At 42.6% G+C, this 127,776-nt stretch overlaps 2 protein-coding genes across 3 annotated transcripts in view; both read left to right on the top strand.

Annotated features, from left to right (window-relative positions):
• The first annotated feature begins 22,027 nt into the window (after positions 1-22,027).
• Positions 22,028-112,257, top strand: TOP1 (DNA topoisomerase I). The gene is made up of 21 exons (XM_081832786.1): positions 22,028-22,307; positions 22,630-22,654; positions 52,974-53,076; positions 66,171-66,294; positions 67,902-67,957; positions 70,920-71,015; positions 71,999-72,074; positions 75,691-75,803; positions 82,470-82,585; positions 86,800-86,921; positions 87,824-87,946; positions 89,692-89,879; positions 90,147-90,291; positions 102,436-102,579; positions 103,429-103,614; positions 104,668-104,736; positions 105,254-105,368; positions 106,356-106,483; positions 109,453-109,547; positions 109,773-109,922; positions 110,966-112,257. Exons 1-21 carry the CDS (start codon positions 22,275-22,277, stop codon positions 111,066-111,068), a joined length of 2,310 nt encoding a protein of 769 aa, XP_081688912.1. The 5' UTR covers positions 22,028-22,274; the 3' UTR covers positions 111,069-112,257.
• A 9,993-nt stretch (positions 112,258-122,250) lies between these two features.
• The window catches only part of PLCG1 (phospholipase C gamma 1), a 29,263-nt gene continuing 23,737 nt past the window's right edge, over positions 122,251-127,776 (top strand). For both annotated transcript variants that reach the window (XM_081832774.1, XM_081832773.1), the window contains exons 1-2: positions 122,251-122,320; positions 122,770-123,116. In XM_081832774.1, the coding sequence (XP_081688900.1) occupies positions 122,900-123,116 (217 nt within the window). In that variant the 5' untranslated portion in view covers positions 122,251-122,320; positions 122,770-122,899. The remainder of the gene's footprint in view (positions 122,321-122,769; positions 123,117-127,776) is intronic.

Below are 127,776 nucleotides of genomic sequence, written 5' to 3'. Positions count from 1 at the left end.
TCATGACCTGAGCCGAAGGCAGACGCTTAACGACTGAGCCACCCAGGCGCCCCCACAGACTATTTTTTAAATTGAGGTGGAGTTCACCCAAGATAAAATGAACCTTTAAAAATATATGGCTTGGGCGCCTGGGTGGCTCAGTTGGTTGGGCGACTGCCTTCGGCTCAGGTCATGATCCCGGAGTCCAGGGATGGAGTCCCGCATCGGGCTCCCTGCTCAGCGGGGAGTCTGCTTCTCCCTCTCCCACTCCCCCCTCTCGTGCTCACTCTCTCTCTCTCTCAAATAAATAAATAAAATCTTTAAAAATAAATAAATAAATAAATAAAAAATAAAAATATATGGCTCAGGGGCACCGGGGTGGCTCATTGGTTAAGCATCTGACTCTTGATTTCGGCTCAGGTCGCCATCTCAGGGTGGTGAGATCAAACCCTGCATCCAGCTCCCGAACTCAGCAGGAAGTCTGCTTGAGATTCTCTCTTTTCCTCTGCCCCTCCTGCTGCTGGCACACTCTCTAAATAAATAAATAAAATCTTAAATACATATATATGTATATAAATACAGTTCAGCAGCATTTAGTATATTCACAGTGTTGTACAACCACCATCTCCGTCAATTTCCAAAACATTTTCATCCCCCCAAAAGGACACCCCATACTCATTTAGGTAGTCCCTCATTTCCTCCTTTCCCCCAGCCACTGGCAACAGCCTGTCTGCTTTTTGTCTCTGTGGATTTCCCTATTCTGGATATTTCATAGAAAGGGAATCATATATGATCTTTTTATTTGGAACTGTGTCCAGCCACACAGTTTGCTGAGCTCTATTACGGACGAGGCACTAGCCAAGTACTAGAGATAAGAGGGTGGTGAAGACAGATGAGATCTCTGCCTTCACGGGGCTTACGAGATAGCCATGCCTCAAATAAATACAGTTAACTATCTCACAAAAAATGTGCAAATGCTGCAGAGTTGAATATCAGAATCTACGGGGCTGGTACAATGAGAGGGACTGCTCTACTTTGGGCGTTGAAGGAAAGCTTCTCAGAAGTGGCAGTTACACTGAGCTCTAAGGAATAACTGGGAATAAGCCAGGGGGAAGGAGGGACAAACCTAGGCCAGATTGGATGAGCAAGCATCGGAAAGTCTAAACAGAGGAGTCATGAAACTCGATGTGTTGGTTTTTGTGAGATTTTTGATTGACTCAAGTCTGTGGCGTAATTCAGGTTCTCTCTTTGCATTGTATAGCTCATTGAGTTTTTTTTTTTTTTTTAAAGATTTTATCTATTTATTGGAGACAGAATGAGAGAGAGAGAGAGCACACGAGAGGGGGGAGGGTCAGAGGGAGAAGCAGACTCCCCGCTGAGCAGGGAGCCCGATGCGGGACTCGATCCAGGGACTCCAGGATCATGACCCGAGCCGAAGGCAGTCGCTCAACCAACTGAGCCACCCAGGCGCCCCTAGCTCATTGAGTTTTGACAAATGAATAACGACACAAGTTCAGCATTACAGTATCATACAGAACAGTTTTACTGCCCTAAGACTACCCTGTGTTTGATCTATTCATCCCTCTCCTCCCCCTCCCAACTGATCTCTTCGCTGTCCCCATAGTCTCGCCTTTTCCAGAATGTCATATAATTAGAATCAGATAGTACGTAACCTCTTCAGACTGGTTTCTTTCTCTTAGTAATATGCACTTAAGGTTCTCCCATGTTTTTTCATGGTTTGGTATCTTATTCTTTTGTGGGGGGGTTATATGTTATATACATAACAAAAAGTTTGCCATTTTAACCTTTTCTAAGTGTACAATTCAGGGGAATTAAGTATATTCACATTATTGGGCAACCATCACCACCATCTATGTCTTTTTTTTTTAAGATTTTATTTATTTATTTGAGAGAGAGTGTGCGTGTGAGCAAGAGAGAGAGCAGGGGCAGAGGGGAGGGGCAGGGGCAGAGGGGAGGGGCAGGGGCAGAGGGAGAAACAGACTCCCCACTGGGCTGGGCTCCATCCCAGGACCCTGAGATCATGACCTGAGCCAAAGGCAGACGCTTAACTGACCGAGCCACCCAGGTGCCCCCACCACCACCTATTTCCAGAACTTAACTCACTCTTCTTTTTTTCAAGTAGGTTCCAACGTGGAGTTCGAAACTCAGGACCTAAGTCATGACATCAAGACCTGAGCTGAGATCAAGAGTCAGACACTTAACTGACAGAGCCACCCGAGTGCCCCATAACTCACTCCTTTTTATTGCTAAGTAATATTTCATCATATGGCTGTGCCACAGTTTGTTTATCCATTCACTTATCGAGAGATGATTTGTTTTTATTTTTTTTTAAGAATTTATTTATTTATATGCCAGAGAGAGAGAAAGAGCACATGAGCAGGGGGAGTGGCAGGCAGAGGAAAATGCAGGCTCCCTGCTGAGCAAGGAGCCCGATGCGGGACTTGATCCCAGGACCCTGGGATCACAACCCCAAGCTGAAGGCAGACACTTAACCAACTGAGCAACCCAGGCGCCCTGAGAGATGATTTGTTTTTATTTTTTATTTTTTTTAAAGACTTTATTTATTTACTTGACAGAGAGATAGAGAGCACAAGTAGGCAGAGTGGCAGGCAGAGGGAGAGGGAGAAGCAGGCTCCCCACTGAGCAGGGAGCCCAACGTGGGGCTCGATCCCAAGACCCAGGATCATGACCCGAGCCGAAGGCAGCTGCTTAACCGACTGAACCATCCAGGTGCCCCAATGATTTGTTTTTAAATAAGACCACTGGCTGCCATGCGGAGGACTAAGAATGGGGGGCAGGGAAGCTGGGGAAATGCTTAATGTTGTCCTCCAAGCAAGAGATGGTAGTGGCTTCAACTGGCATAATCTCTGTGGAAATGGAGAGAAGTAGACAGATCTGAGAGAGCGAGAAGGGTAGAGCTGGCAAGACTTGAGGACGGATTGGATGAGGGGGTTTAGGGAGTGGGAGGAGTTAGGGATGAGGTCCAGCCTTCCAGCTTGGGTGACTGGGTAGGAAGGGGGCGGTGTCACTCACAGAGATAGGGAAATGAAAAAAGAAGGGCGGGTTCGGGAGAAGACCACAAGCTCAGCTTTGGAGCTGATGTTTTGAGTTCCAAGCGTCTGCTAGATGTCCAAGTAGAAATGGGAAGTGCCCCATTGAACATAGGGGTCTAGAGCTCAGACCTCTTTCCTCTCCCTTACCAAATAATCCAGTCCACTGGCCTTAATTCTATTCCTGAAGAGGCCAAGTTTCCTCCAGCCTCAGGACCATGGTGTTGCTGTTCCCTCTGCCTGGAACACTTCCCCTGAGATGCTCTATACCTAGCTCCTTCTTAACATCCCCATCTCATGTCCATTGTCACCTAATCAGAGAATCCTGCCTCAGAGCCAAGCTAAAGTCAGAGTAAAGAGTGAGCTAGGGATCCACATCAGCCAGGTTTTGCTGCAACAGTGCTCCATAAAAAACAACTTCCAGAAACTCAGTGCTTTCTGAGAAACATTCACTTCCCACCCAGGGGTCTGCAGGTCAGTTGGGGTTCATCGGGGCTCTCCCGGCTGAGCCGGGCTGGGCTCCAGGCTCCTTCACGTGTCTTCTCACTCTGGGAGAAGGGGCTGGAGAAGCCCCTACTGCCTGGGGCTCATGTTTCTCATGGCCAACAACAGTTGCTCAAGATGGGTGAATGGAAATACTCAGTGTCTTGGGGCTGGCCTCTTCCACACATACTCCTTTAGCCAAAATAAGTCAAATGGCTAAGTCCAATATCAACAGAGTGCGGAAGTATATTCTTTCCACACTGAGGAGGGCTGGAGGAAGTAAATATTTGCTGAACAATAACACAATCTACACAGGACCCAACTCTTTTTCCCCCTAGATGGCCATGTTTACTGGGTAATCCCCTCACACTCCTAATCCCCTCACACTCTTAGAAAATAAGAGTGTGTATACATGAATGAACGATTGAATGAATGAATGAATGAAGAAATGTACCTTTCAAGGCAGGAAGATTCTCCTTACTCAGTGAGGAACCTGAGGCTCAGAGAAGGGAAATGATTTGCCCAAGGTCACAGAAACCACCTGTGGTAAGCCCAGCCTGGCTGGCTCCTTAGGCTCAGTTCCCCATACAGAGGGAGTGTGCTATTCTTGGGGTGGGGTGGGGGGGCGGTCCTATTACCCATTCTGCCCTCTCACTGAGTCTTGCTTGACAGGCACATAATCAGGGGGCAAATACACCAGAAGGTCTTGCTGATTCAATCTCAGTTCTCTCTCTGAAGCCAGGGAGGACCTTGATTCATCATTTCCGGGTCCCAAAGCCCTGAATGTTAAATGCGTGCTGAGAGAATGAGTCATCGGTACAATGGTGGCTTTAATTGCTGATTAAGTGTTCCGTGAAATTCTGTGTCCCACCCCAACTGTGCCGGCCCCTAAGGTAGAGACAGTCATCTCCATTCTGTGGGGGCCCTGCAGTGTCTAACATGGAGTGGGCCCCACAGTGGAGCTCAAAAACTAGGTACAGGCAAAGGAAAAGTCTGGAAGGACATGGGTCAGATAAACAGTAGGCACCTCTTTTGAAGCGGGATTCCTTAGGACTTTCAACTCTTCTGCCTTATATCTTTATGTAACGTTTGAACAGGTCACAGTGAAAATAAGTTTCTTCTGCAATCAAGAGAGAAAAGAAAAAGAATCTGGAAATATTTTAAGTTCACACTAGCGTGCAAAAAGCCATCACTTGCTGGTTGGTTGGGAAACTCCTAAAAACCATCTTCCTTCAGAATCCTAATCCCACACGTTGTCAGAAGCCTGTTCTCAGAAACGCTGAGTCAATTCCCAATCACTCCTCCTGTCGGCACACCACTGGGTGCCTACCACACGTGGAGGGCTGAGTGAGCCCCCAGGGTGACTGGTGACAGGCTGGGGAACAGGTGACAGCGGAGTCAGGAGCTCTGCGGCCATGCCTACCATAGATGCCATGGAGTTGGCCCAGGGGCCAGGCACTGTGCTAAGTGTTCCTCATGGATTAGCACGTTTAATCCGCGCAACAAGTCAATGTGGTAGGAGCTATTATTAACCTGTTTTACAGCTGTGGAAAGTAAAGTGCAAAGAGGCGAAGGAACTCGCCCAAGGTCATATAACAAGCAGATGGTGGAACTGACATTTGATTCCAGAGCTTGTGCTAAGAACCACTACCCCACGTGGCCTCTCACTAGGAACCTGCCCAAATTCCACAGGCAGGAAGTGGCAGAGTCAGAATCCAAACCAATCAGGGTTCAGTCAGCCCCCTAAAGATATGCTCTCTTTTTTTATTTTTTAGAGTTTATTTATTTATTTATGTAATCTCGACAGCCAATGTGGGGTTCGAACTCATGACCCCGAGATCAAGAAACCATCCTCCCCTGACTGAGCCAGCAAGGTGCCCCAAAAGATACACTCTTAATTGCTAGGATGGCCTTTCTTCCTTCCACCTTTCCCCGTTTCTGGATCCAACGCCAACGCACTGGGTGACTTGGGTCACCTCCCTGAGCCTCAGTTTCCATGGCTGGAAACGGGAAGAACATTGCTTACCCCAGGGAGCTGGAGAGGCTTGTGTGAGAGGACAGTTCCTCCTGTAGGTAGGCACTCAGTTAAGACAAATCTGTGTTCTTCCTGCTTTCTAGGAGTTCGGTGAAGTTGGCCAAGCAGACACAGGAACAAGCCCATCCCGTGAGCTCCATGACCAACGGGTGCATTAGGTGCTGTGCGGCCAGAGACTGGACACTGGATGAAAAGTCAAGGGTTACTGTGTGTCCAGAAAACTCAGCTGAGGAAAAACTGGAATAAACAAGCCCCAGAAGGAGAACGAGGGGGGTTTAGTTCGTCATCCTTCCTGTTTTCCCAGCCTGGCCCAGTCCCAAAGCCTCTTCTTAATCTTGTCAGGATTTTGGCCCTTTGCCCCAGGAAGGAGCTGCCAGGAGGCCCACAGTGAGCCAAGTCTTCAAGGAAGTGATGTCTTCTGTGGGTCAAGAGAAAGAAAGAGGCTTTCTGGGACCAAGAAGGCAGGGACAGAACCAAGGGAGGGTCCAGCCGACAGGCCTCTCCTTGAACCTGTGAAGAGACTGAGGCTTAGCACAGAGCAAGGTTGATTGGTTTGGGGGGCAGGGTGGGGGCTGGGAGCCAGCTCAGAGTCTTCATTTCACACTACTTACTGCTCACTCCCTTCCAACTGTAGGGCCACCCAGGGAGGGCGAGTCACCTTCACCTCTCTGCCCCCAGCTTTTTCCAGCAATATCTCTCCATTGCTGCATGGGAAACTTCAAAAACACAGGTGCAGGCCTATGGGGACTGGAGGACAAAATGGGAGCTGCAAAGATCTTGGTGGGCTTGATCCTGCAGGAAATGGGGATGATAGACGCCCTGAAACAAAGAACCAGCACTCTCTGAGCACTTCCTGTGAGGCAGGAATGTGCAGTGCCCGGGACATTCAACACACTACATCCTCTCTGGGAAGTGGGTCACATCCCCACTTTGCAGATGAGGAACCTGAGTCTCACAGAGGAGATGTTTCCTGTCAACCCTCCTTCAGCATGGAACTCTCGTCTGAGCTCAGACCTGGATATCCACTTTGCCTTGGGCATCCCCATCTGTATACCCCCACACGCTTCCCAAAATCAACTGGAACAATCCTAAACTCGCCATCCTCCCTTCCCACAGACTTCTGTGTTCCCATCCAGGCCTCACTACTCAGAAACTAGGATATCAACCTTGCCTACACCCTCTCCCCTGGTCCCATCAGACGGCAACCTGGACCAGTGGTCCCAACTCTGACCCTATCTCCCAGACACTGGGTTTCCGTAATTCCAGGGTTTGCAGCATAATCCAGACCTTTCTCATCTCCCTCCTAGATAACTCCAATAGCTTCAGAATCAGCCATTCTGCCTCCAGTCTGTCCCTACACCCATTTATGTCCCACCCTAACACCAGGGGGACGTTTCTAAAATGCAAATCTGCCCAGTCTCACCCAACCAAAAACCCTTCAGTGGCTTCTCAATGTCCTCAAGAGAAACCCCTTACTACAGCTTCCCAGGCCCCCCAAACCTTGGGTCACTCCCTACCCTCTGCCCCCATGCCTCAGACGTCCTGGAATACCCACAGTTCCTCTTTCACTTCAAGGTCTTGGCACATGCTATTTTTGCTGCCTTCCCCGGGCTAACTCCTTCTCATCTTTCAGGTCTCGGCTTAGTCACCACTTCCTGACCACCCCCCCTAAGTTTCATGAGCTGCCCCTTCAATGAATTCCCACAGTTCCCCTGTACTTCCTCCATGACGCTACCAGCCCCTCCCCCACATGTGCTCCTGTGTAGGCCCAGTAAGGCTTCATGACCCGCAGAGAAGGCTGGGGCCACACTCCCCAGCGGAAATATAATGCGTGCTGCATGGATAATGATACATTTTCCAACAGTCACATTTTCAAAAAGAAATAGATGAAATTAATTTTAATAATACATTTCAAGCTGATATTTCAAAAACAGTCTTATTCCCCCATATAATCAATATAAAGTTATTGATATTTTATTTTCTTTTTGTACTAGGACTTTGAAATCTGGTGTATATTTTACACTCCCAGCACATCTCAGTTTGGACTAGCCACATTTCAAGTGCTCGATATCCCCCTGTGCTGGTGGCTGCAAGGTTGGACAGTGCAGTTTTGGAGGATGTTTAAAGCTACCTGGCCTGTGTCCTATTCCGGAGGACACTAATCCTCAGAAATATTCATAGGCATTCTATAGAAAAAGGATTCTAAGTCAAATAAGTCTTGAAGACACTGACAAAGTGAAACAGGGTTTCTATGCTTCAGGACCTCCCAGAGTCTTATCTGAGCTAAAGTAAGACATGATACTAGAAACAAACCAGAGAACATGTAGCATTTACCCACCTCATTTGAGCTCAGAGCTCTATTTTCATAAAGTATTTCTGGGGATTAGCATCCACTAGAATGTTCTTTGGTAAATGCTAATTTAGCTACATCCCTGACTCAGTAAATTCCAGGATCCCCACAGAAAGAACTTGGGGTGTTGGGAGCCCACCTCCTGTGCCTCTGAGCCTGGCACAGAGAAAGCACCCAAAACCTGATTACTGAATTGACTAATTCTGAGAGGCTACAGAAGGCAGGGCTAGAATCCATGAGCAAAAATTGCAGCATATTTAAGCTCAAACAAGAAAGTTTTCCAGGTGGTGTGTGTGTGTGTGTGTGTGTGTGTGTGTTTAAACAGTTTGAAACTAACTTGTCTGATCTGCCCGAAAAATGCAATAGGTAATCTTATGAGTTCATGATTTCTCCACCACTAGGAGTGATCAAGGATGAAGTTCTGGAGGACAGAGTGTTTTCTAGAGTCTCTAATTGCCCTCCTTCAGAACTAAAGAGAAAAAAAAGAAAAAGAGCATCAATGGGCATGAGAACTTGAACTGTAGAGGAAGTGATGAGACGTACTATCAGACATGTGCTGAGCCCTTTGTTAAGAAAACATTTTGAGGGGCACCTGGGTGGCTCAGTCGGTTAAGCGTCCGCCTTCAGCTCAGATCATGATCTCAGGGTCCTGGGATGGAGCCCCACGTTGGGCTCCCTGCTCAGTAGGAAGTCTGCTTCTCCCTTTCACTCTGCCCCTCCCCCCGGCTCATGCTCTGTCTCTCTCTCAAGTAAATAAATAAAAATCTTTAAAAAAAAAATACTTTGAGATTCTGGAGCCCCAGTAGAGGGTCAGTTTACAGCTAAAGCCCCTTAGAGGCTACAGGCCCTTGGTTCAATTCAGAAGATTCTTTTTTTAATTAAGATTTTATTTATTTACTTATTTAGGTGGGAGGCGCAGAGGGAGAGGGAGAATGCCAAGCAGACTCCCCACCGAGGGTGGAGTCCAATGCAGGGCTCCATCTCACAACCCTGAGATCATGACCTAAGCTGGAATCAACAGTCGGATGTTTAACCAACTGAGCCACCTAGGTGCCCCTCAATTCAGAAGATTCTTGATCCATTTTGTATACAGTCAACATCTGTTCAATCACTAACTGAATCCATCAGTCCTCAATCAATCAAAATGTGTGCCCGGAGGGTGGACAAGAGGATGGTCCATTTCTTTTAAAAGTGCTTTTGTGTGGGGCACCTGGGTGGCTCAGTCAGTTAAGCATCCGACTCTTGATTCTGGCTCAGGTCATGATCTCAGGGTCGTGAGATCGAGCCCCATGTCTGTCTCAGTGCAGAGTCTGTTTGAGATTCTCTCCTTCTCCCTCTGCCCACCCACCCCCAACTCGTGCACACTCTCACTCTCAAATAAATAAATAAAATCTAAAAAAAAAAATACAATTCCTTCTGTGGACAAAACCAGGCAAGACCAATGTGTACTGTAGAAGTCATCAGGATAGTGGTTACCTTGGGGTAATGGCAAGAAGGAAGCACTAGGGGGGGTGTGGGGTGCTGGCAAATTCGGTTTCTTGATTAGGTGCAGGTTACACAGAGGTTCAGTCGGTGAAAATTCAACAAGCTGCATAGTTTTGATAGGTGCACTTTTCTGTATGTATATTGCCCTTTGATAAACAGTTTTAGAAATTGCTTTTGTGATGATATACTACTTTATCACACTAAGAACAAAAATGTGACTATGATTAACACAACTAAAATTATCCGGCTGGTCTGAGATTTGAGCTGAGGAGGAAGATGTTAATCAACAGCCAGGTGTTTCTCGGGTAGGGTCTGAGTGGCATTTTTGCTGGCTCACCTGGCAGCTGGATGCTAGCCATACTGGAGAGAGACCCTTAACCATCCATAGGCAGGCAGCAGATGGATTCAGACCAATCATCTTAGAGCCTCCAGGTGTCCATCAGTAAGATACCTGGAAGCACCTGGAAGCTAGGGCCATTATAAGTTCTGTGTCCCCATGCCAAGCACAGGCCTGGTACGAAGTAGGTGATCAACTCCATGTCCTCTCCCTTCCTCTTACCTGGATTTCAGGTGTGGCAGTCCCAGAAGTGCTAAGGCCTTCTGCCATTGAGGGCCAGCAAGGATCACAGAGGCTGGCACAGCTGGGCTGAGAGCGGGAGGGGGAAATGAAACCTTTTTCATGGCTCACATGTGCTCAAGCAACTGCAAAGAAGCCACCTGTGGTCAGTTGAAGCTGTGGATGGGGGAGAGAGAGAGGGAGCTTCAGAGGACTGGGGGAGGTGATAAAAAAAGGTATATTTCAGGTGGTAAAGTTGGGGAGGTAAAAAAATAAAAATAAAACCTCACAGCAATTAACAATAACATGCAACGCACCGTGGGGTGGGGGCTGGGGGCAGGCTTCACATGGTAGAGACAGGGAGGGTCAAAGCAAACCGCAGTTTACAGCAAATAGACAACACACAATGGGGCAGAGGAAAGAAACCATGGACTTAGAGCTCTGTGGGGTTGGCAAACCACGTGACCAAGCAGTTCTCTCATCTGTAAAGACGGGACAATAATAGTTCCTTCCTCTTGGGGTTGTTGAGAGGGTGAAATTAGGTGATGCGTGAAAAATGGTCAAATCTTGTAGCTGTACCAATAACAGTATTGGTAATAATATGGTAGGGAGAAGTTTCTGCTTCCGAAAGGAGACTAGATAGATTGATTCAGAAGCCAATGACAACCAGAAATCTAGAGCGGAGGGGAGAAGGAGTAGAGAGGCCATCTAGAGGAGGAGTTATTAATTTGGGTGCACTTAAACACCTATACAAACTGGCTGCATTTAGGAGTATATGTGTTTTTTGGAGGGAGAGGGCCCATAGCCCACATCAGTTTCTTAAAGGGGTCTATGACCCCTCCCCCACAGTTGTTTAAGAATTACTGATCTAGAGAAGGGCAAGCAGGTGGGAGAAGAGGCCCACAATTCTCCATGGATGGACAACCCATCTCCATGAAGTTAAGACATGGGTTTGGGGGATGGAGGAGAGTCTAGAAAGAAGAGGCAAAGGAGAGACTCAGAGAACCTACTGGACTCACAGTGGAGTAGGGGTGGGGTAGGCAGTTGACTCGGTTATCTGCATGGCCTAGAGAAGATTTGCAGAGGCTATTGGCTGAAGGCCAGCTGAGTGGATGGATGGGCAGGCAGCCCAACGCAGCAACTGAAGTTGTGGAAAATAGTGGGGCAGACTGCAGATGTGGGGGCGTGGGTAGGAGGTAGAACAAAGAGACCTTGACTGTGTGTCTGGGGAACTGCAGAGGGATTGAGTGGAGAAATACTTTCCATTTGCCTGGTGTGATGGGGAAAAACTGTCAGCCACTGTACAGTGTTCTCCACCTGGAATACTTCTGGTTCTATGGTTAAGGATGTGCAAGACAGGCACTCTGCCACAGGAAGGGAACTTAGCTGTTATGTAGTTGTCTTAGGGACACCCCAGGGTAGAGTCAGGGTGAACAGAGACCTCTAACAGTTGGGGGTTTGCGTCCTGATTTTATTCATTCATTCATTCATTCATTCATGTAACAAATATTTCTTGAGCACCTACTATGTGCCCAGCGCTCTACTAGGTGCTAGAGATGCTAAAATGATTGAGAGATGGTCCTTGACCTCAAAAGTCTTACATCTGCCTGGGGAAATGGCCCATGACAATGCAGAAGGATAGGTACTGGGGACAGGCACAGGTTGCTATGGGAACAGAGAGGAAGGACACTCATACTTCTCCAAGCTTCTGTCTCCTTATCTGCAAAATGACAATGGTGTTGCTCACTACAAGGAATTTTGTGGCACTTTCCAGGCCACTGTTTGACACACACCAGGAGCTCATTGCACCCCAGGATTAATTAGTTTATTCAACAAATATTAATTGAGTACCCTATGTGTGACAGGCACTGCTATAGATGGTAGAAATTCAGCACTAAACTAAGCAAACAAAAATCCCTGCCTTCGTCAAGATTATATTCTGGGAGGAAGAAAATAAACAATAAGCAAATAAGTAAAATATTTAGTAGGTTAAATGGTGACAAGTGTCTTGGTGACAAATAAAGTAGAGATTAAAGGTGGGGAAGTGATGAGGGGAGGGGGTTGTGATTTTAAACAGTAGTCGGAAAAAGTCTCACTGGAAAGGAGATATTTTAGTAAGGATCTGAAAGAGATGTCTGGGGGAAGGATGTTGCAAACAGATCCTCAAATGCAAAGGTACTGAGGTGTGAGGGTGAGCGGTATGTGATACGCATTGCAAGCAGGCCAGTGTGGCTGGAGAGGGGTGGTCAAGGCAAAGGGCACTACCAGATGACATCAGGGGGCCAGGGAGAGGGGCATGGAGGTGGGGCCTTGGGGGCCAACATAAGTGTTTTTGGCTTCTACCTAGAGTAAGATGGGAGCCACTGGAGAGGTTTGAGCTATGCGGTGACAGGCTCTCACATTTTAAGAGGATCACTAGTGCTGAGGATGTTCCATGGAAAGATAACATGGAAGCAGGGATACCAGTTAGGAGGCTCCTGCACTAAACCAGAGGAGATGATGAAGGCTCGGCTAAAGTGCAAGCAGAGGGAATGGGGAGAGATGTGTAGCATCTGGATATTTGAAGTGGGTGTCCACTCGATTTGTTGACAGATCGGAGATGGGGGTAGGCAGGCAAGAGAAAGTTGAGGATGACTCCGAAGGCTTGGCCTGAACCATTAACCGTGACGGGAGAGACCTAGGGAGGGGCAGGTTTGGGAAGAAAGGTAAAAGTTTGGTTTGAGGTGTGTGTTTACGAAGCCCATTGGAAATCCAAACAGCGATGCTGGGTATGCTGCTGGATATACAAGTCCAAGGCAGGGGTGGCGGGGGGGGCAAGGTCCTGATTACAGATATGAACTTAGGACTTCTCCATACATAATTGCTATTTAAAGCCACAGGAATGGGTGAAGTAGTGAATGAAGGGAATGAAGAGGTGGGAGGATTGAGCTCAGGGACCTTCCAACATCCAGCAAGGGTGGCCTCACCTGCTTTTAATGTGGGGGTTCCAAGGCTAGACTTGGACATTCTGTAAGGTTTTGTGCAAATATTTTCCCAATGTTCTGTCTCCCAGCTCTGAATACACACACTCACCAGAAATGAAAAGTCTGCAGAGGAAAAAAAAAATCAATTTGAAATAGATTGTGTTGCCATTTCTCCCAAAATAATAGAAGAGCCAGGCTCAGGGTTGATAGAGGCATTTAGAGTTTTCCACTTTCTGCCATCAAACCTTTGAGGCCAGGTTCCCACGCAAGAGTCTGCCTGGCTTCCCAGCCCCAAGGGCCATCTCATAAAGCTCTCAGAACACTGTCTTGTGATTGATGCTTTACTTATTCATCTCTTCTTCTGGACTGTAGTTCTTCCAGTCCATCACAGCACCAGGGCCCAGCACCAAATAGGCATCAGAAAATGTTAGTAGAGCTTAACATCATCATCACAGAATCTGAGGAGGAACGTCCATCCCCTGAGCTGGGGCTATCTTTCTCCAGCTCTGTCACCAGAGCTGGTATCTGGCAGACAACTTCCTTAGCACCTGCAATGGAATCCTGGAAAGGGAGAGACAGATCATGCACGACTGGACTCTGCCTTTTGGGAGGAGACTATCCCCAGGGGCCTGGATGAGCCATCCTGAGAAACAAGTTCTCTGAGTCAATCCTCGAGTGAGTTCTGGAGGGAAAGCCTCCAGAATATTGGAGGTGAGGTTTGAAGCAGCTTGTGGCTTCTGAGAGGCAAAAAGAGGTGTCTCCTCCAAAGGGACCTGCCTCCTTATCTCACCCAGAAAGATAAGGAAGCATATCAGTTCAATTGTGCTAGTACTTTATCAAAGGGGTTGGGATGATTCAAAAGACCCTAAACTAGAAATCAACAGACACTTTTATTAAATATGAGTATGTCTTGCCCATCATAAAACAGACAAACAGGAGCACCTGGGTGGCTCAGTCAGTTAAGCGTCCAACTCTTGGTTTTGGCTCAGGTCATGATCTCAGGGTCCTGAGACTGAGCCCCGTGTTAGTGCGGAGTCAGCTTGAGATTCTTTCTCCCGTTCCTTCCCCCCTGCTCTTCCCCCTGTGCTCTCTCTCTCAAACAAACAAACAAAAAACAAACAAAAACCCTCTTAACCCCAGGTTATTCTAATTACTGCATTATGTTCCTCTTCCTGTTTATAGCTAAGCCCTCTAGAACAACTTGTCTAAACTTGCTATGCTCTACTTCCTCACCTCCTATTCACTTCCTAACGCAGTCCCGTCCCTAAAATATGGCTTTCCTTCTAGGCCCTCCCAGATGATCTCATCTAGTCTAATGACCTCAGGTATCACCTTTAGCACACACTCTCCTGAACTCCAAACCCATATATCTAATCGCCTACTAGACACCTTGACTTGGCTAACCTCAGAGTTAATGTAAAGAGCTGAACTCATCATCTTTCCCCCACACCAGGTCACCCCCAAGTGTTCCCTGCCTTTGTGAATGACATCTCCATCCATATCCTTGATCTGCCCTTCTCCCTTTCTCTTACATGTATAGTCAATTGTTGATACATCAACCCTCTGTCATGAATATCCCTCAAATGCATACACTTCTCTTTGTCCTCATGGTTTTTTGGATCAGAAGCATAATTACCATCATTTTTGCCTAGATGACAATATCAACCTTCTTACCTGTGGTTTAACAAGCCTCCAATCTTGACTACTTCAAATCCATTTTTTTATATTGTAGGTAACATTTCCTAAATACATATTGACTATGTCTCTCTGTTGCTTAAAACTCATCAGTGGTTCCCCATCGCTCTCAGGATAAATTCCAAACTCCTTAACCAACACAAAACACGCTGCATGAGTTAGGCCTTGCTTACCCCTCCAGCTAATCTCTCACCACGATGCCATACTCTGTGCCTCAGCCATCCTGAATTGCCAAAAGCTCCGCCAGTGAACCATACTCTGCCCAATTTCCAAGTCTTTGCCCATCTGTTCCTCGACCTCCAGTGCTCATCTCCGCTTGCCTTCTTTATCCTCCCTAACCTTCACCTGGCCAACTTCTGTTCCCACCTTCAGGCTTCAGTTTAAATGTCGTTTCCACTGAGAAGCCTTGCTTGTCTCCTTAATTCTGGGATGACAGCTCTGCTAAAGGGCTCCTACAGCAAACATACTGTACTTTAACCCCAAAGCACTTATCATAGTAGATGGCAATTACTTGTCCTCTTATCTGTCTCACTTACCGGGTCCTTGAGGGCAGGGACCACATCTGTCTAGTTCATGGCTAAATCCCTAGCACTAGGCATAGTACCTGGCTTGTAGTTGGAGTATATGTGGGTGTGTCTGTGAGAGAGAGAAAGAGAGATGCAGTGAAGGGGCAGATGCCATGAGAATCCTAGGGAATGAGAGACAAATAATTACAGGTCTTGGCCAACTCTCAGAGGTTGTAGCCATTAATGGATGTGGAGGACAGGATCAATTCAAGAGGCTCCCAGGCTTTGAGCCTGTACAACTGGAAGCAGGTCAGCTATTTCACCAAGCATTGACCATAGAAGGGAAGGGTAGGTTCAGGGAAAAGTTGAACTCAGAGGCAGGGGACTGTGGGGGCCATCAAGCAGACATATACAATAGGCAGATGGGTAGATTTTCCTATAGCTCCAAAAAAAAGTCAAGACTAGAGACACCCATTTGAGAGGCTATCTACAGAAGTCAATATGGAATCTGTAAAGTTTCCAGGAGGAGGGTAGAGAGAGAAGAGAAAGTTGATGGCAGAAGCCTCGGGGATATTTACAAAGCGCTGGGAGATGAGGAAGAGGGCAGAAAATGGCATTTGCAGGGGTCGGAGGAAAGCCAAGAGAATTCGTGGTCATTGGAACCAAATGGAATGGGCCCAGAGAATGTGCCCATCCACATCACTGTGTGCTGTGAGGAGGTAGAGGAGAATAAGGCTATACTATTTGAAAAGTAGGAAGTCTCTGATTAGAATGGAAGTCAGATCAACAGTGTTTAAGGGATGGGATATAAGACAGAAAGGCCTTCAAACTTGATTTGGGGGGCACCTGGGTGGCTCAGTCGGTTAAGCGTCCCACTCTTGATTTCAGCTCAGGTCATGATCTCAGAGTACTGAGATGGAGTCCCACATTGGACTCTGCGCTCAGTGGGGAGTCTGCTTGAGATTCTCTTTCTCCACCTCTCCCTCTGCCCCTCCCCGCCACATGCGCGCGCTCTCTCTCTCTCATACACAAATAAGTCTTTAAAAAAAATTTTTTTTATTTGGGCAAGTTGTCACCTGCTGGTTATTAAGCAAGGCTGCTAATTTTGTTCCATTTTCTTAGAGAGTCATGCTGGGTCAGCTTGGGGTTTCTCTCACTCTGAGAATTTTCCAGTATCTCTGGAGCCCCAGTTTCTGCCTCTTTGCCTCCCCACACCTGCTGTTCTCGGGTTGGAGGCAGCGGGACCTGAGCAGCCACAGGCCATCCCAGCAGTCACGTCCTGTGAGAGGGAACGTCGGAGAGAACCACCATCACAGCTTCTCTTTGGGCTGTCCCCTTGTGACAGTCTGCATCTTCATAGTCTTTCCGAGTGACCCACCATGGTTAATGATGCTTCTGAAGCACTTGCTGCAGGCTCCACGGGCCTCCTGACTTGCCTGTCTCCAGGGCCAGCTCTGCCAGACTGTCCCCACTCTGCTGCCCCTGGTCGTTCTCACACCTGCTCACCCTGAAATGGCTCCGCAGTCCCTGGGAGAGACCTCTCCACCTTCCCAGCCTCCTCCCCTGCTGTACCTCCCCTCACCTGTACCCTTTGCTTCCTTCTGACCACAGCTACTCTCATGCCCATGACTCTGTACCTCTGCATAGCTTGTTCTTCTTGCTATAATACCTTCCCTTCTATTCCACAGGCCAGTCCCTCCTCGTCTTTCAGGAATGGCACCCAACGGGAAGCCTTTCCTAATATTGCCCCAACCACCACTGGTGAGGAGGATGTGCTTTCCCCACACCAGCATTCCCACAGCAACTGGTAGCTGGCCCCCCTCTTCCCTGTTCTTCCTTGTACCTTATGGTAATGGTTGGGGAATATGTCTGTCTCGTTATCAGACTAGGAACTCCTCCAAAATGAGGATTAGGTGTTATTAATATCTATACTCCCAGGGTGTACTGAGTTCCTATCTACTACCTAGTCACCATTCCTTCATTCCTCATGGAATATTGGTTGAATGCATAAATGTCCTCATCACAGAACGGATGTCTTCTGGCAGGAAGATAAAAGGAAGTACGAGAAAATGGACTCTCCTCCTCGCCCTGAGTCACATGGCCAGGCTCCTACATCCTTGTTGCTGTTCTATCATTCCATGACTCAAGGGTTGTCAGTTTTCCTGTTAGTTCTTTTCTTTTTATTCCACAAATGTCAACCTTTGCTGAGCTGTTTAATTACCAGCAGGCAGAGGGTGTTTCCGGTTGGTACTGGGATCATTCATCTGAGTCTCCTTCCTGGGGTGTCCAAATCTCAAAAGGCAGCAGGTCCTTAGACAAGGTGCCACGGGCAAGGAGGACTTCCAGAAGATACCGCTGTCCAAGAATTGGCGGGGTGGAGACTGTGCCAGCATCCAGGGTCAAAATGCTGGGAAGGGTGTCCAGGGGGCATAACATCAGGGGTCCAGAGCTGGGGCCAAATGGTGACAGGCCTTGAAGAGTGCCCAGGAGTCAAGTGTAGATTAGGACTGAGTATTACTCAGAGCTCTTGGTCTTAAGTGACCCATTGGTGCTTAATCGAGTAAAAGGCGGGATTTATTTAAAGGTATAGGGACAGGAGTGAAATAAGGCCTGAGGAGATAGTAGGAACCAGAGCCCTGAACTCTATCAGGGCCTTCTCTCTCCTCCTCCTTCTCTCCCCCTTCCCCAGTTTTCTCTGGCCCTCTTGACAGAAAATACCACCAGGGCAGCTCCCCAGTGTACCTACTATATATAGATCCATCCACAGGAACAGAAACCCAAACACTCTCTCCTTCCCAGTTCCAAAGTCTCAAGGAAGCTGATCCGAGTGACTTGAATCAACCTGGGCCAAACAACTGTAGCCAGAGGGACAGCTGCATATTTATACATATGTGTACAAGGTGCAGAAGGACAGTTCCCTGAAAAGCAGAGGTTGTTCAGACAACCTTATGGGTGTTCAGTTCTGGAAGCCAAGTGTTAGGCCAAAGTGATAAGAACAATCCCAAGAGACTCAGAAGCAAACGAAAGCAGGCTGGATCTTGGGTGACAACCTAGACCAGGTGGCCTGAGTTCTGGTCATTCCAAAGAGCCCCATCTCAAAAGGTAGTGTGGAAAAAAGGGTTTCTGAGCGTACATACATTTTGGAGATGTTGCATGCCATGTCCTTCTCTTTAAGATTCGCATATGTATCAGAATGTTGACAAATCTGAGAAGTCCTATGGGAAAAGACCTGTTTCGCCTTAAATCACAACAATGTATGTGTGTATGGAGCCCTTCTTTTACTGGAATATCTATAAATCATCCACCTTTCACAGTGCATACTTTGGAAACAGGCCTACAAAATCAGCTGTCATTTGCTAGTTGTTTTTATAGGGGCTGGGATGGTCCATGAGTGAGCAGTCTTGATTTAAAGGAGTGTTTCCCAAGCCTCATTTATTTGTCTATGACCTTCCTGGGGTTTGTCTTATATACGTCCCCTCTGTGCTATTATTTGATATTTTTATTTAAATCAATCAATCAACTTTTTATTTTTTGAAGTTTTTAAAGAGATTTTATTTATTTTTTATTTGAGAGAGAACAAGAGAGAGAGAGAGAGAGCCCGAATGGGGTCAGGGGCAGAGGGAGAAGCAGACTCCCCGCTGAGCAGGGAGCCTGATGTGGGGCTTGATCCCAGGGACTCCGGGATCATGACCTGAGCCGAAGGCAGATGCTTAACCAACTGAGCCACACAGGTGTCCCTCAATCAACCAACTTTTTTTTAAAAGATTTTATTTATTTATTTGTCAGAGAGAGAGAGCGTGCATGCAAAGCAGGGGGAGCAGCAGGCAGAGCAGGCAGAGGGAGAAGCAGGCTCCCCACTGAGCAAGGAGCCCGACGAGGGACTTGATCCCAGGACCCCCTGGGACCATGACCTGACCCAAAGGCAGACGCTTAACCAACTGAGCCATCCAGGCACCCCAATCAATCAACTTTTTAAAAGCCTCATCTTAAACAGTTATATCCTTAAAATCATGGATTTGATGTGGTGGTTAAATTTTTTTTTCCTCATACACATGGAAATACATACATAACAATTAAAGTAAAACTGTTTGTCCATGCACTACCTAGAATTTTCTCAAGTACTAGGGGTAGATGGACCATATTGCAGGGACACTGGTTTGGGGTGTTAAGAGTCAGAGTGGCCATGTGGGCTTGGGTAAGCCAATCAACCTCGGAGCTCTGCCAGCCACACATGATGGCAGAGAGATTCAGCCTGTGTTAAGATGCCTGCACACCTGCGTGTTTGTGCAGGGGACCACACCTGCTATGCCATTTTGGAGTCTGTAATCTGTTTTTATGCCTAACCAGATCTCCCTTGGAGCGACCTGGAAATTAAATGCAGATTCTCCCTGGGCTTTGGGGGCTGGCAGTAAAGTAGTGCTAGGAGGCCCTGTTATTCCCTAAGGCAGTCCTTGAATTCTCTTGGCCTAACTGCAACAAACAGATAGGATCGAAATGCCTCACCTGGTAGCCTAGGATTGATTCTGAGATGGGAAGTCTATTGAAAGACACCACTAGCAAGGTGAAACTGGTTCTGGCAGATTGCTTGAGAGAAAGAACAAAGCTTTGGAGTCAGGGAGACCTGAGTTTAAATCCAAAATTCAGCACCTACCAGCTGTGTGTTCTCAAGAAATTTTTTTTTATAGTCAAATAAAATTCCACCATTATCATCATTGTCCAGAGAAGGAAACTGGGGCTCAGAGAAGTTAATCAACCTGCCTGAGGTTACACAGCTTATAAACAGCAGAGCAGAATTCACACCTAGATTGGTTTGACTTCCATGTGTGCGCTCCTGACCGCTGTATTACCCTGCTTTCTTTTTTTTTTAAGATTTTATTTATTAATTTAATTGAGAGAGAGAGAGCGCGAGAGAGGGAACACAAGCAGGGGGAGTAGGAGAGGGAGAAGCAGGCTTCCCGCCGAGCAGGGAGCCCGATGCAGGGCTTGATCCCAGGACCCTGGGACCATGACCCGAGCTGAAGGCAGTCGCTTAACCAACTGAGCCACCCAGGTGCCCCTATTACCCTGCTTTCATCCATGATTGATTGCATGCCTCTTCTGTAGGATCTGTTGCTGGGTGCTGGGGATGAAGCATCAACCAAGAGAAACCTTGGGTTCAATAGGGGAGATAGATATAAAATCACTCATTACCCCCTTTAGTAACTTAATAACAATTGTGATAAGTATTACAAAGGAAAAGACACTCTATGAGGGGCACTTGATCTGGGTGAGGAAAGAGGGAGTCAGAGAATGTGGGAGGGGGGATCACTTTGAGAAAGTGATATTAAGGTTGAACTTTGAAGCATTCACAAGAATGAACCCCAAAGTGCTCACCACTAGATGCGCTAAGAGATGATTTCAAGGGTCCATGGATGGGCACTTTTCGTATTTATCTGTAAATGATATCATAGACATTATTATTTCATAGATATTATTACTTAGGAGGAAGCTAAGTAAAGAAGGGGATCAATTAAAATATTAAGTAAAATAGTGGAAGTGGTTAATAGATATGGCAAAATTCACAAAAGTCACACTTGAATGAAGCAGGTTATGTAGCAGGGCCCTGGCGGCTACTTGAAGAATTCTGAGCTTTATACCACAGTGATGGGAAGTATTGTGGGAAAGGGTAAGTTAGATCTGCACTTTGAAAAATTCACTTTGGCTACTGTTGGCTAGCAGCTTGTGAGAAGGCCAGAGTGGAAAGAGGGACCCTTGTTAGGAGTGTATTATGATAATCCAAGCAAGAGATAACGCAGATTTTGAGAGATGCGTGGGCAGAAGAGGTAGATGGGTTTAAGAGATGCAATCAGCTGGACTAATGAGAAAGGAAGGAGGAAGATGTCCAGGGTGGAGCTTTTCTAGGTAGGTGGAAGAAGATGGCGAGTTCAGCCCTGGAGAAGCTTGTGAGGTATCCAAATGTAGATGTCAGACAGGAGGTTGTAGGTCACTTATCCCTGACACAGTTTAATAAAATAGCCCCGCAGAGCTATCCTGTGGATTCAGAGTAGAGAACACAGTAGGTGCTCCATAAACGGCAGGTCTTTGTCCTATTCATCTCACTTCTGCCCTATAGTGTGCTAGGGATACAGCAATGGACAGAGCCAGGTCCTGTTTACCCAGAGGTCCCATTCCCTTTGGCCCTTTGCATCACCCCCTTTTTCAGCACGATTCCTGGCTCACAGTAGATGCTCAATGTTTGTGGAATGAACCAATGAAATTAGGGCTCTTGCGACCCAGGACTATATTTACCCGGCTGAAAACTGGAGCTAAACCAGACTTTTGGTTGGTTAAAAAATTAAAATAAAATTTAAGAAGTGGAGTGAAATAATGCAGAATGTTGGAAGGCCTGGACAAAGACTAGGGAGGGACCTCCTGCCTCCAGGCGGCTTCGGGGACCGGTTAGGGAGCGAAGAGGAGCTGGTGAAAGGTCTGGGGCCCGTGTGGCCAAGGTATGTTCAGCTGCAAAGTGTAGAGAAGCAGGACAGCAACTCCGCCCAGGGCTGCCGCGGTCCCGCCGCGGTCCCGCCGCGGCCTTTAAAGGCCCACCACGTGGCCGCGCTGCCGGCCGGGGTCCGGGGGCGGTGTCTGGGTTGCGCCTGCGCACTGCTTCGCAGCGGAGTACGGGGTTCCGAGAAAAGGCGCCGGGAGAGGAAGGAAAGGTTGTTCTGGGTGGGCGGCCGTGGGAGGAGTCGGCTTCTTATGCAAATCACAGCGGCGCGCTTGGGCTAGGGGGCGGGGCTTGCGATGCAAAGTGGGGCCCGCCTTTGAAAGCGTGAGGGGGGCGGGCCTCGCAACCCTCAGCCTCTTTCCGCGAGTCTCTGACGTCGGCGACGTCTCGTTTAAAAGCGGCCGCGCAGGCGCAGTGAGCCGAAATGCGAACTTAGGCTGTTACACAACTGCTGGGGTCCGCTCTCGCCGCCCGCCCGGCAGTCAGCGTCGCCGCCGCTGTCGCCGTCTCAGCCGCTCCGGGAGTCTCAGGCCCGCAGCCGCCGCCGCATACCCGCACCTCCGGGAGCCTCCCGGAGCCCCCGTCCGCCCGCACAGGCCGGTCCCGACCGTCTGCGTCTCCTCGGCGCCCCTCGCCGCCAGCCGCACTCGCCGCTCCGGCCGACATGAGTGGGGACCATCTCCACAACGATTCCCAGGTACGGCTCGGCCGGGTCCTCCCGGCTCCCCGCCCCGGCCCTCCGCGACCCCCGGCGCAGGCCCCGGCCCCGGCCCCAGCCCGGCCGCTTTGACAGGCCGGAGCCCCCGGCCAGGGGCGGCCGGGCGGCGGAGCTGGGCGCGCTAGGCCTCGGGCGAATGCCTCGAAGTTACAGATTGGGGGGATGGTTGCCCCTTATGGCCGTTCCCGGGGCCCCCTTATCCTGGGGGCGCAGGGTGGGCTAGGCCCCCGGCCCCGCGCGCTCGCCTCCCGCGGGGTGAAAGGAGCCTGTTTGTTCATATTCCCTCCTTTTCTCTCTCCAGATTGAAGCGGATTTCCGATTGAATGGTGAGTGTGCCCCCCGCCCCGACCCCGGGTCCCCCGGCTGCCGGCCGCCTACCCCGCGCCCGGCCGGAGCCGGGCAGAGGACAGACATGGCGTCCCAGAGACTAAGTCCCGGCTCCTCGCTCACCGGCCCCATTGTTCCCATCGGGCCGCCTCTGGAGCCCCTTTCCGGGGACCCCAGCCCCCCCAGACCGCGGCCCTCCCAAGAGGGGGCAACGGAGACCCGGCGTCGCCCGCCGCGGGGCTTCGGGCAGCCTTTCCTGGCCCGGATTCCTCCCGGGAAAGTCGCCTTGTCGACAGTCGGGACTTAGTCTCTGCGCCATTTTCTTTTTCTCTCTCCTCTCCTTTCTGTGCCTGTGTCTCTCTCCCTCCCTCGGCTCTTTCCTTGAGCAGCCCAGAAAGAGCTTTCTGCAGAGCAAAGCCGTGTAAATCACAGACCTCACCAGAGAGGGAAGGGTGGGAGACTGAATTGTTACTATTTTTTCAAAGGAGAACTTTATTTTGGGGGTTATTCCCTTTCTGCTTCTTGCTTGTTTCCTTTTCCGTTTCCAGAATGAAAGATACCCTTCGGCAACTGTTGATTTGGGGTGGGGGTGGGGGTGTAAGATGTTTACGATGGGAATTATGGTTCTAAAACTAAAGCCACCCTTTGTGGAGTTTATCATATTTTGAGGTTGTTTTTCCCAAGTTGTGTTCTTTGCGAAGGTAGTAGCAGTACTTCCCTTCAGAAAGTTTGCAAGTCCTCTATGGGCCATCCAATGTAAATGTTGGATTCGGGCATATAGATTTTTTAAAAAAAATTTAAAGTATTCCTGACTAGAACTTTTCATGGTGGCTGAGGTTCCTAATGCAGTGTTTTTGTTTTTTTAGAACCGCAGTTTAGTGTACTTGTCAGGAGGAAAGGTTGTTGAGCATCTCATCTGGACCCTGATGTATTGGCCTTTGCTTTTGGGCTGTGGGGAAGAAAAAAAAGATTTTATTTATTGAAACAAAGAGTAGCCAGCACCCACCCCTGTTTCCTGTTCTTTTTCAGAAGCCGCTGTTCTTCAGGAGTCAAGAGCTAGGTTGCTTTTCCCAGATCTTTATGTTTTTGACCCCTTATCAGCCAAATCAAGGCATTTATTCTTTGAGTATTTCCACTTCAGTCATTCAATGAAGAGTCCCCCAATAAAAAGCTCACCCTGTGGGCTTTTCAACAGTCTTATTGAAGGAGAAGGTACCCTCTGTAGCGTGCTGGGAATTCCCACTGATTCTGATGGTACATAATCCTGCTCAGTTGAGTTCGGGTTCCGGGAACCTCTCCAATGGGAGAAGCTGATGAGTAGGTTTTCTGATGTTGTAATCAGCAGTCCGTTGTGTTAGCCTGCTCTACTGAGAGCAGCCTTATGTTCAGAGTTGTAGTGGGCATCTAACAAGAGATGTGACTCTCTGCAAGGAAGGATTGTGGTTAAAGTGTAGCACTTCTTGAGCACCTAATAAGTGCCAAACATTGCGTCGTGCTAGAGCTGAACCTTTGGTCACAATGCTTCTTGCCCTTAGTTTAGTCCTTGGGAGAGACATAATTAGTTAATTATAAGGTAGGTGATGAGGTGTATGTATACCCAAAATGCTTTGAGAAATTAGGGGACTTAATTTTGTCTGCGGGTGGGGAAATTTCTCAAAGGAGGTGACTTCTGAGCCGAGAGTTGTGCAAGACTAGGTGCTGAGTGTCAGGAGTTGGAGTATTTCTTAACTATGTTTAGGTAACCTATCAGGATTTTAAAAGGGTGATGAATCCCCTGCAGTTGAGAAAGCTGCAAAGAGTATAGATGTTTCTTACTTTTTTTTTTTAAGATTTTATTTATTTATTTGACAGAGGGAGACACAGGGAGATAGGGAACACAAGCAGGAGGAGTGGGAGAGGAGAAGCAGGCCTCACACTGAGCAGGGAGCCCAACGTGGGGCTCAATCCCAGGACCCTGGGACCATGACCCGAGCCGAAGGCAGACGCCTAATGACTGAGCCACCCAGGTGCCCCAAGTACAGATGTTTCTTGGGGATGTGGGAGCAAAGAAAGGATGTGGCAGATGAGGATGTAGAGTCCTTTTGACCTCTCTTGGAGGAAGGTAGGAGCTTAACAGGAAAAGTGTTCTTTTGACTTTAAGATTGGGCTTAGTATATGGTGTATTTAGTAGTGAAACAAAGTTTAGTCCTTTCTCTTCAGAAAGTTAATCTCCATGGTTCTCGTTTAAATTATGCAAAGGAATTATTGAGTATGTGATGATTGTTGGCTGGGTAAATTATTGATCTTTAATGCCATTTTTATAGAAACCGAAGTAAACTGAGTATATTGACTTTTAGAATGTGATCACTTGTAATTGTTAATATTTATTGAATGCTTAGTGTCTGCCTGGCACAAATCTCCGGTCTTTCCGTGGATCATCTAATTTGATTTAATCCTTGGAAGGACCCTATGAGTTAAGTACTATTATCTCTATTTTATAGATGAGGAGACTGAGACTTAGGTATGTTTACTAGCTTGCTTGTGGGCAGGTGAGTCTGGCATTCCAAAGCTCCCAAGCTTAGCCAGTATGCTATATATATGATTGCAGTATGACCAAATTAAAAGCTGCACATCTCTACTTTCTTACAGAGCTGATAAATGTGGGAGGGAAGGATTTGATAGTTTGTCATTTGCTTACTTTTTAACTAAACCTGCTCCTTCAAGAGAAAAAGCACTTTTAACTGCCTCCCCACCATCCTAAGTGTCTGACACTGGAGTAATTATCTTTGTAAATACTGTCTAGAAGAAAGATGTAGTGTTAGTAACTGTGTGCTTGCTCTCTTAAGTAATACCCTGTTAACTAGTGATTGATTTATGTAATTATGAAAGACAGTTTTTAAAAAATAAAAATCAGTGTTAAATTATACTCAGACATGTCATTATTGATCTTTGTATTAAGAAGAGTTTGCTGAAGCATGATCTTAAGTGGACTTAACCCAACTTACAGAGTAACTGTGCAAGTTCATATATACAAACATCCCTCATTCTACCTGCCCTCATCCCTTAAGATCTAAAAGACTTTTTGTCCTTTGGAGCTCATTCTTTACAATAGTTAAAACTGTTGCTCTTCGTTTGGAATTTACAATGTTCTGGCCCATACTCAACTGCTGAGAAAATCTGTTATTTGTGAAGTGCGTTTATATTTAAAATACTGACGTGAACTGGGCATTTCAGGAGCAGAAACCATAATCTTTTACCTACCTCTCTTCTTTCTAAGTGTTGGTAGCACTAACTGTGGTGGGGCTGAGTCATTATTACATACTGTGCAGACTGCCGAGCTATCTGTAGCGTTGATAAAGGTAACGTCACATTGGGGTTTAGTGATCCATCCTTCTGCTGTTTCAGGGACTTGGAGTTTTTGCCTGTCTACTCTGGATTTGTGGGGTTCCTCCCTCCCTGCGATGAGCAAAGTATAAGGCTTGATTCAATTAGTGATTAGTTAGTCTAAGTAATGTTATGGGATCATAGTTGGACGTCATGTTTGGTGTTGATTCTGCTTAGCTTAATGGATTCAGATTGTATGGAGGAATTAAATATAAATAGTCTCTGATGCTAACAGATAGTTGTATTTCTGTGTGTTAGTTGCAGATTAAGGTGGGGGGTGGAAAGATTGATGATGTGGCTATCTGGAAATTCCCATCACATTTTTTTTTTTTTTTATTTGAGACAGAGAGAATGAGAGAGAGAGAGCACATGAGAGTGGGGAGGGTCAGAGGGAGAAGCAGGCTCCCCGCTGAGCCGGGAGCCCGATGTGGGACTCGATCCCAGGACTCCGGGATCATGACCTGAGCCGAAGGCAGTCGCTTAACCAACTGAGCCACCCAGGCGCCCTCCCATCACATTTTTAAAACTGCAAACTGATGGCACCTTCAGATGAAATCTGGCACATCTTCCTGCTCAATCCAGAAACACTTAAGCATCGGGCTCTGGTGTTTTCTTTCCTTCTACAACCAAACTCCTTGGAGCACCTTTTCAGAATTAGTGACTGCTGTGGAATCTTTATACTACACTTAGACATGAAACAAAGTTGTTTGTCAACATGGGCTTTTTAGATTACTAGCATATCAGAACTCCCAAACAAATTTTAGATTCTGATGTTTCTGGTAAAACTAGAATATCCAGGAGTTATTAAAGGAATCCGAAATACCTCATAGTTTGAAAGGTGAAAACTAGGTAATATTGAGGTCTCCAACTCATACTTTTCTTTGGTAAGTAGATAAAATGGAAAATAGAAATCCAGAATCAGTCCCCAAATCTCATTTTAATCAATAGCAGCAAAAAAAAAAAAAAGGTCTGGCTTTTTTCTTTAACAGCATAAAAATGAGGAATTGTGAGAGTTTGAAAGAGTGATTCATTAATTTGTTCTGGGTCTTAGTGAATTGGTATCCATTTATACAATATACAAGAGCCAGGGATTCTTAACATGTCTTAAAAATTACATTCCAAAATTAGGCCATTGGGATTTTTTGTTTGTTTTCAGCATGGGGGGGTGCAAAAACTGTCAGCCTTTTAAATATGTAAATATGTTTGAGAAAGCTTTGTGTGGTATATTAATTATAGTAACAGTTATCCTCTACTGCTGAGGATATGGGAAATGATTCTATTGTATTTTATGGATAGATTTCATTTTAAGAGCCTTCAGATTATGAGATTGTGTGTTATTTCATATTATTTGGGTATGAATGCATATGTATGTTACGGATCTTTAACGACATTTGTCGTACTTGTAGTGCAAAATAAAACTAATTTTCTTCAAACCCAAAGTTCTTTCCCCAGAAGTGTGTTTTTGTGAGGGAATTCATACTTCCCATATGAAACTATGTTGACTCCAGTAAAGTTCTAGCTTTATTTGGAAAAATGAATTCAAATGTAATTGTTTACTTTTGAATGAGGCTTAAATGAATATTTGATTTGGGACCCTAAGGTTTAAAAAAAAAAACCTTGAAAGAATGGTAAAATATAGTTAATTCATTGCATTTCTTTGTGGGAGAGTCAGTTGAGTGACTTTTCTGTGTCCTGTGGTTTAGATAATCTGCTCCTTAATTATTTTGAACCAATAACTTTGCATAATAAGGGTGTTTCGGCAAACTGTTGAGACTATGGCTTCTTAAGGTAAAAAGGTTGGGATGGGAGAAGTTCCTAACTGGCCTTTAAGAAGTGAATGAGGTATTGTGTTTAAAGGAAGCTTCCAGATTGTGTTTAAACTTTGAGTAGTAATACTTGGAACAAGTCTTTTCTCTGTATTTCCATGCCTTGTAAATGAAGTTTGAGATCAGCTTTCCATCCCTGTGGCAGCAGGCCAGTCACTGATGTAGGAAATCTAACGAGGCAAGGAATAATTAACGTTTTACCAGCCCCTGCCCTTCCCCCACAACCTGCCTATCTAGGTGTGTGTCTTATGCTCTGTATTGATAGCAGTGCTTGGGTGCTGTGGAGGGGGATAAAGATTGGGGGGAGGGAGGGCGGGTGTCTTGGTAGCCTAGGCTTTATTATTAAGTGGGAAAAAGCTTGTAAAATGTGTTAGATATTAATGGTATTTTTGGTAGGGCTATAGGAAATGACAGTATGCTGACATAACAGCAAATAGATATTGTTTAACATAATTTTTATTCTGTATGTCCAAGAAAGAGTCTTAAGTATTTTTCATACTGGGAGAGAAGTGATTTTACTGATTATCTCAAGTATATCTTAGGGTATATAGTTTGTAATACCATCAAGCTAGAACCCTTTATCTGTCATTTATGTCTCTAAATTTTAGTAGAGAAAGAAACTAAGGGAGAGAGGCAACTTAAGTTTTAAATTTCTTTTTTGGACAGTACTCATTTTCAATTTGTTGGCTTAAGTTTTTATATCCATTCAGTTGTCTCCCTGCCACCTTTACCTTTGTGTATTGTTCTTGAGAATTTTTCTGAAATTTATAGTAGATATTTTTATTTACATATCCCTCATGCTCTCTCCATTAGATTTAGGGTAGAGGTGCATCTCTACCAGGCTGTTAATTCCTCACTGAGCCTTTGAAGTTAACTTTGTTTCTGTGGATTTAAGGACCCAAAGAACTCCATTCATTAGCATTCCTGAGGTACACCTAGATAGGCTCCAATAAAAGGTGTTAAAGCAATCAGCATTATTGGGGACTTTAATTCTCTTGTCTTTGTTGTTGAGAACAAGTTTCATAGATCCCTGGGTATTCTGACATCTTCCTATGTTTTAAGAACAAAAATCTGCCAACTCTTGGACTCAATATTTCTTTGTATTTTTCTTAGCACAGCCTAGCAAAGATAGATGCCTAGGATCTTTCTTGAAGGAGATATCCTTGGCAGTTTGGAGTTTACCCACCCCCCAAAAATGTTTTAAGTTTAAGGTTAGTCCTACACTAGAGTACACGAGAAATGCACCCTTTGCCACTTCGTAAAAGCCCAGATTTTAATTTTGTTGCCATATATGAATGCCCACATTTATAAAGGTTTGTGAGCAGAATACTGGTTGGACAGAAGACTTAAACCTAGCAGGTTTCAGGATCAGTAAATTAGGGGATCTCATTGGCTAAGACCTCTTACTTTACCCAACACTTATAAGGTAGCCTCTTCATTTGTAGTCTGTTATCTGAGCTCTTGTTATGGAGTAGAAGGGGAAGTAGGAGGAAAGGAACAAATTTTGAGAGCTTAGTAGACATCACATTTTTGTATTCATTAAATCTGAATTTAATGGGAATAGTACAGATTGCATAGGTTTATGGGAGAACCTGTGACCAAGAAAGGAAAACTTGGCCTTTTACACCTTCTCAACTTCCCTTTTTGGTAGCATACTGCCTGGTCTAGATTCCAGAAATCCCAGACTGTAATTGGTAAGCTCCTAGTAAGAGATGTCACAGCCTGCCCTTAATTATGTGCTGGTAAAGATAGTTTAGACCCCTTGCATCTGGAGAGCTAGGTATTAAAGAGATGCTTTGGTGTTAAGGCTGGAACCAGATTGATAATAAAGGGTATAAGTGATGAAGAGGGAGGCTGTGGGGAGATAATGTTCTTGAGCAGCTGGGGTAAAGTAGAAAATTTGAGTAGAGAAATCTAAATAAGTCCCTATTCTTAGTATGAAACTTAACCCTGGCTGCCAAACCTTGTTTTGTCATATATAGATAGGGATGATATTTCTATGTTTCACAAACTATTGAGATTTAAATAAGTATATAGAGAGCCTCTTCGCTTACATTTTAAAATTTAAACTTTGGTCATACAGCATCTATTCTGCAGTGGATCTTTATTTTGAATGTTAGGTTTCAGGTACTGATGTTGGTGACTCCTTCCTTCACTGGTATTCCCTGATAACCTTTTAAATCTTCTGACATTTACACAGTGAACAGTAGCATGTAACTAGAGTTGGTTGAGTCTTTACCTCACTGAACTTCACAGCCTACACTGATCTCTTCTGATTATTAAGCAACCACTATAAAATGAAAGGTGGTGTATCTCGGTTTGGGCTAAGTAGGAGCCAAATGTGTATCTGGTTCCTCCTTTTCTAAGAATAAGAATAAGGCAAGATTGTCATTGCTGAAAACTTCTTTTTCAGAGGGGATGGGCTTAGAAATGAAGAAACTATATTGCTGTGGCTAATTTCTCAGCCCTTTAATAGAACTATGGATTTTCTCTTAAAGATACCCAGAACTTACATGTCAATTCTATCTCAGTTTAAAAAAAGTTACCCAGAGCTTTATCTTTATTAGATGCTGTTAGTAAGTGAAATGCCGAATTCATTATTCGTGATTTTTTTTTAAATGACAGAACTCAGTATGTCTTGTGTCAGCATGTTTTTTCAAAGGCCACTATTTTACTTCTCCCCCTAAGACATTTTTATTTTTATTTTTTCCCTCCAAAACATTTTTAAACTGAGAAGACTCAAAGCATCTGAGAGTTACCTTAATTTTTCATTTAGTCATATATTGCTTAAAGGGACCAACTTGTATTCTGTGAAATAGTAATTCTTGGCAACAAGAATGCCTTAAATAGGCGTCTATTTAATGAATGCCCAGATTTATAAAGGTTTGTGAGCAGAATACTGGTTCTGCCTTCGGCTCAGGTCATGATCCCAGGGTCCTGAGATCGAGCCCCACATCAGGCTCCCTGCTCAGCAGGAAGCCTGCTTCTCGCTCTCCCACTCCCCCTGCTTGTGTTTCCTCTCTGGCTGTCTCTCTGTCAAATAAATAAATAAAATCTTTAAAAAAAAGAATGCTTTAAATAATAAAGCTTAGGAATGAGAATTTAAGTCGGAAACTCCATTTTAACAGTTATGCATGAGTATAGGCATTTGGGAGATTCCATGAAAAAATTTAGTAAGCAGAAATTTCAGTGGCTCATAAGTCTAGCTAATGCTGAGTGCTACTTAAACCAAAATCAGTTGCGGGTTATGTTTACTAATGTCCGTTAGATTAAACCAGGTGGATGAGTTTTCAAAGATAAACATCTCAGGAACATATGGTTCATAAAGTATATGGAGAAAAATATCTTGTGGGAAAGTGAATATTTATTAATACTGCATGGCTATATTGCCCTCAGTGTGTGAGAATGTCCAAAATTGAATTTAAAGTCTTCAAAGTTTGGGCCTCTTTCTTCTCTTTTTTCTCTGATTCAGAATGTGAATGGTCCTGTGTGTGTGTGTGTGTCTGTGTGTGTGTGTGTCTGTGTGTGTCTTTGTGTGTCCCGGCCAAATTGTGTGTGTCCTGGCCAGATCAACCATGGTAGAGTGGAAAGGACAGAGATTGAGTCAAGGGGATTTGAATTTGAGTTCTTGTACTTCTGCTCAATAGCAAGAAGTTCATCTCCAAGCCTTAGTTCTTTACCTGTAAACTAGGTCTAATACTTAACTCACAAGATTGAGGATTAAAGAGCATGTGAGCATCACTGTAGGAAAGGTGAAGCTTAGTACAGAATTTTTAGTTCCTTGCCAATCCTTAAAAAAAACACAAAAAAACAAACCCAAACCTTTTTCAGAGATTGCTTTTTTAGTCTTTTTTTTTTTTTAATTTATTTGACAGAGAGCACACGCAGGGGGAGCAGAGGGAGAGGGAGAAGCAGGCTCCCCGCTCAGCAGGGAACCCGATATGGGCTCTATCCCAGGACCCTGGGATCATGACCTGAGTTGAAGGCAGATGCTTAACTGACTGAGCCACCCAGGTGCCCAGCTTTTTTAGTCTTTTGTACAAAGGGAACAACTTTAATTTTTGAATTTGGATATTGTGAGATTTTACCCAAGGGAGAGGGTCACTAGGGAGCCTCGAATATGATACTGTTGCTGTGGATCGGGACAGGCTAGGCTCAGGACAGGTAAGACTTCCCCCTTTGCGCTTGGGATGGTGCAATATTTGTAGATCTACTCAGGAAACTAAAAATTTCATGTTTAATTGTAAATGGAAAATTTAAGCTGCCATATTTATTCATTCAAACATTGAGAAAGTAAATACCAGTAACGACTAAATACAGATGAACCAGACAAATCCATATTGTTCCCATAATGAACATTTTGAAGTTAGTACTTGTAGGTCTGTACACTCACTTCCTCTGTTGAGATTCCATATTTTTCATGCCTCAGTACAGAGGCTCCTGTTATACCAGGTTGAATAGGGATGGAAGGTACTTTCTGGCAGTTAATACTTTACTATCAGTGGAAGAGTGACCTCTCCATTTATTCCCAATCTAAAAGGGGTTTTTTTTTTTTCTCCTTGCAAAAATTGGAAACCTAGTACCTTATTTCAGTTCCAAAGATGTCCAAATTCCTAATTGTTCTAGAAAAAAAATTTTTTTAGGATACCTGTAAGCTCATTAAATCATTTCACCTGGAATAGAAGTTTAAAGTTCTGTGTATTTCCCGTTATCTTTCTGTATCAGACAGCAGTATTACATAAGGTTTAGAAAAGTAGTTTTCAGGTTTTCCTGAACAGGTAGATTTGTCAGTCACTAGAAATGTTCACATTCTGTCCGAGAAATCATGTGACAGTAGCTAATTCAAGTATTTGCTTGAAATGGTTTAAATCCTTGAACTGAATTGCCTGAAATAAAGAGTGTAAAATCACCATCTTCATAAATTTGAAGAACTAAAATCTTAGAGATTAGGCTCAGTACTTAAAATCCTGGGAAACTAATTTTGTGGAGCAGTTTAAATATGCTACTGTTGTTACTGCTTCCAATCCATGAAGTGTCTTGATATGAAAGCTCTTAAACTTCTCAGAGAAAGCTTCAGAGTATGTAGTGGTATTACTTATAGTAATTTGAATATGGAAAAGTAATCGAGACTAATATTAGACTGAACGTGCCTTATTCTTATAATCAGTGCATTTTCACAAGAATGAATGCAATGTCACTAGTTCTTGCTGTTTAACATCAGAAATGAAGAAACAAGAGTCTGTCAGGGAATTGATCATACCTCAGGATCTACTTTTTTTTTTTTTTTTTTTTTAGAGATTTTATTTATTTATTTGACAGAGAGAGAGTGGAATCACAAGTAGGCAGAGCGGCAGGCAGAGGGAGAGGGAGAAGCAGGCTCCCTGCTGAGCAGGGAGCCCGATGCAGGGCTCAATCCCAGGACCCTGAGATCATGACCTGAGCCGAAGGCAGACGCTTAACTGACTGAGCCACCCAGGCGCCCCGTCAGGATCTACTTCTTAATTTTTCCTGGTTCCAGTTAGCCAGGAGAGAAAACAACAGCAGGGAGGAGGAACATAAGTTGTCTAGTCTTTGTAACTGCTGGCTTGTTACACTTCCAGGCCAGACACCCTTCCCCCTCAGCTCTGAGAGGTCTCCGGGTTAGTGCCCTTTGTGCATGTTCAGCTGGTGGTGGTTTGACCATAATTACTACTTTTTTTCCCCTAAAAAATCAGATCACCTTTCTCCCTTGAATGCAGTGTGATAGAAAAATAGGCACTTCAGCGGAACTCTATAGTCCTTTACAAATGTTAACACCTTCCTAATCTCAGAATGTCAGGAAAGTTGTCTATTAGCAGAAATATGCTTGTTTGCTCTGTAGAAAATTGGATTCTAGTTGGGAAAACAAGAAGCTAAAATTTTTCCTCTTACGGCCCTGAAAATACTATAGAACTTCTTTAGGACTGGAGCTAATCTGTGGAATTTAGGTGTCAGATAGTGTTTGTATTGAGCTCAAGTTTTTAGGGCAATAGCTTAAAGTTACAGTACAATATGATCCATTTGGGTCCATAAGTGACTGAAAACAGTGGAAATGTTGGTACAAGACTACCAGAATATTAAGCAGAATCCATACTGATGGCACATACGTAAATATGCATGCCAGTAGGTGCTATTGTACAAAAGAGAAGATAGTTTTGTGAAGTATACTTATTGAAAACTTGATTAAAAATAAAAAAAGGTCCTTCTGCAGCAACTCTGTTTCCCAGAAATAAAGTTCAGTGTGTATTCTTCTCCTACAAGTCTATAGTCCTGTTTTGTTCTGTTCAAGTATTCCTTTTTACTCTGGAATACTCTTAGTCTTTAGAATTTGGTACAGTTTGGATAAGTATGCCTGGTACTTCTCCATTTTTCTACCTATTTAGGAAGGCATGAAGTATTGTAAACTCCTTTAGGATTAGCAACATCTCAGAGCCTATTTCCATATTGAAGGCATAGTTAATGGATATCCCCCTTCCATTTTCCTGAAGTCTGTCTGTGATTACCACTTAATCCCAAGTCAGAAGCAACCACTTTTCTCTGGCTTTGAGCTTTTCTTGTCCTCTTCTTCTAATTTTTCATTCTGGACTGGACAAATTTACATGTTTTGCTTATTTACTAGAAAGTGTAAAAGAACACTATCTCATCCTGTATGGATAGTACAGATGCTTTCAACAAATGTTTAAATTGTGAAATGGGAACCCTTCTCTCTTCTAGCTCATTAGCTGGTTGAAAATCAAGTGAGAAAAAGTGAGAGCTTTATACTAAGTTTTCTTTCTTCCTTTTTTTCTTTCTTTCTCCTTCTCTTTCTTTCTTTTTAAGAAAGATCTGATATCATGACCTGAGCCAAAATCAAGAGTCGGACACTCAACCGACTGAGCCACCCAGCTGCCCCAGAAATCTGCATTTTTAAATATTTATTTAACAATCCTGAATGATTCAGATTAGTACAGCTGACCACAAATTATCTTTGGAGAAATTGATCCATCTGGACTTTACTATCTTACTTGACTAAGATGTGTGTTTTGCTTCGTTTGGTTAAGGTACTCCGTTGGTTAAATTATTAAATTTATGGTTGGTTTTGTTTTTGAAGGACCAGAACAGTGTTTTTCAGTATATGTTTATAGAAGCTTGATATTTATTCTCAATATCTTCTATCTTTCAATGAGCATTTACCTAAATACTAGAGATAGTTAACTGCTTTTGCAGCTCTTTTATTATGTATCTCATCAGAATCCTAATCCTTTCTCCTTCATGTTTAACAAGCCATTATTTGATCCTGATGTCATCTTTTAGGATTGGGTGACTAAGCAGAGCACAAAGAGCAAGAGGTTTTTTCATATTGATATCCCTAGAATGGTTAAGGCAGAGCATTAGAAGGTAAGTGGAGGTATTGGCACAGTTTAGTGGCATGCTGAAGATCTTATTATCTATGGCATTCACTACCTTTAGATTAAATTTAGGGGTCTTTAGCTACTGATGGCACTGATTGACATGGGAGGATTTGAATGGAGCAGTGGTTCTTAAAGTGTGTTTTCCTGATCAGCATTGTCTGAGAACTTGCTGGAAATGCAAATTCTTGGGCTCATCCGTACCTGCTGGCCCAGACTCTGGGAGTGTGGGGGCTTAGTCGGCTAGGTTTTAACAAGTCAACCAGGTGATGTGATGCACACTAAAGTTTCAGAACCAGTGGAATAAGGTAAGATTTGAAGTTCATCTTTTCCTGTTGAGCCTCACATTTTAATTTTATTTTTTAATTTTAATTTTTTTTAAATTTTTTTTTGAGCCTCACATTTTTAGTAGGAATGAAAGACCATGGACAAAAAGTCCACTTGCTTACCACTGCAATACAGACTTTAGAGCTAGATAAACTTGGTTAGCTGGGTGGCCCTGTCACAATCCTGATCCTAGTTTCTCATCTGAAAAAGTAGAGGGATAATAGCTATCTCAGACTCATATAAAAGAGCACCTAATAGTATTTGGTACTACTGCATCCGCAAGATCAAATAATTGACAAGAATAAGATAAATAGACTGATCAAAATAAGCTTCTGGTCAGTACTTTAGTCCTGACATTCATATGAAACCTAGAACTAGTTTTGTAGTAATGCAGTCTCTTAAGCAGTATTCCTTGTTTTGTTGTGTTTTTGTTTTTGTTTTTTTTACAAGGCCCATGGCTAGGCCTCAGTACTTGTTCAATTACTTATTCTTCCTTACAGTTTTGAAGTTGGAATAATTCATAATTGGAGCATAAAAAGGAGCCTGTTAAATGAGTAGTACTAGAAAGGTTTCTGAAGAACATATGTGTGTTCAGGCTTACTCTCTCCAGCTACTTGCTCAGAGAATGGCCTGTGCATTTCAAGCACCATCAGTAGTGATAACTCTAGACAAAGAGGTCCCCTTAGTTGAATTGGTAATAGGATGCGTGAAACAGTGCATCAACATCCTTGACTCCTATATGGCCAGACAAGGTGTAGACTTGGGGGCATTTTGAGGCCCATGCTCTTGCTGAAAACAAGGGCAGCTTAGGCTGAGCTTTGGATTTCTATGTAGCATAGACAGGAGGTTCATAGTCACTTTCACTATTCCCAGGCATTAAGGGCTCACTTAATAGAAGCAAAGGAGGAGAAGCCTGCAGGAATGGGCCTGTCCTAATTGAGCTGGCCTGAGAAGGTACATTTTCAGGTTAGACAAGTCCTTTTCCCTTTTAAATTCTGCCTCCTGGGAAAGAAGAAGCATTTTCAGTCAGGGATGTCCTTGTGAAAACATGACTCACTTGCAGAAGAGTATATGAAATATAAATGCCCATTTTAAGGGTTTTGTGACTGGTTAATTACTCTCAAAGGCAGGAGTAAAACATTCTAACTTTGTCTTATATTTAGAGAACAAAGGTGAGTTCGTTAAATGGGATTTGTTTGCCATACTTCTGATGCTTAAAATAATTGCTCTATCTAGGTTTGACTTATACCTCAGTGGACTAATACCTTAGTTGCAGTGTTCTCTGGGAAGCACTCATTGAGGCTCTGATTCTCCAGGGACTCTGTGCAGAAGTGGCCTGCTTTTGAGATGGCCATTTTAGCCAGGAAACTTTTGGCCGGCCTTAAGGAATTACACAGCGTAGTGCCTTGCCATGTAAGGAAAAGGTCCTTGACTGGCCTCCAGCAAGGGAGTTGGTGGTGGGGTGGAGAGTCAGGACAAGGGAAGTCTTACTCCTGGCTTTGCCAGTTGTGACCAGAGTGAATCATACAACATGGTACCTCATGCTGTCCCCACCAGTGAAAGGAAGATGTTGACCTGCATCCAGGCTTTTCAGTCAGTGCTGTCCTGATAGAACCTTCTGTCATGATGGAAATGTTTTGTATCTCTGCTGTCCTATGTGGTAGCTGCTAGCCAAATAAGACTGTTGAACCCTTCTAGTGTGACCAAAGAACTTAAAATTTTTATTTTACTTAAAAGTAGCTACATGTGGCTAGTGGCTACTATAATTGGACAGCACAGCTCTAGATAAAATTTAGATAAGAGCAGAGAGATTTAGGTTTAGATTTTACTTGGAACTTAAAAATCTAAAAGAGGTATGAATTTGGTGAGTCTGAATAAGTCTTCCTTCTTTATATCTGCATTGCCTTATCCTGGATGACCTGCTAAGAGGACTTAAGACTGGTATGCACAGTTGTGTTTTTAAGAGCAGGTGTAAGTTTAGACAGTTCTCCATTTTACTTGACCCCTTCAGTATTGCACAATGGTGAACATTTAAGGTCCTTTGGATTGAATAAATTCTCATTTTATCTCAGCAGCTCTATGAGATAAATCATGTCTATTTTGTAGTTGACAAAACTGATTAACTTACATTTATATATACCTTTATGGATCATTATCCTTTAAAATGATTGAGATTTGGGGTGCCTGGGTGGCTCAGTTGTTAAGTGTCTGCGTTTGGCTCAGGTCATGATCCCAGCGTCCTGGGATCCAGCCTCGCTTTGGGCTCTCTGCTCCGCAGGAAGCCTGCTTCTCCCTCTCCCACTCCGCCTGCTTGTGTTCCCTCTCTCGGTGTCTCTCTCTCTGTCAAATAAATAAAATCTTAAAAAAAAAAATTGTATACGCAAACAAACAGCATCCAAGAGGCTAACTCACCCAAAGTATTGGCTTACAGTAAAAGCAGATCAGAACTCAGTTTCTACAACTTCCCTGGGGTCTTCCTCTCATTTGCATGCTCATAGTGAATGTTGACTGCATCTCACTTATAGGTACTCTGGTCCACTGTTAGCCAGACAGTATTAGTCTCATGGCCCAAAATGGGACTGTAGCCTTGGCTACTGTGAGGACCACTGACATAGTGGACATTTGAAGTCTCAGGAAACAACTTGGGTGAATTGCTTAAAGACCAGGAACAGATCCATTTTCCTCCAGCTTTAGCTTCAAATTATGGTCATTTATTTTAGAGGTGGGAAGAGGAAGTGGACTAGGGATGAAATAAATAGAAGATATTTGAACATTTACTATTTCCACTTTACTTTTGAAGAAACTGAGACTCAAGGCTGTGTAGTTTGTGTGAAGACCACAGAGCTGGAAGACTAATCTAGGCCTATCTGATGCCACATCCTGAGTTCTTAAAGGTGACACAAAACAAAGTAAAGGGAACCCTGGGTGACTCAATTCTTCCTGGGAATTCTGGGCTATAGCGGAGTTACCCATGTAGTATCAGACTGAAGGCTCTTAGAGCACTCATCTTCATTTACAGTCGATCTTTACCAAACAAATATCTTTGACTAGTAGGCTCTGCTGAAATAAATTTATTTATTTATTTAAAGATTTTATTTATATATTTGACAGAGACACAGTGAGAGAGGGAACACAAGCAGAAGCAGGGGGGAGTGGGAGAGGGAGAAGCAGGCTCCCGGCTGAGCAGGGAGCCCGATGTGGGCCTCGATCCCAGGACCCTGAGATCATGACCTGAGCCGAAGGCAGACGTTTAATGACTGAGCCACCCAGGCATCCCTATTTATTTATTTTTTAAGATTTTATTTATTTGTCAGAGCGAGAGAGTGCAAACAAGGGGAGTGGCAGACCGAGGGAGAAGCGGCTCCCCAAGCCTGATGCAGGACTCGATCCCAGGACCCTGTGATCATGACCTGAGCTGAAGGCAGATGCTTAACCGACTGAGCCACCCAGGTGTCCCTCTGCTGAAATTTAAACTAATGTGTAATCCTTTCCCTATTAAGGAAAGTCTGCCTGCCTGTGTCAAAAAGACCCCGGAGTAATTTATTTTTTAGCAGTTCAGTTTGTACTTGGAGCCAGTTATTCCAGAAATCATTAAAACCTCCTTTTATCTGAGTACTCAAGAAAAAGGATCTTCTTGTTAACCAGGGACTAACTAGACCCTCCCACCCCCTTGTTTTAGAAGGATCTCTGAAGTCTACTTATTTACAAAGGAATTTCATCAGAGTTGGGTAGCAGTATGTGAACAAGTACGATGTTGTTCCCACCTCAAGGGGGATAAATAAAAAATTTAACTAGCTTGCTGCTTAAGAAGCAGAAATAGCAGTGGGCTCAGCATTGGCCTCCCCTTTACAGGGGATTCATTGATGCGATTTACTTTATCTAGTTAAGCAGAGTAGGAGTAGATTTTAACTACTTATAAATTATGTTGATTAATGACCATTCATGGGCTCTTTGATGGAAGGAGCATGGTGGCAGCTGGGCTTAGTGTGAATATCTTTTAGGAGAAAGCTTTGGAATTAGAGAGGAGCCATAGGTAAAGGTAAAGCAGGGGGGATATTCTTCATTTACACACTGAGCTTGAGAAAGGCACCTGTCTTCACAGGGTACATTGTTAGTTTCAAAAAGAATGTTATTAAATACACCAGAAACTATATCAATTATATCTCAGTTTTAAAACGGTTATTTCATGACACAGGAAAGTTATATGAAATTCACATTTCAGTGTCCATAACTAAATTTTTATTACAGTGTAGCCATGCTTGTTCCTTTACATATGATCTTTGGCTGCTTTTGTGCTCAGTGGCCGTTGAGTACTTGCTGCAGAAATCCAAATGGGCTGTAAAGCCTAAACTACTTACTACCTGTCCCTTTACAGAAGAATGTTGCTGACCCTTGGATTGGTGAGTAGTGCCGGTTGCTTACCTGAGTGGTGCTTGTATGTGTCACAGGAAGCTCACAAGACTCTTTTCATATTACTTGGTAGCCCGTTGCTCCCAGAGGAATATGTATGAGCCAAATGTCAAAAGTTTACTGTGAGCTTGTAGTTTCATTGAGTCTTAATCCATTTTTTTTCTTAATCTTCCCAACAGAGTCCTACTGGCTGGACTCAAGTTACCTGTCTCTAAAATGTGGCTCTGCCCACTGATGTCCAAACAACAACAAAGAAAATTTATATTCTAAAGAACTTGACCTCGCTACTCCTTGCCTAAGCTGTGTTACCCCTTATGTAGTTCTTCCTTCTTCCTCTCAAACAGGGGCTGTGAGAGTAGCAGGTGAAAACAACCTCTCTTCTTAATTGTAAAGAGTCAAGATTCTCAGCTGTACAAAATAAAGTCCCCAGGGGCTGACTCAGCACCTTGTGCCTGCCTTTTAAAGGAATGGAGACCCAACTGAAATAGAAATTGGTAATAAAATCAGTAGCATGTCCATTATTGCAGGTGGCTGGTATTTGGTATTAATTATTGCCCAGAGGACCAAGAAACAACAAGGCAGAGTTTTTCAAAATATAATTCTGGACAATGTAGATTATGGTCACCTGGAGAGTTTGTGTTAAAATATTCTGACAGATTCCTCCAAAGAGGCCTCACCGGTTTATACCCTACCAGGCATCTGTGAAAGTATGTGCTTTCCCGTGCCCTCGCCAGTGCTGGCAATGACCAGATTCCATGTTTCTTAAATCGGTTTGTTTAAAAATTATGACACCTTTTGGTTTGCACATCCCTCATGACTGGCTTCTTGGCCATTTGGCCATTTGTATGTATTTTTCTGTAAATTGTCTACTCCTGTCCTGAGCCCATTTTTCTGTCGAGTTGTTTATCTTTTCCTTATTGATTTGTAGGAGCTGTTTCTTTGGCACAGACAGTAACTCTTTGTTAAATTTGTTCCACATTTTTCTTCTAATCTCTAGTTAGTCTTTCACCCTTATTTCTGGCGGTTTATTATCATAAAGGCATTAAAAAGTTTCATGTAATCAAAAAAAAATGGGGATGATCTAAGTCCCAGGTGTCAGGAAAGTTAAGAACCACTGGTCTTAAGCATTTAAATTTTTTCTTTTTACCATAATCTGTTTTACCTTTGAACTAAAACAAGTTTTTTTTCTAAAGATTTTGTTTGTGGAGGGGCAGAGGGAGAGGAGGAGAGTCCTCAAGCAGACTCCCCACTGAGCCCAGAACCTGAGGCGGGGCTCAACACAGGGCTCGATCTCAGGACCCCGAAGATCACGACCCTAGCCGAAATCAAGAGTTGATAACCGACTGAGCCACCCAGGCACCCCTAAAACAAAATCTTAAAGAAGATTTTATTTATTTTTTTTTAAGAATGAAAGTGAGATCGTGAGCAGGGGGAGGGGCAGAGGGGGAAGGAGAGGGAAAGAGAAGCCGAAGCTGACTCCATGCTGAGGGTGGAGCCTGATGTAGGGCTCAGTCCCATGATGTCGAGATCTTGACCGGAGCTGAAACCAAGAGCCAGATGCTTAACCAGCTGAGCCACTCAGGCGCCCCTGAATAAAACAGTTTTTAAAGGTCTTGGGATTCTTTTGACTAGAAGTGTAGGTGTCAGTAGAGGTCATTTTACAGATTGGAAAACAAACCAGAGCAGAGAAATGCATTAATTAAGGACCCCATCAGGACACTGCATGAAAGACTCAGAATTGCTCTGAGGAGTTAAGTGTCTGCCTTCGGCTCAGGTCATGATCCCAGGGTCCTGGGATCGAGCCTCGCATCAGGCTCCTGGCTCGGCGGGAAGCCTGCTTCTCCCTCTCCCACTCCCCCTGCTTGTGTTCCCTCTCTCACTGTGTCTCTCTCTGTCAAATTAAAAAAAATAAATAAATCTTAAAAAAAAATATATGTCGTTCAGTTCTGGCATAATAATATAACAGTGAGCAGCCTGTTCTGGACCCTAATTATGTCTACAAACTACAGCTCAGAAGACCTTATATTTAATTAGGTAACATACATTTTTTCGAAGACAATTTGGTGGTCCCATCACTGAAATCTGAGTTCTTTTTAAAAATTTTAATGTAATTAATTAGTCCCTGGGAATGAGAACCAGAGGAAGAGAGAAAGATGAACTTGAATTTAAGGAGCATAATGGAAGGAGTGGGATGGGAGAGAAGGTTGTAAAGTAAGTTAAAATAGGGTGCATAGACAGGAAGAGGCTGAAAAGACAGATTAAGGTAATTGTAGTGTTGTAAAAGCATAAAAGAAGTCCAAGAAATTTAAATGCGGAAGTAGACGACTGGAAGAGAAAACATCCTCTATTTAACCCTTTTTTTGTGTGTGGGACTGAGACCTAAAACAAACCAGTTGGCTGCTTCATTTTTATTTTTTCATGACAGGGTCCTTAGAGACAATGTCTGGTCACTACTCTCACAGAGTTGCTGATGTTTAAGAACCAAGGTAGGTTCTCTTCAGGGTTTTTAAGTCAATTTGTAGCATTTCTTCTGAACATGTAGACACTTTGGAAAATGTGACAGTTTTTAGAAATTTGAAGTTGTGTTGCAGAGCTGATTTAAAAAAATTGAAAATACTGGGTTTCTATCTTTGAGCAACTCTGTGTTTTTCTAATGCAGTGGACTTCTAAGTTTTTGATGTTGAAGTTTTTACCACTTACTGAATTGAGGGGAGAGACTCAAGCAATTTGCAAAATAATTGGCAAGTTTCATTTGATTAAGTTTGACCCTTTCTTTTACTTGGCCTCAGTCACCTATTATGAAGGTCTTCTCCAGCTGCGACATTCAAGTCTGATTCTGGAACTTCACAGAGCCAAGTCCAGGGAAACTTGGGCTGTTAGGGACACCCTTTTGCCTCCCTTTCCACAGTTACTCATTTAACAGCTGCTGCTGTTGGGAAGGGTTAGGGTGTTTGTTATGCCCTTTATGGAACTTTATGAGGGCAGAGACTTGGTATTGTTCGCTGCTATATTCCCACACCTAGAACAATGCCTGACACAGAGCTGACACTCAATAAATACTCAAGTGAATGAATATTGTGAACCCCAACTTCCTTAAGGAAGCCCATCTTCTCAGCTGGAGTTGGTTTTTGTTTTATCAGCTTGAGAGTACAAGGTCCCTAATGGGGGAACCCCATTAGTTTCAATAATAAATGTGTCTGTGACAAGAGGTCTTTTTTTTTTTTTTTTAAGATTTTATTTATTTATTTGACAGAGACACAGCGAGAGAGGGATCACAAGCAGGGGGAGTGGGAGAGGGAGAAGCAGGCTTCCCACGGAGCAGGGAGCCCGATGCAGGGCTCGATCCCAGGACCCCGGGATCATGACCTGAGCCGAAGGCAGACGCTTAATGACTGAGCCACCCAGGCGCCCCTGTGACAATAGGTCTTGTTTATTGGGGAGAACAAATGATAATTTTGACTTTAAAAATTGGAAATGTTACTAGTCTCTTCCCTTATTCTTGATTTTCTTTAGAGCTGAATCCTCCCAACATTTTTCTTTTAAATTCCAGAGCTCTTTGAGTTTTTAGCCAGAACACCATCTGTCCTGCTTACTTTGAAAGGCTATTAACTATGACCTGGAATTTTGGAAGTGTGCTTATTGAGAATCATTGTAAAATAGCGATAAGGACTTTTCTGTGGGCTACAGATTGAAATCGGCCGCCATTAGGATGGATCACAGTTTCCTAGATTGAAACTGATCACAATTGATAAAGTCCAAATTTAGACAGCTGTGGTCGGGGAGAGGGAAGGGTAGAATTCTTGCACCCCTCAATCAGTTTCCCTTCCAGTGATGGGCTTTCAGGCTTCCTAACTGCTTTTAGTTTGGCATTGAGTTCCTGGGGAGATTCACACACCCCTGATACTGACCACACTCCCGGATGCCAGTCTTTATCACCAAAACCAGCTTGTTATCTGTCCTAGACAAAAAGTCTTTAAAATGTTAGAACAAACTGGGTATAGAGTATTAAGTAGAAGTGTTGATTTTGTTCAGACTCTAGCTTCTGGGGTTGTGGTATCCATGGGTTTGAAAGTCGGAGCAAGGAGAAGATGCAAGGATTTATCCCAGTAAACTTGATTTAATAAATGAGCAGCAGGTGATGAATATCTTCTTTAGAAAATTAATTTCTTCACTCAGCGCTTTTACCCAAATGGTTCCCGTGCCCACCTTCCTAATGCAGTGGTTGTATATTTATGTATCAGAGATGAGCAGAGGTTATCTTTGACAAAGTTGCCTCCTTGGGGAAGGCGGGCAGCTTTTGGTGGATAACTATTCCTCACCCCTATCCTTCATACACTTGGGGACTATCTTTGGAGGAGGAGCCTATCATCTTATACAGCTGTTTTAGGTCTTAAAACTTGTCATCACTGTAAATGAGGTCTGGCTCAAATCATGGCACAAAGTTCTTTTATACCAGAAAAATCTCTGCTTTTGTTTACAAGTAAGCAGAAGATTCTTCTCTTCTGCCCTGATCTGATTACTCTAATAGTTTAGGAGAATGGTGGAGTGGCACAATGCTTTAAGATCATGGAATAGTTAATAAAATGATCAGTAATCTTTGCCAATCCCATAGCCTATTCTCAAAGTGTAAATGTTTATGCTGGGTTTGAATAGCAATTGCATTAGAGACCCTGAGTAGAGGAGGCTTGGCAATACTGTTAGCCACCTTGATTGCAGCTAAACTAATGCAAATGTTTCTATGGGGATGGTGTTAACTGGTGTTATCAGTGCATCCCTTAAAACTTGTAAATAGGTTTTTTACGCTTCTGGGTATAGGATTGTTAGAGCAAGCCAGTTTCACTTATTCGTAAGTGCTTTTCTTTCCTGTATCTGTAGACAGGTGAGAAAATCAGATAGCCTTTTGTCATTGGCTTGTTGGGCAAGGTGAATTGGCATGGTTGCTGCCTTAAATGCATGTATAGAACCTGAACTCTTGAGTTATTTAGAATGATTGGGTAGACTTGATTTAGTTCTATGTAAATTAATCATGAAGAGGGTTCAGTAATAGTTGTACTTTATTGACAGTTTGTAATTTTGTGGAAATTAGCCAGGAATTCCATTACAACCGTACACAAGGATTTTGACTGCCTTTTGAAAGAAAATTCCTTAAGGTCACTTAAATCTGAGCCCAGGTTTCTTCATCTGTAGGAGAGGTGAGTTTCCTGAGGTCACAGGTATCTAAGCTTCAGATTTGAAGCTCTAAATCACTGACCTGTGCTGCCTTCTTACAGACCCAGTAGTTAAAGTGACTTTTATCCAGGGTCATACAGTAAGTGAACAAGGATTTGAATCAGGTATTTTTCACTCTGTTGAACCAGAGTGAAGCTTCCTCCAGCTTCCTTCAGAAGTCTTTTCCAGCATTCTCTGCTATTCTGTAATGTCTATAATTGGCATTAGGGTATAGCATGATCTTTTTTGCTAACTGCATCATTCTTGAACATATTTTTATTTTTTAAAGATTTTATTTATTTGAGAGAGAGAGCACCATGTGAGTGAGCATGAGCAGGGGAGAGGGGCAGAGGGAGAGGGAGAAGCAAGCAGACTCCCCGTTGAGCAGGGAGCCCGATGCAGGGCTTGATCCCAGGACCCCAGGGTCACAACCTGAGCTGAAAGCGTCTGCTTAACCAACTGAGCCACCCAGGTGCCCCCATTCTTGAACATATTTAACAAAGTGTTTTGGTTTCTTTTTTCATATAATGTGTATATGTGTCTGGTTTCCCTAGTGGGGAGTGAACTCTTCATCTTATGCCTGGTTTGACACTGATTTGGCTACTTGGAGCTGACTCTGTACCTGGTTTCCAAACCTGCAGCTTCATTGTGAGTCTGGGATTAGGCCAGCTTCAGGGACTTTATAATAGTTGGATTCAGTTTTGCTGGATTTATTTGATACTGAAGTTTCTTACTCCTAGGTGTTTTGTTTCCCTTCTATCTAAGTTGAGGATTAGGACTCTAAAGCTACAAGAAGTAGGAGTGCATCTGTATCTTTTTTTTTTTTAAGAAACTGCTTTTGGGACACATGGCTTTATTTTTTTTTTTTTAAAGATTTTATTTATTTATTTTGAGAGAGAGAGAATGAGAGACAGAGAGCATGAGAGGGAGGAGGGTCAGAGGGAGAAGCAGACTCCCTGCCAAGCAGGGAGCCCGATGCGGGACTCGATCCCGGGACTCCAGGATCATGACCTGAGCCGAAGGCAGTCGCTTAACCAACTGAGCCACCCAGGCGCCCCATGGGGCACATGGCTTTAGAGAGGCAAAATAAATATAATGCTGGGATTTTTTTTTTTTTTCCTTCCTCTTAGATTTATTCATTTGACAGAGAGAAAGAGCACAAGCAGGGGGAACAACAGGAGAAGGCAGAGAGAGAGGGAGCCGCTGACACGGGGCTTGATGTCAGGACCCCGAGATCATGATCTGAGCCGAAGGCAGACAACTGAGCCACCCAGCGCCCCGGGATCTTATTTTTTAATTTGTCCCTTGCAAGAATCAAGTCTACCATTTCCTAGCTGGCAGAAAGTGTATCTCACTTAATTTTGCTCAATCATGAGAAGATGAATTTTTCAGCAAAAAAATAAAACAAGTAATAATTGACAGTTGACTTTAATTGCTCATCTGCCAAGAATGCCCTTTCCTACTTTACTAACTCCTTCTGTCCTTTGGTAAGACTTAGCTTAAACACTACCTCCTTCGGGGAGCCTATGTTCACTCTTCACTGCCCTCTTGGACCCAGGCTCTTTATTTCTTCTTGTTCTCTGGTGGAATAAGACTGTTTCCCCTCATCGTTTTACTTTTTACTTTACAAAAGAGGCATTAAGCTTAGATTCAATTATTTTTACTCTTAAGACTTTTCAAAATGTCCATAAATTAAGTAATTCTGCTGTTTTACTGTCCTTTCGGAAAAATAGCAGGAAGGCAGAAAAGAAGAACATTCTGCCCTTGTGTAAGAAATGGAGGTCCTGACACCCGTATGTTTCATGTGAAGACATTTGGAGGAATGTCTGTTACCTTTATAAAAAATGTGTGTAGTTTCTGAATATCGGAGCATCGTGATGCAATGAAAACCATTACTTTAATGTTAATCATTTGACATTTGAGATTTTGGGGTTAGGAAAGGAATTTTAATACATTTCAGCAAGTCTCAAATTTAGAAAGGTTTCTTCTCTGTTGACTTAATTTTTCTCTGCCTTCTTGTATGCGTAGAACAGCATAAATTTTCTGCCTTGGAAGTGTGTCTTCAGGGTGAATTCTTACATATGGATTGCTCGGTCATCAAAAGAGATTGTGTTTGTTACCTTTGTTAGACACTGCTAAATTCCCTTTTCACAGGAGTTATATGGACTGTATGAACTTTTTCAAGATGTTAAAAGAGGCAGAAATGTGTCTCAGATTTGAAAATTGGCACCACCCAGAGTTGTGGAAACCAGAGATGGCCCAGGAAGCATACTACCTCACACAGAGTAGCATTTAGTAGGAGATAGCTATTACTATTGTCTTTTGTGAAATGGCAATATTTCCTTATTGTAAGAGTGGTAAGAAAATTGAATAAAACAGCATTTCTAAGTAGCGTTTCTAAGTACTCTAGCATGGTTCTAGCACATAAATTAGTGCCCCTTTTCTCTTGAGTGCCTTGGGCCATGGCTCTTTGGTTTCATATCTTAATTACCTTACTGGATTGTCAGCTCTGTGAGGGTTGAGTTCACGTCTGATGAGTCTTTATCAGGGCACTTTGGATTTAAGAAGATATTGGAAATAGTTATAAACTGAATTTAACCCTAAGAATGTAATTCTGAATCCAGTAGTAAAAGATTTCCTTTTCTTTTGCACATTAACTGTCAAGTGCTTATGTTATGCTAGCCAGCAGTTCTTCCTGAGAATGTGTCCTGAGATAACACAGATACTTTCCTTTCTTGTCATTTGGAAGTCTCTTTACTTAAAATCTTTATTAACCTCAAGGAACACCTTAGATAATAATAACAAAAGATGTTGATTCCTATTCAAGCTATTCATTTACCTACCTATCCTTATGGAGTAACTTCAATTAAGTTAGAATGAAAGGAATTAGTTGTTACATGTCCTCTGTTTTCTCAGGGCTGCCTTATTTCAGGGGTGTTCTCCCATGTCTTCATCTCAAAATTTTTAACACATGCATTTGGAACAGGTGTTGTCAGGTTATTAGGTGGCCTGAAATCACAAAGAATGAGGTTTTCTGGTGGTTTTATATGCATCTTTCACTTCTAATCTATGGTCAAGTTCAACACAGTTCTTTTTGCATTAACAGATGCTTGAAGTGGCAGGATCCTTTCTCCAAAACATTCTAACAGTCTATTCGTAGATGAATTCCAGTTAAGGGGAAAGGGTACATACTTGAAGTAATCTTTAAGGCCATTAGTCTACTGTCTATAAATATTTTTACCATGAGGGATATAGATCAGTTTGTTCTTATTGGCTTCACTTTCTCACTTACTGGCTTCTCTTCTGACCAACATCTTTAGACAGATGTTCTAATGTGGCCTTAAGTACGGAGAAGACTGGAGAAATGATGAAGCTAACTGAAGTACGGTGTATGACTTCAGTTAGCTTCATCATTTCTCCAGTCTTCTCCTCCTCCCGCCCATCTTTGTACAGCTTTCCTGTGTCTGCGAAAGCACCTTTTCCGCTAATCACTTGGACCCAAAGACTTTGAGTCTTTGATTCTTCCTCTGAATTTATTTATTATACACAGCCAGTTTATGGAGTTCTGGAAGACTGCTTAAAAAACTGCTAGCTAGTTATTTTGCTTTTACCTTTGTACCCACACTGCCCTTCAACTAGTCTTCCTTAAGTATGGCTTTTATTTTGTTCCTTTTCTGCTTGAGGTGGCTCCCTGTCATCCTTAGAGTAGGACACCCTTGCTCTTGGGTTAATGTTATCTATCAAACTTTATCTTTCTCTTACTGCTTCTTAACACAAATCCCCTCTTGGACTAAGCTAGTCTTTTCCTTGTTGTATCCTTATGTAATAAGAAAAAATAGGGATTAGAAGGGAAGAAGCTGGAAGATAGTGTTTAGCTTTTGTTATTAAAAGTTTCAAACATGAACAGCAGTAGAGAGTAGTATAATGAACTCCCCGTGTGTCTTATACCCCCACTTCTGTAACTTTCAACTTTTTGCCAATCTTGTTTTATCTTTCCCCATATCCCCCACATTTATTTTTTTAAATTAATTAATTAATTAATTAATTAATTTAGCCTGAGGATATTTTAAAGCAAATTCCAGACACCATTCACCAGGAAGTACTTCTGTGTGCATCTGTAGAGGTTATTTCTCTATCAGTTTACCCTAGTGTAGATCATCTCTACATTTCTCTGTCAGTTGGTAATTTTGTTTATACACAATTGGTGTTCTAAGGCGCCCCATTTTGTTTTACTTGTCCTTTCTTCTTAGAAAGAAGGACCCAGTCTGACATGTGGAGCTATATCATGGCCATTCAGATATTTGAAGTTGTTATATATTAAACCTTTTGGTACCTGTCACACCACACATAGCACAGTTTGAGCATATGACAGACATGTACTAACTTCTTTTGAAATTAAGGGCACTTGGGATTCAGATCTTTGACCTAGGTCTTACTTGTATCACTGGAATTACTCCACTACAGCCTTACAGTTTCTTACCAGACATTTTGGTTTTGAGTTTTTAGATTAACAATTGCTTTTGACTTGGGGACCTGGCTTTAAAATCAGTTTTGAAGTTTTGTGCCCTTAAAAAGATAATGTTTAAAAAATAAAAGATAATGTTATTGTCAGACTAGTTATCTGAAACCTACCTGGAATTACTTTCAGTTCATCTTTTACTTAATTTCCTTTTTCTTTAAATTTAGTTCTTTTTTAGTGACTTAAACTACCTTTTCCTTATATACATGTGTATTTGTCAAATCTTTGATAAATCTTGGTAATTTTTAAAAATAACTTACTTTTTATTGTAAAAGTGATTCATCATGGGGGGGTAAGTTGGAAAACAAGGCAAAGTATACACACAAAATCTCAGGTTGCTCATAAATTTACCACCCACAGATAACTACTTTTAACATTTGGGTGTCTGTCTTCTAGTTTTTTCATATTGTTGTATGTGTTTGTTGAATTATGCACAGAGCAATTTTTTAAAAAAAATATTATATCCTTGCCATACTCTTGGGCCATAATAGCAGATCCTGATGTTCTGTTTCTTATTTGGTAAATCTGACCTATAAACAAATTCAAATAACACAGATTTCATTCCAGGTTGTAGAGCTGGTGGCATGTTTTGTTATTATTATGGTTAAGTCCTTAGTTTGGGGCAGATCTCATGTGAATATTACTGTCACGTGAATAGGGGTCACCACCTTTGTGTATTGGATTGACTCGGCATTTTACAATTCTGTATGCTACATGGAAGATTGGGTTTAAGTCCTGGGATGAGAATTTCTTAGAGCTAGGGACATCTCATCAAATTTTTGTTTCGTTAGTGTCTGGCACAGAAGAGACGCTTAGTGGATTATGTCAAATGTGACTTTTTTTTGCTGTGAGCCAGGAATGGGATGAGTACATACACTGCCTATACATTTTTATTAGTTATCTCTTGTTACACAAAGCATGTTACCTCAATGTTTACAGCTTAAAACAACAAACGCTTGTTTTCTAATATAGTTTCTGTGAGCCAGGTATCCAGGAGAAGCTTTGCTGGGTGGTTTTGGCTCAGGGTCTTTCTGTCATGAGATTGCATTTGTTTGAAGACTTACCTGAAACTGGAGGACCTACTTCCAAGATGGTTTACTCACATGGCAGTTTCTCACCACTTGGGCCTCTCCATTAGGGCTGCTTGAGCGTGGCACCTAACAGTATGGCACCTGGCTTCCCCCAGACCAAGGAGAAAGATCCAGTGCCTTTTATGACCTGGTGGCGGAAGTCACATACTGATATTTCCATCTTACCCTATTTTTTAGGAATGAGTTTCTAAGTCTAGCCTGTACTCAAGAAAATTAGGCCATACCCCTTGAACAGAGGAATATCAAAGAATCTGTTGGACTGTTAGACAAATTTTAAAACCATCACACATGTGTTGGGTACATAAACTTCCAGTTGATTCATATTCAACATTGGGGTGACCTGACCTCAGTGAGCCACGTTTTTAATAGGCTCTTGGAATAATTCTGATAACACAATAAAATTTGAGAGTCACTAACATAAATGCATGGGGAGAGATACCATGTTCATGGATCAAAAGACACAGCAATGTTTTGATGTCATTTTTCTCCAAATTGTCCTATGAACACAACACAAACTTGCCAGCTGGCTTTTTTTCTTCTTCTTTTTGGAAATTGGCAAACTGATGCAGAAGACATAGAATAGCCAAAACAGTTTTGAAAAAGAACAAGACTAAAGTACTTTTATAACCTGATTTCAAAACTTACTGTTAAAAAAAATTACCGTGAAGCTACAGTAATTAAAATAGTGTGTGTTTGTGTAAGGATAGAATAGAGTCCAGAAATAGACTTGCGATTATATGGCCACTTCATTTTCAGTAAATAGGCCAAAGCAATTCAGTGTGGGAAAGGGCCATCTTTTCAAAAAATGGTACTACAACTGGACATCTTTATAAATTAAAAAATGTACCCTATCCTTTACTTCTGTAAAACTCACAATATTTTTTGTGAAAAAAATTCACAATACATATATCTAACAAAAAAATTGTAATCTACAGTGTATAAAGAACTCTTACAAAACTCAGTAATAAGAATACAAATATTTTTAAAATGAGCAAAAGATTCAAAGAGATACTTGACCAAAGAAGATAACATGAGTGGCCAATAAGCAAATGAAAAGATGCCCATTACTTAATTAGGAAACTGGATTAAAACAGTGAGATACCACTATATACTTGCTAGAATGGCTGAAATTAAAGATCGATAATAACTAGATGTAAGAGACTTTATAACAGTTGGAACTCTAATGCATTTTGGTGGGAATGTATAATAGTACAACCACTTTGGAAAAGAGTTTGGCAATTTTGTATAAAGTTTAAGTTATACTTACCAGATGACCCAGTGATTTCATTACTAAGTATGTACCCAAAAGAAATGAAAACATGTACTACACAAAGACTTGTATATGAATGTTCATAGCAGATTTATGCATAATAACCAATGCCTAGAAACGACTCAAATGTATGTCAACAAGTGAATGGATAAGTAAACTGCAGTATATCCATAACTGTGGGATTCCACTCAGCTGCAAAATCTTAACCAACTACTGTTACATCCAGCAGCATGGATGAATGTCAAAAATAACATGCTAAGAAGTCAGACAGAAGAGTAAATCCTGTATGATTTCATTTATATAAAACTTCAGACATAATCTAATCCGTAGTGCTAGCAAATTATTGGTTGCTTTGGGTGGGGGTGCAAGATTGGGATTGACTGGGGAGGGGCATAAGGGAAACTTTCTTGGATGATGTATCTTTGAAATGTTTTACTGCAATGAATTTTACTGCATAGAAATTATACTTTATTATAGTTGATTTAAAAACATATCTCTTGAAAAAATATCTCGAGGTTTAGATTTTTCCAAAACTTACAGAGATGACCATTTGATCTTGAGAGTCAGTGTTCAAGATTTATCCTTTTGTATCATTTATGATTTAGTGTCAATAGTACCAGATCTAGGGAGAAGAATGCCAAACTGTTGCTTCCTTTTACAGTAAAATTAATTCCCCTTTCCTCTTGGTGTTTGCAACACTTGTCTTGAATTTAGAGGCAGGGTAATGGGATGCCTTGTCTGAGTGGCTTTGTGAAATCTTTCCTTCCAACGGAGTGTGCTGTTATGGCTATCTTGCCATTTGAATCCTGTCATTGTGCTTCTTGACCAGCTTGTCAAGGTAGGTGGGCAGGAGATAGCTTATGACTCCTCTTAACTGACTCATCTTTTATGGTTGCAGATTCTCATAAACACAAAGATAAACACAAAGATCGAGAACACCGGCACAAAGAGCACAAGAAAGACAAGGAGAAGGACCGAGAAAAGTCTAAACATAGCAACAGGTAAGGGTTAAACCAGCAAGTCCCTCATCATTTGGCAGTGGGTTGACTGGCTTGCCCACCTGGAATACACCTTAACTTGAGCCACAGGTAAATAGCATGGATAGCAGAGTAAAGAGAGACTGTATTTGATTCCAGAGTTGCTAAGAGTAACCTTGGTCATTCAGGCCTTACTGGGGATGCTATTGTTCAGATCAAGATGTACAAAGCAAGTACGATTTTTTCTTTCAGTATGTAGCTCATTAAAAATAAAATTGGGCCGGGAGGCACCTGGGTGTCTCAGGTGGTTAAGCTTCTACCTTTGGCTCAGATCATGATCTCAGGGTCTTGGGATGGAGACCCACGTCGGGCTCCCTCCTCAGCAGGCAGTCTGCTTTTCCCTCTCCCTCTACTCCTCTCCCCACTTGTGCTTGCTCACTCGCTCGCTCTCCCAAATAAATAAAATTGTTAAAAAAGATAAAATTTGTTGGGGGTGGGCACCTGGGTGGCTCAGTTGGTTGAGAGTCTGACGTTTGATTTCGACTCAGGTCATGATCTCAGGATTGTGAGATCAAGCCCCAAGTTGGGCTCTGCACTGGGCATGGAGCCCGCTTAAGATTCTCTCTCTACCCCTGCCCCTCACAAAAAATACATACATATAATTTAAAAAAAAAAAAAAATTATTTATTTGACAGAGAGGGAACACAAGCAGGGGGAGTGGGAGAGGGAGAAGCAGGCTTCCTTCAGAGCAGGGAGCCTGATGTGGGGCTCGATCCCAGGACCCCGGGATCATGACCTGAGCCGAAGGCAGACGCTTAACGACTGAGCCACCCAGGCGCCCCCGTATATATAATTTTTAACTAAGTCAGCTATGGATTGATTGTAACACATGATATCCAGAGAACTTGCCTAAAAAAAGGTGACTGGATTGGCAACTGGGTATATATATATTTTTATTCTTTCTGTACTTTAATGGGTATAAATTAAAACTTCTTAACTTAGGCTTCTGTGGTCTGTGAACCCCCTAAAATCATATGCAAAAGGTTGGTTATATGAGATTTTTCTGGAGAGAGCATTCTTAGTTTCATCAGATTATCAGAAGCATTCAGCTCTCACAGAAGCCAATGACCACCAGTATAAATGAAACTCAGTAGTGCTGCCCTCTGATTCAAGCCTCAGAAAGATGTTTTCTTTTTTGTTTTGCTCCCATTTTTTGGTGTATGAAGCAAGTGGTTAAACCCAAAGACTTAGAGTATCTTTGGATATGGGACCCCTTGTTGAAAATAAGGACTTATGCTTCCGTTTTGAGTTAAAGGCAGTTGTTGGGGAGAATGCTATCTGATATTCCCACAGTGGCCTAAGTTTTGTTAAAGGGGAATGTAAAGATCAGTCGTGCATTGGAACAAGTGCCTCCAGCCTACAGTCTCTTAGAACTGCTTCATTAGCTTGGCTTATTGTCTACAGACAAGTTAGAAGTGAGAATTGCTTTCTAATCTGTTCTTTTTATGAACCATTAAAAATTTTAAGATATTTCTAATGAATTCTTTTTATGAATAAGTCTTTATGAATCATTAAAATAACCAGATTTTCTCTAGTGGGGACATTACTTTATGTATCATCTACCACTCCTATAGTCTTTTTTCCCTCACCACTCACTCGTTTCTTACCACTCGATCATGTAGTTCTCATTTTCATTACTCTGGTGAATTTAATGCCAGTAGTTGAATCCAGCCTCAGTTCACATGTATCTTTTCTTCTCCAGTTTATAGTTGTTCAGCCCATATTAATATCTACCAAAGTAGATTTGAGAGCAAAGAATATTGCCAAGAATAAAGAAGTTCATTTCATAAAGATAAAAAGGAACCAGTTAGGAGGCCTTAACAATTATAAATGGTTATATACTAATATCAGAGCCTTAAAATACATGAAATAAAAACTGATAGAACTACAAAGAGAAATAGACAATTTATATTTATAGTCACATTTTACTGCCTCTTTCTCAATTGATAATATAAGCAGAGAATCATTATGATGTTAGAAGACTTGAACATCACCAACTAACTTGATTTGATTGAAATTTATAGAATATTCCATTCAACAACAGCAGAATACAGATTTTTGGCACATGGAGCATTTGCCGAGATACTCCACATTCTGGGCCCAGCCCTCCTTCTTAAAACCACTTCCCTTGCGGGCGCCTGGGTGGCTCAGTTGGTTAGGCGACTGCCTTCGGCTCAGGTCATGATCCTGGAGTCTCTGGATCGAGTCCCGCATCGGGCTCCCTGCTGAGCAGGGAGTCTGCTTCTCCCTCTGACCCTCCTCCCTCTCATGCTCTCGGTCTCTCATTCTCTCTCTCGCAAATAAATAAAATCTTAAAAAAAAAAAAAAAAAAAAAAAAAAACCACTTCCCTTGCCTTTCATGCCTCTGTCCTTTTCCACCTTTCTGGCCACCTTTCTCATCTTCTTCCAGTGCACATAGCAGTTCTCGGTCTTTGGCTCTCTCTTTCTGCTACCTCTCTTGCCATATACCCTTCTCTCATATTCCATATCCAGTCTTGTGGAACTTCTCAGTTCCTCAAACACAACATGTTTTCTGATACACCCCTAGGGCTTTAAACATGCTGTTACTGGTTCTGGAAGACTCTGTTGCCCTCTTAATATCATCCTTTTTGTTGCAGCTTAGACTTTACTTCTTTCAGGTATCCTTTCTGCCCACCCCCTCATATTGAGTGCCACTCCTGTGTGTTCTCTGGCACCTTGAATATATTCTTATCATAGTAATTGCCAAGGTGCATTGGTGTTGTGATTGTCTCTTTACTTTCTGTAGTCCCCATTAGACTCTTAAGGTCTCTGAGAGCAGAGTTGAAGTCTGTTTCATTCGTTTTACATTCTCAAGGCTTAGTGTAGTATCTGGCAGATAGCTGGCACTTAATCTATGTATATTAAATCAGTGACTGGATGACCTGTGGGCACACCAATTACCATCTCTCTTCTTTTCACATAGTCTTAATCTTCTACAGGATTGTTACCCCTGGCCATCCCATTTTCAAACAAGTTTTTACTGTGTTTTTGGTAAAAATATACATAACGTGTTTTGCCGGGGTTTTTGTTGTTTTGTTTTGTTTTGCCGTTTTGAAGTGGCATTAAGTGTATTCACAGTATTGTACAGCCATCACCCCTGTCCATCTCAAGAAATTTTTCATCATTCCAAATAGTCTCCAAACCCATTAAACGATACCTTCCCATTCTCCTTCCACTCCCCACCCTTGGCACCTTCAGTCTACTTTCTGTCTCTATGAATTTACCTATCCTAGTACCTCATATAAGTGGAATCACAAAATACTCATCCCTTTTGTGTCTGGCTTATTTCCCTTAATCTAGTGTTTTCAAGGTTTTATCCATGTTGTCCCATATAAGGATTCCATTCCTCTTTTATGGCTGAATAATACTCCCATTGTGTGTCTACACCACATTTAAAAAATCTCTTCCCATGTTGACAGATGTGTGGGTTGTTTCCATCTTTTGGCTGTCACGAATAACACTGCTGTGAACATGGGTATACAAGTATTTGTTTGAGTCCCTGCTTTCAATTCTTTGGGTAAATACTTAGGAGTAGAATTGCTGGATCATGTCAAACAAGTATTTTTATTCCGCCTGCCATGTTTATCCTGTGCTGGTTGATGTGAAGTACCAAAAAAATGAGGTAATCTTTGACCATGAAGAACTTCATCACCTGAGGAAAATGCTTATAAAGAAATGCTAATTTCTTGGAACACTACATCAAAAACTAATTATGTAATGTATAGTGATTAACATAACAAAAAAAATTTTTTTAAGGCAACTAAACTTTATGGTATGCAAATTTTACCTCAAAAAAAAGAGAAAGAAATGCTAATTTCTTTGTTATCATGAATCTGTCCAAAAAAACTTTAAAAAAAATAAAGGTTAATATTTAAAACAGACTTTAAAGATCCCTTTTTCTCTGGCACATCTGATTTCACCAACCAAAATTGTGGGAGAAAAGATTAGGTAGAAGTGGTGTAAAAGGCTTTGGGACATCATTTTGACCCTGCTGTGTTTTACCAAAATCTCCTTTTTAAAAATAAAGGATATGTTTTGGTGTCATTTTTCTTGGAAAGTCCATTGTAGCTTAATGGCCTTTGTCTAGAAGAAAGCTTCATCCTGGCTCATCAGCTTAGGTTCCACATGACTTTGGTTAGGTTGCCTAACCTTTCTCAACTCCTCTTTTCAGTTCCTGCATATTAATACACGGTTCAGAGGGGAATTAGGGGAGTCAGTAAGTATAAAAGCTCTTTAACTGTGAACTGTTTCATAAATATGAGGAGGTGGTATTTTGTACCTCTGTCAAGCATACTTTTCCAAGATTATAGCATAGGTAAATTCAGGAATTTGTTCTAACACAATTTTGTGCCTTTTAATATTTTCTTCATTTCTAATCAAAATACTCAAGAAATAATAGCCTGTTTGCCAAGAGGCATTGGAAAAACCTGGCCTGGGTTGCTGTTTACACATGACTAAGTCTAGCCCTGAATCTCTAATTCACATGTGAGTAAGTTTAAGACAGTTGAACCAGATTATGTGTCGTAAACAGACTTTTTAATACTTCCTCTTTTGACCTCTGTTGACACAGTACCTCTTTGCAACAAAGCAAGTGTATTGGTTATATATCTATATTTCAGTACAGTCCTATACAATATGTTCCTTTTTAAGTGACTTCTGATCTTTCTAGTAGTTCTGGGCTGCTTTTTTTTCCTTCTGTAGCAGATTAAAGAAACTTTGAAGATTGTTAAGTTATCTTTGAGGAGCCCAGTATATTTAAGGTTTAACATGTTCTCTTCAAAAATGCTTAATTTTAGGGGCACCCTGGTAGCTCAGTCGGTTAAGCATCTGCCATTGATTCAGGGCGTGATCCTGGAGTACCAGGAATCAAGCACTGTGTCAGGTTCCCTGCCGGCGGGGGCGGGGGGTGGGGGGGTGGAGAAGTCTACCTCTGCTCCTCCCCCCACTCATACTCTTTCTCTCTCTCTCACTCAAATAAATAAAATCTTTTTTAAAAAAATGCTTCATTTTATTGTAGTATTTGCTAATCAATTTGGCATGATTTTGTTGCTATTATAAGAAAACAGGTTTTATACTAATGTATTTCTATGTCTTTCCTCCTCTGCTAGATAGAAGCATCAATCATTTCTCATTAGGCTACACTTAGGACCCAAATCCAGGAGGCTTCTTTCTCCCACATAGTAACATGTGCTGCATACTTGGAATGTCAGAGAATGGGACACCAGCCTTTCTGCCGAGACAGAATGGGATATGGACCCATCCCTCAAGAGATCCCATCTTAGTCATATACTTTCTCCTGTATTGTTCTTACTTAAGGTACAAAATAAGGAGAGGGTATTAAAAGATCATTCTGTCTTATCTCTTTGTGTAGTCAGGAGTCTGAGGTGACATACCCGAAGTCACATGGTGGTGTGTTAGCAGAGCAAGGATGAGAGACCAGGGTTTCTGAATCGTTGTTTTTCTCCACTGCATTATTCCTTTTAGTAAAAAGAAAAAAATCTGCCCTAAGGAAGGTTAGTTGTGGAGCTAAACTGTGTAAATGCAAGCATCTCCTTCTCATATGCATGCAGTTAGCAGCTCAGATTATAAAATGCCAGATTCTTTCAGGCACTGCCTCTTTCTCTTTGGGCCCCGAGTCTGGAAGGTTTTGGCAGTAGAAGTACTAATCTCATTAAATTCTGACCCTGTGAAAACCCCATCTCCAAATATTGCCTTTTTGGCCTTAAAATATTGCAGGAAGAGTTTATACCAAAGTCAAATAAAAATAATTTCTTCTGTTATTTGTCTCTGACAATGCTTCTCTCTGTTAGCATTAATATTTAGTACTTCAAGTCTTTGTAAAAAATATATAAATCCTCCCAAAAGAAACCAAAGGAATATTCTTTCTAGATGCTAAGGAATCACTGGGCTGGGGTTGTAGGATCTCACCAGATACTTTCCTTGAAAAGTTGCATTCTTCGCTATAAATTATCTTCAATACTAGAACTTATATAAACAACACTATTAAAAGCAATTGTGGTGGGGGTTGGTTTTAGAAATAAAGGACTTCATGGGGTGCCTGGGTGGCTCAGTTGTTGGGCATCTGCCTTCCAGTCAGGTCATGGTCCTGGGGTGTTGGGATCGAGCCCCGCGTCGGGCTCTGTGCTCCGCAGGAAACCTGCTTCTCCCTCTCCTACTCCCCCTGCTTGTATTCCCTCTCTCTCTGTCAAAAAAATAAATTAAAAAAAAAGAATCTTTAGAAATAAAGGACTTCGTATGTGAAAAACAAGATTCTTCCTGGTAGATTTTTTCCCCCCCTCCTGCTAGTTTTTGACTGTGTGTCTCTTGCCAGTTGTAAGCCTGGCACTCAGGCTGGAGTGACAAATGTGTGGAAAGCCAGGGAAGACAGAAAAGCACTGCTGTGAGATAGTAAGGGAAGTGCTTTTCCAGCCATGTTGGCAGTGCTAATCTGTACAGTCAATGAGAGAAACATCTGAGGATAAGGATGCTTTTGGTTTCTGCTTTCCCTTCAGTTTCAAATTCTACCTGAATTAGAATTGAGAGAATGTAGGATCCTAGGAAAATGCACTGGAGTTAAGCAACCAGTTCTCAGGGGAAGTTTTTCTTAACAGAATCAAATTTAAAAGACATTTTTGCTCCCTTATTTGTGAACTATTTGCCAAAGTCCTTCATTTATCTGCACATCCCCATATTTTACCATGTCTGGGGGGAGAAATGGACATTTAACCTGAGCAGGTAGAGAAGTTGGGTAGTTTAGAAAGGAGGAAACTGAAGTACCATCACCATTCACGTGGGATTCTGTGATACAGTGAAAAGCACACAAAAATAGAAGTCGAGAGGCCAGGTTCTACCATTTACTGTGTCCTACATCTTACTAGTTGTGTGTCTTATTAACTTCTGGGTCTTGTTTCCCATTTTGGTCAAGTGTTGATAGCAGTATCGGTCTGGCCAAGCTTTTAAGTTTGTTGGGGAGAGTTCAGTGGAGTTCTGCAGATGAAAGCTCTTTGGAAACGGTAACATACTAAATAATTGAAATGATGGTGGTGGTGATTAGCATAAATCCTGGTAGCGTATCATTCAGATAAATTAGAGCTGTCGATTTTGGTAATCTTTGAATCTAATTTAGTATTTATCGATAACATCCAATTTGGAGCCCTAGTTTTCAATTATATCTAGCTGCATTATAATGAACTATAATTTTTTTTTTTTAAGAGTTCATGGTAGAAAGGGTATTTAAGCTAGCCACTGAAAGATGGTTAAGATCGTGACAAGGGAAGGTGATGGCTAGAAAGATGGCATTTCCAGACAGTGAGAAAAGCATTATAAAAACATGGACACTCTGTGATGTACTTTGCTCTGGGAAGAATCCAGTTAGGTGGACCCTGGGTTAACAGAAGGTGGGATAGAAAATGGGGCCCAAGAGGCAAAACTATTAAATGTTATTTCACAAAGTTGGGACTTGAATCTGAAGGGAGCAAGAAGTCATTGAAAATAATTGAGAAAGGGAGATAGAGGACTTAGCCACCAACTGCATGAGGGGTCTATAAATAATTTCTAAAATTCCATTCCACTACAAGTTTTCATAATTCTTGTGATTTTATTTAGTAACCTGTAACGGTGATGTGCATTAGGAGATCTTCATTTTTTAGAATCTTTGAGGAACTGACTGCTGCATTCTTTTCCCAGAGACAACCTTTGAATTTGCTTAGAATTTTTAATTTAGCAAATGTTATTTAAGCCATAATTGCCTGCTTTCCTTGAAGGGGCCATGAGTCTCTCCTTCCTCCACAGCTTGGAATCTCTTCAAGGCTCTTGCATAGGAATCCCGTGTGATTCCATTGGTTTGCATGCTGCTGGGCTCTGCTGCCCTGAGGAGCGGGCTGGTAGCAGGATGAGTTTATTCTCTTAGCCATTAGTGGCTAAGTCTTATTCTCAGAAGATAGAAAGCCTCCTTCTCTCTCTGGCAGTGTTTCTTTTTTGTTTTGTTGAGAAGTTATGTAACAGAATGGTCTGGTGCATGATTCTGGAGCTAGGTTGCCTGAGTTTAAATCCTTGTTACCTCTCATTAGAGGTGTTTCCTTGGATGAGTTACTTAACCTTTCTGTGTCTCAATTTCCACATCTGTAAAATGGAGATACTAATACCTCAGAGTTTTGTTATGAGGATTTAAACTGTTAAGAAGAGTGCGTGGCACTTAATGCTATTCAAATATCTGTTAAATATTTTTATTGGTGATAGAGGACAGACTGTTTTTGTTTTCTTTAATAGATTTAAATGGTTTCCCACAGCCAGTATCCTAGCTTCCCAGAATATCAGACACAGGTTTGTTGTTGTTGTTTTTCCACTTAAAGGGGTAGCAAGTGCCTTCCTGGGCCAAAAGAAAAATATTTTTTCCTCCTAGCTTCCTACTGCCATTTCCCTACTTCTACACTTCTGCCTCAGTGTCTTACAGGAACCCTGGTCAGCCTTCTTTGCTCAGCCTCAGCAGAAGTCATAGACTTTCACTATCACTTTAAAAATAGTGTAGGTTACCTTTTTCCTTGGTGGAATTTAGCTGATTGAAGCATAAGACAGGCATGAACACTCTGGAGATGTGGCTTTGAATCTTTCCATTTGTTCTCTTTGGCATTGACTTTTGCTTGTCCAGGCTCTGCTAGTGTGGTGGATCTTATTCCCAGACAGACACGAGCCCTGAGCCAAGGAGTCAGCTTCTGAACCTGGCCAATAATTGGTATTTTCTCTCCCAGAGTTCTAACAATGAACGTATTTCATCCAAAAATGTGACCATTACAGAGGTTCTAGGAATGCTAGCTATTATCTGTATTTTGGCCTTCAGTGTATCCCTGACTACACTCATTCTTAAAATGTATTTCTTTTCTTTTTCTTTTAAGATTTTATTTATTTGAGAGAGAGTGAGAGAGACAGAGAGAGAGCACGAGTGGAGGGGGGGAGAGGGAGAAGCCGACTCCCCGCTAAGCAGGGAGCCTGATGCAGGGCTTGATCCCAGGACCCTGGGATCATACCTGAGCTGAAGGCAGATGCTTAACCGGCTGAGCCACCCAGGCACCCCAAAGTGTATTTTTCCTTCAGATATTTGGGTTTCTTGCTGTGGTCAGTAGTAAGCCTTTCTTCTGGTTTGTTGTTCTTCTGTAGCCCCACTGAAGCTTTTCTAGTGCTTCAGTCATCTGTGCACTACTTCTGAACTGGCCATTATTGTAGCCTTCAGTTCTACTGAAGCTTATTTTGTGACTTTGACATATTGTGTCTATTATGTATGGAAAAGTGGCAGGATCAGTGTAAAGAAGAGGGTAACATCTCTTAAAACAGTCAGCATATGAACTCCTCTTCTACATTGGTCAGACTTTCTGTCAACTCATTATCAGTGGAAAAGATGCTGCTCTTTAAGCCACCATGAAAGTCAAACTAGTTTTAAGCCTTTTGGAAAAAGAGGTACATGTTAGGAAATCCTGAATGATGATGAGTCAGTCTAACTGATCCCAGATTGACTCTCTTTTCTACCACTGGCCAAATCCTGCCTCTAACCTTCCATGGTGCACAGCCTTAGACATGCTTCTGTATCACAGGACTTTGTCCCCCAAATGCATTTGCTACTTAACTTCAGGTAGATTTCCTAGGAAAGACTGACACTGGGTCTTGCTCTTTGCCAGCCCTCCTGCCAAATGAGGGGGTAGGACTCCCAGTACTCTGTGCTCTATTTCTGGAGGCAGGAACAGGAACGCATTTGACAAGTAGACTTGTTAGTATTGTGTTCAGGACTCCATAAACACAAATTTTTAAGTCTACAGTGGGATGCCTTGTACCACAAGATGTCCTCAGTCCTGAATCATCTGAGCTCGCTTAGTATATAAAAACCCATCCCAGCTCTCTTCTATCTAAACCGTTGGGAATAGAGGAGAGTGATTTCCTTTGGAAGGGCACGTTGATAGTTCCATCTCATTCTGGTCTTTGATTAATTACGACCTATGACAGGGTTACTACTCTAGCAGGAACTTTGAATTTCCTGAATAGATTTCTCTCTGGTTAGTAGGCAGAGGAAATAATTGACTTTTTTCACTTTCCTGGGGGTGGTCTGGGTACTGTCTCATTGCTTTGTCGTCTGCTGACTTCTTCCCTGATCTCTGTTCAGTATGATAACAAATAGCAAAGCTGAAAACTGGAGGGCTGTGTATACACTTACAGGTAGGTGCCCCAGAAAGCCAGTTGCTAGTGAAGCGGACTAATGTTCTTTCTAGGAATTGCTTTCATTGAGAAAGAGAACAGGGGAAGGTAGAACATAGTGAAAGATCGAGCGTTCCTAAACTTAGATTCCTGAATCAACCGTGTATAGTTTCATGGGAAGACAGAATAAGGAGCAGCTATCCCAAAGGTTTTTACCATTTCAGATATCCAAGATCTCTGTTCTAGAGAGTTTCTACTTGATGGTAAAATAAAGTTTTGACCTTATGTATATCAAATCTCAGACTGGCCATGCATTTGTCTCTAACACCAATCTACTTCAAATGGTAGATATCAATTTCATGGACATGTGATGGTACTGATTTAGCAGAAAGTGCTCTGAACTTGGAGACGGAAATACTGAGTTAAATCCAAATCCCAGCTTCCCTTCTTTCTAACATTGTAACTTTGAATTAGACTTTGAATCACTGTTTCTCAATCAGTCTAAGGGGACAATAAAGTCTTCCTCACAGGAGTGTTGTGAGGATTGAATGGAATAATGTATGTGAAAATGCAAGCACAATGCTTTCTTATAAAGTGGGAAGTTTTTCTTACTGTGTGGGGAGGTATTTATCCATCAGTATTGTGAATGTAATTGTTCCAAATTGTGTAGATGACCATTAATTCCTCTTACAATTAATGTTTTAAAACAATAAAACTACAATGCTTGTAAAATGGAATAGTAAGCTCATACACTTTGCTGGTGATAGGATTTCATATGTGTAAGCTATGATCTCATATGTCTAAACTCCTGAAGAATCTGTTGCAGTCTGGCAACTTTGCTGTTTCACCAGTCATTCTGAATCTGGAGAGCTTAATGAGAATTGGGAGTAAGCGTGCTCACAAGGTTGGGAGTCATTTTTGTACAAAGTACAGGATAATTTTTTGGTAAAACATTGCATTTTGGTAAAAACAGATTCTGAGAACACACTGAGTGGAGAGTGACATCATAATTGTGCTGAGAACAAGAAGCCTGGTAGGAAACTTGGTGACCATGTGCCTCCATGTACGCTGGAACTAGGTGCAGCCCTCATGAGTTAAAAGGAAAAGTTTGCTCATGGAGAAACTTGTTGTTTCATTGTGTGGCACATCTAAATAAAAACCCAATGAGAGCAACATAGAGGGAGGAGTATATAAACAAGAGAAAGTGGGCATTGTTTTCTTTCAGTCTGACAGTTCCTGGATCTTCCTAAACCTGTAGTCCTGTTTCTTCTAGTCCCCTTGTCCTCCTGCTTCTGCTTATTATTACCCAAATGCCTATCTTGAGTTGAGGCTCTTTTCGTGCTGTGCTCAGAGATGTGTGTGACAGCAGATGCTTTTCTGATCTAGGTTCTATGGCTCTCACCTAACTGGTTGCCGTCATTTGTTTCTCCCTTTTTGGCTTTTGATGTACCCAGGTGTGCTGGTGAAATCTCTTTAGAACAAACTCCATGGATAGATATAACCTTAGGAGCTCATTGTTAGTAAAATCTACTTTTTCTGGCCTGAGGGCTAAATGTGACGACAGATGGGAGATGCAGTCTGTGGCGGCGGGAAGGGCAGGAACCGATGCTGACTCTGGGCCTGTGTCTGTGAGCTGGGGTTGCTGCCAGCTCTCCTGCGTCTGGGGCTTGGGGGGGCTCCCCAGTTCACAGCACTTGAATTCAAGTCCCTTTTGTTAACCTGTGGAATTTATCGGTTGGTGCAGTGAACAAGGTTCCTAAACTGCCTGCCCAGTGCACTGAAGAAAACAGTCCTCCAGTGTTGTGCCACCCTAAACTATAGCTTGTGATTTTTGCTTATTGCCTCTTTAGTCTTTGTCCACCCACAGGCGTGTTTTTATATAGTTGCAGTCCCTTTATATATTCCTTTTTCTCCATGCATGGCCATAAACATTGTCCATATATATATATATTCATAGGGCTCACAAACTATAGCATAAGAGCTGTGTAATTTGATACATCACAGGTTCCCCCTTTTGTTCCTTACTAAGGTGGTATCTCCTTTCTTGGTGGTTTTTGTTTGTTCTTGTTTTTTGTTACGGAAAACATCAAAATGAACATCATTTGTAGTGTTATTTTCCAAGAGAGATTTCCAGGAGCTAGATACTAGGGTATGAGCCTTTTTAATGGCTCTTGCTTTCTAATGTCATATTTAGTTTTCCAGAGGAGCAGTGCCTTTACAGTGCTTACCAGTATGTCCACAAACCCCTTTAAAGGCTTTTAAATGTTTAGCGCAGGACATGTCTTTGCTTTTAGCTAGGTCTTTTCTTATTGTGAAGGAAGGACCAAGCAGGGTTTATAAGCCCTATCTAGAAGTGACTAGCTTTTCCTAGTTAAAGCTAGCAGGAAACATCTACTGTGTTGTTGGGCTGTTCACTGCACAGAGCCACCAAATGCATTTTTTTGTGTGAATTGTTTTTACCTTTTCACATCAGATTTGAATGCTCAGTTTGGAGCTTTCATCGTCATAGTTTTTGCTGGTAGAATGTTGTAGAAACAGTGGGCTTGCTGTATATTCGTAGTCACTTGAAAAAAAAACTCCTGGTATGTTTAGAATGACCACGTTTCTCTATTTGGTTCCTTTGCTCCTTCGAAAAAATAAAAACATCAAACAAGATAAAGTCCAGTTGCCAAGAGCCTCCGCTTGAACCTTCTGTCAGGACTGTTTATTTAAAGCATTGTAAGTTTCCATGGTTTCATGTTATCTTAAGCTATCTTGTGAGTTGATCTTGTGAAATAAACCCTTGTGGTCCTTAAATCTGGGCTGACTCTATGTGTCTTTTTTTCTTTTGTTTTCTTTTTTTTTTTTTTTTTTTACAGTGAACATAAAGATTCTGAAAAGAAACACAAAGAGAAGGAGAAAACCAAACACAAAGATGGAAGTTCAGAAAAGCATAAAGACAAACACAAAGACAGAGACAAGGAAAAACGAAAGGAGGAAAAGGTACAGAACTTTCCATTGGGAAGGAAGGGCTGTGGGTTGTACTTTTCATTTTCTTTATCTTTAAAAGCAGGTAATGAAAGTACCCTCACTGCACAGTAAGATCCCTTGGCCTTTGAGTGAAAAGGTCTCTGTCAGGAGACTTAAGCATCAGTCACAGTCTTAAACTATGAAAACCAAAGCCCTTTACTACTGAATTTTACAGGACCAGATCTATCCATATCATTATCTTACTTTAAATGGCAAATAGGTAAATTAAGAATGTAGGGTTTCTGGAAATGCCAGTGTTCTTTCATGGGGAAAATTCTGGTTTTGGGAGAAGGCCTAGGGCCATGTTGGCCTTCTGTTGAATGAGGTCCTTCCTGAGTGAAAACTCAGTGATGCTGGTGCTTTTGTGGCTTTTGGTTCCAGTATCACTAGTATAAGCCTTCTCAAAATCTCTAGGTTCATCTGGCTACAAATGAGGGGTATGGTGTATAGACTTTAAAAAAAAATCATTTTGGGGTGCCTGGGTGGCTCAGTCAGTTAAGCAACTGCCTTCGGCTCAGGTCATGATGCCAGGATCCTGGGATCGAGCCCCACATCGGGCTCCCTGCTCAGCAGGGGGGCCTGCTTCTCCCTCTCCCTCTGCCGCTCCCTCTGCCTGTGCTCTCCTGCTCTCTATCAAATAAATAAATAAAATCATTAAAAAAATAAAAAATATAAAAAATCGTTTTGGGGCACATGGCTGGCTCAGTCAGAAGAGCCTGTGTGATTCTTGATCTCAGGGTCGTGAGTTTGAGCCCCATGTTGGGTGTGGAGATTGTTTACATAAATAAAAAACTTAAAAAAATGTTTTTATTTTAGTTTTTGAGAAAGTAATTTTGGTACTTGGTAAATTCAGGCAATATGAAATAGGGAATGTAATAAAAATTACACCTTCCTTGGGGTGCCTGGGTGGCTCAGTCAGTTAAGCATCTGACTCTTGATCTCAGCTCGGGTCTTGATCTCAGGGTCAGGAGTTAAAAAAGAAAAGAAAATTACACCTTCCTTTCACCCCTTGCTCATTGCCCTTTCTCTTTCTGGAGGCAGCCACTATATCCACTATTTTTTTGTATTCTTCCAGAGATACCATATTTGTGTGTGCACGTGTGTGAGTGCATGTGCATATATATGTGTTTGTATCCTTTTGTATGTCTGAAGAGTTTTGAAAGACCATGTGTGTCTGGGAAAGGAGGGGGAATGTGAATATACTTTGCCTAAATCAGAGAAGGCAGGAAACAGACTATTCCATTTTGTTTTTTATTTTCTCTGCACTGCCAAGGGCAAATACTTGAGAGAGAGAGTATATTTATTGAGGGAGGGGGACCTGCCATCATTTAAAGGTAAAAAGCTGCCATTTTGAGGGGAAACATTTCTCAGTAAATTGGATAATTCACCCTGAAGAACTGTAAAAAACGAGTCTTAGGAAAATGTCAAGACCTTTGCTTCCCCTGCTCAGTTTTGCTAATAGTAAGAGTGAGTCTGCAGTCAAGATGCTCCAAGAATTGAAGCCAAATGTTCTCAAATAAGAGAAAGGCTTTTTCAGATTTAGTCCCTTCAAGGTACTAATCAGTTACTATTCTTTTCAGGTTAGAGCCTCTGGGGATGCAAAAATAAAAAAGGAGAAGGAAAATGGCTTCTCTAGGTAAGATTCTATTGCTGCCGGGCTGCTCTTCCTCTCGACCAGCTGTGCGTGTGGTCGTGTCACCTGAACTTACCCAGAATGTCCTGACCAGGCCCCCGCTGGGTTTCCAGGGAGCTTGGCAGTGAGAGGACTTGGTCTAAGCTAATTTGAGCATCTCTGAAGTGTCATTTAGTGAAACTGACCAGTACGTTTTCCAGAAGGCTATTTTGAGTGGGGAAGAAATTTCTAAAAATTCAGATACAATTTACATACCAGAAATTTCACCCTTTAAAAGTGTATAGTTTATTGGTTTTTAGTGAATTCACAAGGTTGTACAACCTCCCCTACCCCACTATCTTAATTTCAGAACATTTTCATCTCCCCCAAAAGAAACATCATACTCAGTCAGTAGTAAGTATGGAGTTTACCGGAAAACCCTACTCTGAATTCCTCCTTAGTAATACAGTAGTCTTCCCCCCATTTGCGCCCCCCCCAACTTAATCCACAGTTTTGCTTTCTGTGGTTTCATTTAGCCATGGTCAACCACGGTCAGGAAGTAGGTGATGCTCCTGACATTGTCAGAAGGTCAGTAGTAGCCTAATGCTATGCCACAACGCCTGTGTCATTCACCTCACTTCATCTCATCACGTAGGCATTTATCACACATCACAAGAAGAAGGGTGAGTACGGTACAATAAGATATTTTGAGTGAGAAAGAGACCATGTTCTCATAAATTTTATTACAGTGTATTATAATTGCTCTGTTTTTATTACTATTAATTTCTTGCTGTGCCTGATTTATAAATTAAACTTTACCATAAGTATGTATGTATAGGAGTGATTATGATGTACATACAGGGTTCAGTACTTCCCATAGTTTCAGGCATTCACTGGAGGTCTTGGAATATATGCCCTCTGGAAAAAGGTGGACTACTGTATTCTGAGGCTCATCTATAACTATAGAAGCTTAGTTGGTCTGCATTTGAAGGATAAGTGTAGAGTTGAGTAGGAATGCGTTATCTCTTTTCAAGAAGAGGAAAATGCATACAGTCTAGAGGTCAGTTTTTCTGTACTATTTTTGCCATTTTGATTGTTTTCCTCATCTGCCTCAGCTCCCTAAAAAGACCCTCCAGTTTCAAAAAATAAGTTTATGATCATATATTCTCACTTGCTGCATTGAATGACAGAATGGATTTCCTAGGAGTTGTTGGAACAGTTTGCACATTGACTAGAACAAAGTGTTGGGGAGTTTTGCTTCCTTGAAACTCTGAACTTTCAATTTCATTTGGGAACATTTTTGAAAATTCTGCCATGTTCTCTGAGTCCCTTGACTAGAAGTAGGTGCCCTCTTCAGGCATATTTTGTAACTGTTACAGGAATGTGGAATAATAATTCAAGAAGCATTAGAGCTGAAAACTACCCTAGATGTTCTGATTTCTTAGATAAAGTGAGTACTGGGTGGCTATTTCCTGCCAAGAGACCACCTAGGACTTTTATAAACTAACACTAAGGTATAAATAGACTCTGGACTTGGTGTGTAGTCCAGGATTCAGTTTCAGACTTTCCATGTTAGAAGATTAGGAACACAGTCTTGTAGGCAGGTCTCTATATTCACCTTGCTGGGCTTCTTGCTGGCTTACATGTTTGTCTTTGTAGACAATCCAAATGCTTTCCTGGGTGGAACACAGTTTTCTGATAAATTGTTTCAGAAGTTCTTCCTTCAGCCCTAGTAACCCTTCCCACATGTTGTTAACTTCACCCATGACAGTACTAGGATCTAGCATTTACTTAACTAGTTGGGTCAGTGGCAATGTTTTTTCCTTTTGGTGCAAAGCGTTTGGAGATACTGGACTCTTGATGCTATGTTAGTGATTTCCATGGTGAGGGGAAGCAGATATAGAGATTGGCATTTGAGGAATGTGCAGAAACAAGGAAGAAAAGCTAATCTCTTTAAACATTCAGATTCTGTGTCAAGCAAAGGGATCCAGTATGCTTGGAGAGTTTGGGGTGTGGTAGCATTGAAACCCCACGAATATCTTGACTGTCCTTGGCAGCTGAATCTGGATGCTTATCCCTTGGACCCTTTAGAGATGGATGATTTCATGTTGGGAGGCATTCTCTGTACTGAGTTACTTAGCTGCATAGGTGCTTCTGGCCATGAACAGTGAGGTTCTGCCTAGATGTGTCAGGCCAGGGAACATCCCAAGGCTGTGGTGATTGCTGGTCTCATGGGTTCCCCCCCACTTGTTCCTTCCTCTTTCTGGTTCAAAATAGTTGTCTAACAGAACCATCTTTTTATATATTCAGAAGGCAAAAAGTCTTAAAAATAGAGCAAGGCACTCTTCTGTGTATAACCTAAGTAAACCAAGGGAGGAACTTGAACAATGACTGGATTTGGTTTGGAATGGCTTCAGTTTGTTCATGGCCTCTTCTCTCATTTAGCACATTCCCTTCTTTTGTTGTAATGTCAGCTTAGTTATTTTCCCATGTAACTAAGGTTAGTTTCCATTAGAACTTTAAGGTTCTTGGGAAATAAATTTTTATTCCCTTCCTTGTAAAATTATATTTAGCTTTTGGGGTACTAGAATAATCAGTTTGGATCATTCAAGGATTTAGATATATAGTAGATCTCTCCTGCAAGGTGAGGGAACAATTAAGTTTGTTCCTGTTGTGGTTTGGGTCATGCTGACAAAGGCAGCTAAGATGCAGTAGAAAAGAATACTGACTTAGATTAAGGAATCCTGATCCCCGATCTTGATATTGCCTGTTCATCTGTAAAGTGAGGACAGTACTATCTACTTCACAGGGTTGTAGTGAGATACTAAGTGAAAAGAAGTGCTTACAGAAAACTTTAACAATAAGTACAAATGCATGTTGTTAATCCTTATCTTAGCTACTTCTCAGTGAGATGATTTATTCCTACTTCAGATTATTTAAAATAATATAGACATTCCCAAACTCATTAGTTTTTTTCCCTCTTTAGTCCACCACGAATTAAAGATGAACCTGAAGATGATGGCTATTTTGCTCCTCCTAAAGAGGATATAAAGCCGTTAAAGAGGCCTCGAGAAGAGGATGAGTGAGTATTTTTTATTTGATTTTTGAAAACAAAAAGGATTTGTTTAAAGAATAAATGGGATCTAGGTCTCTCCATTACACAGAAAAACTGCATTAATTGACTTTAGTCATCTGGAATTTGTGATTAATGGACTGGGCAACTTATTTATCTTTGAATTATGAGATGCAGGGTTTGCTAAACAAATAAGTAGTGTGAGGCTTAGCTGGAGAATATATATTTTTATTATTTTTTCATATTTAAAAGGTAATGCCTGTTTATTATAGGAATTTCCAATAATACAGAATTCATAAAGAATATTTAAATTATTTAAGTTGCTTTTAATTTATCACCTACCACAGATAATTTTTCACTGTTAAAGCAATTTTTCCTAGGATCTGTGCCTGTCAGTGAATTCTAAGTGATGTTTCTGTATATAGAGATAATAAAATTGCTCTTAAAATAGTTATTTGAGGCTTATGTGTACCTCTTTCTGAGATTCCGTGAGGTTAAGTTCTATTCCTTATGTTCAGTCTTGTATAGCTTATTATGCTTCAGGAATCTACAGAGGATTTGTGGTAGAAAGTGGATGGGAAGGGAGGAGAGAACTACTTGGTGAACTCATTTGTACTCATTTAGAATGCATACAGTATTTCTTTCCTCCCCTTTCCAGCCAGATGTTACCTTGTGGTAGCCATTGTTGCTGGGCATTTGGTTCCCAGACTTTCATCTTCTAGTGGTGTCTGTTTCCAGATAGCCCTCCATTCCCCTTCTCTTCCAGGCCTGTGTGTAGTATAAATTGTTTGTTTTGTTCTGTGTAGGACTGTAACTGTTGGTCCTTGGTCAGGCCTTCTTTCTCCATTCCTGTTCTGACTGTAGAATGTCCAGCTAAGAATAGTCATACCTGCATTCGAAGCCTCCAAGAGGAGTTTGGAGGTCCTGATCCTGTTGGTGAGAACTACTGTGTCAAAGTTGTGTTAATTGCATATTCATGTTCCCCTTTGTAGTGCTGATTATAAACCTAAGAAAATTAAAACAGAAGATATCAAGAAAGAGAAGAAACGAAAACTGGAGGAAGAAGAGGTTAGTAAAGAGACTGTGGCCCTTGGAGGCTTGGGTTTGGAGTAGGGAGTTTTCCATAAACAACTTTTGAAGGCAGATGAGTTTTAGGGAATGTATCGGTCTGTGGTAGAGGAAACGCTGAGAAAAACTCGTAGATGTGTAGCGGTGGCCGTGGCCCTGTGAGTTTTAAGATCTCTCTTGGCCTTCCAGGGTGTCTACCCATAGCGCTGCTGCCAGCTGATGTTTTTGGAGAAACTGCACCATCTTCATACATGCAGAGGCAGTGTTAACAAGAACTTCCAGGCTTTCAACCTGGAAAAGTTTCCCCTAAGATTGTTTTTTAGCACTCTCATATTTAACAAAGCTTGCTCATCACTCACTTTGGGTAACTCTGTGTGTTTAAAGGCCTTTAATTGGGTGCCCCTTGGACATATGAAGAAAGCCAAGCTCTTTACCACAACTCCTCCCAGTCTGACCCCTGCATCTGGTACCTTCCTTCATCTTGTGCCTCTTCTCTAATTGAACTTGTTCCAGCCACACTGGCCTCCTTTGTTTCTTTTCCACACTGGATTCTTTTGTGCTTCAGAGCTTTATGTAGCACATGCTGTTCCCTCTGTCTGGAACACACATGCTCTTCCTCCCTTCTTCTGGCTTATCACCTTCCTTAAAATCTCAGCTCAACTCAAGTACTTATGGTTGTGGTAGATTTAAAAATACAATAATATGGTTCCTTTAGACATTTGGCATTTCTTGTACTAAAGAGTTGTTAGCAAGTGATTCAAGAGAAGGATGTCAGAAATTCACAGGAGTCTTAATCTTGCACTCTCCTAAGAGAAGGGGTTGAGTGAGTTCTTAGCTCTTACGCTGCATTTGTGGTTAGCCACAGTCATGGGCAAAATGGATTCACAAGTATTAAGTCAGTAGCTCGTCAAAGTATGAGCCGTAAAGATAGTGATAGGGAGCAGTGAGTTTTAAGAGTGTAATCTATTGTAGTAGTAGTAAGAATGATGACAATTAAAATTAAACGTAATAGATGCTTACCATGTGCCAAACACTATTAATGCTTTATATGACTCATTTCATTTAATCTTTACAACAGCCATTAAGAGGTAAACATTGCTACTATCTATTCTCTGCATTTTACAGATGCAGAAACTGAGGTATAGAGAGGCTGAGATCATTTGCCTGAAGTCACACAACTCCTAAGTAGTAAAGTCAGGATTTGATCCCATGCAGTCTGATTCCGGAACCAATGCACTAGCTACCATGTTATTCTGTCTCCTGTGTGACTTTGCTGATCCTTTAACTCCACAGGAAGGGAGAAGGGTCTTTAATGAAATCACATTAAGAATATTAAGGAAGGGGTGCCTGAGTGGCTCGGTCAGTTGAGTGTCTGCCTTCAGTTAGGGCCCTGGGATCGAGCCCCATATCAGCCTACCTGCTCAGCGGGGAGCCTGCTTCTCCCTCTCCTTCTGCTGTTCCCCCTGCTTGTGCTCTCTCACTCTCAAATAAATAAATAAAATCTTTAAAAAAATATATTAATGAGTAAGTGAGCCAGAGAGATGATCAGGTCCTAGATTTAGAGAACTGGTTTTTCTGACAACTAGTCTGTTCTTGGCAGTTCAAGTTTATGAGCACCAACTCAAGGAGTTAAGGGTAAAATGTTGAGTGATTGTGGTAGTCACTCCACTTTTATGTAGATGATCAATACAGACTAGTAGGTAAAGAAATGTAAAACTGTAGCTTTCCATGCTTTTCTATATTGCCTTTAGGCCTTCGTTGAGTTAATGGAAAATAATAACCTTTCTCTGAGTTTGGAAGGAGTTAGTAATAACTATTTTAAACGATTTGGAAAAAAGAACACTTGACTTTTTCTTTTTTTATTGTCCTTTTCAGCAGCCCTCTCCCTGCAGGGGAAAAAAAAATGCAGTCTGAAAGACTTAGAATTAATACACAGTCTTCTTAATGGCTGGGACCCCAGATGGCAGGAGCAGTCCTGAAACCTCACTCACTGGCTATGGTTTTTTTCATTTCTGGGAATTGTTCTGAAGTTTCTCAGTGACTGATTATCCCATTTTGAGGCTTGAAAACATACAGTGTAGCCAGTAGTTTCCTGATGGAACCATCTGTATGCCTGTTCAGAAGCTGTTCAGAGAATGTCTTAACTGAAAAACATTTCCCTTTCCTGTGGTGTGTTTCAGGCAAAATAGTAAACATTATCTGAATTAATATGATCCTCTAGTACTTCTCCCCAAAATACTTATATATTGGTATTCTCCATTCCTATTTTAAAATATGTCTGGTATTGTAGTCTTTCCCTTCCTTCTACCCCAAAGATCATTTGCTTTAAAATCCTCAGTTTATCTTGATTGTTATCCTATCATATAGTCCTAGAATGTTTTATATTCCAGTCATTCCCATGAATCACACTATGATTTTTCTGGTAAACTTGGGCTCTCATCATGGTCAGTAGCAACTATATGACCTTGAACTATATGACCTTGAACAGGTGTTCAGAGTTTTCCTTAATTATAACTGGATATGTCAAATCAAACTGTCTATAAATTATAAAGGCCTTTCAAGCTCTGTCATTCTGTAATTGATTTTAGGATTACTCAAAGCCACTTTTCATGGCTTATAAAACTTGTTGAATAAAAAATGATCTTGGATAGTTAGACAAAGGAAGAATTTTTTTTTTTTTTTAAGATTTTATTTATTTGACACACACACAGTGAGAGAGGGAACACAAGCAGGGTGAGTGGGAGAGGGAGAAGCAGGCTTCCCGCTGAGCAGGGAACCCAATGTGGGGTTCGATCCCAGGACCCTGGGATCATGACCTGAGCCGAAGGCAGACGCTTAACGACTGAGCCACCCAGGTGCCCCGGAAAATATTCTTTAAAAGAGTTTAGATCCTGTGGAGCAGGACCTCCACTTGTTGAATAGCACATTTTTGTCTGGATGTGTGTGTTTTGAGATTTATCTCCTGTGTTACTGAATTATATTTGTTTATATTTGTGCCACAATGACAGCTCATGTGGGGTCATAGTTCAAAGAAGAGCCATTAAGAAATACTATCATAGGAATGGGGAATTATTTTAGTACCTCCTCAACACTTGTTTACTGCTTCCTGACTTTGTGTATGCAAGCAACCAGTGATAGAAAGTATTCCCCCACAGCCCCTCTCAGATTCAATCAGGAATTTCCTTTCAAATTCTATATTATTTAAATACAGGGTCTCCTATTCCCATTATTTGATGGTGTTCGAAGAGGTTTAAAGATGAGTAGATTTAAAAACAAGTGAGGATAACACCCTGGGATTACTTGCTGTAGCAGTGCTTTCCCAAACATTCCTCTGAGGCTAAAAAATATATATAATTTCCCAGGCTCTTGCCATGCAGAATGAGTGTTTTTAACTACTTTCTCAGGTAACCATTTGTTAGGGAGTTTTGGGAAATACGGCCCTAGAGAAAAAGACCAGTAAATTTTCACTCATCTATCAAATTTGAGAGCATTAGATTTTAAGAACCTCTCCAGTTTTAATATTCTGTGATTCCAGTTTTTATTCCTAATGGCCCCTCAAAACTACTTCTTAAATGTGGTCAGTACTTAAGTGCTTTCTCACCATGTTTCTTTGTAGGACGGTAAATTGAAAAAACCCAAGAATAAAGAGAAAGAGAAAGATAAAAAAGTTCCTGAGCCAGATAGCAAGAAAAAGAAGCCGAAGAAAGAAGAGGAGCAGAAGTGGAAATGGTAACATCGCAGCACTGGGTTACAGTGTCAGCTCTCGGATTCCACAGCCTAATTAAGCAAGAGTGTTATTAGAATTTAATAGCCTGATCTTTAGAGGAGGAGGGAAGTACTTCAAAAAATCTCTCCAATAACAACATTCTGAAATAAGTTTTCCAGGTGCTAGTGAGAAGGCTAACTAGCTCTAAGCCTATTGGATCTAAAAACTAGGTCCCACCCTGTTGAACAGAATGAACTATGGAAGTGGACTCTGTGTGTAGGAATTTGGCATATGAAGAAAGTTGCATTTAAAATGGTAGGGAAAAGATGGATTATTTTATAAATCATGTTCAGGAAACTGCCTGTTTATTTAAAAAAATAACCTCCACAAGGAAATCTGGATGAATATTTTAAAATTGTAGAATAATGAAGACCTTTTGAGGCAGGACATATGACCAGAGCCATAGGAAAATATTTACAAAGTTGATATATCAAAATTAAAATGTTGTATGGCAAACAAATTCATGCCATTAAAAAAAGGGGGGGGAAATTTTTGCACTACAAAGGGCTAAGATTCTTAATGTGAAAAAAGGTCTTTTAAAAATGAACAGTCTTAGAAAAGTGATCAGTAAACAAAATATGGCCAAAGAAAAATGCTAAGAAAAAAATGAATGATAAATCTTTTTGTGTAATGTCTCTCAGATTAGGAAAACATTAATGAATATCAGGATATCTAGGGTTGTGATTGAGAAAACAGGTGTCCTCACTGGGAGTGAAGATTCAATCTTTATGGAGGAGAATAGCAATAGCAGGTTACTTTTGAGATGTGTGTGTCTATTAGGTGGGAAATTTTATTTTTTATTTAATAAATTTTGGTGTTTGGAATTTTGAAATTAAGTATTTTTAATACTGGTACTTCTTAAAACTTTGTATGATTTAAATTATACGTGATTTGTACTTGTGTTGAAAAGAGTCCAGTGATCCAGAGGTGTATTGTTAGACTACTACAGCTTTGAGGTAACCACTATTGATAGTTTGGTATGTAGATAGAGTTCCAGACCCATTTGTATGTAGTTACTCTGTGGCTCTTATAATTTAGAACAGTAATCTCCCCAGCACAGCATGCCTAAGGAAAAGGGAGAGATCAGTGACTAGGGAGGTGTCTGAGAGGAGCAGAGCTGCAATGGCAGAAATGCTCAACACAGCTGTGTAATTGGCATTGTTGATGTGAACACATATGGGGTTAAAATGAAAGTGTGGAAAAGGAAAATCACAGAGCAAAGGAATTCTGGGCCTTTCCAAAGTCAGAATCAGGAAACAAAAGGATACGTGTTTTTTTTTCTTCACTCTCTTTTTTTTCCATTGTTTTCTTTGGAACTAATCAAAGTTTTTCAGAGATAGAATATTCACCTTTAATAAAACAATTTTTTAGAGTTTTATTTATTTTTAGAGAGGAGGGAGAAAGAGAATCTGAGGCAGGCTCCCCACTGAGTGCGGAGCCGGACAAAAGGCTCCATCTCATGACCCCGAGGTCATAGCCTGAGCTGAAATCAAGAGTCAGACGCTCAACCAACTGAGCCACCCAGGCACCCCTAAAACAATTTTTGAAGATAAAATGAAATGCCTTTTTTTTTTTTTTTTAGAGAGAGGGAAGAGCAGAACCAGAAGGAGAGAGAGAATCTTAAGCAGGTTCCATGCCCAGCAAGGAGCCTGTCGTGGGGTTCCATCTCATGACCCTGAGATCATGACCTTGAGCCAAAAATCAAATGCTTAACTGACTGAGCCATGCAGGCACCCCAAAATAAAATGAAATGATTATGTAAATTAGGGGTTATTAGGAGTCCTGAGAATGGTGGGTTAGTAATTCATCAGTCTTTTATGTCTGTCAGGGTTCTATGGTGGGTGCTCAGTAAGTGTTTGTTGAATGAACAAAGATCATTTCCTTATCACTAGCTCCCTCCTGTCTTCCCCCTTCCTTTGTAGCCTTGGCTGTTGTTGGACCCTGAAGCAGATATACTCTTATCCTGGTCCAGCCTTGTGTGGAATTAGATACCCTGGAAGGGTCTAATAACCTAATTTTGCTTCTGCGGTTGAAATCCTTATCAGTGTTGCCACGTATTAATTCTGAGAGACCGTAACCTTTGATTTTTATTCTTATTTTGGTTTAAGTAGGATTGGTTAGTCTTTAACTGAAGATGATTGGTTTGGGGGTCAGCAGTCTTTTCTATAGCCTCCAATGCATGCTGTCCTCAAGTCTGATTGTTAAATTTTGTGCTTTCTTAAGCACATTGCTTGATGGCACACTCTAAGTTTTTATAAGTAGAGAACAAGAATGATGGACCTCTTAGCTGATAGCTTGCCCTTTCTTCCTGTCGTGGTAGGCTGCCTGCTGTATTCTGAAGTCAGTGGTCCAGTTCTCAGTGTGACTTCCATTGACAGCCTAGTCAGGGAGTTAAGTGGCAGATATTCTCATTTTTTTTTTTTATTATTCCTCTTGCTCTCCCACTAAAAGAGACATAACTTCATCACTTTGGCAAGGGTGCAGACCTTTTGCTTCCCCCCAAAGTCTGCAGATTGTTAATGTTGCCAAAAAGAAACCAGCAAAACTTTGATCTTGAGACTCTTCTTTGGTAACTGTGGAGAAGGGAAAATGGTTCAGATCCCCTCCGGGTTTCTTTATTGTATCACATTTTCCCTATAGAAACAATGTTATAAGTGGTGTTGGTATGCTCAGGCTTGGGAAAACTTAATTAACCGGGATCCCCTGTTTTTAAGGGTTACCCATTGTAGGTGTGTGGGGTTTCAGGTCTGCCTTGAGTTAAATACACTTGTGTCAGGGCTGACGTGTTGGAACAGAAGTCCCATGTTTATTCTTCACAAAAAGACCTAGAAACTGGGGAATTCGTTGTTGGTGTTAGGTGACTTTTAAATGGAGGTTTCAGTCTCTTTTAGCAAAGGCAAAATGCTGTAAGGAGTTGGGGTTATACCAGGACTCACAAATACAGTCAGTAATAGTGATAAGAAATTTATGGGATATGGATTGATACTCTTCTCAAACCAGAGAAACTGTCCTTGATTCTAGAGATTAGCTTCAGGAAAGCTGTAGTATGTGAGCTTTATTTCTGAATTTTAAAAATTAAATATGCATTTTACAGTGTACTGTGAGGTGCTTGTTAACTGCAAAGGAACTTGATTTCAGACAGCTTATGGATGCTTACCTTCCTGTCTTAAACACTTTTCTAGCACTTTTCCACCTTCCCCTTTTCAAGCATATTTTACTGTCAAATTAATAACTGCCTTGAATTCATAAGCCTGCCATAGAGAAGTCATTTCGGTGTCTAAGAATGTGTTTTTCTTAATTTTGTTGGTGAGCCATTGATGCAGGCCTAGAAGGGCAACACTACTGTTTTTATTGGTATAGTAATAGTTGTCGATACAATGATATCAGCCTCTTGAAGGATACTTTCTCTTTCGGTTTAAACTGAGTTTTAGTGTTGAGTGATTGAATCTCTTATTTTGCTTAAATGGTAAGTTACTGTGAGTCCTCAGGATGAACATGTTGGAATAGGAAGAATTATAAAAACAGCTTGGAGTCTTAATTAAAAAACCACTGGAGTTGATGAGAAGAATGGAACCAAGGGAAAACAGGGTGCTCTGCATCTGCCCAGTTATTCTGTGACTGTTTTACATAGGCTTCTTGTAGTACATACGTGCCTGCACACATCGTACATACATAGATACATACATACATACACGTGAATTTTCTCTGATTTGGAGAGTAATAGACTCTGGGATTTGGATGGGTACCTGCATCCAGGCCTTTCTATGCCAGTGTCTAGTTGGGAGATCCTGCCAGTTTCATATGTAGAGTGGTAGGTTGGTTACTGAGGATAATGCTCCTTCTAGGTTTAAGATTTTGTTAAATCTTGACTTGGAGGTGTTTTGTTTTGTTTTTTTTTTTAATTATTTTTAATTGTTGTAAAACATAATAACATAAAATTTACTATATTAACCATCTTTAAGCGTGCAGTTAAGTGTATTAAGTGCATTTGCATTGTTGTGTAACCCTTACCACTACCATCCATCTCCAGACCTCTATTCATCTTACAAAACAAACTGTTAAACAGCAACTCTCCCTCATTCCGCCTTTCCCCTGGACCCTGGTAACTACCCTTCTGCGTTTTGTCTCTATGAATTTGATTACTTTACATACCTCATGTAAGTGGAAATATACAATATGTGGCCTTCTGTGACTGGCTTATTTCACTTAAAAAAATGTCCTACAGGTTCATTGATGTGGCATGTGTCAGAATTTCCTTCTTTTCTAAGGCTGAATAATATTTCATTGTATGGAGAGACCACATTTTGTTTATCCATTCATCTGTTGATGGATACTTAGGTTGTTTCAACCTTTTAGCAATTGTGAAGAGTGCTGCTGTGAACATTGGAGAACAAGTATTTGTTTAATACCTGCTTTCAGTTGTTTTGGTTATATTCCTAGGAGTGAAATTGCTGGATCATGTGGTACTTCTGTGTTGCATTTTCAAGCAATTGTTCGCTGTACTGATTTCCACAGTGGCTGCACAGTTTACATTCTCACCAACGGTGCATAAGGGTTCTAATTCCTCCACATGGTTGTCAACACTTGTTATTTCCTGGTTTGTTTTTGCTTTTATAATAGTCATCCTAATAGGTGTGAGCAGTATCTCATAGCTTTGACTTTATATTTCTTAATGATTGGTGATGTTGAACATTTTTTTCAGATGCTAACTGGCCACTTGTCTATCTTTGGAGAAATGTGTATTCAAGTCCTTCGCTGGTTTTTAAAATTGGGTTGGTTGTTCTTTTGTGGTTGAGTTGTAGTTCTTTATTCTAGATGTTAATCCTTTATCAGATACATGCTTTGCAAATCTTTTCTCTCATTCGTGGGTTGCCTCATCACTCTTGTGTCCTTTGATGTACAATTTTTAACTTTGTAGTGCAGTTGATCTTTTTCTTTTGTTTCCTGTGCTTTGGGTGTCTTATCTAAGAAATCATGGCTAAATGCAAAGTCATGAAGCTTTTGCCCTGTCTTTTAAGAGTTTTATAGTTTTAGCCTTTATGTTTGGGTCTCTGATCCATTTTGAGTTTATTTTTCTGTGTAGTATAAGGTAAGGGCCCATCTTCATTCTTCTGCATGTGAATATCTAGTTTTCCCAACACCATTTGTTGAAGAGATTCCTTGCTCCATTGAATGGTCTTGGCGCCCTTGTCAAAAATCATTTGACCATCTATGACCATCTATGTTGACTTTGGTTTTATAGTGATGCTCTTATTATAGCAGTCTGATATGTATAATTTTTATTTAATGTTTCTGAACTTTGTTTAAAATGTTGGAGTTAGAAAAATATTGGAGTTAGAAGATGATAGGAAGTAATAGAATATGCATAGTTAGGCTTTAGAAGGATTCTGTAGAACTTTATGACTTTTAAAGTAGAAATAGTGAAGATTAAAATCTGTGAAGTTTTAAAATATTCCGTAAGACAACTGACGGACTCAAAAAAGCAAAATGGTGGCGATGGTGAGAAGGTCTAATTCCAGAAAAAGAGAGACGTATCAACCAATGGCAGTGCATGATCCTTAATTGGATCCTGGCCTATAAAACACATTTTGAATATAATTGGGAAGTTTTTAGTATGGTCTAGGTATTAGAGTACTAATTTTATTAGATGTGATAGTATTGTAGTTATGTGACCGAATATCCTTATTTTTATAGAGATATTTCCTGAACTATTTAGAGGTGAGGTATCATATCTGCAGTGTACATTGTTGAAATGGTTCAGCAAAAGATAGAAACAGCGTAATATTAACAGTTGTTGAATGTAAGTGATGGGTATATGGTGTTCCTTTTATTTGTCTTTGTTTTTCTGTATGTCTAATTTTTAAAGTAAAAACGTTTTTTTGTTGTTGTTTTTTAAATTTTATTTTATTATGTTAGTCACCATACAATACATCATCAGTTTTCGATGCAGCGATCCACGATCCATTGTTTTCTGTACAACACCCAGTGCTCCATGCAGCACCTGCCCTCCTTAATACCCATCACCGGGCTAACCGATCCCCCCACCCAAAGTAAAAAGGTTTTTAAAAGCTGTTTCCATTAAACTTTACAGTCACTTATCAGGGTCTGCTATTAGATAGCTCTAGCTAACCCATAAGTACCTTAAAATCAGTATACACCAACCAAACTATTATTTCCCAGTCTTCTGTTGTATTATGTACTTTCTTGTAGGGTTGTTTCCCCCTCTACCTTCACCTGCCATCTCCATTCCCAGGAGGCCTTTTTCTGTGTATCAACAGCTAAGTAATACCTCTGCCTTGTATACCATTGCGGTAAAACAACTGTTTCCATTTCCATATCCCCCAGTTGTTGCCAAGCTCCTTGAGTGGGGATCCCTTGTATCCAGTCTTAGAACTGAACTGTTGAACTGTATTTTCCTATGTTCACCTGAGTATTCCATTCTATTTGTTATGAGTGTTGGCTTTTTCAAAGTGAAGAATAATGGCTATTTTGATCCAGGCCTTGAATGTGGGGCCCAGAGTTATTCTAGAGCACCAATCAATTGAACAGATTAATTATTTGGGCATTTACTAGGTGCTAATTTCTATATTAGGTGATCACTAAATGAGGTTATACTTTGTCTTTTAAAGGTGGGAAGAAGAGCGCTATCCTGAAGGCATCAAGTGGAAATTCCTAGAACATAAAGGCCCTGTATTTGCTCCACCATATGAGCCTCTGCCAGAGAGTGTCAAGTTTTACTATGATGGTGAGTTGTTCCAAGGCTAATTCTTGGCCAAGAAAAGAGTCTGCTTCTATTTTAGGAATAGAAAATGAGGAAGGATCTTGTGCTATATAATCCTTTTTGTTTATTTCATTTTGTTTTGTCCTTGTGTGGTTTGGGGGAAGGGTCATCAGGTGTTTACTTAACTCTTAAAGGTCCATTTGGTGATGAAGAAGTGCCTTGAGAAGGAGGCTGTTAATGTCTTAACTACATGGTCCCAAAAATGTCCATCTACGTAGGTCACAGCATTGGTCCCCAAGTTAAATGTTTTGTTTTGTAGAATTTTTTTTTTTTTTAATTTATTCATTTGAGACAGAGAGAGAGAGAGAGTAGGAGCAGTAGGGAGAGGCAGAGGGAGAGGGAGAAGCAGACTCCCCGCCGAGCAGGGAGCCCGATGCGGGGCTCGATCCCAGGACCTGGAGATCATGACCTGAGCCAAAGGCAGACGCTTAACGACTGAGCCACCCAGGCGCCCCCCCCCCCCCCAAGTTAAATGTTTTTATCTGAACTTCATTTCTGAGGAGCTACTCTTTGTAAGATTTATTAGAAAAGCCTTACTTAAATGGTAGTATTTTACTTTAGCAATACAGTGTAAGCTGACAAGCTGTTCATGATAAGAAATAGTACTAGTATTTGGTTGAAGATTAATTAGCCATCAACCTCTAGGTAGGGCTGGTAAGTGTCTATCACTAAGTATATATTGTAGCACAACACTATACCTTTATGTGCAGTCAGATTTTAGGAGCTGCCGTGAAGAAGTGCCCTGCCTGGTTCTCTTAGAACACTCAGAATTATCCATTAACTACCATTGGTATTTCTGTCCTTGAGTAGAAGAATTTAAGAGTCTGTCTTTGACACTCTTCCTGTTTGCAGTGTAGCACTATGCAGATGGGAATGCTCAGATGACCTCCCTCATTCCAAGAGTTCTACCCAGAAAGGGCTAGAGCATTTTCCCTCAAACCCTATGTGCTTAAGATTCACCGGGTAGATCTGGGCTCATTTAATAGAGGTAGAATAATAGTATTGGGTGCTTTTAAACCAAGTGGTCTGCTCACCAAACTTTGAGAAATACTGGGCAGGAAAACTGCTGAAAGGCATCAGTGGTGAGTTCTGGTGCATCTCTTTGTCCACCAGCAGTGACCTTAGGGCCACAGATACTTATAGATAAAGGGTAATAGTTTATACTGAAAGGCTGGGTCTTGCAAATGGACATGTTAAACTTGGCCAGCTGGAATTCATTTTTTAAAACACTGGTTATTCAGTGTACCTGTGTTAAACATCAAGACCCAGCAGTGGACAATACCCTGATTGCATGTCCTCAATGACAAATGCTTGCATCAGATAAACATTCTGACTAGTGTTGACCAGAGCACACATAGTTGGTCATTCCTGGAGATGCTCAGGTATGACTCCAAAGCCAAACTCCAATGAGGAAAAAGAGCCTAGAACCTTGAAGAAGACAATCCTGGAAGTCCATGTATTCTGTAGCTCAAGTCTTGGCTTACCAAGAGCTTTAGAAAGCTCAACTAGGAAAACCCCACTTTGAGGTTCAAAATGATTTAAAGGAAAGCTAGGTTCTCTAGTCTCTGGGTTCTCTCTCTCTCTCTCTCTCTCATTTATTTATTTATTTTTAAAGATTTTTATTTTACAGTGAGAGGAGGGGGAGGGGCAAAAGGAGAGTGGGAGAGAGAGTCCCTAGCAAACTCCACACTGAGCGCAGAGCCTGACGCAAGGCTCAGATCTCATGACTCTGAGACCACAACCTGGATGGAAACCAAGAGTTGGACACTAACCAACTGAGCCACCCAGGCGCCCCTGGGTTTCTCTTTTCAAGATGAGAAGCCAAGGCCTGAGCCAGGCATCACTGGTCACTCTGGTCCCTTCCTCCATTCTTACCCAGTCCTCCATTATAGGAACTCCAGCTGTATCAATTTCTCAGTTGTTTCTTGCTGGGATTTCTTCCCTTTTTGATTGTGTAAACTCCCACTCTGTAGTAAGTCAGGATGTTGTATTTGAAGTCCAAATTGATACTGTAAGTCCTGCCTACTCTTTAGGGAAGAGAGTTCTCCAGAGTCCTTTGGACCTGCCAGGGAGGTGGGGCACAGGCTGGCTGAAGCAGTGACTTGCCTCTGCTGAGAACCTCCACTTTTCAGCTCTGACTCAGCAGTTTCTTCTTCCTGGAGCTCAGCCTTTTCCACAAAGTGCTCCCATTGCCAGGAACCTTCAAGTCATCCTCCCACCACTCTACTGCTGGGGGAGCTGTCATTTCCTCTTTTTATGGCTCATCTATAACAGGAGGCATCAAAATTGCTTCCTCTATTGGTACAGAATTCAGTAAAATTGACCAAAGAGTCTCCATTTTTTTGTTTTTCAAATATTTGTTGATACCAGTTTATGCCAAACAGACCCAAGAACAGTTAAATTCTTTCGTGCCTTTTATTTCATTTATTTTTGATGACTTAAATGTTTTCCTTTATATTAGAAGCATGTTACAACTTTACTGGCAACTCTAGTTCAGACTGAGTTGGGGAGATCCAAAGAAGTACAGGAAACCCTTGAAAGCTAATAACCCTATCCTCCCCAAAGTGTCTTCTTGCAAAGGCAGTTAAGGGGGGGGTTGAAAGGGGAAAGTGGCGCCACCTGTTGGCCATTTGAGTTACGGATTTCAAGCAGGTTCTTCCTGTCTACCCTGGCAATTTCAGTTTTGTGCCACAATTCCCTTCATCCCTGCAATTAGGGGTGATAACTTCCAACCATCATGAAATGAGATGTCTTCTGAGTTTTGAAATGAATGGGTTTCTGGTTAAGTTTTAGTTTTCTATAATGAAAGTGAAAATCCTTGGTGAATTACTAGTACCTGTGTAATAGTAAGGCAGTGGAATGGTGTTTAACCTCATTTTAGGTATATTCAAATTATTATGCCATGGATTAGTTCTAGATGGTGTTGTAAAGTTGGATAGTCAAGAAAAAAGTGGAAATTGGCCCTGAGAGTACTGTTAAAAATACTCTATTTGAAAAGTAGATTAAACTCCCAAGTACTTCCCTTTATTACTAATTAGGTATACACAAAACCCCTAGGCCTCATTCAGATTTACTTTACAAGTTAGCAGTTTTCATTGTGTAACATCAGGATTCCTTTAGAAAAGCTTTTACTAACATGTCCACACTACCAAGAACCCCAGTCATCCCTTGTGCTCTGGAAGTCTTATTTCTTTGAAAGAGGCAACCTCAAAGTGTCTGTGTTCCAGAACAGTCATCTCAAGCTCTACTATGCACACGTGCCAGCTGAAGGTCTCTTAAAATGCACTTGCTGAACCTGTAGATCTGGGGTGGGGCCTGAGATTCTGCATTTTTTTTTTTTTAAGATTGATTGATTGATTTGAGAGATTGAGAGCATGGGTGGTGAGAGGCAGCAGCAGAGTCTTAAGCAGACTTCCCACTGAACATGGAGCCCAAGGCAGGGCCCGATCTCACGACCCTGAGATCATGACCTGAGCCGAAACCGAGAGTCAGATGCCCAGTCGACTGCGCCACTCAGGTGCCCCAGAGATTCTGCATTTCTAACAGAACTCCCACGTGATGCCAATGCTGCTGGTCTGTGAACCACACTTTGAGTACAAAAGTTCTAGAGGAAGGTCTTATTTAGATTTTTCATGTGGGATATCTGGGCTTGCCTGCTATGGATATATATTATTTTATTCATATTCCACCCACCTAACTTTAAAGAAGAAAGATGCCTATTTCTTTTCCCCACAATTCCTTTCTTCCACTCCCTGCCCTATCCCTTCCTCCCCTTCTTGAACAGAGGCTGCTTAGCTTAGCAGTGGCAGGAGTCCCTCTGAGGATTTGATTTTTAAAAACCATTGAAGAGGTGTAAAGGACCCTGCTTGCTGAAAGGAAAAGGAAGAGTGGCTGGGCCTCCCCCAGCTCATCCCTGTCCTGAGCAGGCACCTGGGAACAGTTTACTGGCATAGTCTCCAGAGAATGACCCAGGTAAATATCTGCTAAAGAGAAGGAGAATTTATACAACTAGATATAAATCACTGTATTGTCTTTGTTGTTGTTGTTACCATGTGTCATCAGACCTTTTTATACCTTGGGAAGGTAAACCATCCGTTAGAAGACTTCTCCAGAGCTTAGTATTTATACTCAAAACATGAATTACACACCTCAATTTTTGGAACCGCTTTTTCCTCTAGGTAAAGTCATGAAGCTGAGCCCCAAAGCAGAAGAAGTAGCTACCTTCTTTGCAAAAATGCTCGACCATGAATATACTACTAAGGAAATATTTAGGAAAAATTTCTTTAAAGACTGGAGAAAGGTATTGTAGCCCATGTATTAATATCCTAGCACCTTGCAGAAATATTAATCAAGGACTAAATTAATAAACTATAACTTTACAAAAAATTCTGTGGTGTAAAATTTGAGCTTTATGAATTTTTAAAAGTTTTTTTTTTTTTCTCTATTCACTATATTATATAGGGTTTCTTTCCAACAATACTTATATTTCTTTCCTCTCACACTCTCATATGGCTGCAGGAGGGAGTTTATTAGGCCACACAAAAAAACCTCAGCTTTAGCTGAGCAGAGGAAAGTTTCTCTCTGCAGGACTGCCTGTTCTCTATCTGCTATTGCAAAGAGAGATGTTAATGTGATGTTCCATTCTGATTCTGTCTTACTTGCTTTTGGTACTTTCTGCTCTTGAAATCACATTTCCTACATCTGTCTAGGTGATTTTAAACAATCTCATTCTCAATTTGGATTATGTGGACAGAGGCTGAGCTGAAGCTTACTTTCTGAATAGCTCTGGAAATAACATTTAATAAGTGAGTAGAGCAGGGATAATGTTTCTAAGAGAGAATGAGTATGGAAATATTTCTCTCATTACTAAAGCAAATGATATATATTCATGTTTCTCCAACTGTGGGATACATATGCTTGCGGATGTGGCAGGGTGTAAGGAGCCCAAGAAATTACATAAGAGTTCCATAACCTTTTTCAAGGAAAAATCATGTAAAGCATTTTTCTATTAAATATCTTACATAGAACAAAGTAATAAAGTTATGTTTCTTTTTTTTCAAAACTCATTAATTTAGACTATACCTCTCTAGACACGTTTAGTTGAAAAAAATGGTGCTTTGCTGTAATCACAAAGAAACCTATGGGGTAAATAGTGTATTTACCTTCTTCTGTTCCCCCCCGCCTTTTTTTTTTTTTGACTAGGAGATGACTAATGAAGAGAAGAATATTATCACCAACCTAAGCAAATGTGATTTTACCCAGATGAGCCAGTATTTCAAAGCACAGTCAGAAGCTCGGAAACAGATGAGCAAGGAAGAGAAACTGGTACTACAGAATTTCATAAACCTCTGGAGAACTTTGGAATAGTGTTTAGTTCATCTAATTTTCTTGGTTCTTAAAATACAGATTTGACTTTAGTAATTTCACATGGCTCTATACTAAAGATTGAGGATTCTTGGTCTAGTAAAGTTTAAATTTTCTTAAGGGTTTTACATAGACTGAAAATTGTGAATGATCACTTTATTTAATGGCTCAATGTAAGAACCTGGTTCTCTTGTGACGTAAAATCAAGTCAGTAACTCCAGTAATACAGTATTTGAGGATGGGCAGACCTGCACAGTGGCTCCTGGATTTTAGGGTTTTAAGACAGCTACAATAATACTGCCTCTGTATACCTCCTTGTTCTTGATCTATTTTACCCTGGAATCTAGCCATGCTCATCGATCTCCATCTCCACTCCAGAAGGATCTTTCCAGTATCCGGGGGGATGTCGTTTTCTTCTGGAGTACCCGTAGGCAAACTGTAGGCTGCTTATCTTTATTAAAAAGTTTCATTGGAACACAATCACATCTACTTGTTTACATATCATCTATGGCTGCTTTCATGTGACAGTGGCAGAGTTGAGTAGTTCCAACAGAGACTGTAGCCCTCAAGCCTAAAATATTTTCTATTTAGAAAAGGTTTGCCAGCCCTTGATCTAAAGAAATCCAGGCTAGAGTTTGTCTTATCTGTCTTTTTTTTCCCTCCAAGCTGGAGGTCCAGTAGTTACGAATTTTAAGGAATTTCAAAATTTTTTTCAAAAAAAAATTATGAGTTACTATAAGAATGATAATTGCGTCAGACTTTTCAGTCTCAGTTGAGTCTTCTCAATATTCCAAATTAGTGAAACCTGGTTTATTCTTTACTTCAGGGGTGTTTTAAAACTTAAAAACCACTTTGTTCTTGTAAATAGCGATCCAAAGATAGGGAGGTTTCACAAGTATCACCTTGTCAGAGCCCTGGCCAAGGACACCTCTTGCCAGCAAGTTCTGAATCTGTTCCCACCCGCAAGGCAACAGGACTTAGTTAGGTTGAATTTCTAAGTATAATATGAAGATATAGTCAGCAGAGGGTAAGGAGGCTCCAGGTTCCACTCCCACTCCTTTTTTGGAGCAAGGATTGCAAAGTATACAATGTATGTATCCATATACCTAGGACGGAATCTGTGACAGGTATGTTAGAGCTTGAAAAACCATCTGAAATGCTGTTCAACTAAATGTGTCTGGAATCTACTAGAAAACATGGAGATGTTCTTTATGAGGCTCATCATAGACTCTTCCCCATCTGCCATTTTGACACTACTCAATAAAATGATGTTAATTTTTAAAGTTATATTTAAAAATATCTAGGTAACATGTTCTCACACATAAATCCTTTAAAATCAGTTTTGAATCTGTAGTTGGAGTCAGTCCTCAAAGGTAGATATTTTGGGGAATTTTATTGTACTTAAAGTTTCACAACTTTATGAGAGGTTATCCCTGTTTGCATTCCTCTCTTTTTAAAAAAGTTTTTTAAAAAGTTGTATTTATTTAAGTAATCTCTGCACCCAGTGTGGGGCTCAAACTCATGACTCTGGGATGAAAAGTCATATATGCTCTTCCAACTGAGCCAGCCAGGCACCCACATTTGCATTTATTTGTTAGTGATTTTTAGACTTTTCTGTACCTTGAGCTGTTCTTGAATAAGAGATAAAATATGAATAGGGAACAGCGATTTGAGCCCATTTTGAGTACTTCCTTGCTGTGTTCCAGAAAATCAAAGAGGAGAATGAAAAATTACTGAAAGAATATGGCTTCTGTATTATGGATAACCACAGAGAGAGGATTGCCAACTTCAAGATAGAACCTCCTGGGCTTTTCCGTGGCCGTGGCAACCACCCCAAGATGGGCATGCTGAAGAGACGGATCATGCCTGAGGATATCATCATCAACTGTAGCAAGTGAGTGCAGTTCTTTGTTTGGGCCAGAAATCAAGGGGGCAGGGGGGTTCCTTTGTTCTTGGGAGTACTGTTGCTGGGATCTTTTCCCAGGCTACGCAGAACTGTTGGGAACAACATGGTATCTCCAAATACTTTCCAATTACTGACTGGTGATGAGGAGGAAACATGGAAATACATGCTCAGCAGATTTATCCACTTTAGGTCATGAAAGGTGAAACTGTCCCTCGCTTCTCATTTCACTGCCCTCCTGCTTTGTTATTTCCACAGAGATGCCAAGGTTCCTTCTCCTCCTACAGGACATAAATGGAAAGAGGTCCGGCATGATAACAAGGTTACTTGGCTGGTCTCCTGGACAGAGAACATCCAAGGTTCCATTAAATACATCATGCTGAACCCCAGTTCACGAATCAAGGTAAGGGGTAGCTAAGAGCTATACCGGTTAGTGGGGCTGATCTCTTTTGTTGAAATGTAGTGTTCTTGGTCTCTAGAATCACTGTGACAAATGACAAACTCTCCACAAAATAAGGCAAGTATCTTCATGCTTAGCATTATTTGGTGACCTTCCTAAGAAATACCCATTTTCTGCATCACATTATAATCTGATTCATTTATTAATTCACAAATATTTACTGAAATTCCAATATGTGCCTGGCATAGTGTATGCATGATGTTAGGAATTGTGTTGGTAAACAAAACAGATGCAGTCCCTTCCTTCATGGTGCTTACTGTCTGGTGGTTGGAATGTGATAAAGAATACAATAAATGTGGGGCACCTGGGTGGCACACTCAGTTGAGTGTCCAACTCTTGGTTTCGGCTTGGTTCATGGTCTTGGGGTCCTGGGATCGAGCACCGTGACCAGCTCTGTGCTCAGCACGGAATCTGCTTGGGATCTCCCCCCCATTTTTTTTTTTTTTTTTAAGATTTTATTTATTTGAGAGAGAATGAGACAGAGCATGGGGGGGGGAGGGTCAGAGGGAGAAGCAGACTCCCCGCCGAGCGGGGAGTCCGATGCAGGAGGACTCGATCGCAGGACTCCAGGATCATGACCTGAGCCGAAGGCAGCCGCTTAACCAACAGAGCCATCCAGGCGCCCTTTTTTTTTTTTTTTTTTAAGAATGCAATAAATGTAAATTTACTTCTGTAGCTTTCTTCCTCACCTTTCTTGGCCCTGAGGAAAGGAACATGATTGCTCTGAATCCAGAAAGTCATAAAATCTAGAGTCTTACATACTTCTGGCTTCCTAGGGTTTATATGGGTAGGTTCTACCAGGAGAACTAAATGGGATGATGTATGTGAAAGCACATTGTAAACTGTTGTATACCCATGTATTGTTATTTGTTAATCCTATTACTGAAAGGGGAAAGCTGTCTTGGAAGGGCAGTCAAGTTCTTATTAGCCTGCTAGGCATAGCCTGCTTGGGAGAGGCCCATGAACTTCCTACCTCAGATGTACTATGGAAATGTGCATAGCAACCTAAAAGAGAAATGAGCTCGAAAGAAAACAGCAAAGGAATTAGTTCTTTGTAGACTATGACTGTTAACATGCAGGGGACTGGGACTTAAAGACCTTCTTAATCTTGGTTTCTAGGTTTTTAAACATCTGTTAATACATGAAAGCTGCACCTCAAAAGGCTGTGTCTTGTCGACACTAACTACACACCCTCTTAACTTAGAGTTTTTTGTTCTAATATGAAAAAGACCATCTCTATATTTTCTACCATTCAGTTAGAAATATCACTTTTTCGGGGCGCCTGGGTGGCTCAGTTGTTAAGCGTCTGCCTTAGGCTCAGGTCATGATCCCAGGGTCCAGGATCGAACCCCACGTCGGGCTCTGCTCAGCGGGAAGCCTGCTTCTCCCTCTCCCACTCCCCCTGCTTGTGTTCCCTCTCTCGCTGTCTCTTTCTATCAAATAAATAAAATCTTAAAAAAAAAAATCACTTTTTCTAGTTTAAGTATAGAATCAGAAAGAAAACCCTTATGAGCAGAAGTCATCTAAAGAAACATTCTTCAGAAATAACAGTGGATGAATAATGGTTTTAGTTCTCAAAGAACTCCTAGGCTAGTGGGCCAATTGGGTAAGAATTCAACTGTATTAGGAGAAAGATAAGCATTAAGTGTTTTTAGATAAATAACAGCAGTTATTCCCAGCACTTAGAGATCAGGAATAAATTTATGAAGGAAATTAGATTACATTTAGGTCTTAGGTATTCCAAACAGCACTGTGTCATGGGCTGAGAGGGAGAAGTGTAAAAAGGAGTAACAAAAAGAATTAGTAAATGGTGATGTTTGCACAACATTGTGAATGTGCTATAAATGTCACTAATGGTAAATTTTACATATATTTTACACACAAAAAAACCAAAATAATGAATATTAGGTTACTTCTAAGTGTTTTCACATATATTGACATTCAATTATCTTAGCAACCATACCAGATGTACTAATACATTCCACTGTTTTATTAGATAAATTTGGTCTCTGGGAAGCCAGAAAACTTGCCCACAATCCCATAGTTAGTAACTCTGACTTAGATCTTTAGCCTCCTGTTGCTTTCGTGTTATACCCTACTGCTAAATTGTGGCCAGCCTTAAGCATCTTGCTAAAAAGACTGGCCCATATTCTGCATCTGGTGGAGAACCTTTGAAAGGCTTTGAACAGAGGAGTGTCTTGAACATAACCCCACTTCAGCAAGATTCACAGGCTTTATATGCAGTCATACCAGTAAACATAAACTCTTGTAAATGATGCAAAGGGAAAAGTGCAGGGTACCATTTGAGAGTATACCAGGGCATCTGATTTGGCCTTGGGTTCAAGGAAGGCCTTTGTGAGGAAATAACATTTAAGATAAGACTTACAAGATGTATAGGATTTATCCATGGAAAGGAGAGGGGAATGGGTGTTCCAAAGAAGATAACCTTTTGAAATCCCTGAGGTGAGAAAGAGTTTGGTGGTCTTGACTGAATGAAGGGCAGCCTAGTTGAGGTACAGTGAGCAAGAAAGGGGCATGAGGAAGAGTTTAGAGGGGGGGATGCAGCCCAGATCTTCAGACTCTTCCTAAAATTGTTTATATTATTCTAAATCCAATAGGAAGGTACTGGGTTCAAACAAGGGGAACAGTACCAGGTTTGTGTTTTAGAAACTTGACGTAACTGATCATTCTGAGTGCTAAATTCTGTGGAGATTGGATCGGACACACACCAGAAGTAGGGTTACCAATAGAATGCTGTTGTAATATTCCAGGCAATGAATGGTGATGGCTTGGACAAGATGATGCCGGTGTGGGTGAAGAGAGGTGAACGGATTCCCAAATACATGTATACTGCATTCTCTTACACCTGGGATTCTAGCTGATTCTAGGAGAGCCTCCAAGGGTTGACCTCTTTGTTGTTGATAGGGCAGGTGGAGGACCTCCAGGGCTGAGAGTCACCAATTTATTCCTGACAATATCCAGATAACCCCCATATACTGTAGGGATTTGTGCAGGTTTCTGAATGTTGGTTATGGTAGTGAACCTAGAAGTCACCCACATATAGGCCCTGCCTAGAATTTTATATCCAAGACAGAGAATCTACTCAGCTGGGTTGGGATCCTAAGAGTCATGAAGATGGTTAAAGGCTTGGGAAGTCATACTTCCTGTTAAGAGAAAAAGAAATGTGAGTTCTTTAGCTTTTGCCGGTACTTGTCTGTTTCTCACTCAGCAGAGCAGTTAAGAACTTCAGAGGTCCGGATTTGACAGCACTTCGAATAGTCTTTAAATGCACTGCCAGCAGGAGAAGCATTCTCCCGATAAAAATAGGGAGTTACAAGCATTAGGGGTTTTATTTTTTATGAAATATTTCAGATATACAAGAATAGATAACAATATGGTGAAAGCTCAGGCCCACCATCTGGCTGTGTCAAACTTTAACATCATGTCCTGTTTGTTCAGTTACTCATTTTGTAAGAATATTCTGATAAACAAAGCTGAAGCCCCTGTGTACTATTCACCTCCTTCCCTAGAGGTTACTATAATGAACTTAATGTTTTCATTCTCGTATATATTTTTGTATTTTTACAATGTGTTTCTCTGTGAATAAACAATAATGTAGCATTGTTTTTACAAGGTATAATTTCAGGTATGTTATTGAGATCGTTCTGCAACTTATTTATTTCACTCGGCTTTGGTTTTGATATTTTTATCTTGACATATACTTCTAATTTATCCATTTTATTTGCTAGATGGTGTTCTGTTTTATAAAAAAAAATATTCTCTTGTTAAGAGACATTTAAGGTTGTTCATAGTATTTTGCTGTTATAAACAGTGCTGGATCAATACATCTTCCTTGTATATATGGATGAAAATTTGCCTTAAGGATTCTTCATTAGATATTTTTAAATTTTCCTCTAAAGTGCCTAACCAGTTTACATCACCACCATTCCCCCAACCATGTGCACATTTCTGTCTTCCATATCCTTGCCAACATTTCTAAAGTTTTGCTTTTTGCATTTGGATCTTTGATCTATTAGAATGTATTTTTGTGTATAGTAGGAGGTTGAGCTCTAATATATTTTTTCAAATGAATAACCAGTTGTCCCAGAACTATTTAGTTGTATCACCTCTGTTTATATATCAAATCTCTGCATATATGTCAATCTGTTTATGGGCTGTCTGTCCTGTTTGTCTATTTCTTCATTAATTAGCATACTGTCCTAACTGTTGAGCTTTACTGACTAGGACAGGTTTCCTTCACCTCATTCTTCAAAATTGTCTTGGCTCTCTGCTATTTTGCATTCATTTTGAGATAAATTTGTCATGGTCTAATGAAAACTATTGAGATTTTTATTGTTAATATAAAGGGTTAATAGGGGAAAAAATTGACATTATTGAGGCTTCCAGTCTATGAACGTGTTCTACTTCTCCATTAATTTATGTCTTTGAGTACACCCTCTAGTATTGCTTTATAATTTTCTCCATAGTTTTACATATTCTTAAAACCTTTTTTTCTTAGGGGGCGCCTGGGTGGCTCAGTTGGTTAAGCGACTGCCTTCGGCTCGGGTCATGATCCTGGAGTCCCTGGATCGAGTCCCGCATCGGGCTCCCTGCTTGGCAGGGAGTCTGCTTCTCCCTCTCACCCTCCCCCCTCTCATGTGCTCTCTCTCATTCTCTCTCTCAAATAAATAAATAAAATCTTTAAAAAAAAAAAAACAAACTTTTTTTCTTAGAACCCTTATAGTTTTTAGGCTTATATTGAATGTGATTTTTTTTCCCCACTACATTTCTGTTACTACTAGAGTGGTAATGCTATTGATTTTTTTTTTTTTTAAAGATTTTATTTATTTATTTGAGACAGAGAGAATGAGAGAGACAGAGAGCACATGAGAGGGGGGAGGGTCAGAGGGAGAAGCAGGCTCCCCGCTGAGCAGGGAGCCCGATGCGGGACTCGATCCAGGGACTCCAGGATCATGACCTGAACCGAAGGCAGTTGCCCAACCAACTGAGCCACCCAGGCGCCCGCTATTGTTTTTTTAATACTGATTTTGTATCTGACAACATTGCTGAACTCTTACTCTAGAAATGTCTGTGTCTTTTGGATTTTCTGTGTAGACAAGTAAATTACCTATAAATCATTTCCACTCTTAAACCTCATACTTCTTTTTTTTTAAGAGAGGGAGGGAGGGAGATAGGTGGGGGGAGGGGCAGAGGGAGAGAGAAAAATCTCAAGGAGACTCCTCTCGCTGAGCGAAGAGCCTGACACAGGAATTGGATGCTCAATCAACTGAGCCACCCAGGCGTCCCTACCTCATACATCTTTTGCTTAAAGTTTTCCTTTTTATTTTAAAAGCACCCACAGTCATCCCATAAAACCCTAATCCTCTCTCCAGTTAGCAGTTGTCAGAATGAAATATTTGATTAATTTCTGTACTCAATACCTTCCCTCTAGGTTCGCTTTTCTTGTTGAAACACACCCATTCAGTGTTTGTTTAGTGAGGATCTGTAGGTGGCAAATTCTTCACTGAAAATTTCATTTTCATCCTTATAATGTATCTTTTTTCCAATAAAGAGTGTATCTTTATTATTCTGTATCTCAATGTGGATATATTTGTATAGATACTTAGACTATGAGTGAGACACTAATGTATTTTAACCTGTAAACTTTTGACTGGGAGGTAGTTTTGTTTTTTTTTTTTAATTTTTATTTATTCATGAGAGACAGAGAGGCAGAGGGAGAAGCAGGCTTCCAAGGAGCAGGGAGCCTGATGCGGGACTCGATCCCAGGACCCTGGAATCATGACCTGAGCCGAAGGCAGACACTTAACCATCTGAGCCACCCAGGCGCCCTGGGAGGTAGTTTTTGTCCATGTATCATTCTCTTGCTCTTTGCTCTCCACCTCTCTGCTCTTTCCTCCTAGGAGTCTTCTAACCCAGTTCAGCCCATGCTAACACAGGCGTACTGGCTTTAGCTCTCCCCATTTTGTTTGGAGCACTTTAATTGCTATATGTTTGGAACAGTGTAAGGATTAAAGCATGATTTCACTTACTGATCTGACCCAAAAGTCTATAAAGATAATGTTTTATAGGGGCGCCTGGGTGGCTCAGTTGTTAAGCGTCTGCCTTCGACTCAGATCATGGTCCCAGGGTCCTGGGATCGAGCCCTGCATCGGGCTCCCTGCTCGGCGGGAAGCCTGCTTCTCCCTCTCCCATTCCCCCTGCTTGTGTTCCCTCTCTCGCTGTGTCTCTCTCTCTCAAGTAAATAAATAGAATCTTTAAAAAAAAAGTTTTTTGTAGTAGAGAGTGAAGGGTGGTAATTGGTAGTTTTACTTCCTGGAGGACTTTAGATCCAGAACATGGGAGACTACCATCATGGGGCTTCTATGTACCTTTCTGCTCAGCCTCCAGAGATTTCTCCTATTCTAAGATTCTTTGCTTGCTTTTCTGTCTATATTTTACTTATTCACTTCCCCCATGTAATATTATTGTACCATTGTACCCCATCTCTGCTCCATTAAGAAATTTAGCTCAAGTATGATGTGACTTAGAGATTTTTGACAACTTAAAAAAAATTGGGTAGTTAAAAAGAGCACAGCTGAAGTGTGTCCCTTTAATGTCCCCCTTTCTGAAACTTGGATTGGTCTACTTGCAGTCAGAGCCAGGTTATAGTACAAATAGCCTCACAGGTCATTGAAAGGATCAGGGCTTTTGAGAGCCACAGGAACATGTGCTCCAGGTAAAGACTATCCTGAGCTCATTCACATTTTTCTGTGCTCATCCTAGTTTGTTCTGCTTTATTCAGACATCTTGCACGTGTTTCCATTCCCTTCCTCTTCCACTCTGTACTTGTGCCCACAGAATCTGAAATAGCAGGAAAATGGCAGCCAGCCTTCTGGAACCAGTAGTTCCAGTGAAGCTCTCTGATTCCAGATAAACCATAGATCCAGAGGTTACAGAAGGACTGCTTGTTAAAGGTACTCACTGCTAAGTCCAACCCACTGCCAAGGTTGGAAACATTATCTAGTCTCATAACCTATAAAGTGTAACCCTTAGTAAAAGTGAGGTTCTTCAACCAGTCTTAACTTTACGAACAAAATTTGTCATTTTTTCTTTAAATGAAGTACAGCAAACTTCAGAATCAGTTGTTGATATTACATTGTATTCAATCCTATTAAAATATTCTTAGGGTGAAATACCCATTTCAGCCTTTTCCTTCTTGAGAGCTTATAATTCTGTGAGGTTTCAGACCTTTTAAATGTAACCATCTGTGTGTTGAAGGGCTGGATTGAAGGAAAATGTCCTTAATAAAACTTTATATGCTTAGGAAGCCCTTGATTTTGGTGCTTTATTAGAAAGAGAAAATAAGACATATGCTTATTTTTAAAAAATCCTGAGCCTGACTTTTGCAAAATTCTGAAGTATAAGAAATAAAACACTAGAACTTCTAGATGATATCATGGTAGAACATTTTCATGACCTTAGTGTAGATTTCCCAGGACACAAAATAAACACTAATGATTAAAAAAAAAATTGACAAAGTGGACTTCATTAAAATTAAAAACTTAGGTTCAACAGGGAGGACACTGTTAAATACAGGCTGGCAGAAAATATTGGCAGCATGTTTATCTGACAGAAAACTTGTATCCAGAATATCCAAAGGATTCTATAACTCAATAAAGAAGACAAACGTGGGCGCCTGGGTGGCTCAGTTGGTTAAGCAACTGCCTTCGGCTCAGGTCATAATCCCGGAGTCCTGGGATCGAGTCCCACATCGGGCTCCCGGCTCAGCGGGGAGCCTGCTTCTCCCTCTGACCCTCTCCCCTCTCATGCTGTTTCTCTGTCTGTCTCTCTCTTTCTCTCAAATAAATAAATAAATAAAATCTTTAAAAAAAAAAAGACAAACGTCCCCCATAAAAAAGTGAAAGACTTGAATAGATGTTTACAAGGTAGAGGAGTGGCCAATAAACAAGCACATGAAAGAGTTCTCAACATCACTAATTATTAGTGGAATGCAGATTTAAACCACAATGAGATACTAATTCCAGTTCTAGGTATTTTTGCCCCAAATCAAATTGAAAACTTAATGTCCACAAAAAAACATGTACAAAAATGCTTATAGCAGCACTATATTTGTGCAAGTCTCAAACTGGAAACGTTGTAGGGGTACATGAACAAAATAAACACATGGTCTCGTCAGAGACATTAGGGATAGTTATAGATTACACCATATATACCAGCAGTTGAAAGGAGTGAACTACTGATAAATGCAGCAACATGGATGAATTTTTTTTTTTTTTTTAAGATTTTCTTTGAGAGAGTGCTGGGGGAGGGGCAGAAGGAGAGCAAGAATCTCAAGCAGACTCTGTGCTGAGTGTGGAGCCTGACACAGGGCTCGATCTCACAACCCTGAAATCATGACCTGAGCCTAAATCAAGAGTTGGACGCTCAACCAGTTGAGCCACCAGGCACCCCAACATGAATCTTTTTTTTTTTTAATATTTTTCTTTTTTTTTTTTTTTTAAGATTTTATTTATTTATTTGAGACAGAATGAGAGAGAGAGAGAGCACATGAGAGGGGGGAGGGTCAGAGGGAGAAGCAGGCTCCCCGCCGAGCAGGGAGCCCGATGCAGGACTCTATCCAGGGACTCCAGGATCATGACCTGAGCCGAAGGCAGTCACTTAACCAACTGAGCCACCCAGGCGCCCCCCAACATGAATCTTAAAAACATGTTGAGAAGCCCAGACACATGAGTCTATGCTGTATGATTCCACTTATATAATACTCTAAATTAGGCAAAATCAATCTATGATGATAGAAATCAGATTAAAGGAATGGTGGTGGTTTAGATGGTGATTAACCGGGAACGGGCATGAGGGAACTTTCTCGAATGATAGAGAATATTCTCTGTCTTTATGGGGTGTGGGTTACATGGGTTATAAATTGTCACTTTATATCTGTATGACACTTTACAGTTTAAATCTGTATGACAAAAGATGTATTCAGAATGGAAGATGAATAGGAAATAGTGGAATAAAATGCACTACTTATATCTGGAAAAGAATTTAAATATATAAAGACCTCTATATATCAGCAATAGAAAGACAAACTTTTTAAAAGTGGGCATGTATTGGGGCGCCTGGGTGGCTCAGTCGTTAAGCGTCTGCCTTCGGCTCAGGTCATGATCCCAGGGTGCTGGGATCGAGCTCCACATCAGGCTCCCTGCTCCGCAGGGAGCCTGCTTCTCTCTCTCCCATTCCCCCTGCTTGTGTTCCCTCTCTCACTGTGTCTCTCTTTGTCCAATAAATAAATAAAAATCTTTAAAAAAAATAAAAAAATAAAAATAAAAGTGGGCATGTATGAAAAGCTAGTTGGATTTTCTCTTTAAACATGGTATTAATATATAGGGCCAGTTTGTTGTATCTTTTGTTTAAGTGGTAGATGTTTGGAGTTCAGAATGCCAGTCGCCCCTTCTTTCGTGTTCTACACAATTGCAAACTCACATCGGGATCACCAACTATGAAAAGAACCACTTAAGGGGCACTGACTCAGTCAGTGGAGCATGTGACTCTTGATCTCAGGGTTATAAGTTCGAGCCCAGCATTGGGTGTAGAGATTACTTTTAAAAAGCGGGGGGGGCACCTGGGTGGCTCAGTCGTTAGGCGTCTGCCTTCGGCTCAGGTTATGATCCTGGGGTCCTAGGATCGAGCCCTGCGTTGGGTTCCCTGCTTGGCGGGAGGCCTGCTTCTTCCTCTCCCACTCCCCCTGCTGTGTTCCCTCTCTCGCTGTGTCTCTCTCTGTCAAATAAATAAAATCTTTACCAAAAAAAAAAAAAAAATCTTAAAAAAATAAGAGCTACTTAAGAATATTGGCAAATGTCATCATTCCCCAAGACAAATCTCTGAGAGAGGATTAGAGAATAGGATTTAGCTCATCTTCCACTCTGTATCCTGAATCCAGATCCTGACCCCATTTACCCACTGTGCTTAATGAGTAAGCAATTATATTAGAAACAAAATATGGTAAGCCCACTAGTTAAAAAAAAATCACCCAAAGAATGTCCTGTATAACTAAATCAAATTAGATTCTTATCCAAACAGAGGTTTGAATGGGTAGGGGAAGATGGGAAAGGCTTAAAGGCAGTCCCCCTATAGTAGTCACCTTGTTTTACTGAGATGGTTTTGATGAAGACCTTGTCTGGAAGACTGAAATGGGTATTTTATCTTCTAGTAGTCTGAGAAAGCTTGTTCAAGTGCATTTAACTGTCTGGATTCTGTTTAGAGAAACTGAAGGCAGGAGGGATAAGCATACTTCCTGGAGGCCAGCCTTCCCCTAGACCTAGACAAGGTGGCTTCTACCCCTGCCCCCATCTCTGTGTCCTTATTTGAGAGAATCCTGGATCCTTGTGTCAAGAGCCCAGCCAACCTGTGAAGAAAAGTTGGTCTTGTGGTATTCTCTGTGAATGATTTATTTGTTGGGTTTTTCTAAACTTTGTTTCAGTGGCATGAGTAAGGAATTGCCCAAGTGTAAATCTACGGGACTTTGAAGACTTGGAGTCAGGCTTTGGTAGGCCTGTGTGCTTTAAAGTGATGGCCAAGAGCCCGCTCCTGAGCTGGAGACTGTACTATTGAAGATTAGTCTTTCTTGTGTAGTCATGTGTGTGTGTGTGTGTGTGTGTGTGTGTGTGTGTGTGAGAGAGACATGATGGTCATGGAAATTTATTGACTTGTATGGGGACAGCTGGTATCACACCTTTTTCTTCACCCTCTTAAATGTCAATATGTACTTAGAAAAATCAGTGAGAAATTTTCAGCTTCCCATTGTCAGGAAATAGAACTTAGATATTTCTTCTTAGATATTGTATCACCAAGTGCTAAATCACCCACCCACAACAAGTAGTTACTGAACCTCTTGTTTTGTAGCCAAACAAGTACATACAACTTGGCCACACACAGTTGTGGGAGAGTGCTGATGAATCCTTAGCATACCCGGGTAAGCTTGCATTTCTGAGCATTGTTAGTGCTAGATGTAGAAGGTATTTCTTGCTTTCACATAGCCCACTGTCCTGCATGCTCAGAAGGCTCATTACCTTGACCACAGTTCTTATGCTTCGAGGACCACACGTCCCATGTCAGGTGGGAAGTAGGCATATGTCAGTATTAATCACTACCCCTTTCTCTAGCTGTGGTTGGGGGAATTAAGAGCCGAGATTCTTGGGTTCTTGAATTCCATTTCTCTATTCATGTCATATAATCTGTTTTAGGCCTTAGAATACTCCCTGCCCCCCTTGGGATTTCATGGGGTTTTTTTTTTGTTTTTGCTTTTTCCTTTCTTACCTTTCGCACTTGACATTAGTATCAGTCCTTGCTTGTGAATCTGTTTCCATTCAACATGGTAGCAGAAATAATCTGTCACTGTTGATTAGATTCAGTCTTTTCACACCCTTTTAAAAACATTTCATCGGCGTTAGAATCAATTTTTAAAACTTGTACCAAAAACTCTAATGATTAAAAAAAAAAAGTCTTCCCAGTAACATTGTTTCCCTCAATCTAATCAAGAATACTTTTAAATGCAGAAGTTAGAAAATGGTGAATAATTACCACTGTTCCTGGAAGTCTTTGTGTTCCTTAGTAATTATGTGTTGTCATCTTTGGTTCTGCTTTCCTTGATAGTCCGTCAAACTGAATGGTTGTCTTGGATTTAATGAAATTCAGTCCTAGCAGAAAACTGCTGTTGGGTCACAGACTCTGCAGCAGAGTGGTGATGCTGATGTGGGAATTGGGGATATTTAAACCCTTTGTATTGACAGAAGTCAGTTTTTGGTACATGCCATGTGGGCTTTTTTTACAGACTGAAAGCCAGGGGCTTTCTTAGCAATTAGGAGCCAGTTGGGCTTGACAATGAAACGGGACAGCATGAGTTCTCATCAGGTTAGATGCTCTAAAACTTCTCTTCAGTACTCTTCTTTTTCTGCCTTGCTTAAGCTCAGGTTCCTTCTCTTTGGTTCAGAGCTCTGAACTTGGATATTCAAAGTCTATTTTTCCTCTACCATCCCTAAGCAATCCACATTTGGGGCCGGGTCTTTGCAGGGTGAGAAAGACTGGCAGAAATATGAGACTGCTCGGCGACTGAAGAAGTGCGTGGACAAGATCCGGAACCAGTATCGAGAAGACTGGAAGTCCAAAGAGATGAAAGTCCGGCAGAGAGCTGTAGCTCTGTACTTCATAGACAAGGTGAGCATCTTCCTGTCACATTACCTAGTGTGTTCAGCTTATCCAAAATGTGGGTATTGTTTACTCCTCCAGGCCTTGTGTTAGAACTGGAGAAGTACCGATCTCTGGTCCAGAGGCGTTCGGAGTGTACTGCTCTCTGAATCTGAATCTGCGGGAAATACTGTGACATTTTCAAACTCTTTTTGACTATAAGCCACCAAAAAAATTTTATTTTACATCACGACCCAACACACATAAATATATTTGTATTTGTATGTAGCTGAAACAAAAGTTGCACAAAACAATGTTAAACCTTTCTATGAGCGGTGAATTCTGACATTTTAATTTGTTTGTTTTTTTATAAAGGATGGTTATAACCCTTAAAATATGGTTAAATAGTCCATTAATGTATCAAAACTACAGTTTGAAGGACCATGCTCTAGAGATCAGTTTGTCAGTACCTTTTTGAAGATTCTGGTTTTTTCCCCCCAGTTTTACTCTGCCTAGCACAAATTCTGAATTGTCTCAAAAACTGAGCAAAATTAAGAGACTATTGAGTTTGATTACCCAGAATAGGAATAGTCCTTCATTTGCTACTTTATTTAAAAAAAAAAAAAAATTTTCCTTTCCTCCATCCCCATTTGAGAGAACAGAGTAGAGAGGCTTGGTTTTCTGAGAAAGGATAATATCACTATGATTCCCCATACTTCATTTAGAAGCAACGGTGTAGAATCCAGAATTCCCAAGCCTTGCAGATTGATGCTCTGTCTCCAAAGAGAGTTGGGAGACTTCTGATTTGGGTTTCCTTAGAGATCCTGTGAGATTCAAGTTTTTTCATTTGTTCTCATTTTTCCCTCTCTTCCTGGACAGCTTGCTCTGAGAGCAGGCAATGAGAAGGAGGAAGGAGAAACAGCGGACACCGTGGGTTGCTGCTCGCTTCGTGTGGAGCATATCAATCTGCACCCAGAGTTGGATGGTCAGGAATACGTAGTAGAGTTTGACTTCCTTGGGAAGGACTCAATCAGATACTATAACAAAGTCCCTGTTGAGAAACGAGTAAGTTACTGTGGCCTGTGCTCTCTGGCCTTTTTTTCCTTTCATTCATTCAGCAAGCATTTATCAAGTGCTTTTTGTATGCTCTTCACTTCGCTGGACATTAGGAAAATGGTTTGAAAGAGAGGGGAGAGGTGTTGTTGGGTGTCTTATGGTACCTCCTTTTAGTCCCTCTTGCTCACCCCCCACCCCATGCTACACCTTCCTGGGGATGGGGGGATATGTCCTATAGTAATATTCAACAGAGCATGCTGTAGAGAGTTGGCCCTCATGGCAAACTTCAGTATAAGATTTAACTCACCTTATTGTAATGATTCAACCACGTTTCAGTACCCCCTGGTCATGTTGCACATCTGTCAAGTTTGTAGCTTTGCTTCAACTTCTCCCCAACTCTTGACTGAGCAGAACAGTAGCCCTTTAGTCCCCAAATCTCTGAGTCCGTGCCAAAGAGAGCACTGCAACTCCATGTTTTCCCCCAAGTGTTGGGGGTGACCTACAGGGTGCCGGGCCTCCATAATCCAGCCCTTTATCGGTCTGATGTTTAATCAGTCATTAAGGCTTTGCTGGCTCTGGCAGTGATCCATACTAAACAAGGCTAAAGAGACATGATAATGTAATACCTTAGATTGGGTTCCATCCTGGGGAGGTACAGGACATCATTAGGTCAGCTGCCCAAATTGGAATATGAACAGTAGATTGAAATATATATGCATGTAAATTTATGAAGCTGGTAAGTACTGTGCATATGTTAAGGGAGTATCTCTATCCTTAGAAATTCTTAGGAAATACACGGAGATATTTGGGGGCTATATATAATATAAGTACACATAAATGGTTCAGGACACAAATAGGTGTATACACACATGTATGTAGAGAGAAATCAGGCAGACATGTACTGTGCAAATGGTGAATGATGTATAAAATGTTAATGGTTGGTGAATCTGGTAAAGGATGTGAGTATGCCTTGGGCTTTTTTATTTTCCAAGTTTTTGTAAGCTTGCAGTTATTTCCAAAGTAAAGGCTTTTTAAATAATAGGTTCTACTTATTTCTTTTAGGTTTTTAAGAACTTACAGCTATTTATGGAGAACAAACAGCCTGAGGATGATCTTTTTGATAGACTCAATGTGAGTGGACAGAGTGCACTGGGTTGAAGGAGGGGCCCAGCCAGAGCCTCCTCACAAGCTCCTAAAGGAGAGGTTTGCCGGGAGTGACTTGGACTACACACGCTTCCTCCTGTAGGCACACAGTGAATCCATGCCCAAAGCCCTGAGACAGGTGGACAGACCCTGCCTTTTATTCTCTTCCGGCTCTTGCAGAGTCTTCTCTTGGCTGGATGCCCAGCCACCTCTGCTGGAGACTGAAGGCCTTTCCCTGATATCAGGGAAGATCTTAATAGGGAAAGACAACTTTGCTTTATTGGCCTGCTTAAGATCAAAGTACTTCAAAGGAGGTGTCATGCAAACCTATGTTTTGGAATTCTTTTCACTCTCTCTCTTTTTTTTAACTCCCCACTGGCAGGACCATAAACTTGGCAAAATTGAGATTACACTGGCATAAATGTCCTAGAGCTTGCCAGAAGGGGCACAGTGGTATGGCTTTTGCCTAAATCCCAATATCTTCTCTGTGCTTTGTCTCCTCCAGACTGGTATTCTAAATAAGCATCTTCAGGATCTCATGGAGGGCTTGACAGCCAAGGTATTCCGTACATACAATGCCTCCATCACGCTACAGCAACAGCTAAAAGAACTCACAGCCCGTAAGTACTGCTTGGTCAGATGTGCCTGTACCCTTCCTGGTGTGTACATTGCCCTTGCTCAGCTAAGTCCTAGATCCATTCTGCTTTTTCTCCTTAACTTTATGACTAGAAACTATTTCTTCTATAGCTCTAATAGAGAGCCAAGGCTTAGGTGTATAAACATAAAATCAGTGCAGTTTCCCCCTTCCTACCCCAACTTCAAGATTAATTTTCATGGAATGCTGACAGGAGCTTTCTATCTGCTCTGAAAATGCCTACAATTGATGTTTTATATGTATGTTATTTGAAAACTCACAGGGTGAGTAATGGATATGTATCTCACATAGTGCTATGATGTTTGGTTAAATTGGAAAGAATAAGGTTGTGATGGTTAATTTTTAAAAATAGGAGCACAAAAAAAAAAATAAGAGCACATCCTTCTCCTGAGGTTTCTGTCATTTTTCTCCCTTAAGATAGTAGGTAATATTCTCCTAAAAACTAGGTGCAGAAGTAAAATCAAGATCCACAAGCTTTTTTTCCTAGAGCCCAGTCACTGCTAAATTCCCCCTGTCCTCTGTAAGTGTGTCAAATGGCCTTAGAATATGAGCTGGAAAATCCAAAGAGGATATTTTGAGGGCTGGTATTTTAGGGTGGGATAAAGGGCCACGTGAGTTGAAGTTTTCTTTGTAAAACAGATAACTGCCTTGTGGTTTTAAAAGGTAAAGCTTGTGATCCTTTTGTCTTACCCTCCTCTACAGACCTTTTCTGTTCCAATTCCACATCTTCTTCAGGCTACATTGGGTCGCTAGGTAGGAGAGGCAGCCTTTGAGACAAGCAGAAGGTGACTCTTGACTCTTAGGTTTTGACCTTGTGTCTTGGGAGAACTTGATCAACAGAGTGAGATGAGGCCTGGCAAAGTCATGAGGAAGAAGAGCTGGGGAAGCATGTTGTATATTCTCCTCATGTATACATACTGACTGTTTTACCCTCCTGTTTCTTTCTTCACAGCGGATGAGAACATCCCAGCAAAGATCCTATCTTACAACCGTGCCAACCGAGCTGTTGCAATTCTTTGTAACCATCAGAGGGCACCACCCAAAACTTTTGAGAAGTCCATGATGAACTTGCAGTCTAAGGTATTGTGGGTCTGGATGGAGGGGTAGCAAAATTAAGGGAACCCCATATACTGTGGATAGATAATCTGCAAACAAGAGGCGTTCTGGGCTGTGATATGAGGAGGCCAGTTCTAGGTCTGTTCTGGAAGACAGGTCCATGCTAAAGATAAACAAATGGAAATATACTAGGAGTTATCTCTGATCAAGATACTGAGTATCAGGTACCCATTGTTTAGAAAGTCTCCATTCTGTGAACAGAAGTCCTGCACTGGCCACTTCCTGTTTTGAAAAACTAAGTTGATGTACCTTCTTTGAAATATTGCTAACTATTGTCCTTATTATAAATGAGGATAATGGCTATAAAGAGAGTCTTTACAATTCCTTGCCATAGCCCAGAAATACAACGATTTCCAAATTCGATTGTTTCAAATTGAAAAGATGATGAAACAATGATCTTTAATTGCCCCCTTATCCTAGCACAACTATTTTTATTTTTACACATTCCACATGAATCATATTTTTATGTAGCTCATCATCAAACATCTGTTGAATACTGGCTTTGTGCCAGAGTTGCTGCCCTAGAGGGAGAGACTGACATGCAAACAAGTAGACGCTGTTCCTCCTCCATGTGCCTCTCCTCCTATGACTCTGCCTGGTACTGCGCTTGTAAGCCACAAGGCATGAAACATTGGGTGGCTGGCATTTCTGTGTTAGCAATGGCTACATAACCTATTCCAATGCACTAACTCGAAATAGAATTTGCAATATTTCACTTTAGAGCAGACACACAGGGTCACAAAGGACCAATTATCTTGAAATATACTTATCAAATAAATTTTAAAGTCTGTGATGTGCTTCCTTATTAAGTAAGATCTTAAGATGGGTCTGATAATGACTGTAAATCTCAAGAATAGTAATGGATATGTAAATGATACTTCAAGGTTTCTACCACAATTACAGTGATATGGAAATATCTGTACCTATATTGGTGGTGAAGTCCTAGGTAGTACAGGTGTTACTATGGTTTGTTGCTCACAGTCATAATTGAAGAAGAAATGGTGAATTTCAAATAGAGGGTAGTGAACTTACAGATGCAATTCTTTTCTATCCACATTCACAGAATTCTGTACTAGGACATATGGAGTTAAAAATGGCTACTGTACAGTAAGGCTACATACATTTCCAGGTCCACCATGTTTTCCTTCTATTGAAATTTCTTTAAGATAAATACCCAGTGGTAGTACATCTGGGTCCAAAAATATCCACAACCTACAGTTCATGCTACAGGAGCCATCTGGTTTTCCTGAAGGGATGCACATGTGTACAGTAAATGAATATACATCCCTAGGCCTCTCAGATCCTTAGACCATATGGTTGGCAGGCAAAGAACCCTACAGACCACCCTTCCTAGCAGCTCCCATTTGCTGCCACTCTGTTAAATGGTCTTCTGGTATCATTTACTCTCCCCATGTTATTATTCCAAGCCAGAAATTAAAAGCTTGAATATTCAGGTGCTGTTTACCCAATTCAGGCTACCCCTCCCTGGAGCATGAGGAGTTATTTTGTTGATCTTACTCTGGAACCACTGTTTGGGCAGCCCAGGCTGCCTGCCAGACGAGCCCTCCAAGCCCAGGAACCCTCTCCTGTGTGCCCACAAAGCAAACACATGCCCCTGTTTGCCAAGTGAATCAATGGAGTCTTTGATGCTTTGAGAGAATTTGAAACAGCCTGCCAATTTAGCATCCACAGAAATGGTTAAAAGATTGTGGTTTGTTACATTTCTAGCCTGAGAAGAATCTGGCTAGTGGTGTCTGTGATACTTTTGTGTATAGAATCCGTTCCTTCAGCTTGACTTTGGACAACATAGATGTTGGAAGTAAGCCATTTATAGTAAAATGCATTTAATGATTCTCTCACAATGGTGGCCTCTGTTTCTAGTCTTGGGCTGTGTATACCTAACAGACAGTTCTAGGCTGAGAGTAACAGCCCCATGTGTGTTGAATCAGGCAAGCATTTATTTACGCTGCAAAGGTTCCCTTGACCTCGAAGGTTAGCAAGGCCGTAGCACGCCTGAGGTTTCTGCCCCAGCAGCATGAGCTGACCGGTTCAGGTTCTGGTTTTGTGGTGTTGCCTGCTGCTGTCCTTAAGCAGAAACGAAAACTTAGGTTTTCTGGAGGTATTTCAAGGGTTCTATAAGCAAGAAAGGCTGGAATTGCCCTTGTTTTCTTCCTTTATAGAAAGCGTTCCATAGCTAAAAATGTTTTCAGACCTCTGTTTTTGAGTGATAACTACTTCAGTCTCCTTGCCATCTCAGCTCTCTCTTTTAAAAACAGAATGCCAAAGCCAAGCCATGCATAGGTTTGAAACAGACTGGCTGAGCTGTTTGCTTCCTGGGTATTTCAGTTGCCATTTTTAAGTCCCTTAGGTACTCTCTTCAGCGCATACTTTTTTCTTGAGAAGCTGGCAGCTCCTTCCCAGGATACTGGCAGAATCTGAGGAATGAGCTGGGTTCAGTAGATGCAAGGATCCTGTCTCAGCTTCACAAAGAGTTCTCTCCTGTACTATTCTTAGAATGAAGCTACACCCTGGCACAGGATCCATTTGACAAACAGTTTTCATTTGTGGCCCTCCTCCCAGGTGTCTAAAGCCAGCATGTCCTCTGATTGAAAGATTAGCACATTCCCAGTCCTGGCAGGTTCTTTTAACCCGAGCTTCTGCATTAAGGGGGCCCTGGGTCACTGCCTATAGAAGGATCACTTATTTCTTGAAGGGTCAGCGAAGAACATAAATGTCCAAATAGCAGTTGAATTCAGCAATCACAGTACATCTACTCTGTGCCCTCAAGAAGCCACCACTGGGGGGTTTTTACCTGGCACACCTCTGACAGCCTGCCTGCCTGTGGAGACAACTTCTAGGTGTCATCTCTGGTGGAGCCCGTCTTTTTCTCTCTGGGCTGATTTTCTTACATCTTACTGTTCTTCCTCACCTAGATTGATGCCAAGAAGGAACAGTTAGCAGATGCTCGGAGAGACCTGAAAAGTGCTAAGGCTGATGCCAAGGTCCTAAAGGATGCAAAGACCAAGAAGTATGTACCTGGTGTTGTGCAAAGCTGGGGCTTGGTTGACAGAAAAGTGGGGACAGTAGCAGAGGCCCCGGGGCCCCAGCCTTTCTGGGGTTTCTGAGTGGTGTCTTTTGGAAATCTCTGTATTTAGGGCTTTCCTGTTTTTGCTGCCCCTGCATGGCAGGGTGGGATTGCAGTGTTCTTGTCCAGACGCTAGGCCTGGTTCTTGAATGACTTCCATTCTTCCAGGGTGGTAGAGTCAAAGAAAAAGGCTGTGCAGAGACTGGAGGAGCAGTTAATGAAGCTCGAAGTTCAGGCCACGGACCGAGAAGAGAATAAACAAATTGCTTTGGGAACCTCCAAACTCAATTATCTGGATCCGAGGATCACAGTGGCTTGGTAAGCACTGAGCCCTTCTTGAGTTCCTGCTACTGGCTTGAAAAGGGGAGGGGGGAGGGGGAGGGAGGGAGTTGAAGAGCACTGTTGGCCTTCACATGCCATTCCTGCACTTCACACTTAAAGTCCTTTGGGAAACCTCTGCCTTTCTACTATGCATACTACAAATGCACTAGAACTAATGCTGAATGGCCCTAAATGGTCAATAATGTTATACTGCCTTGGAATGTATTTATGTCTGTTTTTAAAAGGCAGTTGCAGCCCCTACCTACCTCTGTGGAACTTGAGGACAAGAATGGGAATTCTTAGCCCTTATTAAAGGAAAACTATAAAAGAGCCAGTCTGTCTGCACTTGAACAAAACTTTAAAAAAAATTTTTTTTACAAGGAGGAAAGGAACAAGCAGAAAAAAATAAAAATGAGAATATAGATGTCAGCAACCTACAGAAAGAGTTTGAGAAAGCTTACAACAAAGATGATAAATTCTCTATTATTTGTGTCCCCTTTTGCCCCACACAGTCCTAAAATGACATCCAAAATAAGCGGCTTTTATTTTTTTGAAGATGCTTATTAATTGAGTTATTCTAAGCTTAGGTGGAAGAATCCATCTCTCTGGCACCTGCTTCTCTGTGTCAGGGGTTCCACTCAGCGCTTGCACCCTTTCTGCCCTTTCTGTTGGGTGGTAGAGGTTGGGTTAGCTTGAGGGGCAGTATGCACAGTGGTTAAGAGCATGGACTCAGACCAGACAGCTTGGGTACAGTTTTCAGCTCCATGCTCTCTAGCTGCATGAGAATGTAAGCAAATGAATCAACTCTCTCAAGTTATTTTCACGTGTACCTTTTTCATTAGTACATCTGTATTAGCATCTACTTTAGAGGTCACTCTCATGATTTAAATGACACATGATGCTCTTAGAGTATGTCCTGCACACTCTTAAAATTCATTCTCACCAGATGGACGTGAAGGAGGCACATTCAGGCCCCCTACCCTGGGTCCGAGCTGTTGCTCCCTGAGGCACTAATCCCCTTCTTTCTCCTTTGTGTGCAGGTGCAAGAAGTGGGGGGTCCCAATTGAGAAAATTTACAACAAAACCCAGCGGGAGAAGTTTGCCTGGGCTATCGACATGGCTGATGAGGACTACGAGTTCTAGCCAGTCTTGAGGGGCAGGATTCTGTGAAAAGGAACAGTGTGGTTTGGGGAAGATGGATAAACTGTGAGCCTTGCTAACCCTCACACCTGAGGGAGAGAGGCGGCAAGTCTTAACAAACCAACATCTTTGAGAAAAGATAAACCTGGAGATATTATAAGGGAGAGCTGAGCCAGTTGTCCTATGGACAACTTATTTAAAAATATTTCAGATATCAAAATTCTAGCTGTATGATTTGTTTTGAATTTTGTTTTTATTTTCGAGAGAGCAAGTGGATGGGAATTTGTCAGAGTTCTGCCAGGCAAATTCACTGTTTCACTGAAGCATTTGGATTCTCTTAGCTACTGTATACGAAGTCCGATTATATTGGTGCGTTTTTACAGTTAGGGTTTTGCAATAACTTCTATATTTTAATAGAAATGAATTCCTAAACTCCCTCCCCTTTCCCCCATTTCAGGAATTTAAAATTAAGTAGAACAAAAACCCAGCGCACCTGTTAGTGAGAGTTGTCACTGTTGTCATGGGAATCAATTGTCATTAAACTTGAAGCAGTCGTGACATCGGCAGTGTTTTGGTTCAGACACCTGTTCACAGAAAAGCATGATGGGAAAATATTTCCTGACTTGAGTGTTCCTTTTTAAATGTGAATTTTTATTTCTTTTTAATTATTTTAAAATATTTAAACCTTTTTCTTGATCTTAAAGATCGTGTAGATTGGGGTTGGGGAGGGATGAGGGGTTGAGTGAGTCTAAGGATAATGAAATAATCAGTGACTGAAACCATTTTCCCATCATTCTTTGTTCTGAGCATTCTCTGTACCCTTCAGATATCCATCTTTTTCATTTTAAACCTAGTCTTTCACTTGAAAGATTTTATTGTGTAAAAAGTTCCACAAGTCAATAATTTAGAGGAAAATGAGTATTTGGTCCAAAAAAGGAAAAATAATCAAGAATTTAGGGCTTTTATTTTTTCTTTTGTAATTGTGTAAAAAATGGAAAAAAAACATAAAAAGCAGAATTTTAATGTGAAGACATTTTTTGCTATAATCATTAGTTTTAGAGGCATTGTTAGTTTAGCGTGTGTGCAGAGTCCATTTCCCACATCTTTCCTCAAGTATCTTCTATTTTTATCATGAATTCCCTTTTAATCAACTGTAGGTTATTTAAAATAAATTCCTACAACTTAACGGAAACCTAGTGTCTGCCTCTTTGTTACCCAGGATCCCTGGCCTGACTGGGGCTACAGGGCTGGGACTCCTGTGTGGGATGTGATCTCACTGCTCAGCTCAGCAAGGGTGGCTCCCTCCCCAGGAGCTGGGGCTAGGCTGGGCCTGGAAGGGGCTGTACCTGTCCCGCTGCTGTGGATGTGGGTCAGAGGGGAGCCAAAGTCCACATCCTTGGATAAAAGCAGGCCCAGGAAGTGAGAGAGGGTATAGAAAATCGGTAAGAACAGGTGGGGTACAATAACTATTTGGAGCCTAGGGTAGGTAATGTTTATTGAGCAAGATGGAGTGAACGTATTTGGGAGGCAGATTTTCCACTTTCCGTGTGTGCTGGCCAGAAGCAGTAGGGAGCTTGTTTGGGTTTGCTTGTGTGGCTAAGCTTACAGTCAGGATGGCAGGAATTAAGGGTACTAAGCCAATTTCTAATCCAGTACTCACTGGATCCCAGAGGCCCAAATGTAGACTCCCTGTGTTGATTGGTTAATTGAAAAAGGGAGTGATCACTACTCCCCAGGGCTCCTGTACCCATGTTGGTAGGGTTCCTACAAAAATGGTTCAGGGTGAAGGGTGAGTTATCCTGGCCAAACAAAGCAGGAAGGTCACTTAGCCCTAGGCCCTCTGGCTTGCTAGCAAGCACAGGTATATTCAGGAGGAGAGCCATCTCCTTGATGGTCTCTTAACTCCCTGGGGCTGGGCTGGTGTTGGCCCACAGGAGAGAACCCTGGAAGGTCCTTCTTGGCAAGCCTGCACTTCACTGGCCAGTGAGGGAGGGAATACTCACACCAGAAATAAAGGAGGTTATGTAGCCATCAGTGCTTTGGAGCAGTTACAGCCAAGTTTTGTAAATTCTGTGGTGTTGAGGTAGCTAAACCATTGAACATAAAGAATGGCAACACAGAGGCTCCTGAAATAATTGAAACACTTCATGGCTGGGGGGTAGGTGATGAGAATTTGGACCTGAGGTTTGGGACTTGAGCAGGACTGTCCACAACCAGGTGACAAACCTTGGTCCAGAACTAGAAATTAGGGACAGGAGACCTTGCAGGCATAAGATTTGATGAGAAACTCCTGCCTACCTTTCCCAGCAGGGATCTTCCTATAAGTCCTCTGAGGGCAGGTGCACAGCAACTAGATCCTGATCAAGAAAAATTGTGAAGGTCACCCTTGGTGGTGGCAGGCCTGGGAGAGCAAACCAGAGGATGGGAAGCTGACCTGGCCAGTGGGGATGAGGGAAGAGGTTGGACAGGTAGGGGAGGGCCAGATAGGACAGGCCCTGAAAAATGCTTGAGAATGGAGTTGGGAGAAGACCCACCCTCTTGCTTATTCCTCCAGTAGGTTGGTTCCCTCCTCCCACTTCAGCCTTGTCCAGAAGCAGAAGCCTGATGTGAAGTCTGAAAAACTCCCTCCTAACAGGCTCTTCTGTGATGCTCAAGTCCAGCTGTGGGCAAAGTGGGATGGTTTCCATGTGCCAGGTTATCTGGGTGCTTGCTTGGCTCCTCTTTCCCTTAACCCCCTGCATTTGCTCAGCAGCTCCTGTCCATTTTCTGTCAAATCCACCTTGGGCCTATGTCATATTTAAAAAATGAAAAAAGTCTCATAACTTCCAGCTGTTTCCAGCCACCACCCCCTCCGTCTCCCATTTCACATACAAGTGCCTGGAGTGAGTCATCCGCCCTGTCGGGTCATTCCTCCACCCACTGCAACCAGCTTCTGTCCCACCTTGACTCTGAATCCCCCCTCCATTCTGACCACAGTCACCAACGAATGAATGACCAAACTAACAAATGGGCTCTGCATTTTGTATCTTAAGTTCTTTGTTGCACTGGACACTTAACCACTCTTCCATTTAATAGCTCTATTGAAAACATTTTATGTATCATAAAATCCACCCATTCTAAGTGTATTTTTAGTAACTACTGAGGGCTATGGCCATGACCATAAACCAGTTTTAGTATATCATCCTCCCCAGTAAGATCCCGTGCCCACTTAAAGTTAATCCCCACCTCCAGCCTCCACTAATCTACTTTCTCTATAAATTTGTCTTTTCTGGTGGACATACATACAAATGGAATGGTACAACATGTGAGCCCTTCCCTCTCCTGGTTTTACTCCTGTCTCCCTCAGGCTGCTGCATCTGGTCATCTCCCCTCTCGGGTCCTGGCTGTGTGGCTCTCTCCTCTGCACAGAAGAAAGGGGCTAGTGGATTTCATTCGCACAGGAGGGCAACAACTCCCAGACCTCCCATCTCCAGCCTAGACCCCTTTCCTGAGCTCCAGACCCATGCTGGAGCTGCAGAACAGGTCCCCAAGCTACTCAATCTCAAATCTCTGGAGCTGAGCTCAGTACCAACTACTCCACGGCCACTTGGCTGTGTCACATCTCAGGGAAAGACACCACCATCCACTCTGCCCCTCAACCAGAGTCTAGGGCCACCACCATCCTTCACTCCTTTCTTTCTCTTACCTCCACATCCAGTAAATTACCAACTCTGAAATCACCTCCTAAATGCCATATACACCAAATACAGGTACTTCTCCTGCAAAAAGCTTTATAATTTTTTTTTTTTACTCAGAAGAGTTTACTTATATTTCAGTCTTTACAAAATCCCTCATATAATGGGATGCTCTCTCAACTTGTTTTGAACCAAAAAGCACTTTTTGAGAAAAGACATTACCCTGAAATGACCTCAGTCAAGCTAGTTTTGGACGATTATAAGTAGTCCCCTGACAAAATCAGTAAACAAGGAGGCAAAGAAATTTACCACAGACTTCATAATTATTTCTCACAATCCCAAGTATTACATATAAACAAGCCTCTTAAAGGTCACTTTAATAGCAAGACAGCATTGATTTTTTTTAGGTGTGGCAATGGTATGATAGATCTATACATATATATACGTGTGTGTGTATTTTAACAGTTTCAGCAAAACACATACTACAGACTTAAGATTTGTGTCAAAATAATATGGAAGGGGTTAGTGGGTGGAGTTTGACATGAAACAAGAATGGCCAGGGGCACCTGGGTGGCTCAGTTGTTAAGCATCTGCCTTCGGCTCAGGTCATGATCCCAGGGTCCTGGGATCGAGCCCCGCATTGGGCTCCCTGCTCTGCGGGAAGCCTGCTTCTCCCTCTCCCACTACCTCTAGTTGTGTTCCCTTTCTGTCTCTCTGTCAAATAAATAAATAAAATCTTTAAAAAAAAAAAAAAAGAGTGGCCATCAGTTCATAATTGAAGCTGGCTGATGGGTACAAGGAAGTTCACTATACTATCCTGTCTACACTTACATACATCTGAAATTTTCCATAAAATTTTTAGTGCAATACAGTAAGTAGTTCTTAGGCAGATCATTAATATATACCTATGGGAGAAATGAAAGCTGTTTTGATGTTACACAAAAGGTAATTATGCTTAGATTAAGATTTCTAGTAATGGCATCACATACTGACTTGAAAAGTATTCTCTTCAACAACATGAATGAGTCTCAAAAACATGCTGAACATAGACCACAGTTACATACCCCTTGATTCCATTTATGTTAAATTCTAGAATAGGCAAAACTACTCTGTAGTGATGGGAAGTATGTTAGTGATTGCTGGACGGGAGGGCAGGGGAGAATGACTACAAAGGGGCACCGAGAAACTTCAGGGTGATGGAAATGTCCTGTACCTTGATTGGGTGGAGTTTACATGAGGGCATACATTCGTCAAAGCTCACCAAACTTTACACTTAAAAAGGGGTCCACTTTTTTTTTTATGTGTAAGTTATTCCTCAATCAAGCAGATTTTTCAAAAGTACTCTGAAACAACTTAGAAAGCAGTGAAGGTGATGTGCTTTCAGAAATTATATTAGATGACTCAAAGTAGCTCTCCTGGTGACAACTACATAGAAATCAAAGATTCATAGAGAGTTTGAACGTAAGTTTATTACTGCAAAGGTGAAAGTGGGAAAAATAAATATTCATAAATTAATATACTGTTCTAAATAATATGTGATTTAGAATATGTTTAACTAAATAAACTTATATTGGCCATTTGAATCATGTGTCTCTAAAAATGTTTCTATTTTAGTTGCAAAGAAGCCACAAAACATCTGGAGTGCCCTATTGCAAAAACAAGTGATCACCTTATACTGGGAGTTGCCATATCTCCAGGCATACACATTATCTCTCACTTAGCTCTACCCTCACAGCTACCAACAGGTGTCTCTTCTCAGTGCTCCAGGGGCCTTACCACACTGAATTGTCATCTGTTGATAAATGTCTGTTGGCATTTCTTTACCCACAAGTGGAGTGAGAACTTGGTCTGATTCATCCCTGCTGTCTTACTGCTATAGAGGAGCATCAGGAGAGTTTGTTGGAAGAAAGGAAGAGAAAGCAGAAAAACCGCAGGTAAGCCTGGGACTGGGCCAGTGGCTAGCAAGGGCTCTCCCCTTCTCTTACTTCAGTGAAGCAATTATAGTAACCCTGCCCACCTCCCTGAACAAGGTACATCCGGAGCCCAGCTCTCCTGCCACAACACCTGGAGCCCACTACAAGAGCCCATCAGCAAAAGGTTAGTAGAGTCTGCAGAGAGAGAAGTCCTGGCAGTGGCTGGGCCAGGCCTGGTTTTGCCTTGAAAACACGAGGCTCTGGAGGGGCTGAGGGTCCATCCCAGGTACGAAGGGAAGCAGAAAAACATGACCTAAAAAGTGAGATCCAGGGTGCCTGGGTGGCTCAGTCGTTTAAGCGCCTGACTTCAGCTCAGGTCATGATCCCAGGGTCCTGGGATCGAGCCCCACGTGGGCTCCCCACTCAGCCGGGAGTCTGCTTCTCCCTCTCGCTCTGCCCCTCCCCATGCTCATGCTCACTCTCTCTTTCTCTCTCTCTCTCAAAGAAATAAGTAAAATCTTTAAAAAAAGAAGCAGCTGCAGCGTGAGTAGTCGAAACTAAGTTGGAGCCATAGATAGATATTGGGGCCAGAGGTCAAGAGCCTGAACTGTAGGTTGTGGGGTGGAGCTCAAGGTGCATTGAGGTGAGTATTAAGTACCAGCTGTATACGGAGGTACAGGTTAGCCAGCTCAAACTCAGAAATGAGCTGGTCAGACACCTAACATAAGAAACTGCCAAGCAAAAATTTTAAAGAACAGTTTTAAAGAAAGGGGCGCGAGGAAACAAAACTGTAAGTCTATAACTCTGCCTACTTTCAGTTGTGGAAGGGGCTTCATTGAGCTATACTTTTATATTATCCCTTCTATATTCATGTAAGATCATTACCAGGAACAAATGAAAACTGCGTATCTATTGGGAGCATTCTCTATTATCTCAATCAAATAAGTGTCCATATGAGAAACATCTTTTATAATTTCACCCCAGGAAAATTTTTCTCCCCCGGGGAATCAGTTAACAGAATAAAAAGTTTTTGCTTTGGCTACCAGGAAGCTCAGCCTCATTTGATTCTCAGTAACAGCAGTCATGTTAAGCCATACTAACCATATTATATTCCTCCTTCTTATAATAGCCTATTCCAATTCTACAGTGCAATATTTTTGTCCTTTGTTTTAAATACTCTAAATTTTTTTAAAGGATGGGAATGGAATACGTTTGAGGTGGGCACAGAGATTCACCTTCAAGGAAGCACTTGTTGCCCTGACTGCTGGGAGACCTGTCAGCCTTCAAAGATCGCCTCGGTTCCAGAGAGCCATGCGACTGAGGCTGTGCTCTTCCCAGAGCTGACTGAAGTGGGACTATGAAGGCCCAGCCATTTCAAGCCAGCCCCAGACGACAGCTCCCCAGAGGTTGGCTGAGGCTGTCACCAGGCCTGCGTCACAGCTTAACTTCTCCCTGTGCCCCCTCCTGTTTCCTTCTCTCTCTCCCACAGTGTTGATCCCAAGAGCCCTCCCTTTCAAACATTCTGCACACTAGCCTCTGCCACGGAGTCTGCTTCCCAAAGAACCTAATCTGTGACATTTAACCAAATACAGACAGCCCCGATTTATGATAGTTTGACTCACGATTTTTTAGCTTAACGATGGTGCGAAAGTGATATGGATTCAGTAGAAACTGTACTTTGGATTTTGATCTTTTCCCGGCTAGCAATATGCAGCGTGATCCTCTCTTGTGATGCTGGGCAATGGCCATGACTCCCAGTCAGCTGTGTAATCAAGAAGGTAAATAACCCATATGCTTAACAACCACCCTGCACCCATACAACTGTTTTGTTTTTCACTTTCACTACAGTATTCAGTAAATTACATGAGACATTCAATACCTTATTAAAATAGGCTCTGTGTTAGATGATTTTGCCCAACTATAGGCTAATGTTAGTGCTCTGAGTACATTTAAGGTAGGCTAGGCTAAGCTATGATGTTCAGTAGGTCAATTACAGTAAATGCATTTTCGACTTACTATATTTTCAACTTATGATGGGTTTATTGGGATGTAACCCCATCATAAGGCAAGGAAGATCTATAACTAAAAATAGAAAACACATCAGGTAGGGGTATTATGGAAAGGGGTGAGAATACACAACAAAATAATTCATATCCACACGGAAGGCAACATTAGCATTGACTCTGGAGCCCGGCTGCCTGGGTTTGAACCCCATCTCTGCCATCTCTCAGCTGTGTGTCCATAAGTACGTCTCTTACTCTCTCTGTGCCTCAGTTTTTTCATTTGTAGGTTGGAAATAATAAGAGTACTTATCTCGGGCGCCTGGGTGGCTCAGATGGTTAAGCGTCTGCCTTCGGCTCAGGTCATGATCCCAGGGTCCTGGGATCGAGTCCCGCATCGGGCTTCCCGCTCCTTGGGAGCCTGCTTCTCCCTCTGTTTCTCTCTGTCTCTCATGAATAAATAAATAAAATCTTTAAAAAAAAAAAAAAAGAGTACTTATCTCATAGTGCTGTAATAAGTAAATGAGCCAAATGTGGGTAAAGCAGTTATATAGGGCTTACTGTATGCCAAGTGCTGTTCTAAGTGTTCGATAAATAAACATCTATGAGGTCAGGGCCAGAGGGGCATCTGAGCTGGGACCCATACTCAGAATCCAGGCACACCTAGGTATGGGGTGGGCCGGGGCATGTTGAAGCACAAGTGCTGACAGAAACGGGCCCAAGCAGGGCTAGCCTGGGTGATGTCAGGGCGTGTATCTTGTGTGGGTTCTAGGCTGCTCCCTCCAAGCCAGCGCAGCTGCATGCATTGCCAAGAACACCCACGTACCCATATATATGCTGAGCTGGGGGAAGCCCAAACCAGCCACACCCTCTGCATGCCCTGCTTTTCCTGAATCTCTCTTGGTGGAGGGAGGCACCTGAGGCCTGAGATGCTAGCTCAGAAGTCCCAGGAGGAAATGGGGCCTTTTTTCGGATTAAGTGCCTGGCAGCAGACTGAAAATATGAGCTCCTGTTGACAGAGATTTCTGGAGCCCCTGGGGGCCTGGCCCTGGAGGCAAAGCAAAAGCAAGGAAATATGGTCTGCGTGCTAGGAAGCTCTCAGAAAATGGAGACACAGAAATTTTAAAAGTGTATCACAGCCTGCAGGCTGCCCAAGTCAGCACAAGAAGCCCAACGAGGACTGTAGCACTTCGCAGGGGGTGTCCAGGACAAATGGACAAGATCAGATAAGCAGAGAGAGGCCCCATTCAGTCCCCACCCACCTGTCTTCCTGGCTTCATCACCTGCCGTGTTCCCCCTCACTTAATAAAACTCTAGCCTTTTTATTCCTACACTCATGAAGCTCTTTCTGGCCTCAGAGCCTTTGTACGTGTTGTTACCTCTGCCTGGAAAGTACTTTCTTCCAACCCACCTCTAATAATTCACCTGGCCAGCTATTCACATCCTGTAGACCTCTGCTGAGTTCTAGAGAGGCCTTCCTTTTCTACTAAGAGAGAGCTAAAGTAGGTGTCCCTCGTGTTTTATCTGGTAGCCCTCTGTGCTCTTCCTCCCTACCCGCCATCACAACCGTCCCTACATAACTGTTTATCTGTTTTATGTCTGAATTCCTGGACGGTTGGTGCTGGATTTCTCTTTTTCTCCCAACCCAGGACACTAAGGTCCAGCACGGGGCAGCTCAGGGGCAGCACCACTTTAAGCCCAAGGCAGCCTAAGCCATACTCTGTGAGCATTCACGTTCTGTGAAGTTCCCTGTGCCCAGGGCCAGCCATGCCCAGGGCCTCCCCTCACCTGTGCTGACTGGCCAGCTAGCCTCTGTGCCCACTGACTGCTGACCACCAGGACCAACTTAAGGCTCTCTTGTGAAGCAAAAAAAAAAAGCATGGACTCAAGACAGACCTGGGTTCAAATTCCCACTTGTTACTTACGTGGCCTTGGGGCAAGTTGCAGAACTTATCTGAATCTCAGGTTCCTCATCAGTAAATTGGGGACAATAATCCCTGATTAGAGGGTAATTATGAGGATCAGGTGTGATTGATTACACCTGTAAGCCTTGTAGTGCTAGGCCAGACACTGGGTCAACTTTAGTGCCCTCCCTCCCACTTTAAAGGGTGGGCACTAGGTGGCAGTCCATCTCAATCACTCCACCTTCCCCAGGGGGCTGAAGCCTACAAAAGTCTCAGCTTCATGCTGGATTCTCAGCTTCCTAGGGGCCACACTTGAGGGAATCTAAACACAAACCCACACAAATTACCACTGCAGCAAGATAAAGTCAGAGGCATCCCCAGACACGAGTCACCACCCAGCTGGGTAGGTTGTCTGAGCACACACTCATATACTCACGAATTCCTGAAACCTGGATCCTTTTCTGGCATCAGCTGAATGCTCTGCTGGGCCTCTAGACTCTAAAGTTGTCCTGCTTTGCCTGACTCAACATCTGTCAGACCGGCTCCACTGTGACCACAGGTGTCTTCAGTTTGCGACGGGGGCAGCTACACTGCAGGGGCAAGTCTAGGGAATGGCTTCAAGAAGACAGAGTGTGAATTATTCAAATAACCAGTAAAAGGCCTTGTGGCTGGAGCATGGAGGGTGAAAGGGAGGTGGTGAGAGACAAGGAGGGAGAGAGAGAAAGGGGCCCGACCATACAGGACCAGCTGGGAGAGGAGGGAGTATAGATTTTAAGTGCAGTGGGAAGTCATGAAGGGTTTGAGGCTGGAGGTAGGGGATCGCGATTTAATTTCTTCTTAAAGATTAAAGCATGAATAGATGCAGGCAAGATCAGGGAGAGTAAATAGTCTGGATGAGACAAGATGGACGTCAGACTTGTGGGTGGAGTGGAGATAGCCGATGGTAGAGCAAAAAGGCCTTGCTAGATTGCCGGGTGGTTGAGGCCAGCAGAGGAATCAAGGATAACTCCAAGGGTTTTGGCCCAAGCACCTTGGAAGACTTAGTGCCATGTTCCGAGAAAGTGAAGACTGTGGAAAGAGCAGTTTGAGGAGGGAGGTGAGACGCTCATGTTAAGCGGGGCCGTGGAGCAGACAGTGGGATGTCGGGGAAATACAGATTTGGGGCTATGGGTGCCTGGGTCTGGGGTGAAGCCATGGCAAAGGTCGGGTCGCCTTAGGAACTGGCTCAGGACCCAGCCCAGAGGAAGAGAAACTTCTGGGGCTGAAAGGCAGCGGCCTGAGACGCAGGAGGAAAACACGGGGAATTAGGCCACAAATACCAAAGCTCCGGAAAGCATTTGCAAGAGGGGCGCGTGGAGGCGGAGCGTGAGGTGGGGCAGTGGCTGATGAGAAGCACAGAGATGGAGGCCACCGGGGGCCACAGGTCTAAAGGCCCTACAGCGGACGCTCAGGCCTGGGGTTTTCTCCGAATGACGGGTCCGTCGAAGGCCACACTGGCCGCAGGGGAGGGACAGATGGGAGCCCGGCCGTCGCAGGAGCGGCCTGAGGGCCAGCCCTGCGCGGCCAAGAAGGAGGGGCGGGATAGGCCTGCTGTCCATCAGAGCCCGCCGGCCAATCCGCAGGCTGCTCCGCCCCCGCCCCTCCCCGGAGAGGGAGCGCAGAGGACCCACCTCCGCCGCCGCCGCCGCCGCCGCCGCCGCCGCCGCGGGTGTGAGGCGGCCCGGCCTGGCCTGGCTGGCTCCCTCCGCCGGGCAGCCCGCCCAGGTAACCGGGTTCGGCCGGCGGGCCTGGGGGCGCTCTGCACCCTCGCCTCTTCTCCCGGCCGCCGCGCGGGGAGCCGGGTTGAGAAAACGGCTGCGGCTGGGCCTGAACGGGACAGTGGGCTGGGCGGCCGCCTGTGCGTGTGCGACTGACTGACGGGCCAGCGCGGGGCTGCCGCGCGTGACGGGGCCGGCCGGGGCAGCGTGAGGAAGCTCTGCGGGACGGAGGGACGAGCTGGTTGACCGCGAGCGGCGCGCGCGCTCCCGCCGCCATTGCGTCCCGCGCCCCCGCCCGGGGCCTGTCCGGGGGTCGCGGGGCGCAGGCGCGGAGAGCGGCGGGCGGGGGTCCTCTCCACGGGCGCGCGGGCGCCTTTGTTCCCGGCGCGCGGGCCGGGGCGGGGCCTGAGAGCCGCCCCGCCTCCCGCTCAGGCCCCGCCCCGTCTCCGCCCGCAGGAGCCGCCGCCGGGCCCGCTCGCCGGCCGCCTCAGCCGTCGCCGCCTGCTCCCGCCGGTCGGGCCTGCGCTGCCGCGCCGCCGCCACCGCCCCCTCTATTCCCTCCACCCCCACCCCCAGTGCAGAAGTCATGGCGGGCGCAGCGTCCACCTGTGCCAATGGCTGCGGGCCCGGCGCGCCTTCGGACGCCGAGGTGCTGCACCTCTGCCGCAGCCTCGAGGTGGGCACCGTCATGACTTTGTTCTACTCCAAGAAGTCGCAGCGGCCGGAACGTAAGACCTTCCAGGTCAAGCTGGAGACGCGGCAGATCACGTGGAGCCGTGGCGCCGACAAGATCGAGGGGGCCAGTAAGTGCGCCCTTTACCCGGGGCCCGCTGTGCGCAGGGGCCGCGGGAGTCCGCGCTGGGCTCCCGCGCGCCCAGGCCGCCGCTGGAGTGACTTGGGTAAACTTTCGGGCCCTCCCCCACAGCCTCCGGGCCCCGCCCCCGCTTCGTCCCCGGTGGTCACCGGGGGCGGGGGGCATCCGGGTCCTCAGTCACCTGACAGGACACCCCCTCCCCCCGCCCGGGGGGGAGTGTTCCAGGCGCTTTGCCCAGAGGCCTAAAAATCCTAGCCCGTTGGAGACCGGCGGGGCAGGCATTGGGTTCCCCCAACCCCGGGAGTGGTGTTGACCAAGGCGAGGGAAGCCCAGGCAGCGTCAACCCACCTAGCCCCAGAATCCGGCCAGACGAGACGGTCACCGCCCACCACCTTTTTTCCCAAAGGAGTAGTCTTGGTGAAACTTTCTGGGCCCCCGGGTTGGGCTCTATTTGCAAAAGAACCTTTGGGTTCCCTGGGTAGAACTTAGATGTTGGGGTAGGGTTGGTTTTGGATCAGAGCCAGGCCTACTCATCTGTCTCTTGGGGAGAAGGGTGGAAGGTGGTCCTGTTTGGTTTGGAAAAGCCTGAGAGAAGGCAGTGGCTTTTTCCCGCTGCTGCTTTTGTCTTGAAGCTGAATTTTAGAGGTCTGCGTGGGTGGGCAGACACAGAGCCAGGACAGGGACTCTTGGTAAAGGGGCCAGGCTCCCCTTGCCCTTGGAAGCACATTCTCAAGAGCTTGGCCCAGAAAGGCCAGCCTCAGTGCCTTGAAGTCAGGTACTTTTTTCAAGAGTGTGCAGTCAATTTGGGGTCTAGCCCTTTGTGTGCTGCGTCCTGTGTTCCATGGCTGTAGGGAGCCGGGAGTAGCTACTTTTGGTTTCCTGCCTCTTTGCCTTCTCAGGCCTGAGCTTGGCTGCTTTGGGACAGGTCTAGTTGGGAGGAGGGAGTTGGGGGATTTTGAGAAACCCCTGATCTTTCAGTGTTATGCTACTTAGTGCATGCCTGTGCTGTGGCCGGATGGGCACCCAGCTCTGCCTTCCATACCCCCACCTTCAAGTGTGTCTGCAACCCTAGGTTGTGGGTTGCTTCCTGCAAGGACTCCCCTAGAGACTGGTGTTAGAGCCAGGGTCAGAACCAGGTCCATGTGGAGGAGGGGGGTCAGGAAGTGACACCCCCAAGGGAGGGTCCTGCAGACCTCCTTGGGTATGGTGTACATGTGTGTAGATGGGTGAGGAGGTTGGGAGGAAGGAAAGTCTTGTGGTGAGGCAGCCATCCTCAACTACAAACTCCAGATCTGATACGGCTGCTGAACTTAGAAATGGCAGCTGCCTTCCTCTGCCTCCATCAGCCCTGTCAGCTATTGAGAGAACATTTTAGTGATTTGAGAGACTGGATTCCAAAGTTGTGGAAGGACAGACACCTCAGGGAACCAGATAGTCCTGGGGACATCACCCAGGCATCAAGACTCCAGGCACAGCCTCTTCCTTGCTTTTATGGTGCTCCCTGTGCCCTACTCAGTTGGTGGCACTGGCTGGAGGTTTCCTGATAGAGATTTCCTGGGTAACTAATAGACTGCACTTCAAACCGTGCATGTGATCAGCAGGCAGTAAGTGCAGCACCATGGTTGAAGGCAAGGCTGGATCTGAAGCCCATATATTAGTTGCGGGCCAGTTATTTATCTAGCCAGTTACTTATTTTCTCTGAGCTTTGTTTCTTTATCTGTAAAACAGTGGTAATATATACACTATATATGGTTGCTTTGGAGATTAAATGAGAATTGTAAAACTTCTAGCACAGGGCCTGATACGATGTAAACATTTAATAAATATAAGCTGTTTTTAATAACAATAGAAATAATAGATTATGACTGCCCTCCATGCTGGACTGTCAGTGTTGAGGGTGGTGGAGTGTGGCTGTAGGAGAGCCTGAGGGGATAGAAAGGGAGGAGGAGGGGAACAAAGTTCACATTTCACTTAGATCACTACCCGGAAAAAGGGAGGAAATGGTTTTGTTTTGCTTCAACCCATCTCCTCACCCTCCCACCTATCATATATAGCACAGTACATGACAGAGTAAAATTTATGGAGTAAATCTATGGAGATTTGCGCATCTGACTCCTGGGTGTGACTATCTTATTTGTAAGTTGGGGCCTGAGCAGGAGGGAGGGGTGTGGAGAAGAAAGAATCTTGTCCATGGTGTCTCAGGTCTTCACGGGATGGTGACAGGAATGCAGAGGACCCAATGGCCCCGGCCCCCAGGGGTAGGTCAGCTAGAGAAGTACAGATTCAGTGATCTCATCAGCTGGGAGTGCAGGCAAAGAATATAGGAGCCTTGGCCCTTTGATTTTGGAGGCCCAGATTGAAGGAGTCTGAGTAAAAATGCTAGCAGATGGTTGTGTAGAGTTCACACCTTGTAAATGGAGCCTCTCGCCAAAGCTACCCCACTTCTGCCCATTCATGGTGCACCTTGTTGATGGGTACTGATCCCTGCAGCCCCCCTCTGCAGGCTCTGAGGAAGGTTGGGCTGCCAGCTGTGTCCCCTGCCATCTGGCCTTTTCCTGCTGACTCTGCCAGGGTTCCATGTAGTGCTTGTAGCCTGGCCAAGGAGAGAGGCGCTTCTGCTAGCCGCAGGGTGTCTGTGGACCTGAAGGAGGGATGCTGTGGTTCAATGAAAATGTACAGCACTCATGCATCAGACCTCATTCCGACCTAACTCCCTGCCTTTTCACTTTGCCACTTGTGAATTGGGGCTGACACGTGCTGATTTCTAGAGTGGTAGTTTGGCTCAAAAGGGGTGGGGGAGTGCTTTGGTACTAGTTGTCATGGTGATGTGACAGGAACCAGGTTGATGTTTGGCTTTTTATGTTACAGATACATAAATGAATACAAAGCAGTTACAGACTTCCTGCTGAGTGCTACAGAGACTTTTCATCATATTTTCTTGGCTAATCTTCACAAGGGTCCTGGGTAGGGGGGCTGTGTCTGGAGTCCCACCCCATTTTACAGATGAGGAAATGGAAATACAGGGAGTGAATTGTGCCATGGGGTGAGAGTGCTAGTATGTGACAGTCTCAGCTGGACCCAGCTCTCCAATCACTGGCTGGCCATCCCAAGAGGACTCTCAGCCCCAGGGTTGTGCTGCCAGTGGGCCTGCCTCAGGCCCCATACCCAGTGGTCTCTTGCTCCTCCAAGGAGAAATTTTTGACCCTCAGCCCCTCTAGGTTCTGGCTCCATACTTTTCCTTCTGATGCCTTTCTGGGGTGAGCAGGTTCAGTCAAGGGTCATTGTGGGCATCATGGCCTGGATGGAGGCTCCACGGAGGGGTTTGAATGACAGCCATGCTCATCTGTGGGGACTTTTGGAGCCTTACGCTTTCCACTTTGATTCTTCCCTACTCTTCTAGATGCTAGGCCTCCTTAAGTGATGAATGGAAACAGGTCCTTGCCCTCAGGGAAACAGACAATGATAATTCCTGGTTGTACCTTTGATGGGGTGGGGAGGTAGTGGTGGCAGAAGAGAGCAAACCGCTCAGACAAGGCAGTCAGGCTCAGAGAGGAGGTGATATTGGGACCAGTTGTCTGGGGCTTGACCTCTGTGGCTGTCAGGCTGGTGAGGACACAGACCATGAGGCTTGCTCTGCCGACTGGCCTGAAGTGCCTGAGGTAGGCAGGCTGGGTCTCGTGGGGGTTTTCTTTGTACTGGTTGATTGCTCCCAATGGGAAAGGGGCAAGAACACATGTCCGGAACTCCAGAGCTAGCCATCCCTGCCTGTGTTTTTCCTGTCTGACTGTAGTTTTTCCAGGGGAAGTCAGACCTCTTAGTGTTTCCTCAGCACCCGAGGTTTGCCCTGATGTGTGGGTTTCCAGACCAGCTCTGCCAGGCCCCCTGTCCAGCTGGGGCTCTCTCTTTCCTGTGAACCTAGAAAAGGGGCCTATTTCACAGATGACTGGAGAAGCTGAGCACACCCAACATTGCCCCCCCCTCCACACACACTTCCAGCTGAGGAGAGTCCTAGGAGAAGTGGGGGTACAGCTGGAGGAGGGGTATGTTCTTGTGCACCTTGTGGAGTGCTTTGTTCAGGGAAGCATCCATGCTGCCCTGTTTGGGGGCGGTTGTCTTTGAGAACGGTATAGTAACAGGTGACAAGATTCTAGGCAGAGCCAGGGATAAGGAATGGACATGAGCAGCCGTTGGTAATTGACCCACAGTAACTGGAGGTTTGTGGCTTTAGACTCAGTCCAATTTGGGTTCAAGATACCGTGTGTGTGTGTGTGTGTGTGTGTGTGTACACACACACACACACAGATGCATAGGCTTGAGTCATTGGCCAGAGATCTTTGCCACTAACCTTGTTTTGTGTAGCCTCTTGGAATGAGGGGAATTTATTCAATAAATATTGTTTGAACACCTATTTGCCCAGTGCTAGGCACTAAGGGTGAGTAAGACATGGACTGTACCATTAAGGAACTCCCACATTCCTGGAAGAGACAGAATTGGGAACGTGTAATTATAACCATGTGTGCTATGTACCGTAATAAAGGTCTATACCAAGAGCTCTGTGAGTGCAGGGTAGCAAGCTCTGCTTAGTGAGCTGGGGTTGACAGGAGAGAGCCAGGGAAGGCTTCTGGCGGGGGGGGGGGGGGGGGGGGGGG

This window comes from Leptonychotes weddellii, chromosome 10 (genome assembly GCF_054177405.1).
Source record: "Leptonychotes weddellii isolate Sample4059 chromosome 10, ASM5417740v2, whole genome shotgun sequence".
Taxonomy (NCBI): Eukaryota; Metazoa; Chordata; class Mammalia; order Carnivora; family Phocidae; genus Leptonychotes; species Leptonychotes weddellii.
This window is presented reverse-complemented; position numbering and strand designations above follow the sequence as displayed.

Bases quoted from the DNA above. Each gene is read 5' to 3' on its own strand.
- TOP1 (XM_081832786.1), top strand. From the start codon at position 22,275: ATGAGTGGGGACCATCTCCACAACGATTCCCAG. The intron at 66,295-67,901 runs GTACAGAACTTT...TATTCTTTTCAG, and splicing joins AAAAACGAAAGGAGGAAAAG to GTTAGAGCCTCTGGGGATGC. The intron at 75,804-82,469 runs GTAACATCGCAG...TGTCTTTTAAAG, and splicing joins GAGGAGCAGAAGTGGAAATG to GTGGGAAGAAGAGCGCTATC.